The sequence below is a fragment of the Melopsittacus undulatus genome (genome assembly GCF_012275295.1).
Source record: "Melopsittacus undulatus isolate bMelUnd1 chromosome 20 unlocalized genomic scaffold, bMelUnd1.mat.Z SUPER_20_unloc_1, whole genome shotgun sequence".
NCBI lineage: Eukaryota > Metazoa > Chordata > Aves > Psittaciformes > Psittaculidae > Melopsittacus > Melopsittacus undulatus.
The window spans coordinates 7,477-131,917 of record NW_022993934.1 but is presented as its reverse complement, the minus strand read 5'-3'; the positions used below and the strand labels follow the sequence as shown (position 1 = coordinate 131,917).

General features: G+C 52.3%; 9 protein-coding genes and 4 long non-coding RNA genes across 24 annotated transcripts in view; 6 read left to right on the top strand and 7 right to left on the bottom strand.

The window, feature by feature from the left end:
* LOC117438061 (uncharacterized) overlaps nucleotides 1-1,268 on the bottom strand; it is a 2,118-nt gene extending 850 nt beyond the window's left edge. Inside the window, exons 1-2 of the long non-coding RNA XR_004550630.1 lie at nucleotides 1,117-1,268; nucleotides 1-174 (exon numbers count right to left, since the gene is read on the bottom strand). The exon at nucleotides 1-174 is cut by the window's left edge and continues 850 nt beyond it. This is a non-coding gene — a long non-coding RNA (uncharacterized lncRNA). The remainder of the gene's footprint in view (nucleotides 175-1,116) is intronic.
* A 2,227-nt stretch (nucleotides 1,269-3,495) lies between these two features.
* LOC115947551 (uncharacterized) lies at nucleotides 3,496-5,608 on the bottom strand. Its single transcript, XR_004081460.2, has 2 exons — nucleotides 5,457-5,608; nucleotides 3,496-4,520 (listed from the first exon to the last, which is right to left on the bottom strand). It is a non-coding gene; the product is annotated as an uncharacterized lncRNA (long non-coding RNA).
* A 2,877-nt stretch (nucleotides 5,609-8,485) lies between these two features.
* Nucleotides 8,486-11,245, bottom strand: LOC115947550 (uncharacterized). Of its 2 annotated transcripts, XM_034073449.1 has the most exons (3): nucleotides 11,159-11,245; nucleotides 9,031-10,214; nucleotides 8,486-8,943 (listed from the first exon to the last, which is right to left on the bottom strand). In XM_034073449.1, the coding sequence occupies exons 2-3, from the start codon at nucleotides 10,192-10,194 to the stop codon at nucleotides 8,932-8,934; spliced, it is 1,176 nt and encodes a 391-aa protein (XP_033929340.1). In that variant the 5' UTR covers nucleotides 10,195-10,214; nucleotides 11,159-11,245; the 3' UTR covers nucleotides 8,486-8,931. The 2 variants fall into 2 exon arrangements, with proteins under 2 accessions (XP_033929340.1, XP_033929339.1); XM_034073448.1 differs by having other exon boundaries at nucleotides 8,486-10,214.
* Nucleotides 11,246-16,008: 4,763 nt separating this feature from the next.
* LOC101871255 (cornulin-like) lies at nucleotides 16,009-28,471 on the top strand. 2 transcript variants are annotated; one of them, XM_005141055.3, is made up of 6 exons: nucleotides 16,009-16,256; nucleotides 16,781-17,913; nucleotides 19,086-22,372; nucleotides 23,995-24,146; nucleotides 26,816-26,975; nucleotides 27,313-28,471. In XM_005141055.3, exons 5-6 carry the CDS (start codon nucleotides 26,838-26,840, stop codon nucleotides 28,234-28,236), a joined length of 1,062 nt encoding a protein of 353 aa, XP_005141112.2. In that variant the 5' UTR covers nucleotides 16,009-16,256; nucleotides 16,781-17,913; nucleotides 19,086-22,372; nucleotides 23,995-24,146; nucleotides 26,816-26,837; the 3' UTR covers nucleotides 28,237-28,471. The 2 variants fall into 2 exon arrangements, with proteins under 2 accessions (XP_005141112.2, XP_030910702.2); XM_031054842.2 differs by lacking the exons at nucleotides 16,009-16,256; nucleotides 16,781-17,913; nucleotides 19,086-22,372; nucleotides 23,995-24,146 and adding an exon at nucleotides 26,229-26,303.
* A 2,052-nt stretch (nucleotides 28,472-30,523) lies between these two features.
* LOC115947549 (uncharacterized) lies at nucleotides 30,524-32,740 on the bottom strand. The gene is made up of 3 exons (XR_004081459.2): nucleotides 32,653-32,740; nucleotides 31,183-31,285; nucleotides 30,524-30,676 (listed from the first exon to the last, which is right to left on the bottom strand). It is a non-coding gene; the product is annotated as an uncharacterized lncRNA (long non-coding RNA).
* TCHH (trichohyalin) lies at nucleotides 31,808-41,289 on the top strand. 8 transcript variants are annotated; one of them, XM_034073479.1, is made up of 6 exons: nucleotides 31,808-31,862; nucleotides 33,010-33,169; nucleotides 33,654-34,681; nucleotides 35,402-35,848; nucleotides 36,200-36,301; nucleotides 36,671-41,289. In XM_034073479.1, exons 2-6 carry the CDS (start codon nucleotides 33,032-33,034, stop codon nucleotides 40,809-40,811), a joined length of 5,856 nt encoding a protein of 1,951 aa, XP_033929370.1. In that variant the 5' UTR covers nucleotides 31,808-31,862; nucleotides 33,010-33,031; the 3' UTR covers nucleotides 40,812-41,289. The 8 variants fall into 8 exon arrangements, with proteins under 8 accessions (XP_033929370.1, XP_033929371.1, XP_033929368.1 ...); XM_034073480.1 differs by having other exon boundaries at nucleotides 36,200-36,698; nucleotides 37,410-41,289; XM_034073477.1 differs by having other exon boundaries at nucleotides 36,200-36,899; nucleotides 37,260-41,289.
* A 2,202-nt stretch (nucleotides 41,290-43,491) lies between these two features.
* LOC101871089 (protein S100-A11) lies at nucleotides 43,492-45,221 on the top strand. Its single transcript, XM_031054834.2, has 3 exons — nucleotides 43,492-43,634; nucleotides 44,608-44,745; nucleotides 44,942-45,221. The coding sequence occupies exons 1-3, from the start codon at nucleotides 43,632-43,634 to the stop codon at nucleotides 45,092-45,094; spliced, it is 294 nt and encodes a 97-aa protein (XP_030910694.2). The 5' UTR covers nucleotides 43,492-43,631; the 3' UTR covers nucleotides 45,095-45,221.
* A 477-nt stretch (nucleotides 45,222-45,698) lies between these two features.
* COPA (COPI coat complex subunit alpha) lies at nucleotides 45,699-64,969 on the bottom strand. Its single transcript, XM_005141045.4, has 33 exons — nucleotides 64,864-64,969; nucleotides 64,617-64,730; nucleotides 64,211-64,284; nucleotides 63,837-63,917; nucleotides 63,175-63,251; nucleotides 62,616-62,725; nucleotides 60,481-60,590; nucleotides 59,794-59,893; nucleotides 59,325-59,460; nucleotides 58,764-58,846; nucleotides 58,031-58,181; nucleotides 57,559-57,625; nucleotides 57,377-57,452; nucleotides 55,292-55,374; nucleotides 54,224-54,363; nucleotides 52,913-52,998; nucleotides 52,390-52,528; nucleotides 51,884-52,046; nucleotides 51,662-51,808; nucleotides 51,052-51,241; nucleotides 50,509-50,604; nucleotides 50,074-50,162; nucleotides 49,709-49,832; nucleotides 49,337-49,426; nucleotides 49,141-49,250; nucleotides 48,877-48,954; nucleotides 48,605-48,673; nucleotides 48,262-48,398; nucleotides 47,401-47,587; nucleotides 47,206-47,316; nucleotides 46,845-47,006; nucleotides 46,553-46,747; nucleotides 45,699-46,283 (listed from the first exon to the last, which is right to left on the bottom strand). Exons 1-33 carry the CDS (start codon nucleotides 64,901-64,903, stop codon nucleotides 46,224-46,226), a joined length of 3,675 nt encoding a protein of 1,224 aa, XP_005141102.1. The 5' UTR covers nucleotides 64,904-64,969; the 3' UTR covers nucleotides 45,699-46,223.
* A 43-nt stretch (nucleotides 64,970-65,012) lies between these two features.
* On the top strand, nucleotides 65,013-78,138 carry NCSTN (nicastrin). Its single transcript, XM_005141053.4, has 17 exons — nucleotides 65,013-65,152; nucleotides 65,356-65,460; nucleotides 66,716-66,839; nucleotides 67,228-67,346; nucleotides 68,382-68,527; nucleotides 68,713-68,863; nucleotides 69,124-69,233; nucleotides 69,992-70,144; nucleotides 71,483-71,587; nucleotides 71,759-71,836; nucleotides 72,345-72,514; nucleotides 73,676-73,778; nucleotides 74,056-74,151; nucleotides 74,666-74,753; nucleotides 74,884-75,035; nucleotides 75,332-75,544; nucleotides 77,149-78,138. Exons 1-17 carry the CDS (start codon nucleotides 65,032-65,034, stop codon nucleotides 77,269-77,271), a joined length of 2,157 nt encoding a protein of 718 aa, XP_005141110.2. The 5' UTR covers nucleotides 65,013-65,031; the 3' UTR covers nucleotides 77,272-78,138.
* A 13,053-nt stretch (nucleotides 78,139-91,191) lies between these two features.
* NHLH1 (nescient helix-loop-helix 1) lies at nucleotides 91,192-91,593 on the top strand. The gene has a single exon (XM_005141044.1). The coding sequence runs from the start codon at nucleotides 91,192-91,194 to the stop codon at nucleotides 91,591-91,593; it is 402 nt and encodes a 133-aa protein (XP_005141101.1).
* Nucleotides 91,594-98,055: 6,462 nt separating this feature from the next.
* VANGL2 (VANGL planar cell polarity protein 2) lies at nucleotides 98,056-111,023 on the top strand. Of its 2 annotated transcripts, XM_034073447.1 has the most exons (9): nucleotides 98,056-98,144; nucleotides 102,958-103,107; nucleotides 105,218-105,485; nucleotides 105,569-105,689; nucleotides 106,879-107,486; nucleotides 107,636-107,772; nucleotides 108,078-108,213; nucleotides 108,499-108,730; nucleotides 109,082-111,023. In XM_034073447.1, the coding sequence occupies exons 3-9, from the start codon at nucleotides 105,415-105,417 to the stop codon at nucleotides 109,340-109,342; spliced, it is 1,566 nt and encodes a 521-aa protein (XP_033929338.1). In that variant the 5' UTR covers nucleotides 98,056-98,144; nucleotides 102,958-103,107; nucleotides 105,218-105,414; the 3' UTR covers nucleotides 109,343-111,023. The 2 variants fall into 2 exon arrangements, with proteins under 2 accessions (XP_033929338.1, XP_005141099.1); XM_005141042.3 differs by lacking the exon at nucleotides 98,056-98,144 and having other exon boundaries at nucleotides 102,842-103,107.
* A 409-nt stretch (nucleotides 111,024-111,432) lies between these two features.
* Nucleotides 111,433-114,928, bottom strand: LOC115947557 (vegetative cell wall protein gp1-like). Its single transcript, XM_034073454.1, has 6 exons — nucleotides 112,769-114,928; nucleotides 112,567-112,668; nucleotides 112,119-112,157; nucleotides 111,985-112,034; nucleotides 111,786-111,854; nucleotides 111,433-111,692 (listed from the first exon to the last, which is right to left on the bottom strand). The coding sequence occupies exons 1-6, from the start codon at nucleotides 112,787-112,789 to the stop codon at nucleotides 111,512-111,514; spliced, it is 462 nt and encodes a 153-aa protein (XP_033929345.1). The 5' UTR covers nucleotides 112,790-114,928; the 3' UTR covers nucleotides 111,433-111,511.
* Nucleotides 114,929-118,072: 3,144 nt separating this feature from the next.
* On the bottom strand, nucleotides 118,073-122,563 carry LOC117438070 (uncharacterized). 2 transcript variants are annotated; one of them, XR_004550635.1, is made up of 4 exons: nucleotides 122,480-122,563; nucleotides 122,162-122,323; nucleotides 119,785-122,065; nucleotides 118,073-118,327 (listed from the first exon to the last, which is right to left on the bottom strand). It is a non-coding gene; the product is annotated as an uncharacterized lncRNA (long non-coding RNA). The 2 variants fall into 2 exon arrangements; XR_004550634.1 differs by having other exon boundaries at nucleotides 122,162-122,557.
* Between the last annotated feature and the right edge of the window lie 1,878 nt (nucleotides 122,564-124,441).

Below are 124,441 nucleotides of genomic sequence, written 5' to 3'. Positions count from 1 at the left end.
ACCATTTCTAAGTGAATACAGATATGGAGCCACTAGAGGGGTGTTAGCCAGATTTCTTATGCCATCTTCAAATCTTCGTAAGGAAGTATTCCCCAGCTGGATGTTGGGAGACAGAAAGAAGGGCTGTCTGTGCTCACAACAATCTTGGAAACTCATCTTTGGGATGCGTATTATCTGAAATCAGGAAAGGAATATACTTTGAGGAAAACAAAGACATTCAGCTTTCACAAGGTCTTTTATACCCCTAGATTAACTAGGCTTTTTCCACAAGAATCCTAAATTAAATCCGCGAAAAACAGCCTGAAATCCATAGCAAAGCACTAAGCCTACAAAAATGCACTTAGTCATTTAGCTACTGGCTGCATGTACAGTTCAAACAACTTCTTTTCCTAAGAAGAAAGAAAGGTGATGCTGTCTGGACTCAGGTAGATTGTATGGCAGGGTCTGAAATCACGGCAGTACTCACATATTCACAGCGTCCCTGGGTTTGGGATTAGCTCTATGACATGACTTCCCAAATTCCACCCACACAGGAGACTACTGGGTTTGTGACAGCGCCTTGTCTACACACAGGTCCCCAGCTAGACGACATGAAGGATGGCATCGTGCCGCAAAACCGCCACAAGGAAAGAAGCTGACGCGTACAGTGCAGCAGCTTTCCCACCTCTCCCACAGATGTCCTTCGAGCTCTCCTCATGCAGATTTCCTTCCATGCATTGCTTACCCTTGCAGCCTGCAAGATCCACTTTTTCTCCTCCCTCCCACTTTTCCCTTTTACAGTCCAAAGCCTTGATTTTTCATCTTTCTCAAACCCATTAATTTCAGGGCTGAAGTAGATTGTCCTTGGGGAAAGAGAGAGTTAAGTCTCCTTCTAGCTACCCTGAGGCACATCTTGATGGAGAAAGCACAGCAAAGGCAAAGCACACAGCAAATAAAGACTGGTAGAACATGGAAGGAATATCCATCTGCCTTAGCCTCAGCTGCTTGGTAAGTAACATACACAAATCTTGACGAGCAGAACCCACCCGTCTTCTAAGCTTGATTCTGCAGGTAGCATTTAAGAATTAGAGGACACTAAGCAATACATGACTTCCCAGCAAGCCAAGACAGACTTACCCAACGCAGCACCAGCAGGTAGCAAAGGAAAGTCAAATGCTGTGCGGAACACTACGGATTCGATCCTTTTATACGATTTCAGTGTCCGTGTTTCCGGAAGTGAGACACCTCAGAGGTATGGAAACGCATTTTTAATAATCCAGACCTGCTCAACCTCCAACTCTGAAATTACTGGCTTACATTATAATTCTTTATGGAATGCGGCCACCGAGGTGTTAAACGCCACACTATGACTTCTGCCTGCAAGCTTGTATTCCTGATGCACGTATTTCTGCTGGTGCAAGGAGAACAAAGAACTGATGATACAGCCTGGAAACAATCCCCCTCGGGATTAAACTTGATTTGGATAAAGGGTAATTTGACGCATTCCAGTTTAAGGTCAAGGGACCTGCACAGCAGATCCAGTTTGGGGGAATTAAAAATGGCAAGATGAATGTTGCCAGACCCACACAGGTGTCAGGAACGAGATCTTCACCAACATCTTCTATGTCTTCCCCAACCGAGAAGAAAGAAATGTAAGCTTTGTCAGGTGCTGTGTGGTTTGGGAGAACGCACATCCCAAATTACAGTCTGGTTGAAGCCCTCTCTATCACAGGACCCGGGAAGAGGACAACTTCAAATGGGGCCCTGATCAACAACAAGGCTTTGAGCAAATTAAACGAGACTTAGTTCATGTAGTAGCCCTTGGGCCAGCCAACAACGGCCAAGACATGACAAACGTGCCCTGAACCACGGAAAGTAAAGAATGGTCCTGCCTGGATCTTGCCTGAGTCTTCTGTTAAAAACCACCAGGAAAGACTGAAGGTCAACCCATTTATTTTTAGAGTAAGAGACACAAAATATCTGAAACCCGCTCTGCTTCAAGTGGCAAAGTAATCCTGGCTGCCTACAAAGAGCTTCCAGCTACTTTGGGAATGATTGACACTGAAGCACAGCACCTCCTGGCACACAGGCTGCCCATGCTAGACCGGATGTTCAGAGAGAACGTCTCCTCTTCACATCATGCAACCAGTACTAGCTGGAGTAAGTGCGACTCAGTGGTTATGCAATGAGGCTGAAGAGGAAATCCCAGTCATCCAGAAATCCTGGAAGTTATCAGGGACTGGCCAGAGGGAAAAAATTTTGGAATGTCACCAGAGGAGGAAGTGACACGTGCTGAAGAAGACCCTGTCTACAGTGAACTGTCAGAATTTGAGAAGCAATATAGCTTGTTTACTGATGGATCCTGTTGTGTTGTGGGAAAGCTTTGGAGATGGAAGTCAACACTATGGAGTCCCTCTGACAAGGCGCAGAAACTGCTGGCCACGCAGATGTGATTGTTAGAGTAAATACAAGTTTTCACAATGTGCATATGTCATGATTTTTTATGGAAACATCTCAAACTGACATGCATCCCTGTGAAATTCTCAAGACACGTACTCCTTTTGGCTGTTCATTTTTATTTCTGCAAGGAAAAATCCCACTATTCTCCAACCACAGGAAACTTTTATTTGAAAGAATCATACATCCTGATTTCTTTCCTCTACCTAAGAGTCCCCGAAATGAGCTGTTGTTTTTCCTAAGTGAAGTGGCACCAAGCACCAGTGGGAAGCAGGGAGTTCTTTCTGCTTATGTGTAGCATCCCAGAGAGTCCACTAACCACATTTTGGTGAGAAAGTATTTTCACAGAAATGAAGGATTCTTCGTAGATGCTCAGCACGCTGAGACCTTCCCACCCCACTCTCTTGCATGTTGGCGCATTTCAGTCTTAATGCCTGCATCCCCGATAGACTCGACTTCTTGCCCATCAGTACCTTCCAGAACGCCTCGAGGAAGATGTGAGGGTTTGATCCATCTCTATAGGCAGGCTCCAGGTGGGGCAGGTCTCCAGACTGACAATCCATCCCTCCCCTTTGGAAACCTTTGCATAGCTGAGATGCCAGGAGGCTGAATGGAGAAGCCTGTGAGGCTCCCATGAAAACAAGGAGCTTGGCTACTCCATGCCCCAGGGACTAGTTGATCGAGTTATGACATCATACTTTTGGGGATGGAAGGAGCCAAAATATGGCACTAGCCACCTCTTTATTCCTGAACGTGAGTTCTTCATGAAGAATGAAGCTTCTAGGAAGCACTTTGGGAAATGCTTTTCGCATTCCAAATCCTTTCAACAGCATGACAGAGCAGAGCTTCCTCGTGCCATAGAGCACCCGCTCTCCCAGCAGTCAACTGGAATATCCCACATGAGTCCCGGGTCTCTCCCAAGGCTATTGCCCTACACCTTCCCCGGAGTTTGATCAGAAGCTACCACCTCACAGACAGCAGGGATTCAGGAACATATTCAAAGAGAAAGGGTGAGTCTGCGGGAACGCTACAGTGAAGGAAACACTTGCAGACAGCTGATGCTGTGCTCACTTTTTTATTATTGCTTGTCACAAGAAGAGGAACAAGATGGTAAAGAAGAACAGATGGGCAAATTCCTCCAGCCACATCAGTACAAAGAGGAATTACAGAATACATCTCCCAGGCTACACCCTGGGGGCACAAAGTCACTTAGGTACAAGTTACAAGGAAAGGCATTGTTCTTCGATTAAATACAGTAGAAATTATGCCAAGCATGAGAAGAAACCATTGGAGCATTTACTCTTCTAGGGGCAGGAAGTGCACTGGGAAAGTGAAGCTTGAAGAAAGATGTTGGTAAGCATAGGGATCAGCAAACCATTTTCATTCCTTAGGCTTCGGAGACTCCACCAGACAATGGCACTGCAGAGTAGGGTCACCTTGAGGCTGTCACCATGGGAGCCCCCACATGCAGGCCCTCATGGAGCAGCACAGTTCCTTCATCAGACATCAATGAGACCCAGGTTCAAGAAAATGGTGTTGCCATCGCTCTCAGCTCCACTGCATGGATTCATACACCTCCTGGCATTCTGAGACACATCAATAGTGCCCAGGTTCAAGAAATTGGTGTTGCCATTGCTCCCAGCTCCACTGCAGGCATTCACGCCCCTCCCGGCATTCTGGGACACATCAATAGTGCCCAGGTTCAAGTAAATGGTGTTGCCTTTGCTCCCAGCTCCACTGCATTGATTCACGCCCCTCCCAGTACACTGGGACACATCTATAGTGCCCAGGTTCAAGTAAATGGTGTTGCCCCTGGTCACATCGTTGCTGCAGGGATCCACACACCTGCGATTCTGGGACATAGCAAGATTGCCCTGGTTGAAGTTAATGGGGTTGCCCTGAGGATTCCCACCATTTCTAAGTGAATACAGATATGGAGCCACTAGAGGGGTGTTAGCCAGATTTCTTAAGCCATCTTCAAGTCTTCGTAAGGAAGAATTCCCCAGCTGGGTGTTGGGAGACAGAAAGAAGGGCTGTCTGTGCTCACAACAATCTTGGAAACTCATCTTTGGGATGCGTATTATCTGAAATCAGGAAAGGAATATACTTTGAGGAAAACAAAGACATTCAGCTTTCACAAGGTCTTTTATACCCCTAGAGTAACTAGGCTTTTTCCACAAGAATCCTAAACTAAATCTGCAAAAAACAGCTTGAAATCCATAGCAAAGCACTAAGCCTACAAAAATGCACTCAGTCATTTAGCTACTGGCTGCATGTACAGTTCAAACAACTTCTTTTCCAAAGAAGAAAGAAAGGTGATGCTGTCTGGACTCAGGTAGATTGTATGGCAGGGTCTGAAATCACGGCAGTACTCACATATTCACAGTGTCCCTGGGTTTGGGATTAGCTCTATGACATGACTTCCCAAATTCCACCCACACAGGAGACTTCTAGGTTTGTGACAGCGCCTTGTCTACACACATGTCCTCAGCTAGACGACATGAAGGATGGCATCGTGCCGCAAAACCGCCACAAGGAAAGCAGCTGACGTGTACTGTGCAGCAGCTTTCCCACCTCTCCCACAGATGTCCTTCGAGCTCTCCTCATGCAGATTTCCTTCCATGCATTGCTTTCCCTTGCAGCCTGCAAGATCCACTTTTTCTCCTCCCTCCCACTTTTCCCTTTTACAGTCCAAAGCCTTGATTTTTCATCTTTCTCAAACCCATTAATTTCAGGGCTGAAGTAGATTGTCCTTGGGGAAAGAGAGAGTTAAGTCTCCTTCTAGCTACCCTGAGGCACATCTTGATGGAGAAAGCACAGCAAAGGCAAAGCACACAGCAAATAAAGACTGGTAGAACATGGAAGGAATATCCATCTGCCTTAGCCTCAGCTGCTTGGTAAGTAACATACACAAATCTTGACGAGCAGAACCCACCCGTCTTCTAAGCTTGATTCTGCAGGTAGCATTTAAGAGAACACTAAGCAATACATGACTTCCCAGCAAGCCAAGACAGACTTACCCAACGCAGCACCAGCAGGTAGCAAAGGAAAGTCAAATGCTGTGCGGAACACTACGGATTCGATCCTTTTATACGATTTCAGTGTCCGTGTTTCCGGAAGTGAGACACCTCAGAGGTATGGAAACGCATTTTTAATAATCCAGACCTGCTCAACCTCCAACTCTGAAATTACTGGCTTACATTATAATTCTTTATGGAATGCGGCCACCGAGGTGTTAAACGCCACACTATGACTTCTGCCTGCAAGCTTGTATTCCTGATGCACGTATTTCTGCTGGTGCAAGGAGAACAAAGAACTGATGATACAGCCTGGAAACAATCCCCCTCGGGATTAAACTTGATTTGGATAAAGGGTAATTTGACGCATTCCAGTTTAAGGTCAAGGGACCTGCACAGCAGATCCAGTTTGGGGGAATTAAAAATGGCAAGATGAATGTTGCCAGACCCACACAGGTGTCACGAACGAGATCTTCACCAACATCTTCTATGTCTTCCCCAACCGAGAAGAAAGAAATGCAGCTTTGTCAGGTGCTGTGTGGTTTGGGAGAACGCACATCCCAAATTACAGTCTGGTTAAAAGCCCTCTCTATCACAGGACCCGGGAAGAGGACAACTTCAAATGGGGCCCTGATCAACAACAAGGCTTTGAGCAAATTAAACGAGACTTAGTTCATGTAGTTGCCCTTGGGCCAGCCAACAACGGCCAAGATGTGACAAACGTGCCCTGAACCACAGAAAGTAAAGAATGGTCCTGCCTGGATCTTGCCTGAGTCTTCTGGCAAAAAAAAAAAAGAAATAGGAGAGACTGAAGGTCAACCCATTTATTTTTAGAGTCAGAGTACCCGAATATCTGAAATCTGCTCTGCTTCAAATGGCAAAGAAATCCTGGCTGCCTACAAAGAGCTTCCAGCTACTTTGGGAATGATTGGCACTGAAGCACAGCACCTCCTGGCACACAGGCTGCCCATGCTAGACCGGATGTTCAGAGAGAACGTCTCCTCTTCACATCATGCAACCAGTACTAGCCGGAGTAAGTGCAACTCAGTGGTTATGCAATGAGGCTGAAGAGGAAATCCCAGTCATCCAGAAATCCTGGAAGTTATCAGGGACTGGCCAGAGGGCTAAAATTTTGGAATGCCACCAGAGGAGGAAGTGACACGTGCTGAAGAAGACCCTGTCTACAGTGAACTGTCAGAATTTGAGAAGCAATATAGCTTGTTTACTGATGGATCCTGTTGTGTTGTGGGAAAGCTTTGGAAACTCAGTGGTTATGCAATGAGGCTGAAGAGGAAATCCCAGTCATCCAGAAATGCTGGAAGGTATCAGGGACTGGCCAGAGGGCTAAAATTTTGGAATGCCACCAGAGGAGGAAGTGACACGTGCAGAAGAAGACCCTGTCTATAATGATTTTTCAGAAAGAAAGAAGTAACACGTCTTTTTACTGATGCATTGACCTTTAGACGCCATTCCATAGCTGAGAAGAATGCAGAATGGAATGATCCTCCAATGAAAACAAGTGGCTTGGCTAATCTATGCCTTAGGGTCTCTTTGATGGATTAATGATATCACTACTTCTCTGTTCGAGGGGAACCAAATACAGCACTATCTGTCTTTTCCTGTTTACTCTGGAAGGTTAGTGCTCCATGAGGAATGACAAGTGAGCATCTGAATCCAATTAACCTTGAAAAGAAGAGCTAGCTATGAAAATACTCTATCTCTTTTCTGGTTTTCCTTCTAAGTATTGGAGATATTTCTTAGGATTTCCCAATAATTTACAATAGCAATATTATTGTTTCTTACTGTTTTTTAGACGACTGAATAAAACTGTGTCCTGATCTCTGAGGAATACCTTTTAGAGCTCAGAGCACATTGTCTGGCAGAACGAGGAGTGTAGATCTATGACATTTGCTTATGCTGGACAGCTGTTTTCTGGCTCTCTATTATAACACTCATATGTCCAGGGAGGAAGGCTCTCTCTTTTTCTTCCTATGGCAGAAGCTCATGAGTTGTGTGAGGCTGAATCTCCCCAAGCAATGTACAATGTCATGGCCATTGGGTATGATTTATCATGGCCCACTACTGTTCAGATTCCTCTATGAGAAGAAGTGAGATGTGATAACTGCAGATTAGCCACCAGAAACGTGCCCTGGGACATCTTGAAAGAACAAGCCATTGGGTGCTCCAGTACAGAGTTGTGCCCACATCTGCTGCATTGCAGCTGAGCTGGCTTCCCCCACAATCTGCCTCCCCACCTCTCTTGCCTTCAGCAGCTGCTGCTCAATCTAATTCTACTCTGCACCACCTCTGCTCTGAACCTGCAGAGCACTGCCCTTGGCAGGTGTGACAGGGTGACTTTGAGTCCCTGAGGACTTTACTTAATTCCAGCGAGCGATCTGCAAACAAATGGGATTCTAAGGTAGCACTGCTACCCTGTTAGCAGATGTTCATGGAGATTTACCATGATTCTTCAAGACACCTTGCTAATACTACTGACACTACGGCAGAATCCAGTGGTGAGTGAATCTGTGTCCAACTCCTTATTTGATGTGGCTTGCCCAGTTGCCACCGAAGACAAGGAAATAAAGTTGATTGCAGAAGGCTGAGATAAGACTTGTAGGACACACACGGGTGACCATGTCACACAGCACAGTGTCCTAGACCTGCTCACCTTCCCCTTTATAGTGGCTTATTTACCCATCTCTCATAATGGACCATTTCATGTCAACCTATGTGATGCAGACATTGCTGGCCCTAAGTGCCTTCAGCTTCTGAGGAGCACTTTGGGAAACGATGGAGCTTTCCCAGCCTTTTCAAAAGTACTTTTCAAAAGTTTCTTTTCATTCCCTCTCCCAGCAGTCATCTGGGATATCCCAGACGAGTTCAGGTCTCTCCCAAGGATTTTGCCTTAGACTATCTCATCATTCTACCAGAAGCTGCCACTGTACAAACACCAGGGTTTTAGGAAGAAATTCAAAGAGCAAGGGTGAGTCTGCAGGAATACCACAGTGAAGGAAACACTTGCAGACAGCTGATGCCAAAAGTAGGGGTTTTATTATTGTTTCTAACAAGAAAAAAGAACAAGATGTCAGGAAAGAACAAAGGGGGAAATTCCCCCAGCCACATCAGTACAAAGAGGAATTACAGAATATCTCTCCCAGATAATATTCAAGGGGTCATAAAATCACTTAGTTATGTATTACAAGGAAAGGCATTGTTCTTTGATTAAATACAGCAGAAATTCAGCAGAGCACGATAAGAAACCACCGGAGGATTTACTCTTCCGAGGGCAGGAAGGGCACTAGGAAAGCGAAGATGGAAGGCACTGACAAGTACAGGGTTCAGTAAACCATTTTCATTCCTTAGGCTTCGGAGACTCCACCCCCAAGGCAATGGCGCTGCAGAGTAGGGTCACCTTGAGGCTGTCATCATGGGAGCCTCCAAATGCAGACCCTCACAGAGACATGCAGTTACTTCATCAAATATCAATGTTACCCAGGTTCACAAAGATGGTGTTGCCATTGGTCACGCCTCCACAGCACTGATCAGTCCTCCCGGCATTCTGGGACACATCAATGTTACCCAGGTTCACAAAGATGGTGTTGCCATTGGTCACGCCTCCACAGCACTGATCAGTCCTCCCGGCATTCTGGGATACATCAATGTTACCCAGGTTCACAAAGATGGTGTTGCCATTGGTCACGCCTCCACAGCACTGATCAGTCCTCCCGGCATTCTGGGACACATCAATATTGCCCAGGTTCAAGAAAATGGTGTTGCCCTTGGTCACTTCTTCACAGCATTGGTCCGTGCACTGGGAAGTTGGTGTCAAACAAATATTACCCAAGTTCAAGAAAATGGTGTGGCACTTAGTCCCTTCCTTGTGGCATGGATCAGCACACTGGGGAGTCTGGGACCCATCAATATTGCCCAGGTTCAAGTAAATGGTATTGCCCTTGGTCACATCTTCACAGGACAAATCTTCACTTCTGCTGGTGCCCTCGGTCACTTTCCAGCAGCATTGGTCCCCAGATGCATTGGTGTACCTGGTCACTTCCAGACAGTACGGAAATGCGCACGGTGTTAGATCAATATTACCCAAGTTCAAGTAAATTGTAGTGCACTTGGCAACTTGTTCAGAGCACGGATCCTCACACCCAGGATTCTGCATCAAATCAAGATCACCCGGGTTCAAATAAATGGTGGTGCCCTTGGTCACTCCTTCACAGCAGGAATCTTTGCATGTAGTGATGCCCTTGATCCCTTCGCAACAGCTTGGGTCCGCACATGAGGTGGTGCACTTGGTCGCTTCCTCATTGCAGTGATCCGTATTCCTGGGAGTCTGTGATACATCAATATTGCCCAGATTCAAGTAAATGGTGCTGTCCTTTGACAGTTCTTCTGAGCATGAGTCCTTGCATTTAGTGATGCCCTTGATCCCTTCGCAGCAGCTTGGGTCCGCACATGAGGTCATGCACTTGGTCACTTCCCCACAGCACGGACCCTTGTGCCTGGGATTCTGTGCCACATCAATGTTGTCCCGGTTGAAACAGGTGGGGTTTCCCTGAGGATTCCCTTCATTTGCATATGAATACAGATATGGAGCCACAAGAGGGGCATTAGCAAAATTGCTAATGCCATTCACCAACCTTCTTACTGCTTTGAAGGGAATACCCTTCACCACAGTGGCAGGAGTTGAAAGGTAGATCTTTGTCAGGTGGCAACCCTTTTGGCAGCTCATCTTTGAAGGAAGGGTGATGTCTGAAAGCAGCAAAGGAACATAGAAAAAAAAAGAGACATTCAGCTTTCACACACTATTTTCTGTTCCTAGTAACTATGCCTTTTCCAGGCAAATACTGAACAATATACTGGGAAAACAGTCTGAAATCCATAGCAAAACAATAACACCACAAAAAAAACCCTTAGACATTTAGCTACTGGCTGCATGTACATTCCAAAACACTTGTTTCCTAAGAAAGAAAAGTGGTGTCATCTGAACTCAAGTACATTATATGGCAAGTTCTGAAATCAGGGAAGCATTAACATGCAAACAAACATCTCCTGGGCTTGGGATTACCTGCTTGACATTACATCCCAAATTCAACCCAAACAGGAGAATACTAGGTTTCTGATAGCTCCTTGTCCACACACAGGTCTTCAGCTAGAGGACACGAAGGGAGTCATTGTGATACAAAACTTCCACAATGAAAGGAGCTGACACTGACAGTGCAACAGCTTTCCCACCTCTCCCACAGAAATCCTTTGAGCTCTCATTCAGACTTCCTTCCAGGCATTGCTTACCCTTGCAGCCTGCAAGATCCACTTCTTTTCATTGCTCCCCACCCACTTTTTCCCTTTGAAGTCCCAGCTTTGCCTTTCCATCTTTCTCAAACCCACTAATTTCATGGCTGAAACAGAGTAGCATTGCCACTGGGGAAAGAGAGAGTTTAGTCCGCTCTCAGCTACCCTGAGACGCATCTTAATGGACGAAGCACAGCAATGGCAAAACACACAGCAAATAAAGACTGGTAGAACATGGAATGTATATCGATCTACCCTACCCTCAGCTGCTTGGTAAGAACCAAACACGAATCTTGCTAAGCAGAAGCACTCATCAGTCTTTTAACTTGCTTCTGCAGATAGCATTTAACAATTAAAGAACACTAGCCACTTCATTTCTTCCCAACAAGCCAAGATAGACTTACCCAATGCAGCACCAACAAGTAGCAAAGGAAAGCCAAATGGCTTGCGGAACACTACTAAATCAATCCTTTTATATGATTTCTATATCCGTGTTTCCGGAAGTGAGACACCTCAAGGGTATGGAAATGGATTTTTTTAGTAATCCAGACCTGCTCAACCTCCAATTCTGAAATTACTGGCTTACATTCCATTAAGAATTACATTAGAATTCTTAATGGAATGTGGCCAGTGAGGTGTTGAATGCAACAATATCAGCGCTGCTTGCAAGTTTTTATTCCTGATCCATGTACACTGAGGGATCAGGAACAAAGAACTGATAATACAGCCTGGAAACAATCCCCCTCAGGATTAAACTTGATTTGGATAAAAGGTAATTTGGCACATTCCAAAGGAAGATCAAGAGACTTGCACAGGAAATCCAGTTTGGGGGAATTAAAATTGGCAAGATGAATGTTGTCAGACCCACACAGGTGTCAGAAACAAAATAACAATGCCTTTACCAATCCAGAAGAAAGGAACACAAGGTTTCTCAGGTGTTTTGTGTTTTCCAGCTATGTACACCCCAAACTACAGTCTGGTTGAAAGCCCTCTCTATCACAGGACCCAGGAGAAAAACGATTTCCAATGGGGTTCTGATCAACAACAAGGCTTTGGGCATATTAAACAGGACTTAGCTCATGCAGTAGCCCTTGTGCCAGCCAACAATGGCCAAGATGTGACAAATGTTCACTGCACCGCAGAAGTACAGAATGGTCCTATCTGGAGCCTCTGGCAGAAAGCACCAGGAGAGACTGGAGATCAACCCTTCAGCTTTTTTAGATGATGATATTGAGGATCCAAGAGCTGATATGCTCCAACTGGAAAAGAGGCAGTGGCAGCCTATGAAGGGCTTCCAGCTGCTTCAGAACTGATCTTGGATGCCAGATTGGAACTCTTCTTCAAGGACTGTAGTAGGAGAAAGGGTAATGGGCTTAAAGTCAAACTGGGAAAGTCCAGGTTAGATATAAGAAAGAAGTTCTTTATTGAGAGGGTGATGAGGCACTGGAACTTGTTTCACAAACTGGTAAATGCTCCATCTGTGACAGTGAGCAATGCCAGGTTGGACAGAGTCTTGTGCAACATGGTCTAGAGTGAAGTGTCCCTGTGCACGGCAGGGGGTTGTAACTAGATGATCTTAAGGTACTTTGCAACCTTAAACATTCTGTGATTGTATGGATCTATGACTGACACTGAAGCACAGCTGCTCCAGGCACATGGGCTACCCGTGTTGGCCTGGATTTTCAAAGGGAGGGTCTCCTCTACACACCATGCAATTGATGCATGGAGTAAGTGGGTTGCACTAATCGCACAATGAGCTCAAATATGAAATCCCAGTTATCCAGAAATGCTAGAAGTCATCATGACCTCACCATGTCCTGTGCTCTGCCATTGAGGAGAGGCATGGGAAGCTTGGAGGAAGCAGAGACAGGAAACCTGACCCAAACCAGCCGAAGGGGTATTCCATACCACCACACATCATGCCCAGTATAGAAACTGAGTGGAATTACCCTGAAGACCCAGATCACTGCTTGGGTCAGGTTGGGTATCATTCAGCAGGTAGTGAGAAATTGTATTGTACATCACTTGTGTATATTGGGGGTTTTTTCCTCCTCCCTGTTAGTTTTGTAGCCTCTCCACTTGTTATTTCCCTTATCATTATTCTTATTGCTGGTAGCAGTAATGGTTTTGTGTTATACCTTAGTTACTGAACTGCTCATATCTCAACCCATGGGACTCACATGCTTTCAATTTTCCACTCCCTACCTCCGGTGTGGAGGGGAAAGGGGAGATGGAAGAAGAGGGGAAGTGAGCAAGCGGCTGCCTTGTTCTGAGTTGCCAGCTGGGCTTAAACCACGATGGTGGCAAATGTCCCTTGGGTATGGTTGATGTAATGGAAGCAAAGTAACTGTCAACATAGAGGTAAACACTTCTGTGCTGCTGCACAGTGGCAACATACCACTGCTGGCTGGAGATCGTGGAGCTGAATGGGGGAATAAAGTTCCTGTATTGTACATAAAGAATCTGCTGGGGAAAACAGTCTGGGTTATTCCTGCCTCAGTTAAAGGGAAACCCATTCATGGGATTACTTTTTCTCAAAGACCTGGGTGTACTTGGTGAGTAATGTGGGAAGATGGGAAAGTCCAGTGTGTGCCTCAAGGAGATTTAATTGAGGACAATACAGCCAAGGGCATCAATTATATGCTTGATATCAATAATATAAATTATATTGATTGGTATATAACAATTCAGTGGCATTAAGCTTTATTTAACAATAAAGAACACCAGCCATTGCTTCCCAGCAAGCCAAGACAGACTTACCCAACTCAGCACCAGCAAGTAGCAAATGAAACCCAAATGGTTTGAGGAACACTGCAGAATCAATCCTTTTATGTAGTTTCATTGTCCGTGTCTCCGGAAGTGAGACACCTCAGAGGTATGGAATTACATTTTTAATAATCCAGACCTGCTCAACCTCCAGTTCTTAAATTACTTGCTAATGTTGACAGAGCCTTGGGAGATACAGCCTATGGTGATGTGTCTTTCCCATGGCAGGGAGCATGGAACTTTATGATCTTTTGTACCTTTCCAATCCAAACCATTCTATCATTCTATGTGAAAATCTTTTATCAAATGTGGCCACCAAGGTGGTACATGCGACACTATGACTGCTGCCTGCAAGCTTGTATTCCTGATCCATGTATTTCCTATTTTGAACAAAGAACTGATGATACAGCCTGGAAACAATCTGCCTCAGGATTAAACTTTTTGCATGACCATGAATTTGATACATCCTTGCCCCCTGCCCTAAGACAGCCCTAGAGACCAGGGTTACACATGGGATTGAACTCTGCAGGCAGCTTTGTTCTGCTCAGCTGTGCAAGTTTGCTTCCTCTCACTAATGCGCAATATCCCCCTTACTGAGAATTTTGTTTCCAATAATCTGAGCAGAATTTTCCTTGTTGCAACCTGCAGTCATTGCCTCTCACCCTGTCCCTGGGATCCTCTGAGAAAAGCCTCCCCATTAATACTTGTTAGATAGGTGAAAGTGGCCCCAGCCTCTCCCCATGAATCATCTCCTCAATGCCCCTGAAACATCTTGGTGATCTCTACCAGGCTCATCTCAGTTTGTTAGAGGCTGCCTTCCCTGTGGGCCCCCAATTGGACACAACCTCCAGATACTGTCTGACATGTTCCAGATGGAAGGAGTAGTTACGTGCCCGTTAACTGTATGCTGGAGAGTGCAGCACAGTACATGGGAACATCTAAGTTTTCTGGGCAGCTTCCTAACACTTCTGCTCCTCAGTCAAGTACAGTAAGCTAGCAAAACCTAAATTTGTCGTTATTTTGTTAGTTAGGCATGCAGGGAAGTCTTTGCACTGTGTTAAGTTCTTCAATGTCACTCAAGCTCTTTCCAGGGCATCTACTGCAGCAACCCCTCTCTATGCAGAGATGTTCCAGGGTGAACTATCTGTGTTTGGTTCTCTGACCATGTCAGTGGTAGTAGCCCTTTCTGGTTTGCTATGCACATCTCTATCATATAGCTGGCTAAACTGATACTCCGTACACAGAAGATAGAGAACTGTGCACAATTCAACAGCATGGTGTCACTGTTTTCTGCCTGCCACAGTTGCAGTCAAGTGAAGACGTTCTTGTGTGAAAACCTCTCATTATAAGAGAGAAGGGAGAGCCAACAAGTGAATTGCCTGTGAGAGATCAAAGGCTCAGAAACTTCCTTCTCTGCTCGCCCTAAACTAGCCTTTAGTCACTTGGTAACACAAGCATCAAACCAGTATTACTTGCATGGAGAGATGAGGGTGTTTATTATCTGGAGACTAAGGTATATTTTTGCGTCTGCATGCCATTCTCCCTTTAAATTTGTGTGCCCCTGCTACTGAGCATGATAGTGCCAATGGAGTGGCTTTTGCCTATTTAATTTGAAATAAATCAATCTGGGAAGCTTGATCACCTGCGTTGCCAGTTCACTGCTGACCACAGTATTTTGAATTAACCCTCAATATAATTCAGCTGACTTGGGTGAACCAGTGGGCTGATGGGACAAGGGTGGTGTCACTTCTCCTATCACCCATCTATTCCTTAGGGGTGTACCTGCATGAGGATAAAGACAACATCATGGCAACTGAGTAGTGCTATGTTGTTTGAGTCAGAGCTTCTGGAGAAAATGCAAAGATGCAATCATGACACTAGTGATGATACAGTCTCCAGGAGCCCCTCAGGACACTGCCACCAGCAGCACCACATCTGAACATGACAGTGACAGAAAGAGGTCAAATGTGGCTAAAAATAAAAGATCCTCCAAACTTCACCTCCCATCCTGTCTCTAATGGCATGCAGGATGTGTTGGGTTGAAAGATGCTTTGCAAAAAACACTACTGACTATTAGAGAGCAAGCGAGTTCACTTCTCTGGCATCAACCCTGCTGTAAGGACATATGAATTTGCAAGCCATCTTTGCCCACCTGCGGTTACACTATAGGCATGGAAATAGCCAGTTTCCATTAAAAATCATTAGTTGAGTAATTCAGCACAGGGCAGAGGCAGAGCAGGTCTGCTTTAACAAAGGGTAGCCTGTGTGTGTGCCTGGGGCACCTCATCTCAAAGACTAGGCTCTTGAATATACAAGACAGATCCCACGTTAAAGTTGCTCTGCTTGCTTACCGTCTTTATTTGCCAGTCCTGAGCTGGGTAACTATCTTTGAGATTGTATAAATCTAAGCCTATTGCTGGTGTTAATTTTCTGCTGTGTTGAAACAGATTATTGCTAAAAGGTGTGTAAGGGAAATAGTTTGCTGGCTCTCACACCTTCTTGATGACAAGGATTTTAAGAGATGTGATCTTCCTTCACACTTACTTTGCCCTAATTCCCATGGACGCTCTGCAAACTGCTTCCTGTTGTCTCAGCACTGGATTTAGAGGGATAAATTACTGTCTTGCTCACTGAGCACGTAGACAGCAGGCAGAAGTCAAAACTGCTGTGCATGTAGTCATTGTCTCAGTGGTGAAGTGTCTGCAACATCACATACAGCAGTGACAGAGGTCCCAGGTAAGAGCAACCAGCCTCATAGCAATCCTAAACAACCACATCTTTATTTTACCTGTTTAGCCTATTGCTGCTTTTAGCCATGGTAAAGGTAGGACAGTGAGAACTGCACCTCTTGCAGCTGCTGCAAGATGGGCACTGACCTGCAAGAGAGCTTCAGGACAAGCAGAAAATACCTGGAAAGGGATTAACTTGAAGTTTATAAACTTGCTGAAAATGATAATGAGATCTACTCCTATCTATGCAGGAAAAAGCTTGGGTTTTGTTGTTTTTTTTGGTGAAAATAGATTTGAATAAGATAAGCCAAGCTTGGAAGTTTATACAGAAAAACAGAACGACCAAACTTCTTTCCATAAGAAGTGGTTGCAGAATTTAAGGAAACAGATTTTCTCTCTATTTCTTATTTCATGACCAAAATGCGGCACAAACAGCAACAAACAGTAACCATTCTGCTGAGGGGCTCACCAGCCAAGAAAATGCCTGATTCTTTGGGCTGGGAAGATAATAAATTGTCTTTTTTCTTTCAGGTTTGTCTGCAGTGCAGAAAGATGACTTCCCAGTGCAAGCAGCCCTGCCTGTCCCCCTCCACCTGCATGGGGGAGGTTGCGCACACAGAGACATGCACATCACATCGTGCCGTGGTGGACCTGGATGCTTGCCCTGTGCAGGACATGCCCCCCTGTCCTGAGCAGACTTTCCAAGTGGATCCCTGCCCATGTCAGGATACTGCCGCCTGTATGATTGCCTGTCCTGAGGTTGGGCTCACCCACCCTCCTCCTGCTGTCTCCGTGCCTGAGGATATCTGCTGCCCTGAGCACACTGCTGCCTGCGACCCCAGTTCTCCTCCCTGTGTGAGTGCCTGTGTGTGCCCAGCAGTGGCCCCCTGTGAACCTGCTCAAAGCAAGGGAGGGACCAACTTCCCATTCCAGCCCACAGCCTTGCCAGTGGAGTTCTGCACCCCTGAGACAGCTGGGATGGGTGTGAAAACCTTCCCCGAGCAGTACTCAACCTCATCAACGGATCCCTGCACGGAGACAGTTGGCACTGGTGCCAAAGCTTTCCCCCTCCAGCACCGAATCCTCACAGTGGAGCTCTGTCCCACTGACACAGGCGGGGCAGGCATGGAGACCTTCCCCCTCCATCAAGCAATCTCACCGGTGGAGCCTTGCACCCCTGAGATGGCTGGGACCTGTGTGGAAAACATCTCCTTGCAGCACCCAATCTCAGCTGTGGAGCCCTGCACCCTTGAGGTGATTGAGACCAATATGGAAGAACCTTGCTGTGGGCAGGGTGTGATCATTGGTGATCCCTGCCCCGATCAGTGCTCAGTTACATGTGTGGATCCCTGTTCATCCCAAAGTCCAGTTTGTATGGAGCCATGCATGTCCCAGAGCACTGCAGAACCCACGGGGACGTTCGCATCCCAGAGCCCAGTGGAGCTGTGCACTCATGCAGACACCAGCTCTGCCAAGGGCATGGTCAAGGGTAGTGGAGCCTGCCCGGCCCCTCAAACACCTTTCCGCTTGAACACCCGCACCACCGCCGTTGTGGAGCGCTGCCTTTCCAGGTGTCAAAACTGGCTGCGAGGCAAGAGATAAGAGTGGCATCAGTGGGCGTGCAGCAAAGGAGAGGTTTTCCTGCATCACTGAGACCTCCTGTGGTGAGTCGTTTGGTCTCTTGTGTGTAACAAGGGAGAAAATGGCTTCATGTTAAATAAAAAAAAAGAAAAGAAATACTTTTCAATCATCTGTTAATTATGACTCTTATTTTTATTGCCTAATGTTAACTGCGGAAATAATAGCAAAAGTGCAATGCAAGTATTAATTGCATTCAGAGACTCATTTCATCATCTTCAATGTTCTTTTACTTCCCACCTACAGACGACATTTCTTAGTCTGTCCTAACTTCAGCTGTGACTTTGCCTTTGCATTTTCTAGCCTTTTTTCTCTTTAATGGTCTTCTAAATTAAAATTATCATAAGAATAATCAGAAAAGTATCTCAAAGGCATCTTTTAAAATAGCTAGAGAAAGGTGTTTTATAGAGATATAAACTAACAGAGAACATTCAGGGTGAAGAGAAAGAAATGCTGAATAGAAAGAGATTGCAGAAAACACCAGAAGAGTAATGCTGAGAAATGGAAGTTTTGTTGCACAGTGCCCAGTTGAAGACTGGGTAAATCTCTGTATAATTAAGAGCTTTCATCATGTAACAGCTTTTCCCAGAGCTGAGTTATATCTCTAAATATTAGCAGCAACCTGCTGCAGTAGATGAATAACCATTCCTAAAAGTTATAGAAAGACCAGGGGGAGAAGGTTATGCCAGTTATTCCTGCAGCTGCCTGCTGTGTAATTGATATATCATCTAACATTTCTTGCCCATCAGCCCCATCAAAGTCAGTGGTAAAATCCAAGGCTTTCTGTACTCCCAGTGGCACTTGGTCATGGACTGCTGTTTGCTGATAGAGCAGTTTGCTGTCGCTGCAAGAAGAGCCCAGTTCAGCTCAGGGCAGCCTAGAAAGAAAGATGAGAACCCTCCTAGGCATCCATAAACAGCTGTTCAATTAAAGCCATTTTTAATGGATTATGGCACTTTGTTTGCTGTGTCTTTAATATCCCTTGTTAGAAAGGATTTTTCTGTCTCCAAACACACATCAAATACAATATATTTAGCACAAATATATCAAGGACAATATCCCTGTTAGTACTCTCTGTCTATTTGCAAAGAGATGAAAGAAGTCCTTAGAGTGTAGCTATAATAGCAGTATATTGTATTGAGGGAATAAATCTCGATGGATCTGAAAAGTTTGACAGCTATTTCTCTTTTTTTTCTAGTAAATAAATCAACAGATGTCGTTCTCAAGACACTGTGCCAGATCATCATGCCTGAAACTACATATATCACCCATGACATTGTAATAAGGCTCTTCTGTGAGTTAGATTTGATCTGTCATGTTAGATATGATCTGTCATATTAGATTTTGGAAACACCTATAAATCAAACATTAGTGAAGATAGCTTATAGTAACATAAATATGACAACTAAAGATGAACCAACAAGGATGATAAGCAGAAGAATACTGTTTACTGTAGCACCAAATATACTTGCAAAGTCAGATAAGCTCAGATCATTGTTACAAGAAGCTCTTTTGACACTTTATTACTAGGCTGCCCTTTACAAATCGTTGGGCTCTCCCACATAATCTAAGTTACAAATAGAACCGCTCATTACACACTTGCATTATGCTGGCTGGCACTTCCCCTCGCAACCCCAACATTTATGGTAATGCCTCTATGATGTCCTCCATCCCAACACATCTGACATGCAAGCACTCATCTTCTGATGCTCAGAGTTTGCTGGCATCATCCTGGGTGCTTCCAAGTGCATACCAACAACAGTAAGACAAAACCTGGAGAGTGAGCCATTTCCTCCCGCACAGGAACCACGGAAGCAAGCTTCCTTTCCTCAAGTGTCATTAAGCTGGAAGTGTTCATTAAGACCAAGGTAAAGATTACATTAGCTCTTTAAAGGACTCCACAGTCCATCCAGGGCCATAAACGTGTCATGTTTTGTATGAAAACTAAACCTAGAGAGACTTGTCCTTTTTGTTGGGTGCACTGATGGTACTTTCTGCAAATGCTTCTTTGTTCAATCAATCTGGGAGAGACAGATGGTCTTTGTGGCTAGACATCAGTGCCTCAATCACAGTCCCAGGCCTGCAGTGCTGGTGGTTAGGAAGCAAAGCAGGAAGAGGACCAGATCCAGCTAGATCCTTTCACTGGTCCATGTTACCTGGGGATGTACTGTGTTTGCACCCTGAAATTCAGGAGCAGCCTGTTCATTGCCTTCTCCCATCTCTTCATTCCTGCTGTTCTCATGTTCCCCATTGCCATGATCTCCTCCCCTCACTCATCTGTCATCTGCCTTGTGACACCTCATCATCATCAGGGTGGAGTGTAATTGGTACAGCTGGAGAAGAGGCATCAGGTGTAATTGTGGCATTTCTAACATACCATCAAGTAATTTACACCTTTCCTATAGAGGGAAAGGACAAGATGCCATCCAACCTGGCTTCCACCAAACTTTGCAAACAGAAGCCAAGGACTTCATTTCTCAGGCATGACCAACAAGGCTGACAGCTTTCAGATGAACATCTCAGCTGGTACCAAGATGTAGGGCCACATGCAGTACCCCAGGGCCAGTACTGCTTATTTCATGGAGCCAGGTGAGTCATTCTAGGAAGCCAGCCTTTCAGAGCAGGTTAACTGCTCCATGTCTGCACTAGAGAGCAGAGCCATCTAGAGTCCATATTCTCCTGGCCATAGTCACCAGCTCCAGAGGGTCTCCCAGGCATGTAAGGAGGCTGAGAAGTCCAGTTAAAACAAGTATGCTTGCACATGCAAGCAACTCTTCAAAACACACACGAGCTGCACTAAGTGAAGCATTTATCAGAAATAATAGGTTCAGCCATTGCCACATCGACTCTGAATTCCCGATTTCTTCCTTCATCCCATCTTTTCCTCTCTGGTTTTCAGGCTCCCATCCAGCCTCTTGCTGGGTTCAGGACCAAGTGATTTCTGCTCAGGGGCTGTGATTGGCTTTGTTTCAAGCAGGGCAAAGCTCTAAACCTCACCACAAACCTGCACCTAGGCAAGAAGAGAATGGCTGGGAGACTGCAAGAGCCCAGCACACAATCCTCTGCTCTCACCTTTGCCCTATAAACAAACAGAAATGCTGCTCTTAAACAAAGCAGGGCAAAGGCACAACTGATAGAGCCTGGTTTCCATTGATTGCCCTGTGTCCAACAGCTCAATGAAGGGAGAACTGATTAATCCTTTCTACTACAGCATCATGAATTGAGCCTCTTCATTAAACTAGTCGAAATTCAGCAGTTGTTTGAACCACACCACTGTGCAAATTAGCTTGCAAATAACAGGTTAGGATATTAAAATTGGAGAATAGAAGCTTTATTTCTTGGGAAAGACTAAAGAAAGAGGAACCCCTATGAAAAAAATAAAGAACAATGTGACTGTGACTTCCCTGTCTGTACATCTCTCTGGAAATAAAAAGGAGAAGAGCAGGCAGGGCAGGCAGGAGCTGCACTCATGCAGGCAGCACAAGTAGCACAGTACAGGACAAGGTGATCTCCCCCCTGCTGCCATCCCACAAGCCTTGTGCAAGCAGCTCCCAGACCTGCATTGTTCACCTCATTGGGCGCTTCCATAACACAGCCAGACACACATCACTGCCCAGCAAGTTCTGTCTTGCCCCAGAGCACCTGCTCTAGCCCTTGGCTTCCAGCCCAACACAGCACCTTGCCCAGCCAGATACACCACACTGCCAGCCTGGCTTTGGTGGGGTTTCCATCAGGTTATGTTTCCTAACATGACCTCTCTGCCCTTTTCCACCCTCTGCTCTAGAAATCGCTCCCATTGTTGGAGCACAACCACCACGGAGCACTTCTTGGTTGCTTCCTCTCCTCATGGCCTCAATGCTCCTGCAGTCATCCTTGTGGCCAGAGCTGCTTTTCAGGACAGCAGACAGCAGCTTTCCACCCCAACCAGAGAAGAGACTAAACCTGGGACTACTTGAAGTTGCACAAAATGGCAGCTTTCTCAAAAAAGCCCCAAAACCACAACAAAACAACCAAAAAAAACCCAAAAAAACCCCAAAACCTGGCAATTCTAGAAAACCAGAAATTCTCCTGGTGATGTGCTGGGCAGTGAGGAAACTAACGGGCAAAGGCACCAAAATTGTCCCCACCACCAAGGAGAGCAGCCAAAATGAGTGCAGCTTGTGAATCACTTCCACCACAGCCACAAGAAGTGACTCAGGTCTCCACCAAACCCTCAGCTTTCAAGTGGAGCAAGCTGGCAGAGACCAACACTGAGCCAGCTGCCCCAGCCTGTCCCATCCCATCCCATCTCCTCCACTGTCAGCCCCAGGAGAAGGCAGCAAGCTCCACAGGTGGCAGAAGCAAACTGCTGCTGCCTCCATCCCCAGCCAGACTCCCTGCACATGGCTCCAACCTAAGAATGAGACAACAGGGGAAGAAAATCAAAGAGGAGCATCACCAGCATTCCTCCTCCTTACAGTGAAAAGCAGGTGCCTTGGGAAGGAGGTGAGATTGTTCTCCAGAGCAATAAATGTGGATAATGTCATCTCGTCTTCCTTCCTGCCCTATTTCCATGTTAGGCTTATTCTTAGTCTCCAATTGCTAAAGACTTGCTTAAAATGAGACCCAGAATTTCATACATGCTTTCCATGGGCTGGCTGGCTACATACAGAATCATGGAATAGTTAGGGTTGGAAAGGACATTAAGATCATTTAGGTCCAGCCCCCCTGTCATGGGCAGGGACATCACACAGTAAACTATGTCACCCAAGGCTCTGTCCAGCCTGGCCTTGAACACTGCCAAGGATGGAGCATTCACACCTTCCATTTGCTTTCTTCTTCCAGACCTAAAGCTGTTTATGTAAACCTAGAAGCTCCTTTACACCTTCAAAAGGATAACTTACCCAATGATAGCTTTTATGGTTTGCATTTAAACAGACAGGTAAATAATGAGGTACAGAAAAATCCTGTCTCCATAAGAGGATCATGGGTGAGAGGAACAAGATAATCAGAGATACCAATGCCCCTTCGTGAGTTCTGGGGTACAAATACAAAGGAAGGGTTTGGTTAACTTCTCCAAAAGCATGGTTAACATATAAAAACTGCCTGAAAACAATAAAAATATCCTCAAAAGCCTTGTTTCAGCCTAAAGATTAATTCCTTATTTTAATTGTGGGATTATTCAAATGCAGAAAATCTATTAGCTAGCATTGCTAGCTGGCTTTGAATGCACTACCACAGGAAGATTTAGAAACTAATTATCTCTGAAGAAATATGTTAAGTATGCTCATTAATATGTAAAAAGGTGAAAACATGGATTAAAGAAAAGCTGATGCATTACACTTCTTAATCCTCACAATAGATTAGCAATTACGAAGGCTGCAAGCAAAGTAACTTGGTGAAATGCCTAGGCAGCATAAGAAAATAAAGCATTTATTCCAATTAGCTTAACTCCTGATAATCACATAGATGGGGTGATAAAACTCTCTGTGTAATGGGCTCTAGCCCCTGGAAAGTTTAGGAATTGTGCTTCATGTATAGAACAGAGAAGAAAATGGAGTTAAGCCTGCACCTTAGTGTAAACTGTCCCAGCAGGCAGAATAAAGAAGGAAATAACAGGAGGGAAAGGCAAAGGAGGCACATTAGGAAGGCAACAACCCCAGATAAAACTTCTGGGTCCCATGGCTGCTCAAAGTGCAGGCACTAACCAGGCATTTGCTTTCTCCTCCCAAAGGAAACCCAAAGACTTGAGCCCCAAAGATCTCCAGCTCTCCAAAACCTGTATTTAAATGCTTTCTCACATTAAACCTTCAGTGCAGCACTTTCCTTCCTTCGTCAGCGCTAACCTACACTTCTGCTTTTCCCTGCTGAGCAGGAACAGAGTCATGCAGGAATAAACAGTAATTTCCTGCTTTATTTTTTGTTGAGAAACCTGACCGCTCTGACCCAACTCCTTGAGCCCCAAACCTTAAACACCCCCGAGTCCTAACACCCCATAGCCGCTCAACACCATTCCCTGCCTTTACTGCCTGACACACGTTAATCGCACACCCCAACCACTGGCAACACTCTTTTCGTGCACCCCTCCCTCCTTCATCTGTTTCTTTCTTTCCTCCCCGTTAACACAGGAGCTGAGTGATTTTCCACAAGGCAGAAGAGAGGAAAACAACCTTGGGCTCCACCTGAAGTTTTACACATTACAATACGGCAGGTGAACTTTAAGCCTGACCTAATTTGTGGATCCTCAGCCATCACCATGATTGCTGAATCACCAAATCAGGTACTCAATTATTTTAAAGCTCTTGCATAACCATACACAGATTGCCAGGTGATTTTGTTAGCACAAGACTCACCTGCTTTCCACTCCCTGGATTCAACATAATTCATTGCAAGCTCTGCTAAAAAGCGTTATTTTACTCCCTTCTGTCCTGCAGCACTTCTAACTTCTTCACTTAAACCTTCTAACTTCCCCTGCTTCATAAAGCAGGCATGAAATCCGGTATAAAATAAATCTGTTACTGACTACAGTTGTCTACAAGAGGAAAAACCACCTTGCTCAGGGGCTGGGTGGTTTGACTGCAAATAACTTCAGCAAAAACCTGTTCTTGTCCCAGCAAGAACACCCTTAATGCTTCTGCCTCTCCAAAGCAATTGTCTCCCACCCTCACTGCAACTTAATGAGAAGGTTAGCAGCAATAGGCCACATATTAGAAGAAAATGGTGTGTTCTCATGCAGGTATGGTAGAAAGATGGATAGGAACTAAAGCAAAAGGTACTGCCCAGGAGATCACAGCTCCTCCCTGGGTACTGTCCACTTTGGGTGATGGAAAAGCTGCTTGATGGCTCCTGCGACTGAAACTGTCCTAGATCAGAAGCCTCTCACTTTAAAGAACGTGCATGGCTTGAGCCAGAGAAAAAGTAAGTCCTGAACTCAAGAGGACTCAGTGCAAAGCCCTCCTGATCCTGCAGCCTCACATATTTATCCTCTCCAAGCTCTTCTATGCACACCTCAAGGATTTCACATGAACAAAGTGGGACTCATTAACCTTTTCACTGCCAGGCATGGGGCAAGCCAGGATGTTTTCCAGAAAGTGGGTTGCTTGGGTTTTTTCAGCACAAAACTGGATGTATTTCATTTTCTGTGCCTAAAACTCCTTGTTCTTCAAAAGCTACATGGATTTATGATATAATTTTTTCCCAGCCTTTCTTATTATCCACATATTGGCCAAGAGAAAGACTTCAAAAATAGGGGAAAAATAGGAAAAAGAAAAAAAGAAAGCTAAAGTGAAGATGCCTTAAAGCCTGACCCAAAGAGCTTAGAAAACAGCTTTCAGGTTACACTGCATTTGGAGCACAATAGGAGCACAATAAAATTGACTTCCCTGAGCAAAGAGAAATTACTTTCATTTAGGTCTTTGGGGCTCCCAGGGAACCCATTAGGTCCCAGTAGCCTCAGCCACTGAGTTGCAGGAGGAGCTGATGCTGGACACAGGTTTGCCTCGGTTTCCCCTTCTGGGTAATGGGTGCTTGCTGCTCACCATGCCCACAGTCCCCAGCTGATTGCTGGCTCTGGGACAAGCGATGTCACCCCTTGTCCTACTCCAAGTACCACCTGGTGGCACTGTTGCTCGATGCCTACCTCCTGTCGGGATCCTAGAATGGTTAGGGTTGGAAAGGAGCTTAAGATCATCCAGTTCCAACAATCTAAATTTCCCCTGTTTAAGTTTGAACCCCTCACCCCTTGTCCTATCACTACAGTCCCTAATGAAGAGTCCCTCACCAGCATCCCTATAGGCCCCCTTCAGATACTGGAAGCTGCTCTGAGGTCTCCATGCAGCTTCTCTTCTCCAGGCTGAACAGCCCCAACTTTCTCAGCCTGTCTTTATATGGGAGCTGCTCCAGTCCCCTGAGCATCCTCGCGGATCCAGAAGAGGGAGTTTCTGGAAGGAATCACTTTAATCTTAGCATCACAATATCCTCATGTTCCTTTGTTTTCTCTGTATTCACCATGCAAGCACTCCCAGACCATCTCCTCCCCTGCGTGTCAGTCACTGGAGATCTGCTTTTCACAAAACACCTTTGCAAACACAAGAGGCACGGGCTTTGTTTGGGCATCACCTTAAACTAAATCACCCAGTGCTAAAAATAGGCTTTTCTGTTAAACTCCTCTGAAATATGTCTGCAGGTGGGGCAAGCTTAGGACAGCTCTGACATTAACAACAGAGAACAGCGTCAGAGCCAAAGTTAATAAGAAAGAGACAAATGAAGACATGGGTATGACAATGTAATTGGGTGGAAGACGTTTCAGGTCACCCTGCTGAAAGGGTGTCTCCTCCGGGAGATGTGGGCTGTGATCCTGAACTCTATATAAGATGGCCAAGAGCTGTTCTGCTCCAGATGGTGCTCCTGAAGCTCAGCACTCCTGTTCCTCGTCCAGGTAAGTTTGGACAGGCCTTTTAGTCTGCCTGATTTTTCCACCAGCAGGAAAGCAGAAGCTTCTGGCTGAAAGAATGTCCCTGGAGCTGCCAATGCAGAGATCTCTTAAAGGACAAGAGTAATAATGAGATTTGGAATTACACTATTCCATGGATTGTTAGAGACAACTTCCATTCACAGCTCTGCTCTGCTCCAGAGAAAGATAAATGGGATTTTTTCTTTTCCTTCCTCTCTTACTGTGTGGCTCCAGCCTTTTCAGCCTCACTGTCCTTTACATCTCCAACCATCACTTGCTGGTCCACACCCCCATCTCCGCAGCTGAGCTTCATTTGTCAGATTTGTTTTCCTGTGAGATCCTTCTTGCTCCCTCTTTCCTTTCTCTTACACTGTTCACCTCATCTGTGCCCTTCTCTGTCTCTTTTTCCTCTTTTTAGCTGTTCAGCTGTGTTGGTTAAGAGTAATTTATATGAAAAACAAACAAACAAACCCCTTTTTGTCTGTGTTTTCTTGCAGGTTGCCTCAGTTTCGCAGGGAGATGGCCCAGCTCCAGGAAAACATCAATGGCATCATTGCTACTTTTTACATGTATGCCAGAAGTGATGGCAACTGCAGCCCCTTGAGCAGGGAGGAGCTGAGGCAGCTCTTTGAGCAGGAGTTTGGGGATGCGATAGAGGTGAGGATCCAGCCCTGTAGCTGGCACTGGTGCACCCCTGGGCCGGGATCAGGGGTAGGGTGGCTTTCATGAAGCCATGCACTCCCATGAGGGAGTACAGGACCCCTGGCTTCCTTGCATAGGCACAGATGCCTTCAGTTCCCAGAATCTGCAGGGAAGAGGAGAAGCTGCTCATTCTCCCAGTGCCAGCAGCTCATAGACCTCAGTGCAGGGAGCAACACAAGCCACCAGGATTGGGGGCATAGGGCAGGATTTCTACCTTGACACTGCTTGAGTGCTCCTAGAGGGATGGTGTGAATAGCTCAGAGGTTTTCCAACACCATTTGTGTCTTCACAGAACCCCCAGGACCCCCAAACCATCAAGCAGGTTCTGTGCTTCCTGGATGATGACAGCAACTGCAGGGTTGACTTCAGTGAGTTGCTCGGCCTGGTTTTCTGTGTGGCCAAGGCTTGTTACAAGCCACTCCAGGCACCAGAAGATGGTCAAGAGGTGACATCACAAGAGAAGGCAAGTGGGGAGCAGCCATCGGAGCCATTCACAGCCCGTCACAGCCAGCAGGTCCCTGAGCAGGATGTGGACAATCAGGTTGAGGACACTGAGACACAGGACCCAGACAACTATCAAACCCAGACCACTGAGACATCAAAGCAGGACCAAGATACCCATAAAACCCAGGAGAGTGAGACACCAGAGCAGGATGGTGACACCCACCAAACCCAGGAGGGTGAGACACCAGAGCAGGATGAGGATGCTCATCAGACACAAGAGGCTGAGCCACCAGGGCAGGACTACAACACCTATCAATCCCAGGAAGGTGAGACATTGAAACAGGACCAGGCAACCCATCAAACTGAGGGTGAGACAACAAAGCAGGACAAGGACACGCATCAGGATGATGGGACCGAAGTACCAGAAAGGGATCCAAAGAGAAGTGATAACCTGGACACTGCAACCCCAGTGCAAGACAGAAATACCCATCAGGCTGAAGATACAAACCAGGACCCTAAATTCCACCAGGCTCAAGAAACCGAGGCACCAGAACAGGGTTCAAACCTGCCTCAGAGTCCAAAGACAGAGTCTGCAGAGCAGGACCCAGATTACCATCAGCACCCTGAAGCCAAAGTGCTGGAGGAAGAACACGATGGGCCAGAGTCTCCATCTTGTCCAGCACAACGGCAACACGACACTCATCACCAAAACCAACCTGCTATAGAGCAACGGCTCCTGGAATCTCTGTATCAGTGGCCACCACAGCAGTAAAGGCTGAAACAAGCCTTCTCCTGAGGCTGTTGCTCCCTGCAAGGAGGTAAACTTTGCCCAATCCCACCCTGGTTTTCTCATTTCTGCTTGTCACATCTTGTCCAATTCCATGTTAGTCCTGAGCTTCCCACCCCTGGTTTGTAGTGAGTTATGCATGATTAGAGACCTTCCTTCTTACCCTGTGTTAGGCTACCTCTGCCTGTGTAAGCAAAGCAATAAAACTGAAGGCAAACCAGCACGGTGTCCTGGTGTATCACTGCAAGCATATCCTCAGCCTTGCTCTGAGCAACCATGATGTGGTGCATCCATTCCTCACATGACATACAGCCAGATTGCTCCAGGGTGCAGATGGAGGGATGGCTGCAGAGAGGCAGGTGTGTCCTGGGGATGGATAGCCTCAAGGATCTGCAGCTGAGCTGCCTTTGCAATTTAGCTGAGGTGAATGGATTGCTTCCCGCAGGCAGGGATCTGACATCCCTATGAGAGATGTCTTCAGAGAGGGGAGAAGTTTTGGTTGACACAAGAGCATGGCCGACCTGAACAAAGAACTACAAAGAACAAGAATCCCTAATAGCTATGGAATTCTCCAAAGAAAAGTGTGGATATATATTAAACACAGCAAAAAATGATGATTCAGGTACATCCATCCCCAACAACTGGGAAGCTAGAGATCAAAAGCTGACAAGCAAAACTACGCACAAACGGAGCCAATCTCAAACTCAGTTTCAGCTCAGGGTACCAGATCCTCAGGCACTTGTCCAAACATGCACATCGGAATGTGAATAACTCTGAGGGTATGAGCAGTCTGGTGAAGTCAGTGGGGTTTATTAGGGGGTTCAGACGTGCTGGACCACCAGACAGGCCCAGGACTCGGGATCCCACAGGGAGGGTGATGCTCAGCCTGTTTTTCACCATGTTATCTTTCACTTGTGACCTATCACCAAATCAGCACATGATAAATGCACCCGCACCTCCTGCTCTGTGGCCAGTGACAAGCAGCACGCAGAGACCTCACTGGGAAATAAAACGTCATTCCTCTGGGACACCCCAGAATTTCACAATTTGCTGAGGGCTGAATCAGAAAAACCAGGGTTTCAAAACTACCCCCAGAACAGCCACCCCCAAAATGATTCGGTTTCAAAGTGATAAAGTTAAAATGAAAAGTATTAGGCACAAAGTACATCAGTCTGCTCTCCTACTGAGAAAGCATAGCAGCAATAATAAGTTCTCGTGACAGCTGTGGACATGCAATGGGAGAGTCTTGTAAAATAGGTCTCAGTTCAATAGCTCTTTGCTTCTGTATTTTCTATTAGCTCTGGCATAGGGTCTGAAATCCCCAGACCAAACCATCCCCTGTAGTCAGTCTGTCTCCCGCTGCCACCTTCTGCAGCATCGATATAAAGACTGACCTCCCAGGCAGACACTAAGCCCTGTTAGGTACATGTTAATTATATGCTCTATTCTGAATAACACAATTTTTGCCATCAGGAGTATCAGATTTGAAATTAAGAGGGTTTTTTTTGTTCAATTGGAGGAGAACATTAAAATTATCCCACTGACACAAATACCTGTCTAAGAGTCTTGCAAGCCAGGAAGGATCTGGAAGAAAAAAGGTCATTTCTACATCACATAAGGAGCCTAGCTCCTCTAAGATTAAATGCAATAGAAGATTGGTCACCTATATAAATGGTGATGGGCACAGAACTGGGTGAGAAGCAGGAGGATGGAGCCCACCCTCTTGGGTATCAGCTTTTAAAACCCTACCCCAAGTCCCATCTAATTAAAGCATCATTGGGAAAACCAAGCCCTTGAAACAAAGGGAGTTCCAGCACTGCCAAGAACGTGCTTTGAAACTCGTTCCTTTGTCCTTGGAATGGCAGTAAAACATGGGAAAGCAGGCGAGTATGACGTGTGCATGGATGAAACACAGTGTACCTTTTCCTGCATCGGTACCCAGAATCTTCCACATGGCTAACGTGGCACCTGACCATCCCGCACTGCCCCAGCCCTTGCGGGGGGATTACAGACTGTTACAGGAAACCAAGACACACTGTAATACTCTAATTTTAATAATAACTCCAATCTACCATAAAATTACAGTTTCCCAAGGGTATTATTATCCCACAGGTGGGGTATAATTTGCACAAGTATAATTTAATCTTGAAAAAAAGCTCAAAAATGAAGTATGGTTAGTAACGATCCTTCGTACATACTTGTATGAGTATCCCCAAGGTGTTACCAGCACTAATTAATTAGGCTCCTACACCCAGTATGATCTTACCTTACAGATGAGCCACTTAGCCGAGGTTGCGTGCCAAGTTCATGCTCTAAAGGCTCCCTGCAATGTCTCCGTCATGCTTGTCAAGGCAGCATCCTACCTCCAAAACCAACAGCAGAGGCCCAGGTGGCACGCTGGTATCTTCCTTATTTGCTCAATGTACTGGGAAAGATGGGGTGAATGAAGGAATCAGATTGTCTCTCATTAATTTACTGTTAAAAGATTTCTCTTTTTCATTTTTTCCAAGTAGAGGCAATTACAGCAAAAGCTGCCTAGGGCAACAGATGAAGATTCAATATGAATCAACCTCCCAGCAAAAAGGTTTCTGCTTTTATTTGTAATGGAAGATGAAGTAAAGATGAAATGAAAGTAATTTGTGGAGGACAGCTAATATGAAAAACATTTTCCCATGATTTTTGTTCATGTGAAGTTGCTTCTTATTGAACAGACATCTCCTTGTATGAAAATTCATTTTGCAAACTTTAGCATTTAAAAGTATTCTGTTTGGGTTTGGCTTTTTCCAACAGAAACCTGGATAATACAATGTAATATAAGAATAAGAATATGCAATATAATATAAGAATAATAAGTTACCAAAATAAAAACACCCTACAAGGACCCCACACAAGCCAAGATCTGGAGGACTTAGGAATCTCACTGCTGTTCACCTGCACTTCACCGTTTTTGTAGCACATAGGTCTTCTTCTGTCCTTCTGTGAGCAAAAGCCAGACACAAATCCCATTGACCTCAGGCCAAAGATGCTAAGGGAACTGCACAAAAAGCAAACAAAAATAATCTCTGGTATTGTGGTATCGAGTTCATGAGCCATAGAGATCTCAGTTGTCCCCATTCTGCTCATAGTGAGCTCTGCTACCATCAGCACTTCTGTGCCTTCCTCAGAATTTTATCCTGGTAGTATTTTTGTGTGTGTGTGCATGGTACATATATAAATTCACACCTACACTGATACACATTTACATTAAAATGCACCCTCCCATTCATGCATATATATGCTTCATAGCTACTCTAGATTCTTTAAAATCTGAAATACAATCAGCCTGTAAAATAACTTTACAGCCTGGATGAGGTGGAACCAGCCAGTGCCTGAATTGCCACATGGCAACTGCTATTTCTGGGTTAAAATGATAGGTAAGGGGATGATAGGTTAAATAACCCGTTTGAGGACATGAAGGTGCAGCTGGGCTTGGCCAAAGATGAATCAGGAGAACGTCCACAAAGGGTGTCTCCTTTCCGTAGCTCTGTCAAGGACCCTATAAAAGCACTCAGGTCCTCCGATCACTCCGCACGGCTTCACAGGAATCCCACTTGATCCCATTGGCGATCTGGGTAAGTCACTCCTTCTGAAACGTACCCTTTGCTAGGCAAGGACATATGGTTTCTATGGGATTTGTGTTGGGTGGCAGCATCATTCCTGCCACAGTATTTTCTGAGTCTTTTGCATTTATATTCATTGAAGTGTTGTCTCATGCTATTGGGACATCTGCATGATGTTGTTATGTGGCCATGTCTAGAGGCAGCTTTTCTCAAAGGGAAAATGAAAGAGGGAGCCAAGCTTTGTGCCTTACTTTGGTCTGGGGTCAGCTCCCAGCTGGAATGAGCAGATTGGAGAAATTTTTATGTTCTCTACATTTCATATGCAGACATGTGCGCACGTGTGCATGTGTATGTGCACGTTGGAGAGGTGGCAAGGAAAACAGGTCACAGTTTCCCCAGCTGCAAGCTGAGATCTCAGCACTGATAACAAGCTTGGGGATTCTGCGAGGAGGAAGGAAGAAGGTGGCTTTTGAGGTTTCCAGACACAAAGCTCCAACTGGAGCACTGCTTTCTGCCAAGCAAATCTCAGTAAAATTAAATAAGTAGCTCTGACCTAAGTGATCTGACAAAAATCTATCTGCCAATAACTTCAGTTGTAATGAAAGCTTTATCAATTGGTTTGTATTATTACTGGTCACAGGAGCATCAGCCACAGGGCTTGTTTTAACTCCCTGTAAGCACTCTGTCTCTGACCCAGCTAGATCTTGTCTCAGGCCATGCCAGCCTCTAACCTGCTTCACAGAAGCCACTGTAGCTCAGTGCCAGGCAGAGACAGCAGCATGGGCCATGAAAACACAAGTACCTGGTATAGCCCCATGGGTGCAGACAGGTTCTTGGGGCATCTCTTGAGTCACCATCCCCAGTTTCCTCCCTGCGATCCTTAAATGCGGGTATCCTGCCATCCCCTATCAAACGTCATTCAAACACATTAGTACACACTTGGAAGGCACTCCCCATCCCACTAAAACCCCATAGCATTTGGATTTCTTCCAAGTGCCCTGGTGAAACAGAGCTCACCATGCCATAGGAGCAGACACACGGGTCATGGCACCTAGCATCCCCTTAACGCACACAGCTGGACCACAGCAATTCTCCTTCCTCTTTTCATGCTCAGAGGCAAACAAGTCACAAATCCTTAGGCCTGCTCCTTTTCTTGCAGGCTTGCTTGAATCTGCAGGAAGATGTCTCGCTTCTTAGACGGCATTTCCACCATCATCAGCGTCTTTCACAAATATGCAAAGGAAGATGGAGACTGCTCCAACCTCAGCTACAGGAAGATGCAAGAGTTCATCCAGAGGGAGTTTGCAGATGTCATAGCTGTGAGTGCTGCTGAAAGGGGAGGGCTTGAGGCCCAAACTGGAGTGCAGGGACTACAATAATCTCCTGGAGAGAAGGTTAATCTTATGATGGTGGGATTGGAAGGCTTTCAGCAAAGGGGAGCAGCAGTTACTTTCCTTTGCACTGCCTGCTTGGACAGCTCCTCCAAATCATTTTTTCCATAAGAAAATGGGCAAAAGCTAGAGAATGAGCCATGGGGAGGTACGCTTTTCTTTCAAAGGTAGGAAGGAAATGGATCCAGTAGAGGGATTCAGCATGTGCCCAAAAAGAGCTGGGCAGCTGCAGCCAGGGGACAACCAGGAAAATGGAGAACAAAACCATGGAATTGCTGCTGAGCTGTAAAAGTGAAGCTATGTGAGATGGAAGGAGAAAAGATTGCAGATGTTTCTGTCTTTGCATTTCTCTGACAAAGAGCAGGAAACCTAAATCACCTTTTTTGTTTCCCTGTGTGTGTTTTCCCTGCAGAAGCCACGTGACCCTCAAACAATTGACAAGATTCTGCAGTTTCTGGAGTGGGATGGTGATGGGCATATTGATTTTAATGAATTCCTGCTTTTGGTGTTCAGAGTGGCTAAAGCCTGCTACTGGTTCCAGCCAAAGGGACCATACCTTCTGCAAAGAACAAAGCTGACATCCAGTGGCAAGTTGCACCAAGAGCCTCAAATTAAGAACAGAGGGAGCAGGCGACAACTTCAGGAGGAGGAAGAGCAAATCTATGAGAGTAATCACCATCCCCCCCGTGAACGTGAACTGCAACGAGACACCAGAGTCAATGAGCCTGAAACACTAGAGGAAATAGAGAGTTACCAACAACATAACACACAAAGCATAAATGATGCAAAACGAAGCAGAGAGCGAAGGGAGCCAATCCCTCAGGTGTATGAAGAACGAAGCCAAGAGCCATATGATGAACAGAACAGCCAGAGAAGACGTCAGCCGCCTGAGCTGAGCAGACAAGCTGATGTACAACTCCGCAAGCAAAGAGGCTTGGAAGTACATGAGCCCAGGCTGCGGAGAGATGAGAGGAAATATCAAGAGGGACCACAGCAAGACCAACTGGCAGACATAAGGAGTCGCAGCCAGACCTGTGAAACAAGACCACTGCAAAACCGGTGGAGTAGCCGTCAGCCACATGAGCCAGTAGGACCAGCACATGATGACAGAAACCAGTGGCCACAAGCAGCAGATAGACGAAGTGACAATCAGCCACGTAAACCTGAATTACTCACAGAAGAGAGAAGCCGCTACCATCGAGGTGAGCTGGAACAAAGAGCACTTGAAGAGGGCAGCCACAAGTTACATGAGCCTGAATGCCTAGATTCGAGAGCCCCACATCAATCATACATAAAGGAACCATTAGTAATTGACCTCAGGAACTGTAACACTTGTGAGCTGGAAAGACGTATTGATGCCGACATTGCAGCAGCAGAAGCTGAGGTGAAGATCCAACGCGTGTCCCGGGAACTGGAGCCCCATGAGGAACTGGAAAGAAGGGAGTGTGAGCTTGAGCGTCTTGAAGCAGAGGAAGAGAGGAGGGTTTACCTGGAAAGAGAGAGGGAGGAACCTCTGAGGGAGAGAAGGCTCGAGCGCCAGCGGGACCTGGATCTGGGGGTCATTGAGCGTCGTCGCCACCAGACACGTGAGAGGGAAGAGCGAGATGCCATCATCAACCAAAGAGAGAGACGTGTGAGACGTGACCTGGAAGCACGTGAGGCTGAAATCAATGCAAGGAGGCAACGTGACCTTGTGAGGCTTGAGAGGATTCGAGAGGCCGAAAGAGCAGCAGCAGAAGCTGATGTGAAGATCCAACGCATGTCCCGGGAGCTGGAGCCCCATGAGGAACTGGAAAGGAGGGAGCGTGAGCTTGAACGTCTTGAGGCAGAGGAAGAGAGGAGGGTTTACCTGGAAAGAGAGAGGGAGGAGGCTCTGAGGGAGAGAAGGCTCGAGCGCCAGCGGGACCTGGATCTGGGGGTCATTGAGCGTCGTCGCCGCCAGATACGTGAGAGGGAAGAGCGAGATGCCATCATCAACCAAAGAGAGAGATGCGAGAGACGTGACCTTGAAGTGCATGAAGCTGAAATTGATGCAAGGAGGGAACGTGACCTTGTGAGGCTTGAGAGGATTCGAGAGGCCGAAAGAGCAGCAGCAGAAGCTGATGTGAAGATCCAACGCGTGTCCCGGGAACTGGACCCCTGTAACGAGGCTGCAAGAAGGGAGCGTGAGCTTGAACGTCTTGAAGCAGAGGAAGAGAGGAGGGTTTACCTGGAAAGAGAGAGGGAGGAACCATTGCAGGAGAGAAGGCTCGAGCGCCAGCGGGACCTGGATCTGGAGGCCATTGAGCGTTGTCACCGCCAGGTACGTGAGAGGGAAGAGCGAGGTGCCATCATCAACCAAAGAGAGAGACGTGAGAGACGTGACCTGGAAGCACGTGAGGCTGAAATCAATGCAAGGAGGCAACGTGACCTTGTGAGGCTTGAGAGGATTCGAGAGGCCGAAAGAGCAGCTGCAGAAGCTGATGTGAAGATCCAACGCGTGTCCCGGGAACTGGAGCCTCGTGAGGAGCTGGAAAGAAGGGAGCGTGAGCTTGAGCGTCTTGAAGCAGAGGAAGAGAGGAGGGTTTGCCTGGAAAGAGAGAGGGAGGAGGCTCTGAGGGAGAGAAGGCTCGAGCGCCAGCGGGACCTGGATCTGGGGGTCATTGAGCATCGTCGCCACCAGATACGTGAGAGGGAAGAGCGAGATGCCATCATCAACCAAAGAGAGAGACGTGACCTTGAAGTACGTGCAGCTGAAATTGATGCAAGGAGGGAACGTGACCTTGTGAGGCTTGAGAGGATTCGAGAGGCCGAAAGAGCAGCAGCAGAAGCTGATGTGAAGATCCAACGTGTGTCCCGGGAACTGGAGCCCCGTGAGGAACTGGAAAGAAGGGAGCGTGAACTTGAGCGTCTTGAAGCAGAGGAAGAGAGGAGGGTTTACCTGGAAAGAGAGAGGGAGGAACCATTGCAGGAGAGAAGGCTCGAGCGCCAGCGGGACCTGGATCTGGAAGCCATTGAGCATCGTCGCCGCCAGATACGTGAGAGGGAAGAGCGAGATGCCATCATCAACCAAAGAGAGAGATGCGAGAGACGTGACCTTGAAGTACGTGCAGCTGAAATTGATGCAAGGAGGGAACGTGACCTTGTGAGGCTTGAGAGGATTCGAGAGGCCGAAAGAGCAGCTGCAGAAGCTGATGTGAAGATCCAACGCGTGTCCCGGGAACTGGAGTCCCGTGAGGAGCTGGAAAGAAGGGAGCGTGAGCTTGAACGTCTTGAAGCAGAGGAAGAGAGAAGAATTTACCTGGAAAGAGAGAGGGAGGAGCCACTGCAGGAGACAGGGTTCAAGCACCAGCAGGACATGGATTTGGAGGCGACTGAGCTTTGCCGCCGCCAGACACGTGAGAGGGAAGAGCGAGATGCCATCATCAACCAAAGAGAGCGACGTGAGAGACGTGACCTTGAAGTACGTGAGGCTGAAATCAATGCAAGGAGGCAACGTGACCTTGTGAGGCTTGAGAGGATTCGAGAGGCCAAAAGAGCAGCAGCAGAAGCTGATGTGAAGATCCAACGCGTGTCCCGGGAACTGGAGCCCCGTGAGGAGCTGGAAAGAAGGGAGCGTGAGCTTGAACGTCTTGAAGCAGAGGAAGAGAGGAGGGTTTACCTGGAAAGAGAGAGGGAGGAGCCTCTGAGGGAGAGAAGGCTCGAGCGCCAGCGGGACCTGGATCTGGGGGTCATTGAGCGTCGTCGCCGCCAGACACGTGAGAGGGAAGAGCGAGATGCCATCATCAACCAAAGAGAGAGATGCGAGAGACGTGACCTGGAAGTACGTGCAGCTGAAATGGATGCAAGGAGGCAACGTGACCTTCTGAGGCTTGAGAGGATTCGAGAGGCCGAAAGAGCAGCAGCAGAAGCTGATGTGAAGATCCAACGCGTGTCCCGGGAACTGGAGCCTCATGAGGAGGTCGAAAGAAGGGAGCGTGAGCTTGAGCGTCTTGAAGCAGAGGAAGAGAGAAGAACTTACCTGGAAAGAGAGAGGGAGGAGGCTCTGAGGGAGAGAAGGCTCGAGCGCCAGCGGGACCTGGATCTGGGGGTCATTGAGCGTCGTCGCCACCAGATACGTGAGAGGGAAGAGCGAGATGCCATCATCAACCAAAGAGAGAGACGTGACCTTGAAGTACGTGAGGCTGAAATTGATGCAAGGAGGCAACGTGACCTTGTGAGGCTTGAGAGGATTCGAGAGGCTGAAATAGGAGCAGCAGAAGCTGATGTGAAGATCCAACGTGTGTCCCGGGAACTGGAGTCCCGTGAGGAGCTGGAAAGAAGGGAGCGTGAACTTGAACGTCTTGAGGCAGAGGAAGAGAGAAGAATTTACCTGGAAAGAGAGAGGGAGGAGCCACTGCAGGAGACAGGGTTCAAGCACCAGCAGGACATGGATTTGGAGGCGACTGAGCTTCGCCGCCGCCAGACACGTGAGAGGGAAGAGCGAGATGCCATCATCAACCAAAGAGAGCGACGTGAGAGATGTGACCTTGAAGTACGTGAGGCTGAAATCAATGCAAGGAGGCAACGTGACCTTGTGAGACTTGAGAGGATTCGAGAGGCCGAAAGAGCAGCAGCAGAAGCTGAGGTGAAGATCCAACGCGTGTCCCGGGAACTGGAGCCACGTGAGGAGCTGGAAAGAAGGGAGCGTGAACTTGAGCGTCTTGAAGCAGAGGAAGAGAGGAGGGTTTACCTGGAAAGAGAGAGGGAGGAGGCTCTGAGGGAGAGAAGGCTCGAGCGCCAACGGGACCTGGATCTGGAGGCCATTGAGCATCGTCGCCGCCAGATACGTGAGAGGGAAGAGCGAGATGCCATCATCAACCAAAGAGAGAGACGTGACCTTGAAGTACGTGAGGCTGAAATCAATGCAAGGAGGCAACGTGACCTTGTGAGGCTTGAGAGGATTCGAGAGGCCGAAAGAGCAGCAGCAGAAGCTGATGTGAAGATCCAACGCGTGTCCCGGGAACTGGAGCCACGTGAGGAACTGGAAAGAAGGGAGCGTGAACTTGAGCGTCTTGAAGCAGAGGAAGAGAGAAGAACTTACCTGGAAAGAGAGAGGGAGGAGCCTCTGAGGGAGAGAAGGCTCGAGCGCCAGCGGGACCTGGATCTGGGGGTCATTGAGCGTCGTCGCGGCCAGATACGTGAGAGGGAAGAGCGAGATGCCATCATCAACCAAAGAGAGAGACGTGACCTTGAAGTACGTGCAGCTGAAATTGATGGAAGGAGGGAACGTGACCTTGTGAGGCTTGAGAGGATTCGAGAGGCCGAAAGAGCAGCTGCAGAAGCTGATGTGAAGATCCAACGCGTGTCCCGGGAACTGGAGCCCCATGAGGAACTGGAAAGAAGGGAGCGTGAGCTTCAACGTCTTGAAGCAGAGGAAGAAAGAAGAATTTACCTGGAAAGAGAGAGGGAGGAACCTCTGAGGGAGAGAAGGCTCGAGCGCCAGCGGGACATGGATTTGGAGGCGACTGAGCTTCGCCGCCGCCAGACACGTGAGAGGGAAGAGCGAGATGCCATCATCAACCAAAGAGAGAGACGTGAGAGATGTGACCTTGAAGTACGTGAGGCTGAAATCGATGCAAGGAGGCAACGTGACCTTGTGAGGCTTGAGAGGATTCGAGAGGCCGAAAGAGCAGCTGCAGAAGCTGATGTGAAGATCCAACGCGTGTCCCGGGAACTGGAGCCACGTGAGGAACTGGAAAGAAGGGAGCGTGAGCTTGAACGTCTTGAAGCAGAGGAAGAGAGGAGGGTTTACCTGGAAAGAGAGAGGGAGGAACCATTGCAGGAGAGAAGGCTCGAGCGCCAGCGGGACCTGGATCTGGAAGCCATTGAGCATCGTCGCCGCCAGATACGTGAGAGGGAAGAGCGAGATGCCATCATCAACCAAAGAGAGAGACGTGACCTTGAAGTACGTGAGGCTGAAATCAATGCAAGGAGGCAACGTGACCTTGTGAGGCTTGAGAGGATTCGAGAGGCTGAAAGAGCAGCAGCAGAAGCTGATGTGAAGATCCAACGCGTGTCCCGGGAACTGGAGCCACGTGAGGAGCTAGAAAGAAGGGAGCGTGAGCTTGAGCGTCTTGAAGCAGAGGAAGAGAGGAGGGTTTACCTGGAAAGAGAGAGGGAGGAGGCTCTGAGGGAGAGAAGGCTCGAGCGCCAGCGGGACCTGGATCTGGGGGTCATTGAGCGTCGTCGCCGACAGACACGTGAGAGGGAAGAGCGAGATGCCATCATCAACCAAAGAGAGAGACGTGAGAGATGTGACCTTGAAGTACGTGAGGCTGAAATCAATGCAAGGAGGCAACGTGACCTTGTGAGGCTTGAGAGGATTCGAGAGGCCGACATTGCAGCAGCAGAAGCTGATGTGAAGATCCAACGCGTGTCCTGGGAACTGGAGCCCCATGAGGAACTGGAAAGAAGGGAGCGTGAACTTGAGCGTCTTGAAGCAGAGGAAGAGAGGAGGTTTTACCTGGAAAGAGAGAGGGAGGAGGCTCTGAGGGAGAGAAGGCTCAAGCACCAACGGCACCTGGACCTGGATGCTTATGATCATCGCCACCGCCAGGCACATGAAAGGGGAGGGCGAGGTGCCACGACCTCACTACAAGCACGTGAGAGGAGTCTCTACCAAACCGTTGAGCTTGATAACAGAGACCTCTGCCTCCCAGAAGATCAAGCATCTGTCACTGACATGAGGGTCAGTTATATCCCTGCTGAAAATGATGTACCACCAGAGGTGAAGGTTGCTCCTCAGCCCTGTGATCCTCAGACCATTTCAGATTTGGTCCGTGTGATCCCAAATTTGGATGATTCTGAAGCTACCACCTGTGAGGTCATCTGCCCCCAGCCCCGTGATCTTGGACAGCCCATCTATGTGAAGAAAGGCTATACATCATCCCAGCCACTAGTACCATCAGAAAGGAGCAACAACCAAGAGCCACAACCCCAGAGGGATGAGCAAGAGATAGAGGAACGTGAGCTACTGTCTCGCTCCCAGGAAAACACAGGGGATCTGAATGAGCCCCGGGAGAGGTCTGAAATAGGGGTGAAGGAAGGAGCTTACCAGGCTTCTGCCTCTGAGCTGTCTGGTGTTAAGGGTGAGCCTTGCCAATCAAAGTCCAGTGAGGAGAGGAGGGACAGGCAGTGGCCCAAGAGGCCTAATGCTGAAGGGAAGAAGCATCAGCCCCAGAGAGATGGATCAAAAACTACCAGGGAGCAGGTCCCATTGGAACCTGAATCCAGCTGTCAGGTAAGGGAGCGTGAGGACAGGGAGGCCAAGGGCTGCCCACCCCTGCCCCAGGCTCTGGAGCCACAGGAAGCTTGTGAGCAGGGCAGGCAGGGCACTGAAGGGAGCCGGTCCCATCCACCCCGGCGAGATGAAGCCAGACGCTGTTGTGAGGATGCAAAAGGCCGTCAGCCACGGCAGGAGAACATCAAGAGGAGGCGTCAGGAAGCGATGGATGCCCAGCCTCAATGGGAGGAGGAAGCACGTCAGCAGAGCAAGGGCTCACAGGAGGCTTCGAGCCGTCCTGCTAGGGATGTGGCCAAGGCATCTTAAGGGGAAGTCCAGCCTGGAGCTGGTGGGGCTTCTCCAAGTCTCTTTGAAGGTCACCTCTGCTCTCTGCTTTCAGCTGAACACGTCACATGTGGTGGCACAAAGGTGTTTGACACAGACAGTTTAACAGGGTGCTTGACACTGAGAGGGTGTCAAGTGGTTTTTCCATGTACCATATTCAGCTTGTAGGTAGGCAGGGTTGCCCCAGTACCTGCAGTTTCTGCCTTCCTGCACTATGTCTATCCACCTTATTCCACATTATGTCCAGCTGCCATAATGCAGTATTTACTCATTTTCCTGCTCTAATTAGATTCCTTGGGTCCCTCTCTCCTTTATGTCCCTGTCATCTCTTCTATCCTGTGGCATGACTCTTGTGCAAGGTAAAAACCCTTAAAACTCCCAATATCTCAGTCATATTGGGGCCTGAAAATCCTCAAGGCTGGGGAAAATAAAACCCAAAAACTAACCCCAAAAAAATGTAGACTCAGAGGTTTTGGTTGCACCTTTCTGCTCCCCTAACAGCTGAGCAGAGGCTTGGAAACAGCTGAGCTGAGCTGTGGTTACTGCAGGGTAATGGTGGCGGGTGGGGGGGGTCTCCTTTTCTTCTTCACACTGATGTATTGCATGAAAAATCAGAATAAATAGCTGATGACTGCACTTCCTGCTGCCATCTCTCATCCTTGCATCTCATCTACAAGGGTCTCAGCCTGGTGGGAGGGTGGCTCAGTTCAGCTCACACATTCCTCCCAGTCCCAGGCATTTAATCCAGGCAGGGGCTGCTGAAAATCCCACTGAATCCCCCCTTCTACATGTCCAGGAGCCCACATACCTCTGGCCTTTACCATTGATCTGCATGATCTCAGGGGCTTCCTGCACATGCTGTGCTCCATGATCCACACACGGATGTCTGGATGCACCACCGCTCTCCAGCCCTCGGAGCATCTTTGTGGTCCTCCTCTGGACTCGCTTGAAGAGCTCCACATCCCTCTTGTGCTGGGGCCTTTTTCTTTCTCTTGGGCAACAGAAAACCAATTCCCTTAGCAGATTGGGCTGCAAACCTGGGAGATGACCAAGAAAGAAGCCAGGACAACCCCAGCATCGCTGCATCCTGCTCTTAAAAGCAACCAGGCTGGTGACAGGCTAGGAGGAACCATGGCCTGGCTCACCCCAGCAGGCAGCACCCAGGGCCTCTTGCTCACGCAGCCAAAACCACCACCCGGTGCCCTCAAAGGATCCGTCCCAGCCAGGGGCAGGCAGATGCATGGGGTGATGCTCTCAGCCACGTCCCCTTCGTGCACACAACAGTCACGCGCCTTGGTGACAAGCATATGGCAGCACAGATGGGCTGTCTGCAAACAGGGCCAAAGCCCTGACTGCAAACACACACAGAGCAGCAAGAAAGCAAAACCTCCTGAGGTCCCCCCATGCAGCCAGGACGGGGCTGGGATTTGGGCGTTCAAAGAGGGGAAGGAGCCTCACCTCTCAGAGCAGTTCATGGTTTGTTAAGGGAAGGCAAAGAGGAGTTAGCAAAAGGCAGGTGGAAATGCAAACCCAGGGAGAAAAATGACAGATTTCCTGTTCCCCAGCTCCGGAAAACCCTTTTGATTTACATGGGCTCTGCTGTTTCCAGTTTGGGAGGGGTTGGAAGGAGAGGGGGAGGAAGTACCCTTTACCGCAGTACATAGGGAAAAACAGAGCCTGGGGACAGGAAACTGGGGCAAGAAAGGAAAGTAAACTGGGGAGCCTTGATCCCCGATTTGCTGCTTCCCTTTGTCCTGCCCGATGCTGAGTTAGGGTCTCGGCAGGATCCCCCGAAGAGCCCCATCCCTGGAAGCGGCCGCAGACCCCAGCACCCATCCCTGCATCCCTCTGCATCCCTTCCTCTCCCCCTGCAGCCTTTGGGCACCGGGAAATCCGGCCTCGGGCTGCGGCTGCCGAGGCGTGGAGCCGGGGGTGGTTGTGCAAACACCGCGTATCCCAGCAACGTCCTGGCTCCCGATGGACTGGGAGCGGCTGGGAACCCCAGCTCCATGTGCTGGTGACCGGCAGCCCCCACCCTGGGCTCGTGTTTGCCTCTCTGGGTGCCTTTCAGGTGCTTCCTCTTCCTCCTCTGGCTCCGTTTTCAGCCCTCCAGGGTCTCATTCTGCAGCAGCAGCACAAGGGCAGCCCCAGTGAGGAGCTCAGCCCAGCACCACTGGCGACAGATCCATGCTGCAGTCAGCTCCCAGTGCAGCATCCCAACCCTATGGGGCTGCCATCAAGGTCCACAGGTGGGACCGGTCAAAGCTGAAGGGGACAGGCAGCAGATGACACCCAGGGTGGGCAGGGGATCGCTGCCTGCTCCCCAGTACCCCAACCACCTTGGCCAGGCTCTTTGGAAGAGCTTGGGAAGCTCAAGTCTCACCACAGCAAGAAGAAATAGTGTGGAAGCTCCGGGTAAGAGCGAGGCAGCCCCAGGGGGAGCTTAGCCTTGTGCCTGGGGATGGAATGAAGGAGTTATAAATGAACACAACGCAAAGGATCAAGGGCTGAAAATGGATAAGGAAAAGGTGAGCGTGAATAACTGTAAGGAGTAAAACTCATGAAGCAAAGGGACAGAGTCTGAAGGAGGGGCCCAGCACATTCCTGAGCCTGAGCTGGGGACCGCAGGCACGTCCAGATCTGCCGTTAGGGATGACGCTTGCCCAACGCAGCCCAAGGGGCTGAGTCAGGGCTGGGAAGGGCGGTGGCTGTGGGGTGAAGCTCAAAACCACCCCAGCTCCTGCTCTGCCTCTGTGCACAGCGGCTGCGACAAGAACCGAGCCCCCTCCTCGCACCGCAGCCATGGTGAGCGCACCGGGACCCCGGGATGGGGAGGGAGAGACAGGTCCCTAAGGGCAGGAGGGTGATGGAAAAGGCGTTTTTCCCACAAGTGGCCCCAGAGCTGAAGGCAGGAGGTGGTTTGGCACCGGATAGAGCAGACGGTGCCAAGGACTGAGGCAAACCTTTGCCAGAGAGGGGGCCTGGGCAGGGAAAGAGGGTCAGAGGCTGAGAGGGAGGGCAGAGGGTCCCTGCAGGTGTGGGGCACTATAGGGTGGCCATTTGAATTGTTCTCCCCCATTCCCTTCACTCCTTCTTTCTCCCACTGCTACTTCCGCTGCCCATCACTGGGGCTGCAGCTCCACTGTCCTGCTCACCCCCTCACCCCCCAGCACCTGGGGAGCCAAGAGCTAAGGACTTGAGGCTGAGCAAGCTCAGCCCCTGTCCCATTCACCAAGCTGAGGCTCAGGCTGGGCAGGATGTGGCAGGGAGGCCCCAGGATGCTGAGGTTCGCAGGGAAGAGCAGGCTTCCCCCAGCCCTGTGGCACTGCCCCAGACACTGGAGCCCCACATCCCCCTCACCTCACCCTGTCCAACCCTGCTGGAAAAGGAACCAACTCCACTTGCATTTTTCTCTCATGACTCAGTTTCTCCTCTGTGCAGACAGGGCAGGGGGAGGACAAGGGGGAGGACAGGGTTATCTGTCCAGAAACCCAGCCCCAGCCAAGCTGCAGAGCACGCAACAAAGCCTAGCAGGTCACTGCCATTGTAGCATCAGCTCTTCCCAGTCCAGAACACTCCTCCAATGGGAGCTGCCATGTCCCTAAGGGATTTTCCATGAACCACTCCCCAGTCCTTCCTGCACCACAGCACTGGGCCAAGGCAGAAAGAAATGCAGTTGGACAGGTTGGGCATAGGAGACTCCTCCAGCCCAGCTCCTCCTCTGGGAAGCCCAGAGCTCCCTTGGACACTCCACTGACCTTGCTCCTTGCTCCATCAGCCCACAGAGACCGAGCGCTGCATCGAGTCCCTGCTCGCCGTCTTCCAGCGCTATGCGGGGCGTGAAGGGGACAGCTGCACCCTGTCCAAGAAGGAGTTCCTGGCCTTCATGAACACCGAGCTGGCTGCCTTCACAAAGGTAAGGCCACAAGAGGCTCCTGGGGCCCGTGCTCCAGCGCCCAGGATGGCATTTAAAGCCTCTGAGCACCATGGTGGGCAATGGGATGAGCTGGACTGGCTGGAGTCTGACTCCCTCCACCAATCCCTGTCCTCTGGCACTGAACAGGTTTGGTGAGGGGCAGACATACATTCAAACTCTCTCTGGTCTTCTGCAGAACCAGAAGGACCCGGGTGTTGTGGACAGGATGATGAAGAAACTGGATCTGAACAGTGATGGGCAGCTCGACTTCCCCGAGTTCCTGAACCTCATCGGGGGCATTGCGGTGGCCTGCCACACTTCCCTGCTGGTTAACACCCATCCCCATTAGTCCTGCCTGTTACTGTCTCCCCCCCTGCTGTGAACATTCCTGGAACAAAACCAATGCAAAGCTGGAAGCAGAATGGGATGTACCCAATCTTCATTTTTACATATAAAATAAAAGGTTTCAAATCCTAGGGGAAGGCATGGTTTTATTTCAGCATCATGAGCAAGGAGAAAGCACTAAGAAAGTAAATCCAGGCACAGAGGGAGCTGGATCTCTCAGTCCAACCCTCTGCTGCTCCACTGATGTGAGCAGATACATGTTCTCATCCTCATCACTGCTGGAAACCACAACCTGCCTGGCTCTGGAGCTCCTCCAGCCTGGTAAATGCCACAGGGAAAGGTATAGCAACACAACAGGGTACAACCACACGAGGTAAATGCAAAGGCAGGAGCCTTACCAATCAGGATAATTTGAGCACTGACAACTGCAATTACACACTAATAATTAGCAAAAGCAGCCCCTGCTGGCATGATACATTATTTCAGGCCTACAGCCTCCGTTTGCTGGAGCCTCCAAACCTGGTAATGGACAGGAAAGGGAGATAAAGAGAGAAAATTCGATCTAATCTGTCTTCTCTCTCAGTAAGACCAACTGAGCACCAGAAAGATCAAGGTGGTCAATTCACTTTATTGATGAGGCAAGCTGATTATTTCAGAGAAATGTTGCTAGGACACCGAAACAAGAAGTTAGCACTAGCACTTGAACACTGCTGAGCTGCTCTCCTGCCTCTTCTGAGCTACCCCCAGAGCACTGGCTCTGGGCCTGGTTTCAGACATCCCCATGAGAGCCAGGCTTGGCTCTTCCTGCTGCCCAGCCTGCAGCAGGGCTCTGAGTCTTTCAGGAGCTCAGCACTAAGGATGTAAGAGGCAGCTGCTGGCTTTTCCCTCTGGAAAAGATCTGCCTTAAGAAACTTCGTATCAGCTGGATCTGGAAACAGAAGTGCATTTTGCAACTACCTGGAAGCAGCTCAGAGTCTCACTACAGCATTCCGGGGTGGGGAAGAGCAGGTAACATGCACTCTATGGGGAAGAGATTAGACTAAAAGCTGAAATGGTGGGAGGTGAAGGTTTCCATGCAGTGCTGTGGAATGGGACCGTTTCCCTCTGGTCCAACACCTCCCAGGGATGGGTTCCTAGCGGAACTGGAGCGGGCTGATCCGCAGCCCAATGACATCTTTGCCAATCTCTGTCACCTGAGGAATAAAAAGGAGATGATTAATGCTCCAAAGATGGCTCTCAAAAGCACACACTGACTGTAATGTCAGGCCCTGAAGGTAGCACTTGAGTTACACAGTATTTCACAATTCCCAACCTGTTCCAAGGCCCCTGACATTCAACTCGACCCACAACCCACCCACACCAAGGCAGTTTAGAGGGAGCACAAGGGAGCTGCTGCAGGGGATTCTGAAGGGAAACATCATAGGCTGGAATAAGGTGGTGACAAACATGGAAGCCCCCTTACCGTAGTGACACGGCAGATCTGCCCATGGAACTCAGGGCAGTAGCAGGCCCCGCTGAGAGGACACTTCTCCACAGGTTTGCCACGGTAGATGGGTCGGTAAGAGGCAGCACAGATGTCAAAAGGGTTGTGCATGTCATAGTTGAGCTGGTAGGTGTCAGTGGGATTCTTCTCACACGCCGACAGGATCTTACGAGTCTGCCAAAAGCAACCACATTGAGCAGAGGGGCAGCTCGGAACCAGTCCAAACAGCTGCCACAGCAGATACTCCTGCCCATGCACCTCACAGACATACCTGCTGGGCTACCTCCGGCTTTGGACCCAGCTCCAGCAGCCGACGAGCAAAAGTGGCAGCTGTCTTGAAGTTCTTGAGTTTAAAGAAGAGGTTGAGAGCCGTACGCAGCACCAGGATCATGTGGACAGGCTGCAGGTTGGAGTGGGTGAAGTAGGCTGCCATCTGCATTGGGGTGACAGAAGGAAAACAGGGATACAATCACCACCAACCCTGGCTGCAAGAAACCCCTAGCAGGTAATGCCTGCCACATCTGCTTTAAAGGGGGACACAGCAGAACACAGGATTCTCACTGCCTTTTTAAACCCAAAGGTTACTCCCCACATTATCTGCCTCTGTGAAGGATGTCACCGAGTTTCTGTACCTCACAGATTCGCTTCTGCTGCTCCAGGGTCTCTTTGGGCAGCTTCTTCCGCTCAATCTCCATTGACAGTCCTACAATATACTCCCGGCAAATGGCTATGAGCTGCTGGGCCTGCCAGAGAGGGAAACAGAGTCAGACATCCAGCCTCCTGCCCCAAGGCCATGCAGACACTGCACAGAGGAGTCTGCCCCTCACCTCAGCAATCTCCTGCTTGTTGTCCACCACCAGCAAGGGCACACTGAGCAAGATGGAGCGGAACTTCTCCACGGCCTCCTCGAATTTGCCGGCTGTAGTAAGCTGGTAGCAGAGCTGCAGGCGCTGGATCAGGTCATTGAGTTTCAGTCCAACAGCAGGGAGGGCATTCTTCAAGCCAGCATCTTTCCTGCAGCACCAAAGAGGGGTTGGAGGTACAAATGGGACCACTGCAGAGCAACCACTAAACAGCAATTTGTCAGATATGGTCTGACCTAGGGCCATGCTGCTTTTCTTCACCAGTAGCTTAGCACAAGACACATCTGTGCCTCCATGATTCTGCTGCCCACAATGCCCAGTTCCCTCTGCATTAGTGCAGGCTGGGAAGTCTGGCTCCTTTTTCTACTGTGAAACACACACCTGTGGTTCTCTAGATGCCCCAGAGCAGCTTTGTCAGAGGCAGAGCATTAGTGCTACAAAACTCAGCATTCCAACTGCCTCACCCTGGTTTTAGAATCACAGAAGGGTTTGGTTTGGAGGGGACCTTAAAAAGCTCATTTAGTTCCAACATCCTGCCATGGGCAGGGACACCTTCATGAGCCCAGGTTGCTCCAAGCCCCATCCAACCTGGCTCTGAAAAGCCTTTCAGTCTCTAACCAAAAATGAAAGCACTTCAACATCTTTACATCTAAGAGCAGGCAGCAGAAAAATCCCACTAAAGACAGAATGCTCCCTATTTAAATCCCACAAACAGGAAGGCTCCTCCCTTCACAACAGAGGGGGGAGGTATTTCTGTCTACAACACCAAGGACTCTGAGAGGTCTATGGCACAAGGCACAGCAAAGGAGCTGACCCAATGCTTACCAGTTGCGATGTGGGTACCCATACATGGCAGGGAGACATGGCAGGGCTTGGTAGGTTGTACGGCCACGGGCATAGGTCTGCAGGAACAACTGCTTGTAGGGTCCAAAGTTTGTTACTCCCACCTGGTCATGGAGAAGCTGGAAGAGATACAATGATCTGCTGAGTAAGAGCTGTCCAAAGGACACACAGACATCACTCAGGCTCCCAGCACCTTTTATGTTATACCCAGAGAAACCAATGCACAAAATGATCCACAATAGGGCACAAAATGAAGCTTCAGACTAGATCAGAGACAAAATACATGGGGATAGTCTTTTCTCTACACATTGCAGGGGAAACTTACTCTCATTGCTGTCTCAAAGGAGCCTGCCAGAATGTGGTCAACAGGAAGCTGAGAATTGTTACACCAAACCTACATGAATAGAAGGGAAACATTTACAAGAGGAACTGTCTATGTGCATGCATTTGTCTTACCTACCCTCACTACCCCTAACTCCCCTTAACACAGCTCCTGTGTTGTGCTCACAAGTGAGTGCTAAGAAGGACTGAACCCCAAAAAAGAAGCACCTAAGCATAATGTTCTGGAGCAAGACAATCAAAGACTTGTGCCATTACCTGAGCTGGGCTGGTGCCCTTGGTGGGTGGCACAAAGAATCCATCCTCTGCGGACCCTGCTGGGCCAGCAGGAACATCCTGGGGGAGCACACAAAACAGGGATAAGGGTGGAAGTTTCCAGCACTAAGATGAAATCAGAGCTGGCCATAGCTGTGGTGACCAAGCCTCTGAAGAAGCCCAGAGCACACTCCCCCCATAACACCATTGAAGGCTGTCATTGCCTTCCCAAGTAACTACCACTGGGCTACATTAGAAGCCTCCTACCAGTTCAGGGGGAAGATCCAAATCTTCTTCAACTTCCCATCCACCTCCTTCTTCCTGTCCTTTACCTAGACCTTCCTCTCCAAAGTTCTCTCCAGCATCCACAAAGCCATCTGCATGGAGGGAGCAGGGGAGAAACAGAGCTCCTACACAGGCACAGTCTTACACTTGTGCATGAAGGGCTCTTGGCTTCACCCACCTTCATCCAGCTGCAGCTCTGCATCTTCCCCCCAGCCTTCAGTGCCAACAGTGTCAATATCAATATCAGCAGCCAAGGCACCCCCTTTGCCTACAAAAAGAGCAGGAGGGGCATTTGCTCATCTCTGAGGTGTTAAGCAAAGAATTAGGTTAGGCCAGCAACCTCCCCTCCAGTTGTTAAGTCCCATCTTGTGCTAAAAGGGCAACAACTTGAGAGATTTGCCAAAGATGGTGTAAATGCCATGTGGGATTTCCCACCTCTGCTAGTAGCACACAGCAAATCTGAGGTTAACAGCAACAGCTGAGGAGCCACAGAGACAACTCCACTGTGCATATCCCAGCTTATTACAACTTCCCAAGTCCCAAGCAATACCTTTGCTAGCAATCGTTCCTTCAAAGAACCCCTTGGAGACAGTCAGCAGTGGCCAGTTGGTATCCAGAGGCATGACAGGAGCAGGAGGCTGCAGCAGCTTTGCATTGCGATCAATGTCTGGAATCTGAGCAGAAAGGAACAGAAAACAGTTAAAGGCCACATAAGGGAAATGCCATTCTTTGCCCTGCCCTCCTCCAAGCAGCATAGATGGTCTCAAGCCCAATAAGCAGTGACTGGAATGGAGATGGTTCCTCCCTCCCAGAAAGGAGCTGCCTGGCCATTCGCACTAACACCAGATCGACCGTCACGCTTCCAAGCCCTAGAGCTCTTGGAATGAAGCAGGAAGCATTAGTGGGGTTGCTAACCGTTTCCTTTTCAGGATCAAATGTTTCCTTGAGGCTTTCAGCTTCCTCATCCAGACCATGAGTTGCAGCTGTGAGATAGGCCAAGGACTCTGCAATGAGATACAACATGTTCTTCACTGCCAAAAGGAAACTCCCCACACCATCATGCATGGCCAGACTCTCACAAAGGAAGGATTAGCAGCATACCAAGGTGTAGAATCACACCTTTAGGGTGTCAGACTGGATTCAGGACTGAAATGTGCAGGCAACAACTTATGATCTGAATATGCTCTACAGTTGATTCAGGTCTCCTTGAGCTCTTGGGTTACTTTCTGCTCACCTGATTTAATTTCTCAGGTACAGGATTATCTGCCCCCCAGAATGACTTCATCCCAGCAACCTTGCCACAGCTTCTCCCCAGGCAACAGGGGCATATGTTAGTCTGATATTACTCACTCTGGCCACAGTTCTTGAGGATCCTCACTCTCTCTGCCACGTCTCCCAGATACAGGGCATTCTGATAGTGGCCACTCATATCTTTACGGATCTCAGCTGAACCAAAAGGAAAAGAAGTCATGATAGCTTTGCTGTTCTTGGCTTCCACTGTGATGGGGCCTATAGGGATGCTGGGGAGGGACTATTCATTAGGGACTGTAGTGACAGGACAAGGGGTAACAGGTTCAGACTGAAACAGGGGAGGTTTAGATTGGATATAAGGAAGAAATTCTTTACTGTTAGGGTGCTGAGGCACTGAAATGGGTTGCCCAGGGAGGTAGTGAATGCTCCATCCCTGGCAGTGATCAAGGCCAGGATGGACGAAGCCTTGGGTGATATGGGTTAGTGTGAGGTGTACCTGCCCATGGAAGGGGGGTTGGAACTGGATCTTAAGGTCCTTTTCCAACCCTAACTATTCTATGATTCTATGCTGCTCATTCCCTCTGGGAATGACACTTGGATCCTCTTCATTTCATTCTTCTTTGCCACCACCCTGCCACTCACCTATCTTCATCATCTTGCGAAGCTTCTCCAGATTGCCAGTGATGAGATAGAGGAAGGAGAGCCTGTCAAAGTTCTTGGTGCGCTGGTAGCACATCTCCACAATCTGGTGGTTTCCCTGCAGCAACGCCACTTCTCCCAGTTTCTCCCAGCAATTCTTGTCATCCAGAGCTTTGGCTGCTTCCAGAGCAATCTGGATATGATATAATATCATACATGATATAATGAGAGAACTTACAGGGTTAAAAAGGCTTGGCAGAAAGCAGTTTTCTTTGCAGGCTTCTGTTAATAATGCCCAAGATGGAAAGCATGGGATTACAAGGTTCACTGCACTAAATCATGCCCCCAGCTGGAGCATGTTAGTAAGGCTGCTACCATCCTCAGCAATATCACTCTCAACTAAGATTTCTTCCTCCCAATACTCTTCCTCCTTGCAGCAAAAAGTAAGGTTTGCAAGAGATGCCTTAAAGGACAACCTGGTGGAAGGTGTCCCTGCCCATGGCAGAGGGTTTGGAGCTTGATGATCTTTAAGGTCCCTTCCAACCCAAACCATCCTACGATTCTATGATGACTCTATGACATGCCTTTCCCACAGCACCACCTGCCAGCTCACCTCAATATTACCACACTCCAGTGCCAGGCTGAAACGGGTCTTCTCATCCTTGACAAAGTGCAGGGCCACCTCTGGGTAACCCTTTTTCTGCAGGTAGGCAATGATGGACTGGCCCACGAGCTTAGCATTCCTCACCATGTGCAGCACCTGCAGAGATTGAAGCTGTCAACAACTCCTCTCTACCCTCAGGTATAGGTCACAGTGCTCCTCGTGTCTCCTCACCTCATCATACTTTCTGTTGATCAAAGCCAGCTTGAATTTGAATTCTGTGGGGTCAATGGTGAGCACCCTGGGGCGACACTCTCTGTCCAGGCAGTAGACATTGTTCCCCTTCACTCGGGTAACGTAAATTGGCAGGTCCAGGGTGCGGATAATTCCATGATCCCTATTGCCAACACACAGGACACATGTGACATGCACACCAGCACAGCCCAGCTGCACAACTACATTCTCTATCCCCCAAAGGAGGCTCAACACTCTGCCTGTTATTTTAGCCTGTGTTACAAAAGCAAACCCCACTCAGATGAACAGTGCAGCCATCCAGCCCAGCAATAAAAACCAGGGCACAGGGTAAGCAACCAAACACAAGTACTTGGCTCTATTATCTGCCTTGGTGGACATCCATGCTGTAGTAAAGTGCCTTTCACAAGCTTCAGCTTTCATGTTGGCCAAAAAACTCCCTTGATAGTCTGCACAAGTCCTGTCAGCCCAAGGACTCCCAGACTCACCCTGTGGTGACAGCATATTTGATGTGATTGCTGGTGGTGTAGATGAAAACACCACTTTCATCCCAGGCACCACTCTTGACACGGATGTTTTCATGGATGTTACACAGTGACTCCAGCTTTCTGTTGCAGATCATGATGGCTGGAGAGGAAAAACAAAGGAAGACAAGCTAGGGACCCCTCTGCTGTAACACAGCTGCCTCTGAATTACGACTTCTCTCTTCCATAATCCCAGCAACAGAACTGCATTCATTGTCAGACACCAAGGAGGTGATGGCAACCAAAAATAAACTGTCACCATCTCTGTTTCATAGAAGAGATTAGCTGGATCACTTTGAGGAGTACAAGAAGTCCTCTGCTTTACAAGCTTACAGAAGACAAGGCGGCAGAGCCCATGCTGTGAACATCTTCAGCAGCATCTTCACTGCACTGAATGGTTCCTTTTGCAGGGACTCTGCTCCCAGCCAAGGAAGGATGTAGCGTGCACCAGGGTCCACATGAAACACTGCACGCCCCTGCCACTTACCATGCTTAGCCAGCAGAGCCACGTGGGACATGTCAGCCGACCAAATGACGTACTTCACCTTGGAGATCTTCACAGAGGCCAAAGTTCTGGGAAAGGATAGCACTGACATCAGAGAGCTGGACACCCTCCACAGCCCTGTTCTTCTATTAGAACTACCAGTGCCCAACAGCCTGAACCCAATTAGCAGATGCTCTGAAGCCCCTTTGTGCCATTCTAGTGCCATAAAATCATAAGGCAGGACTGAGTGTCTCTGCAGTCCAGTCCAGCAAAACCAACCTGTGCAATAACAAATATGTTTCAGTGACAACTGACTTCAAAACCTGGATTTCAAATAAGGTTTTAGGGATGGATTTACAGAATGAAGGAAATGAGCTATTTCTAAGCAGCATTTACAGTGTTTTATTTATTTGCAACTTTCCCAACAATCCTAGAAAAAACAAAGGCATACAAATAAGGGAATGAGGGTTAGGGTTAGGAAGACCTTAGAGAAGCTTCCAGTGCCTAAAGGGGCTACAAGAAACCTGGAGAGGCGCTTTGGACAAGGGCCTGTAGGGACAGGCCAAGGGGAATGGCTTTAACCTGCCCGAGGGGAGCTCTTAGGCAGAAGCTCTTTCCTCTGAGGGTGTTGAGGCACTGGCACAGGGTGCCCAGAGAAGCTGTGGCTGCCCCATCACTGGCAGTGTCCAAAGAAAGGTTGAAGCAACCTGCTCTAGTGGAAGGTGTCCCTGCCTGTGGAAGGGCATTGGAACTGGATGAGCTTTAAGGTCTCTTCCAACCCAAACCAGTCTGCGAGTCTATGATGATTCTGGACATAATCAACATACACTGTATCTATCTGCAGATAATCCAGAACCTTCTCAAGCCTACAAGGTGGCCAAAAGCACCAACTCCTTGCCTGTTTCTTTGCAGCTAGCAACACATACACCAGCACAAAACGTGCTGCCAAAAGAGCATTATGAGTAGATATAAAACCTAGGGGACAAGACATCAGGCAGGCTTAGCTTGATTGAGTTTGGGCTTTTTGATTTCTCTCCTCTTTTATAGCACCCCACTCTGCAGTCACAGGCTTTACAAGGGTATGGCACACATCTCTCTGTGATCAATGGCACGATGCCTGCAGCATAAATTGCACCTTGGCTGTGTTTACACTCTGCTCTTTGTAACAGTTGTTAGCCGTGGTTTGGATCAGTCTGACAGAGCCTGCAGCTGATGCTAAGTTCTGGAGTGCATTAATAGCTATTACTTGTCCCTAGAGGGCACACGCCAGCAGGATGACAATATTAAACCTTCTCCCAGCAGACCAGAGCTCACCGCTTCTGCTGCACGTCAAAGAGGGTGATGGAGTCTGCATCTCTTAGTAACAGGTTCCCTGTGCCAGCATAGAAAATCTCATCACAGTTCGGCACCTGCACCTTCTTCGTGATCTCATTCTTCAGGTTTTTGATGAGGATCTGCCAGTTGAGGAGAGGAAATGCAACAGCACAGGACAGTTAGGTTGATTCTACCAAGATATTTAGGATTTTTAGGTAGATTCTACCAAGATATTTAGGATTATTTGGGGACAAGAGGCCAAAATAAGCCTTTCTCAAAGCAGGATCAAACTTTATCCTGTTACAAAACCCAACTCAGGGTGCAGACACAGTGTATCCTTCCTTTCCAGCCCCACCACTATCACCACTAACTGGCTGATACAGCTTGCAAACCCTCTCTACAACAGGAACAAAGTAAATAGTAGGGAAAAGTGAGAGAAACAATGTAGATAATAAAAGGAAAGGAGCTGAAAGGAGAAAATGGTAATTGGAGGTGCGGAAGGTAGAGAGGAGTAACACAACTGGCATGAAATAAGCCTGAGTTTACTAAACTAAAAGCACTATTAAGAAAAGAATGCAATATCCTGCTTGGGGCAAAGAGCAAGACTTTTCTTCCCCTTCACATCAAGTGAATCCAAGCAGGGAAAACTGTCCATGACTGTCTTTCCCCCTTCTTTCTCCTATAGCACTCCGCAAGTGAGAACAAAGAGCTCTACTAAAATCTAACCTGTTTTCACTATTTCCCATTACTTTCATGCAATGGAAGTGACTTGGGTGGCTTCACAGTCCTGATGTGATCAGCTTTCCCTCCTTGAGCCTTGCTGTACCAGGCTTCCAGCAACTGAGCTATAATTTACTACCAAAGAACTTAAATCCTATTTCAACCCATTCCATTTCCACTGTGCAATATTTCTTTGTGTATGGCTGCAGCCCACACTCTGCTGACAATGTTCTGCCAGTCTACTTGGATCTCCAATAATTCCATGAACCCAACCTCCCTCCTTTCCATCTGCAAGCTTCCAAATGACACCCTGTTAAAGAAATGACCCTATTAAGCGTGTCCCCTTACCGAGTGCATGCGATCCAAGACTGCAAAGCGGTTCCGAGCTACCCACACAGCTGTTAGCCCAGAGGAACGCTTCCCTTCAGGGGCTGGGAAAGAGCAAAACACAGGCAGTGAATAAAACCTCTGGCAGGCTCTTACAGCAACACATTAGTCAGTCTTGTTTGAGCCCATCTTGGCTGTTGTAGCTGCTTCCTACTAATTCCTGTTTAACCTGAGGCTATTCACAAGACTCATTTCCCCCCTCCCTTTCCCCATGTCCTTTCGGATCTCCACGTGGCCAGTGCCAGTCCTTCACTCCAGCCAAGGCACAAGGAGCTGCTTGGCGCTGCACTGGGTGACAGCACCGTCTGTCACACTAACGAGCAGAGCCTTCATGGCCAAACGAAGCGAGCAGTGAGGGTCCCAGCTTCAGTGGAAGCCTATCCCCCCCCCACTGCAAACTGATCTATAACAAGCTGGAGGAGAAAGGCTGAGCTCTCCCCAGCAAGCAGCTGTGCTCCCTGCTTTTAAATGCTAATACAAACACAGCTCTCTGCATGTCAGACAGCCCCAATGAGCAGCGCTGAGGGATGTGCTTCAGATGGGGAAAAGGCTTTCTGCAGCAAGAGGGAAGAGAGAATTGAAGTGAAAAAGCTGCTGTTTTGGTAAAAAAAATATCTTGAATTCTCAGCCCCTTTTCTCTCTGCTCCCCACAAGTGTTTTTGGAGACACACGCACTAGACTAAGTGCTGTTTCATCAAGATAGTGCCATTTGTGGCCAATCTACATCCTAACAAAAGGTGGCTTAACCCTGACTTCTTCACCCTTGAGCCCTCATTTATGACCCAACCGAAGAAAGACCTCCGAATTCAATTCCCAGCTCCACTTGGGGCTTTCTGATGGCAACTTCATCTGGTTTTCTGAATCCCCACAACTCAACATTTTTGCTGGCTTTAAATCCTTAACACAGACCATAGATCAGGAAGAAAATGATTGGATTATATTACCCAAAAGACTATTAGAGTGTGGTAACAAAGCTTAGCCTACCAGTCTGGTAAAGAAGCTGAAGGACATGAGGATGATAGGTCCAAGCACGTTATATACCTGCATCATCATCCCAGGAGACCATCAGAAGGTTGCATAATAGCAGCTTGTTGGGAAAAATACTTATCAACCAGTACAATTTTATGCTACTCTTGAAAATGTCCTAAAACTAGATGGTTTTCATGAGGCCTTCCTCTGGAAGGAGAATATCCCCTTCTTTTCATTTAGAGGGTCACAAGCTGATTGTCCCCAGACAAGTCTCAATCAAATTAAGTATTTGAAACCTATTCGGTAACACTTAATCTATAGTAAGTCACTAAAAAGCTCACTAATTCTCTCTTTTAAATACAGCTCCTGACTGTGCCCAGCAAAGAAATCCTCCCTTCATCAGACCTGCAGAAATCCATAAATCCATGCAGAAGAGAGCTGGATTCCCATCTAACTCATTCATCACTCCCCCTCATCTCAAAATCTTTACTGCCATGACGACAGAGGCAGCAGAAACCAGCTGGAGTTTCAGATCCCAAATGGAATTCATAGTTAGGAGAAAGAATTACTTGGTTTTTCCCCCTCTAAATCATGTTTTGACTTGTGAATTGCATAAAACTAATGTGGAATTTGCCGAGAGGAAGAACTGACTACTGGCAGCCTGGCACTGTCACTTTTACAGCCACTTTTCAGAGAATAAAACCTCTTAGAACAGACCATATCTGGTTAAAATCCATCTCTGTTGACAAGCCAGGAAGGCTGCCTGCTGCGTGGAAAGGGGGAATGCAAAGTTCCTAATAACCAAATTATAAAATATATATTTGGAGCAGTAAAAGTTTGGGATGAACATGAATTTTTCAAGTCAGTGTGGTGTGATATAGTGAGCAGGAAGCCTGCCAAATGACGAGTGCTGCAGGGGCATTAGGAAACAGAGAGGAAGAGTCCAACAAGAGAGGCTTAGAGAAACAAAGCTGGTTTTGTATATAACACATATACACACAGTTGGAAAGCAGAGGAGGGGACAGCTACACAATAATAAACCCACACAAGGATTAATGGGAAAGAAGAAATGCCTACCATCAGGATTCTGGGAGTCAGCATCCTTGGGAATGGTGTAGAGGTCATATGTACTGTTCTCCAAGTTGCTGGCTCTCTGCAGAGAGAGGGGGAAAAGCCATTTGGAGACAGGATTTCACAGAGCCAACACTCAGAGCATCATGGCAAGTTCTCCAGCACACCATGCAGCAGAACTGACTTACTGTGCAGAGGAGGACAGCGTTCTCAGCAGGGTTGTAGGACATGTTGAACACAGGGAACTTGGAACCACTGAAGGAGAGTCATGAAGAAAAGAGAAGGTTAAAATGGACCAAGGTTATTTCACAGCCACTTTCTGATAAACATTCTTTATCTCTTAAATTATACTGAGTACCAGCAAAGCTCAGTTTTGACTGAGTCAAAACCACTTGGAAATACTGTAAGAACATCAGAGTTTCACAAATGAAAGAGTTGGCATTTCAGTTTGATACTTAAAATTGATTAGAAATATATATCTATGGACACATAAAAAACTGACTTAAAAAACTTCTTGTAGGCTTGGTAAGTTCATCTGACAGAAAAGTCGGCTGAAACAGAGATATGTGAATAGAACTGTACCACCTATGTGTAAGCAAGGAAGTAATCAGGGATTCAAGATAGTGGTAACACCTCTTGGAATATGTCCTCATCTCCTACCTTCTCAGCTGCATGACAGCAACGTCTTTTGAGCTGTTGAAATCAAGCTGGCGGAGAAAACGGTCCTTCACATAATACAGCATGTTCCCATGCACAGCATAAGCAGGTCTCTCACGCTCCAGTTTGAACACAATCATGCCACCATCATGGCCTGGAAAAGGCATGTGAGGATTCAAACATGTGAACTGTACCCTGTGGATTTTCTCATGGTGAAGATGACACCACCAAGCCCTTCAAACCCCGAAAGAGCCAATCAATATCATAACCACTGACCACCAGCCACCTCTGCCACTCTTCAGCCTGACCAAATTAAGCGATTCCACTTCTTTCCTAATGGCCCACCCACTACCCATAGGTTTCCTATAGGCTTCCTGATAAATCTAAGAGCTGACACTCTTCTAGAAATACTTTGCCTCACTGCCACATATTTCTTTAAGTGTTAGTAGTCCAGTGTGGGTTCCCCTAGGACCTGTTCCATCCCTTCTTGGCCTTAGAACATACAGCTAAGTGATGCAGAGGCAACCTTGCTCCAGCTTTGATCTACAGCTGATACAAGAATTGTGTTTGACTAAATAAGGGTCTTTTCCCTAAGATACATTTAATAAAAGCATCCACAAGTCAGCATGTTATGCAAAATGTGCTAAAGGAAAGCAAATCCTGTATGGATTTCCTATATGCAATACATTTTGTCTTCACAGCAACCCATCACACACAGAGTAGGAGCTTTTTTTACCTGCAGCAAAGAGGTTGAGGTTGGGATGAGCAGCCAGCACCCAAAACCGATCGTGATCACGCCGGAAGGTCTGGACACCCGTGCTAAATGTGCAACAGAAGGGATAAGGAATAGAAACAAAATGGGAATCTTTGTGTAGACTTCAGTTCCCAAAATGAAGATCCTAAACTGTGCCATAGTGAGAAACTAATCAGGGATTCATGATACTGGCAACACCCCTTGCCATGGAGACCCACCTCGAGCATTCAGCACAAGGAGACCACTGAGAGCTCAAAACACTCTTACCCAAAGCCTTTTCTCAAGTAAGATGTTCTCATTTACTGTGTTTTAGAAGCAGTAGCAATGGACAGTCAAACTTCCCTTCTTTCAGACAACTACAAGCCTAGCTCATAAGACCGGTCTCAAAGGGACAAAAGATGTGCAAAACATGACTTGTCACTCATGAATTATCAAACACTGGCACTGATGCTTAAAGAACTGCTGGTGTTCAGCTTCTCCAAGAGTAACAGTAGCTCTTTCACACATGTATAAGCTTCCATATGGAGAGTGACAAACACAAACCGTTTAGACATATCCCAGACACGGATGCTCTTGTCTTCGGAATTGCTGAGGATTAGCTCCTGCCGCGGGTGAAAGACAGCGCACGAGACGTTGTTGTAATGGCCCCGGCAAGTGTCAACCTCCCAGGCCTTCGATTCTACCCAGAAGTGGGAAAAAAGTGAGGAAACCAACACTTCAACAGGTAAAGTTCTGCTGAAGCACAGAAACTTTATTATAGAGTGAACTGCATGGCCCACAGGCCACTATTCCATTCTCTGCAATTCACATCTAAGATCTCTCTGTAACCACTAGCACAGCTCACCTAAGAGAAACTATAGGCCCTTGTCCCTATAGGCCCTTGTCCAAAGCCCCTCTCCAGCTTTCTTGTAGCCCCTTTAGGCACTGGAAGCTGCTCTAAGGTCTCCCCGGAGCCTTGTCTTCTCCAGGCTGAACAACCCCAACTCTCTCTGTCTTCATAGCATCCTCTTACCATTCATCCGCCAGATCTTCACTTGCCGATCATCAGCTCCTGACACAATGAGTGGCATTGTAGGGTGGAAGGCAGCCCAGTTCACCCCACGGTCATGGCCCTACATGCAAAAACACTCACTTGTAGCAATTTGGTGATTGAGCAGAATGTGTAAAGGAAAGACAAAGCAGCAAAGACTGCAGACAGGCTTGCCAAGACACAGCTTTCACTGGTTTTATACACCATGCTGCTCACAGTGAGTGCTTACAGACAGAAACATTATAGATGCCCGCAGTAATAAGCTTTGCAGATACCATTCTTCACCAGTAGAGCAAAGCTGCAGTTCAGCAGAGAGCAGCATCACTTCCCAGCTTAAACAAGCCACACAGAAGGCTGACTTTACTATCATCTCCTCTGTTGCTTCCAATAACACAAGGTAATAACAGCTGCTATTGAACTGAGCTTTTGGCTGTACAGGGAGTATTGGATCTGTCTGGTTACAGTGCAAACATCCAGATTCAGCTTTGAAACTAAGAGAAAGTAACACCATAATCTACAAGACTGTGTAACTCCAGAGCTGAGTCAGTCTTCTCAACCTTTTCCTCTCCTGTTGTTTTTCTGGGCTTTTAGAGGACTATTTGTATCACAGAGATTTCATTAAATGAATCTGAAGGGGCTGTACCGCACACACACACATTGACACTGTACCTCAAGAACATGCTTCACAACTGCATCTGTTGTCCCAAACAAGTCCACTCCTGTTATTCCCCTGACGTCTGATTCCACAGCTCCAGGGGACAGGTTCTTCTTCCTTAGGCCTTGTGGAACAAAGAGGAAGCAGAGGTGAAGGAAGCAAAACTTGCATTATCAAGATAATGTTTCTAATTTAACAACAAGGTGAGCACACTCCTGTGCTGTTCACACACAGCTTGGGGTGGAAACATGGAACTTGAAAGAAGGTGAGAAACATCCAGAAGTTGTGGCTGCCTCATCCCTGGCAGTGTTCAGGGCCAGGTTGTACATGGCTTGGAGTAACCTGGTCTAGCAGAAGGTGCCCCTGTCTGTAGTAGGGGGCTGGAACTGGATGACCTTTAAGGTCCCTTCCAACCCACTCTGGTATTCTATGATACAAGATATTTTCAGGAGCTGAAAGTACATGAAACGAAGCCTGTTTCTGATTCTGAAGAAAACAAAGTCATACAGGTTAAAACAGACCTGTAGCTGCTACCCTGCACCAAAACCCAGCAGAACACAGGAGGGAAATGAAGAGTCAAAAGATGCTTCTCCAGTAGTGCACAGGGAAAAGGCTGAACATGCAACAGTCAAACCCAAACCCCTAACCCAAATCTGCTCCAGAAAGTTCCCACTGATGTTAGCAGAAGCTGCAAGTGAACAGCAACACTCTGAAATTGAGTTAAAGCTAAAGCTCAATACCAAATGATGGAGTTAACACCAAATGCTCTCTCTGACTGGGATCATGTGCACAACAGACAGCAGACAAAATGGGGATATAACCCTTCCCAGGAGACTGCCAGAGCCAGAACAGAACCCTGCAAAGGACATAAGTCATTTGGGGGAAAAACTGGGCAGTGGAATTGTCTCTTGAATCCATTTCTCATCTCTCTGTAGGCTTTTTCATCCACTGGTATTCTCAGTGTTGTGTCTGACTGGAGCCACAGCTGAGTCAATAACTCAGAATGTCTCTAAAACCCCTCATCACATATCAGCTGAGGGGAAAAAAAAAGGTCTGTACTAACTCCAAACCAATTTGGCAGCTGGAACTCTGCTGAGAGAGAGGGTTTGTGGGAGAATGCAGCAGCAATGCTTGCTGCTGGAATAGCTGTTAAGCTCCCCATGCTGGCAGTACAGAGAGGGGGACAGGTTTTAAATAACCAGGATATCCTGTCCCCAGCCTCTGCTGTTGACACAGCTGCCCACGGCTGAGCCTGTCCCACCAATCCCACAGGGTGTCCAACCAAAACTGCAATGGAAAGAGATGGAGAAAGGTCTGTCTCTGGAATGGCTTATGTCATGGCCAGACTGGGGACTTGGAGCAACCTGCTCTAGCGGAAGGTGTCTCTGCCCATGGCAGGGGGTTGGGGCCTCAAAGGTCCTTTCCAACCCAAACAAGTCTGTGATTTTATGATTCTATATCACCACTAGCCCCTTATCTCCATCTAGTATTTTATTCATTTCCACCTTTTCATGTAGGGATCATACTTAATTCCTAATAATACTATCTTCCTATTACCATCCACAGCTAAGCTACTAAAAAAATGCAACACCCTTTGTAATCCAGAAGCCATTTTATCTTTCTGAGTTATTGCTGCCTCCAAGATTTTCACAAGGGGATAAAAGCAATCCAGACATGTCTAAAATCATCTTAAGTCTGGCAGATCTGCAAAGCTGACCAGTTGACAATTAGAATAGTTAGGGCTGGAAAAGACCGTAAGACCATCTAGTTCCAACCTCCCTGCCATGGGCAGGGACTCTATTCCTCCTGACAGCACTATCTGTTGGCTATAAAATCAGACTGGGCGACCAGGCTGTAGAATCTCCACCTTTAGAGGGTTTCTTGGCTGCACAAAACTGCAGCTCACCTCATCTATGCCAGCAGAAGACTCACTTCAAGCTAAAGGGTGGACTAGACATCACCCAGAGGTCCCTTCCAGCCAACATCCTACAGCTTCATGGAAGCAGAGGGGAATAGGTTCCTGCCAGAGATAATTTGTGTTGCTCTGCCTCAGATTCCTGCAGTGAAAGGGACCCTCTTCCTGCTCCCAGATCTGAACCACTCCACCCTGGCTGTGTCACTGGATAACCCCTCTGCCTGAGCAGCTCACCAGAAATATCCCATACACGCACGGTCTGGTCCAAGCTGGCCGACACCACCAGGTCCTCAGAGGGGTGAAACTGGGCACACATCACATAGTGGTTGTGTCCTGTCAGCACACTACAACAAAGAGGAGAGAAAATACCACTTAGAACATCTTAATACGCATTCCAGCTTGCACCAACAGCAATAAGCTCAGACTCGGGAAGGATAATGAGGAATATCGGATTGCTATATGCTGCTCTTCAAGACTAAGCATGACAGAACATTGAGTGTGTCTGTTCTTACATAAAGCATTCAAGTTTTGACTTTCTGGTACCAATAACTTCACAGGCTTCAGCACTGACACATTATTCTAACCTCAAAAATGTTTTCAACCAAATAACATGAATTTGTGAATAAAATTCTACTGGTATCAGAATAAAAGAGCAAAAGGCTAAAATAAATATTCACAACTGCTCAGTTCTCATTGTCAGTTCTATTCCTTCAACTAAGCCTAGAAAAAACAGGTGAAGACAACTTATTCCCCAACCCATGCAGTTATCTTCTAAAGCAACCATTCATTTTACCAAACACAAGTTCTGGACTGCCAGTTCCAAACCCGAATGGTCTGGTCATCAGAAGCACTCAAGATCCAGGGATATTCCTATAAAGACAAAGCATTCTATCTATGAAGTAGTTCACATCCCAGATATCCCCTCCCCACATGGCATTTTCCAACTGTCCCCAGGAATCAGCCTCTCTAAATCTTACTGAAGATTTTGGAAGCCGCATTTTGCCTCCAATGCCCCTATGGAAGGCCACCACATCTGGAGCACCTCACACCAGCAAGTCCAGCATGATTTACAAAGGACACAGAGACAGGCCAAGGGGAATGGCTTTAACCTGCCCGAGGGGAGACTGAAATGAGCTCTTAGGCAGAAGCTCTTCCCTGGGAGGGTGCTGAGGCGCTGGCACAGGGTGCCCAGAGCAGCTGTAGCTGCCCCATCCCTGGCAGTGCTCAAGGCCAGGTTGGACACAGGGATTGGAGCAGCTGCTCCAGTGGAAGGGGTCCCTGCCTATGGGCAGGGATTTGGAACTGGATGAGTTTTAAGGTCCCTTCACACCCAAACCAGGCTGGGATTCTATGATTCTAAAGCAAAGATTGCCACCTCAGGAAGCAAAAACAGATTCCCTTTGCCCACAGAGGGAGCAGGCACCCACTGCTGGAGCAGGCATGAGCAGAGCTTACGTGGTGGAAGAAGGTCGTGCGAATATAATCCAAGTGGCCCAGCAGAGTGAAGAGACAGCGGCGCAGTTTGTAGTTCCAGACCTGCACAACACAGAAGCAGAACAATGATGATACGTGCCACTGTCTGCTACATTTTAGGTGTAGTCTCATGTTTCAGTTCACTACAAACCTGTCTCTGCATTAGAGACCCATTTTAATATGGAAAACTACAGCCCTGCAGCTAACATATGTCCTTGCAACAGAAAAATCCCAATCCCCAAAGACTCCTTCCCTCCCACAAATGCTCCTTCTCCTCTTTTAAGCTGTTTCTTTGCACATTCCCTTCCCTGGATGATGCTTTTTAGAGAACAAGAGCCACAAGGGTAAAGTTTTACCTTTATTTTGTAATCATCACCTCCAGAAACAAAGAGAGGCTGCTGCTTGTGGAAATCAATACCTCGAACAGGGCCTGTAATGAGGAAGGGCAGGTTGGACACAGCAAGAGGACTGACAAAAACCTGAGGTCCCATTCCCAAGCCTGTTCCTTTCCACCTCTGCCTAAATCCAGTTTCCTTCCACCTTTGGTCCTTCAGAGCTACATCTACAAGTTCATTTTCACATCGGAAACAAAGGTATGACCCCAATTCACACGTGCACCTGTAACATTCAGCACCAGCAAACTGGCCACAAAGCAGCACAGGCTAAAACCGAGAGGTTCTGAAGCCGAACAAGCAGAGGCCCCCCTCCCACCCCACTTCTCCCCCACACGCAGGTCCCAGCCCTTGCCCGCTGCCCACTGACCATCGTGCTCGTCGAACTTGTCGATGAGGGTGCACATCCGATAGTCCCACAGCTGGATAACGCCATTGTGCAGGCTGGTGAGGATCCAGGGCCGCTTGGGGTGGAAGCTGAGCCCTGCCGAGGCACATACACAGGCGTGAAGGGAGCCCGGAGCCCCGGACCCCCACCGCCCCGGAGCCCCCGGCACACCCCTTCCCTCACTCCCCATGGCCCACGGAGCCCGGTCCGGCTCCGCCATTGCCGTTACCCTTCACTCGGGCCGACTTCGTCTCGAACTTGGTCAGCATCACCGCCGCCACCACAGCCCCTCCACGTCGGCGTCCCGGAAGTGCCCCTGCCAACTTCCGCTTCCGCCACCGAGTCGGTACAGAGCGGCTTCCGGTAGTGGCGGTGGAGGAAGCGGAAGGGCCGCGATATGGCGGCGAGGAGAGCGTGGGGGGGACCGGCGATGGCGGCCGCTGCTGGGGGCTGCTGGGCTCCGCTCCCGGCCTGCCTGAGGCTGCTCCGGGGGCTGCTCCTGGCCGCGCTGGCAGCGGGTGAGGCTGGATGCGAGCGGGGCTGCCCCCGGTTGCGGCCGGTGAGGGCCCGGCCTGGCCCCTGTGAGGCGGCGGCAGCCTCGGCTGTGCCCCTCCGAGCTGGACAGGGGCTCGCGTTCCCCGTTCCGAGGCCGGGACAGCGCTCGGAGGTGCGGGAGCCCCTGGTTTGTGTCCCTCTGAGCGGGGCTGTGTCTTCTCCGCAGGGTCCTGCCAGGGGAACTCGGTGGAGAGGAAGATCTACATCCCCCTGAACAAAACGGCCCCGTGCGTCCGGCTCCTGAATGCCACCCACCAGATCGGCTGCCAGTGTGAGTACTGCAGCGGGGGGCAGCTCTTGGGCTTGCCTGGGTCAGTGGTGCCCTTGTTCTCTTCACTGGTTGCCCTCTTTTCCAATCCTGCTCGTGTTGTTGGCCACAGACCTGTTTCTGCTAAGCTGGGGGGTGAAGACCTTAGAGAGGCCTCCAAAATACCTGCTGAGAGCAGAGTTTTGAGCCAAATCAATGCTTGCAGGGGTACAAGGCAAAACTGTGAGCACTGCAGAGTGCATGAGAGGGTTAGCAGGGGACGAGAGTGAAGAAGTAGCAAAGTAGCATCTGAAGGGGGTTTGGCTGAGCTGCTTGTGCAGTGCTGTTAACATTGTAAGGGAGGGTTTGCCATACTGGAATGGGAAAAGCAGGAGTGCATGACTTACAATGGAAAGATCGATAAGGGAACTCCATTCAAGCAGTATTCTTGGCTGATTTTACTGTGAGTCCCTGTTTTGCTCATTCTCCATTCAGTTTTGCTTCCACAGCGAGCTGCTTCCTGCAGCAGAGGTTCTCAGCTGCCACTGAAGGGCAGCACTTGGTCGGTAGATGACTGGGGGTACAAGGTTCTTTGTGTTCTCTTCCACCCTGTGTGTGAGCTCAGTGTTTGGGCAGACAGCCATACACAGCCCTGCCTTCCTGCTTCCTGTGTTGGGGAGCAAAATGCTTGGTTTTATCCATAGCTTCTTATAAAGCACTTTGTCAGTCATCCAGTTTCTTTAGCACAAGGTGGAATCACAAGTAGTGAACCTGCTTTGTTGCTAATCCCCTTTGCTGTCCCAGTCTTATTTCATGCTGAGCTATGATTTACAGTCTTTACTCTTTGCTGAGAGCAGTACTAAACTGTATCTATGCCTGTGGTCATTGAGGCAGGTGTCTTTCTGTCTCAGGGCCTCAGTTTCCTCCTCTCCTTCCTTATTCTCTTCAATCACAAGAGACTTCTAGTTGCTTATTTAGCAACTAAATAGAGGTCCTTGAACGTGCTTAACCAAAAGCTGCTTCCACCACAGGAGTGTTTATTTCTTAACCTATGTGTTCAGCTATTTTGAGTTCCCTGCTAAAAGCCACTATTCCTTTTTCTGTCCTGCTCTAGCCAAACAGTGCCTCTTCACCAAACTGCTTCCTTCAGCCCTGTAACTCCATGAGCTGTCCTTCCCTAAAGTCCTTACCAGCACACTGCCCTGCTGTTCCATTGTGCCTTGGGGTGGGAATGAAGCAGATCACTGCGAAACATAAAGGGCACACTCTCTTCCTACAGCCTCCATCAGTGGAGACACAGGGGTGATCCATGTGGTGGAGAAGGAGGAGGACCTGAGCTGGGTGCTGGCTGATGGCCCACACCCACCCTACATGGTCCTGCTGGATGGGAGCCTCTTCAACAGGTTGGTCATTGTCAGTTTTTATCCTCCCAGGGTGATGGGAGCCCACAAGAGCAACATGGGTCCATGTTGTGCTGATGGAAACATCATTTTTCAAGTGATAGATGGCAGAATCAGCCCTCATGGATTGAAGTGTAGTGACATTGAAACATTTGTGGGTTTAATGGGGTTTAGTGCCTGAATTGGTTTCTTCTTAAGCAGCCTGCTTTGCTGTTAGAGCTCTGATCTCTGTCAATTCTTATGCCACATTCATCACTGTAGCAGTTACAAAAGTGTGATTAAGATTGGTCACGTCTCTTCTGGACAGAACAGGAAAGAAGGGGGTGAACTTCTCTGCTTGTTGTAGAATTCATTACTGAATTCATCATTTCAGTTGTATCTTCTCTTTCAGGAGGGTAATGCAGCAGCTGAAGGGAACCTCACGAGTGTCTGGCCTTGCTGTGGCCATTGCCAAGCCAAGCCCTCCCCAGGGATTCTCTCCTGGTTTGAAGTGCCCCAATGATGGGTTTGGTAAGGAGATGTTAAGTCTTTATTCTTGCTGGGAGGAAGAGAACTGATGCTTTTACATTGTATGGGGCAAGAGGTGCAAATGATAGCTGAAAATGCAGTTGTATGTCAATGTCAAAATGGTGTTTAAGAGAACAGGCTCAGTATGTTCTTTCAAAGCAGCTGGTGTGGGCTAGAATCTAATCATTTCCCAACAAGGGCTGGGACAGGAATTTAAGAGAAGACAGACAAATGTTAAACCTGACCAAGTGTTGTGGTAACTTTGTCTTTAACACATGAAACTTGTCCTTTGTCCGCATGTGATCATTAAAGCATCTTGTGTTGGCATAGAATGTGTGGAGTGTGCATGAACCTCTCCGTCCCAGCCAGTTCCTGCTTTTCAACATGACATTGTGCTCCTCTGAATTCCCCCTGTGCTCTCACTTAGGTTTTCATTTCACTATTTCTTTATGCAGTAAATTTGCTCTGTTATATTTTGCACTTTGAAGGGAGGAATTGCTCCACCTTCTGTAGTTTGCACACAGCTTTCTGCTGCACAGGATGCCCTGTCCCCTCCTGAGACAAGTTTGGTGTGCTGGCGTTTGTCCTGTCTCTGCCTCCACGCTGTTTGTACCATATCTAGCTGCTAATGTGATAGGCACATTTACAGCTGCCTCAGGGTTTCTTCCAGCACACGATGAGCCCAGAAACTGTGGGTTTGTATGTTCCTCCTTTTGAAGTAGAATGTTTCTCTGTGTGCTTCCTCCACTCTCTCAGCAGGTGATAAATGCTCTCTGAGTTCTCCTGCCAGCCTCCTGGCATGGGATGGCTCTGAGCATGCACGTTCCTCATGCTCTCGGCGTGGCATAACACTCTGTCTCTGCCACTTGGCCACATGCAGTGACCAACTCCATCTCTCCAAGCTTTTATCAGCTGGTTCCTCAGCCCATAATGCTGCTCATTCTGGGTTTGCTGCTATTTTCTCAGCAGGCCCTACCTCTCCTGCAGTCTGTTATTCTCTTGCACCCTCAGGTTTGCCCATTTCTTTTCTGTTTCCAGGTGTCTATTCCAAAGATTATGGCCCTCAGTTTGCACACTGCAATAAGACCGTGTGGAATCCTGTGGGGAGTGGGCTTTCATATGAGGATTTTCACTTCCCTATTTTTCTCCTCGAAGATGCCAATGAGACACAAGTCATTAAGCAGGTACTGCACTTCCTCAGCAAGCAGGAGGGGGGGAACTGCTGCACAGTTAGGAAAGGGGGCACAGAGTTTTGTTTTCTCTGAGCTTAGACGTTGAAATGTAGAGTAAAAAGACATCTGATTTTATATGCAGGAGACAGTGCTATTACAGAAAGGTTAATTTTGGAATGATTTTTGTTTCCATCCAGTGTTATCAAGACCATAACGTCCCTCGTGATGGATCTGGCCCCGAGTACCCTCTCTGTGCCATGCAGCTTTTCTCCCACATGCATGCTGTCACCAGCACTGTCACCTGCATGAGACGCAGCTCCCTCCAAAGCACCTTCAGCATTAATCCAGGTGAGCAGATTCCTTTTCCCTTGTCAGCCCCATAAGGCTGGTGGTAAGAATCCCAGAGGAATACAGTTGTGTAAAAGAGAGGAAATTTGGGAGTGTGTACATGCACTGAAATCCTGTCCCCTGGCAGTGACTTTCCTGGGGTCAGGACTTCACCCCTGTGGAGCAGAAGCTCATAGATCCACTGAGGTGATCAGAAAGCTCATTTCCCACTTGTCACTGCTGTAATCTCAACTCAGACAATGATTTTTCCTGTTTCCTAGAGGTTGTCTGTGATCCTCTTCTTGATTACAACGTGTGGAGCACTTTGCACCCTATAAATTCCTCTGGGAAAGTCGATCCTGAGAAGGAAGTTATTATTGTCGCCACACGAGTAGGTACCTCCTGATCCTGCTTTGTAGATCATGGAATAGGACTTGGGCTTCGAGTCTCATGGGAATATACTTTTCTGACAGTTTCATTTCTTCCCATGTTCCAAACATTTTAGACCTCACTAGCTATTGGGGTTCTACAAGTCCAAGTCTTTTAGTTGATAGGTTTACCTAACTTTGTTTCAACAGAAGGGCATTGCATTTTGCTTCTGTTTTATATAAGGCTTTTCTCAGCATTTCTTTCGCTGATGGAACAAGACAAGTAGAAATAACGTCTGTTGGGCTTTCCTAAAATATTTCACACCCTTATAAAGTGTCACAGAGAGCATAGTTGGCTCATCTGTATTTTTTTGGGGGGAGAGACAGAATCACATGGAGACTTTTTTGAGTATGAGGCAGTGAGTCAGTGTCAGAGCTGAGAACGAAGTTCACTTCCCCATCTAGCAGTTGGTTTGCACTCACTTTCCAAGCTCCATTTCCAGGCTCCCTTTTGTCACTGTCTCAGAGCCTCATGCTAAAGAGGGATTTTGGCATTAAAATTACACCACACTCCCTAATGTCTCCTTTCTGGAGAGGGCTCTGAGACCTCAGACTGCCACAGCAATGCTGTTGGTATTTTAAGTTTCGTGAAGCAGGGTGCTTTGGTTCTTCCCTTATCAGTAGGATGAGGGGGATAGGAGTGAGGTGATAGATTCACTCTCCAATGCTCTATTCCTCTCTCTGTGTGCACATTTCTTACACCTCCTGTTTGTGCTTCCAGATTGACAGCCATTCCTTCTTCTGGAACATTGCACCCGGGGCAGAGAGTGCTGTCTCTTCTTTTGTGACCCACTTGGCTGCTGCTGAAGCCCTTCACAAAGCATCAGATGTTCATTTGCTGCAAAGGAATATAATGTTCACCTTCTTCCAAGGGGTAAGAGCTGTGGCATCGCTCCACCATTTGGCTTGTTCCAAGAGATCAAATCAGCCCTTGGCTGCCTGCAAATGAACTTTTTCCCTACTCTTTGTACAGAGTCATTTGTCTGCATCCCCACATCGTGCTTCTCTCTGCTCCCCCAGTGAGAACAGGATCTTAATTGCACTGGGATAACAGCAGCAGATGGAGCTTCCACTGGGGGCAACCCATATTCTGCCCCACAGTTCATGTTGGATGAATGACTCAAACTTTGCTTTCCTCATGTTTCCTCCCAGTGTGCCTGCTCTTTGCCTCACCCCCATTAGGGATGAACTGCAGTGGCCAGGCTTTAAATTCTGAAATGAAGCCCAGAAAAGGGCTAGATTAAAAATATATGTGTTGACAACAGCAAAATAGAGCTCATTTCTGAGAGCCCAGTGCTGGAGTTGGCAGCTGTGGCAAAACAGAACAAGCATGTGGAGGAGGGACTCATGGCCAACAGCTGATGTTCCCCTCAAGGCATCTGCACACTGATGGCTTCTTTTGTGCAGCTTTGTGAAACTGGCTCCCACAGCCCCATGCTGTGGCCATGTGATTGCCTTCATTCACCCTCCTCAGCACATACACGGTCAGAATTGCTCTGGGGAAGACCCAGCAGACAGAAGGAATGGACATTCTCTGTCATGTTACCAGAAAGGAGGAGGGATGAGAAGACTTTATATGAGTCAAGAGGAAAGTCTCGTGGCTGCCTCTGACTTCATTGCCTGCTTTTATCATGGGGATTCTCTTCTTAAGGGCACCTATTCTTCCCCAGATCCTTTTAGATCCCTTGATAAGCTCATCCAGTCTTTACTTCCTAATTCTTTTAGGGGAAACAGACACCCCCTTTCAGGAAAATGTGTAGTTCCTGGAACAGAGAATTCCCTTTCTCCCTGGCTTGCTGTATTCCTTACTTAAAAACAAAGAGGATGGCTTATGCCAGAGTAAAGGCTATGTTAATGCCTCTCTGCTGTTCCTCACAGTAACAGTATCTCTCTAGATACCAGTGCTCACTCTAACCAACTTTGTGGAATTCAATAGCTGTCCCCTGGGGTTTTTTTGCTCAATGCCTTCCTTTTAGTCCTTTGCTCCATCCCTTCCTACACCACCTTCGTCTTTGGAGCCAGGCACAATGGCATATTACTTTGGTTTTCCAGTGTGTGGCAGGCTATGTGAACCTTCAGAAACACTTGGGGCAGTAGTTGCCCCTCCAACTCTTGGGTTTGGCCCACCTCAGTCTCTCAGATATTGCTGGTACTTGCCGCAGGCACATACCCAGGTGATTCCTGTGTGACTGGATTTTCTTTTCTGTTGCAGGAGACCTTTGATTACATTGGCAGCTCACGAATGGTGTATGATATGGAAAAAGACAAGTTTCCTCTCCGCTTGGACAACATTCATTCATTTGTGGAGTTGAATCAGGTGTGGGTTAACTCGGGGGACTGTTTTATTCCCTGTTTCTCTGTGATAATTGAGCTGGGCTTTTCCCAGCCAGCTTTTTACTGGGTTTGATTTTTCCCTGGACTGACCTTGCCTCCTCTCCTCAGTGATGTTCAGCCATATACTTACGGTGGTTTCATTCTCTTCTTGAAGGTGGCTCTGAGGAATGACTCTGTTCTATGGATGCATACGGACCCGGTCTCTCGGATGAATGAATCTGTAGATGTACAGGTAAGAGAAAGCAATCTGTGTGGTTGATCTTTAGCACACTGCAGATAATCAGGATGTGGATCTTTGTGGACCTGCTGGATTGAGGCCATGGAGGTGCTGCAGGGGCTGGAGCAGCTCTGCTTTGGAACCAGGCTGAGAGAGCTGGGCTGGTTCAGCCTGGAGGAGAGAAGGCTCCTTAAGGGCACACTTTAGAGCAGCTCCAGTGCCTAAAGGGGCTACAGGAAACCTGGAGAGGGGCTTTGGATAAGGAGTTGTAGGGACAGAACAAGGGGGAATGGCTTGAACCTGCCCGAGGGGGGACTGAGGTGAGCTCTTAGGCAGAAGCTCTTCCCTGTGAGGGTGCTGAGGTGCTGACACAGGGTGCCCAGAGAAGCTGTGGCTGCCCCATCCCTGGCAGTGTTCAAGGCCAGGTTGGACAGGGCTTGGAGCAACCCAAACTATTCCATAATTCTGTGATATTAACACATCCAAAAGGGCAGCAGAACAGCGCTGGTTTCTCCTCTTTAAGGTTAGAAACTTGCTGGATATCCTGGGGAGCAGCAGCCTGGGAGCAAACGTGACTTTGCAGGAAGCTGGATTCTCGCAGCCTCTTCCCCCATCCTCCTTCCAGCGCTTCCTTCGGGCTCGGCACATCCCTGGAGTAGTCCTGACTGACCACAGAACTGCCTTCCAGAACAGGTACTTGCTTCTCCAGGTTGGCCCCTGGCCAAAGGCAGTGGTGCCAGCAGAGGGCACCTGAGCTCATGCAACATACATGTGTGCTCCCCAACATACATGTGGAGCAGCGCAGGGGGAGCAGAGGAGCAGACATGTGCCATGTCATTGAACAAGCACGACATAATTGTTCTGACAAGCGAAAGAAATCCAGTTTTGTACAGAAAATGTTCCCCACAGCTGGCTGGAAGCCAAAGGTGAGCAAATGGCAACTGAGCGTGCCTAAGCCTCATCTGTTCTTCCAGCAGCTAGCTGCCTTTTTTTTGTTGTTTTTAATACAGCTTTCTATTTGCAATGGCAAAAAGCCCCAGGCATTGGAAAGAGCACTTGCATTCACCCCACATGACCTTACTATGGTGTGCTGCTTGGAGACCCCCTGCTCCACTTTGACTTTGGAGTGGAAATGTGGGGTAGAAAACAGGAATATTCCTCATTCCTCTTCCATAAAGTCTCCAAATTGTCCCTTTCCCTTCATTTTCTCTCCTTCCCTGCTGTTTCTGAGGCTCTCTGTAGCAATCAAGGGGGAAATAGCTTCCCTTTCACCTCCAAATCTGCACTGCTTTAAAGGGATAAGATGACCTAAGCTGGAGGAAAGCACAGCTTGCTGCTGTGGGACCCATGTGTAGACTGGGGATGTGGGGTGCATAGACCATGTGCTGGGTTTTTTAGCCCAGTTCCCCGTTCATTTGTGTGTGCCTTGGTGGAAATCTCTCTTGGAGCTCACTTGGAATTCCTCCCTGCCTTCAAGACAGGGTATTAATAAAATCCACTGGCACAACTTGCAGCAAAAGCCCTTTTCCCAGGAGCCCTTGTGTACGGGCTGTCCTTGCCTCAGTTTCTCTACCCATTTAATAGCTTGGGCTGTCGCCCACCTGAAAGCTAATCACAGCCTGTAAATTGCTTGGAGATCCTCAGATGGGAGAAGCTGTGGAAGGGCCAAGTTCATTATAAAGCCTCATTAAATGCTTTAAGGAGCGTGTGGCAGGGCAGTGCTTTGGCAGGGCTGTCTCTCTGCTCCCAGGAGACTGCTCCCACTGTTTGGTTTAGGCACACTCTGAATTGAATTCCATGCCCTGTGGTTTCTTTCTGCCCCTCCCCAGCCTCTGTTTGCCTTCTTCTTTGCAGATACTACCAGAGCATGTACGACACTCCAGAGAACATCCGGATGCAATACCCTGAGGGGCTTAGCCCTGAGGAGACCTTGGAGTATGTCACGGATACAGCCAAGGTTCCTGCTTCCCATTTTCTTTAGCTGCTGTACCTGGGGCAGATGGGGCTTTGGGTAGGGGTGGATAGAAGCAAGTCCATGAGGAGAGGGGGGGAAAGCTGTTTCCAGAAAGGGCAGAAAGAAGGTGGGTGTGCTTTGTACGGTGACAAAGGCAATAGCTACTCAAATGCTAGCACCATGTGAGGGTTTTGATGGATGTGTAGATCTTGGCTTGCTCTCCTGCTTGTTTTGCTGGATCTGCCTGTCTTGATTAACACAGAGCACTCTTCCTTTGCAGTCCCTGGCAGAAGTTGCCACAGTGGTCGCCCGTGCTCTCTACCGCCTTGCAGGGGGAGCCAACAGCACCTCTGCTATTCAGGCAGATCCAAGAACGGTACGAGCAGATGGGATTGAGTCCTTGGCATCTCTGATGAGCCCTCACGTACTTCCCTTCTGTCTCTGTTTAGATGTGTTTACACAGCACGCTGTCCTGTCTGCCTCAGTGAGGGCTTTGCCTCCCCCCTTTGCTCTTTCCTCACCACAGCTGAGTGAAAACCCTTTCAACCTTCTCTACTTCCTCACCTGATCTCAGGCCAGGCATTAAGCTTCAGGAGCCCTCTCCAAAACAGAGCTCTTTTATCCTTGTCCCAAAGAGCAGAAGAATAAGCTGAGGTGAAATGGCAGCATGTGCCACAGGGGTCAACCAGGAGCTGGTGGAGCTGGAATCAAACCCAATTTTCATAGCTTATATGAAATTATATACAGTTGTGACTTACAGCTTCTCCTTTGCTGTGCTCTTGGCCCCTGTAGTGGGAAACATCCGTGAACCAAATAATCTTGAGAGATATAGCTGTTGGGGATGATATTTTCTTTCCTCTTTGTATAAAGCAATTTCCATCTCTTCCCAGGTCTCTCGAATGCTGTATGGCTTTCTGATTAAAATGAATAATTCCTGGTTTCAGTCCATCATTAAACCAGACTTAAAAGGAATTCTGGGTAAGAGCAACACAGGACAGAAGACCAGGGGCTGGGTTTGACCCCATATATTACCTGGCAGCTTTCTAAAGTGCCACATTATCTGCTCCTGGCCTTCTCCCTGCCATTCCCTCTTCTCTGACTGCTCCAGGTGATGTTCCCCAGCACTATGTGGCTGTTTCCAGCCCTGTGAACACTACCTACCTTGTGCAGTATGTCCTGGCCAACCTCACGGGCACTGTCGTTAACTTCACCAAGGAGGAGTGCTTGAACCCTGAAAAATCACCCAACAGTGAGACAGAAGTAAGTAGCCATTAGAGTGCCATTGGTGACAGCCAGGCTTTGGTGGTTTCTGCTTTTGAGGAAGGCTGCTTAGGAATGCCTTCATAATAACGTGGGAGAAGTGGGAAACTCCCAACAGGGAGGCACCTTAATGCCATGGGGCAGAGGAAGAGGAGGCCAGAGGATCCCCTTAGAGTGAGAATAGGCAGTAAAGTCTCTTTGTCTCTCCCCAGAGACACAGGTAAGGTCCCAGGACGAGGGAACAGGGCTTATTTGGTGGCTCTTTCCTGTCTCTTACTCTCCTGTTTTTATTGCAGATGTATGACTATGCCTGGGTGCAGGGTTCCCTGGATCCCAACTCCACATCCCGAGTCCCCTACTGTGTTCGGTCAACTGTTCACCTAAGCAAAGCCCTCTCTCCTGCCTTTGAGCTGAGGCAGTGGGGATCTACAGAGTATTCCACATGGACAGAGAGTCGGTGGAAAGAGATCCGGGCCCGAATATTTCTGGTTGCCAGCAGGGAGCTAGAGGTGAGTTTGTACATGTCTGAAAAAGAAAGCAGAGGAAAAGATCTGACTGGCTTTGAATAGCACCTCTTGACCACTGGAGAAACAGCTTGGAGTTTGTTCCAAGGTCTTGTGGCAGCTTCTCTGTTAAGAACAGGCTTTGATCCTGGAAAAGGAGGTGACCAAGAGCATCACTGGTGATCATCCTTCCACCTCTGGCTGTTTGTGGGTTAATAACAGAGTCACTGGGACTGAGACTGTGCAGAATAATCAAGAGTCCCATGAGCAGACTGAGCTCTGTGAATAGAAGATAGAGGCACAGGAGTCTTAACCCCTTTTTCAGGCACAGGGAGTCAAGCCAGTGAACCTGGCTGTTGTTTTGCCTGATCCATGACCCAGATTTTCCTTCCTGCCCTTTGAATCCCCTCTTAACAGCAGAGAAATAAGTCTTTAATAACCTTCCCAAACAAAAGCTGACGGTGGTTCAGTGTCTCAGGTTCTGAGCAGTCCTTAGCTGGGTGTGATGTGGCTTAAGTGCCAGCAGAATAAGGGTTAAGCATACAGTCACACTGGGACACTGCCTGTTTGGATGCCCTCTGGTTGGCTGTTAATGATGTCAGGTTGTCAGGACAGCCTTAGGAGTGCACAGGATGGCATCATCGTGGCATCATAGCAGTAAGCCACCCAAAGGCCATGCAAGCCCAGGCAGTTGTTGCACCTCTCAGGTGATTCTTTGAAATCTGAGCAATTTAGTTCTGTGGTACTGGGCCTTTTGAATGCTACCAGGCAAGCCTGAAGCCCTGCCTGTGTCTTGGCGTGTTACAGCCCAGCAGACACTGGTGCCCTGGAGATGCAGTTGGAGCCTAACCATTCACAAAGTGTTGACCTGATGGAAAACATACAGAGTCCTAGTGACTGCTCTGTGGGGTCTTTTCTGAGCTATCCCCATTCCTGGCAGTGTTCAAAGCCAGGCTGGACAGAGCTTGAAGCAACTTGGTCTAGTGGAAGGTGTTCCTTCCTGTGGGAGGGGGTGGGAACTGGATGAGCTTTAAGGTCCCTTCCAACCCAAGCCATTCCATGATTCTATAATCTATGATAGAACTTTCTAACCTTTTCTCTTAAACATCAGTTTCTGTGCACTGGTGGCATCCACAGCAAAAGGTGACCTGATCCTGCCTGGCAGTTGCTTTCATCTGAGGCTGTAAGGTCCTGGAGTATCTTCACACCTCCATGGAGTAGCGCCTCAGTAGTGAGCTGGTGTCTGCAGCTTTCTCTAGAGCCCCTCATTCATCAGGGACTGTGGCAGTAGGACAAGGGGTGATGGATTTAAACTGAAACAGGGGGAGTTCAGGTTTGATATCAGGAAGAAGTTCTTTACTGTGACGGTGATAAGGCACTGGAAGAGGTAGCCTGAAGAAGCAGTAAATGCTCCTTCCCTGGCAATGTGCAAGGCCAGGCTGAGCAGAGCCTTGGGTGACGTGGTCTGGTGTGAGGTGTCCCTTCCCATGGCAGGGGGTTGGAACTGGATTATTTTAACCTAAGCATTCTATGATTGAAGGCAAATTCTGGGAGGTGCTGCAGGGCTGTGTTTGTAACAACAATGCTGAGTGCTTTTCCTCCCTTCCTAGATAATCACTTTGCTTGTGGGCATTGCCATTCTGGTCTTCTCTCTCCTGGCCACCTATTTCATCAACGCCAAAGCGGATGTACTGTTTAGCATCCCCCAAGACCCTGGGGCTGTGGCTTACTGAAGATGCTCTTCAGCGCTTGAGAAGTCTTGGCCCTTGGTTTACAGTTGGCAAAGATAAAACTACACTGGAATGCTCCTGTCTCTGGATAGGGATGCAAATGGTTCTCTCCAGAGCTTCCATGCTCAGGTTCTGGGGGCTGAGCCCTGAAAACAGAAGAGACTTTCCCAGAAAACTGTGCCGACCGAGCCCTAAAGAAACTGTGACTGAGGAGTTCCCAAAGCCTTTCTTTTTAATTCGTCTTTACTTCTGAGCAAGGTGAGAGGATTGGTCCTGTGCCAGTGCGACGACAAAGTGATGGAGGTGGTCCCTAAATGAAGGCAAGGTGGAAAGGGAGAAGATGTTTGGGATGTATGTGGACCAGTGGATTTCCGTGGTGGCACGTGTTGCCTGTTCATGTCCCAGCCGTTGCTATGAACCCATGTATGTTCCAGTGCAGGGAGGGCAAGGTGTGTTAAACAGATGATTAGATGTAAAATGTCCTTTTATTTAAATGGTGCAATATTTTCTGGGCTTTGTATATATATAAATAGTTCCATTTAATTAAAAAAGTCTCCACTTACAAAGTTAACCCATTGCCTGGTTTGTCTTGGTTGCTGCCAAAGGACCAGAACCACTGGGTGTTGCAATATGGTCTCAAGAGTTTTGTCTCATTTGGTTTGGGAATTATGGTGACACTTGGAACTCTTTAGCTGGACAAAAGAAAGACATTGTGCCCTCAGACATGATAGGTGGTAAGTCACTGTTGGTTAGGCTGTAAGAAGTCCAAGGCAGGGATTGCTGGTCATTCCAAGCAGCACTTTGTACCACGGTACCTTGATCATGGTCAGGCCCTTGCTGCTGGTATAATAAACATGGTTTTTAATGATGCTCACACACTTTGTTTCCTTTGATGCCAGGGCTTAGTGCCCAGCAAGAGCGAGCTCTGGGGGCTGGTGGTTGTGACTGACGAGGCACTTGGATGTTCCTGGTTGTTTAAATGCACTTGTTCTTCAGCAGGTTTCAAGGTTTGATGGTGCTGCTGCCCAAAGCCAGGAGGGAGAACACAGGGAGAGGGGATTCATACCAGAAATGAGAGCCTGCTAGAGCTGAAGCTGACCTCGCTTTCCCTTCCCTAGAGGATAGGGAGGGTTTATTGTGTTCAAGTCTTTTCCCAGCTAGGCTTGCACTCTGGAGTTTTAAAGTCACTCAGACCCTCTACTTTCAGTGCTCCCCTGAGGGAGAACAAAACCCCTTCCCTAAAATTACCCAAGGAGGCTCTTTCTGTGTGTGGAATGACATGGGGTGAGACAAGGACCTCCCAAGTGTGTGAGCTGGCAGAGGATTGGGTAGAGTATGTTTTGCCTTCCCTAAGGTAAGTTCGTGTTGGGCTTTTTATATATGAAACTGCAAATGCTTCATTCATGGAGCAGTGTTGTGGGGAGAGATGTTGGGATTGGTGATGGGTGACCAGCACATTGGGTTGATATTGGGTTGAACTTAAACAGGGGAAGTTCAGATTGGATATAAGGAAGAAGTTCTTTACTGTGAGGGTGGTGAGGCACTGGCACAGGGTGCCCAGAGAAGATGCTCCATCCCTGGCAGTGTGCAAGGCCAGGTTGGACAGAGCCTTGGGTGGCATGGTCTAGTGTGAGATGTCCCTGCCCATGGGGTTGGAACTGGATGATCTTAAGGTCCTTTCCAACCCGAACTGTTCTATGATTCTATATATTCAGTGTTCTTGATATAACTTTCATATTAAACTGAATCTTTCCCATACTGCTGCCTCTCCCATCTCTCAAATCCAGGTTCTGTCCTCAGTTTTTTCTTTCCCCTGGAGGCTTCTGCATCTTTTTTCCCCTCCATACAACCAGAAATCAACCCTTTTACCACTCTCAGCCCCATTTTCCACCTCCAGCTTTTTGCTCGCTCTCTGGCGAGGAGAACAAACAGCTGCCTCCGTTGTCTGGGCCTTGGATGGCCAACAGGTCTCCCCTGTGGACAGCACGATGAGCAACGCTCCTATCAGTGGCTGACGAGGGGAGAAGCAAAGGGGGCTGCCTGGCAGGCACTGCAGCAGAGACACATTTCCCCTCCTGCTGCCAACACTGAGAACACTGTGAGGCTTTGATTGGCAGCCCAAAACCTACCCTGAGCTGGAGATTTGTGTGTCCCTCAAACTCCTGGTGCCAGCAGTGTTGCTGTGCAGAGGGGTGGAAGGAGAGGCAGGAGCCAGAGGTGTTTCCAGCCCTCCTGGCTGCATTTTGCCATGGTCAGTGGATTCGTTTTGCTCAGCTGGCTTTTGATGATGAGGTTTGTGAGATCGGAGCCTTCCTCCCCTGGGGAACTGGGCCTGAGGGCTGGAGGGAAGGGGGTGGGGAAGAAGCAGGACTGTGGGATTCATCTGGGAAGTAAATGAGCTACGAGAGTGAGTCCCAGCCCCTGGTTTCTCTTCCCTGTCCTCCCCAGGGCTGCAGCTCCCTCCCCTTGCAGTGCCCTTGTACCAGTGACAGGGACCCTGCTACTGCCCTTTGTCATAGGGGTGAGGGGATGCTCTTGAGACCTTGAGGTGAGCAGTGCTTGAAATACAAAGGTGTTTTGTTACAGGAAAGCTAACGTTGGGGAAAGGAGCTGCTTTTCACGTCATGGAGAATGAAATCCCATTTTTATATGGAAACAAGACGGTGCAAAAAGGCCTTTCATTCACCTGCATCCCACTCCCCATCCTAAACAGGGCAGGGTGGGAGGAACTGGGATCTCTGTGACCTATTCAGTTGTGCAGTCTCACTCCCGATCTCCAGACAAAGAGCTGACAGTGGATTTGGGCGTGCTCCTTCCCCTCCGCTGGGACCAGCAAAGCCTTTGCTGCTTTTGTGTATGGCTGCTAAATCACTGCCCCGCAGGGAGCTGCTGTCTGCTGCCTTAAGCCCGGAGTTGGTGTCTTAGCCCGGAAAAGCTCCCTCTTAAGCCATCCCTTCCATGCCTTCAGTCTGAGCACAGTTATCTGCACAAGATACATGTTCCCAGTTTAAAATGAAACCGGTTTGATGCCTTGTGTATCTTCCTTTGTAACGCAGAGCCTTTGGTTTGGGGCCGAGTGGAGTCTAGTTGGTCCTGCCCCTGCAGTATAACAGCAGCTGTCCTCAGCTGTGCAAACCTTAAACTTGATAACTCCCCTGATGCACTCTTCCCCATCACTCCTGAGATTCTATGCATTAATTAGAGCATCCCTAATGCTAATAAGCCACAGGGAATAAATGCCTTCTCAGTACATTAATCATAAAATCATAGAAGAGTTAGGCTTGGAAAGGACCTTAAGATCATCCAGTTCCACCCTTGCAGCCCAGAAAGCCAACCATATCCTGGGCTTCATCAAAAGGAGCGTGACCAGCAGGGTGAAGGAGGTGATCCTGCCCCTCTACTGTGCTCTGATGGGACCCTTCATTAGGGACTGCAGTGACAGGACAAGGGGTGATGGGTTCAAACTGAAAGGGGGATTTAGGTATAAGGAAGTTCTTTACTGTGAGGGTGGTGAGGCAATATGGAAAGTAGTGTGAGTATTGCTCAGATGTAGCTCTGCTTTTATCTTCGATAGGAACGGAATTACCGAGTTCTGAGAAGCAGCCGTGGGTAGTTTGATGTGTGCTGGCTCAGTAAGGCAGAGTCTAAGTCACACTGGGTGACAGCGCAGAGCTGGTGGTGCCTGATGTGACCAAGAGGATTTCCCCTCATTCAAAGCCCATTTGCTTTGATAATTAGGAAAGTTTGCATGGGAAATTATGCAAACCATATGGAAAGGAAAGAACTTTCCTGCTTTGTGCCTGCTTGTCTCCGAAGCAGAAGCTTGGAGCCTGGCTGCACCTTAGTCTAGAGAAGGGATGCAGTGAGCATCACTTGGTGTGTCATGGCTGGTCCAAGAGGACATAGTCCAGTTGGGAAACAATACATGGGAGGTACTTGTCTGGCTTCAGCAGGTTTCTCCTAGCAAACCTTGCTGCAGTCATTGAAGATACTCTCCCAGCTGGCAGAGGTCACCATCTCTCTAGCACAGGCAGCAGAGGAGACAAAAAAGCTCACTCCAGTTCATCCCAATCAGGTTCAGGCACTGGGAAATGCTCTCTTCTGACTCTTAAAAGACTTTGGCTTCCTGCTCCAAAGCACAGCTACTTGAATTTCTTCCAAAACAGCTACATTTTGAAGCTGGTTTACATCATTCCTGGTCTAACCAGTTCTTCCTGATGCTTATGGATGCTGGACAGCTTTGAGCTCTGTCCAAGCGCTTGGCATCTTTTAGGCACCGAGTTCAGCGGGTCAGTTATTCTGCTGCTTTAGTGGGATGGGGGCTCTGCAAAGTCTCTCCCCTGCTCCACACTTTACCAAAGAACCAAAGGCGAAAGCAGAATTCACCACCCAGAGATGGAGCCTGGAAGAAGCAAGTCCTGCAGCCCTCTGCCAGGGGAGAAAGAAATGATGCAACTTCCAGCAGGTCTTGCTGAGCTGCTCCTAAACCCAAGCAGGCCCTTGAGGCCAGCGAGGCTGGGGCAGCTGCTCCAGGGGCTTTGCCTGCCTGCACCCTGGGCTGGTTTGCTCTGGAAGGGAAAGGCTGCAGCTCTGAGCCTGTTCCCGTCCCCCCTGCCCAGCTCCAGTGGGTCTGGTGCTGGAGGCAGCCCTGGGAGCACTGGGACACTGGAACCACCTTTCCTGTTGTGCTTGAAGGGGAGTCATTCCCTACCTGCTGCTGGCTCCTTCGGCTGCAGTGTGCCGAGGCAGGGATGCTGCCTCCCTTTCCTTCACAACTGGCTTCCAAAAGCATCCTTTGCCCCCTGAGGAGTCCTCTCCTTACCAGTAACCCCACGGAGCTCCCACCCATGCCTCCAGCACCGGGATAACACTCGGAATACCCCAACCTCCATCTCCATCAAAGCACAGACAAGGGGTTTTGGGCTGAGGAGGGCAGCTGGCACAGGCTGGCTCTGCCATAGAGCCTGCAGGCATTCCCCCCTCTCCATGCACACACAATAACCCGCAGGCATCAATTTCCTCCCATCTCCCCACACGACCCAAGCAGGGATTGCTGCACAAAAGGAAGATGCCACCGACTCTCTTGACCTCTGAACTGAGCTGCCTCTGGGGAGGCAGAGGGCTGGGGCTGAGCCCGGAGAGGAGGGCTTGCAGCTGCCCTTGTGCCCTAAGGGGGGAGACATATGGGGGTGCCAGTCAATGAGAGGAAATGGGGGGGTTTGCTCAGCGCCCAGCCCCCCAGCTCCTGGGAACTTTATGGGGTTGGAATATTAAGAGGCAGGGAAGTTAATTAATACCCAGCACAAAGCCAGGGCTCTTTGGCTGCTGGGAGAAGGAAGCAGTGGAGACCCTAACCCTAACCCTAATGGTGGTGTCTGAAATGCTTGGTTCTCTATGTTTTATCATAGGGGGGAAGGGCTTGGTTTTTGGAGGTTAAGGAAGACCAAGGGACAGGAGGGTTTGTCGGCTGAGCTATAGGAACAGCTCCAATTGCCTTGTTCAACCTGAGGCCTGAGCTCGGGTTGCTGCAGGGCAGTATTTGTAGCACTGTGCTTCTCAGAGTCACTATTTCCCTTCCTCGAGGTGATGCTTTCGTTACCCACGTAGCATCCTTCCTCCCCAGCATCTTCTGCTGCCTCTCCTGTTCCCAGCACTGGAGCTCTGCTGTGGGCACTGGTGCTGCAGCTGACTGGAGTCCCGTTGTCCCGCATGGAGCATCCTTCATCCCTTGGCTTCTCCCTGAGGGTCAGTATTGCAGGGTGGCTGTTGCCTGCCTGGTACCTAGCTCAGGCTTTAGAGAGACCGAGGTGTTGCTCCACACTCTGCTCTAAGGCATATACAGGCAACCAGACTCTGTTCTCACAAGTGACAATTGCTTAGGCATGAATTATTTAGCTTAAACACCCAAATAAATACATAGAGAAAACCTGTTATCTGCCACAAGAGCTTCTCCTCTGCATGCCTTGAAATGGCTCTGAGCTCATTGTGCTGAATACTTTAAAGACTTTTGTCTTTAAAGACCTCAAGTCCCTGGGCCTGAACCCCTTCTTTGCCTTATGTAGACTGGCAGGTCTTTGGTCTGTGGACCAGTAAACTGGATACAGACCTAATGGAGCCTTTGTGTGATGCTGGTGTCTAAAGGATGCATCGAGTCCTGTATCCTAGTGCAGTGCTCTGTCCAATAGCCCACTCCCCAGTTATCCTGCTGCCATGATGGTTGACAACTGCTTTTCTGCATCCTACCCATGAGCAACAGTGAGGTCCAGCTTAAGGAACAAGGCAGCTTAGCTGAGGACAGCAAGCAAGGGCTGTTGGCTGGTGCCCAGCAGGCATCTGAGTCCAACACGTGTTTAAAATCAGGGGCTGACTGCTACAAATAGGGAGTGTAGGAATTGCCAGGCTTGGTCATGCCCAGGGTCCATCTCTGCTGCCTCTCACAGGGACCAGCACTGGGGAAGACACAGACCCCGTGTCCCTGATCCCATGCTGGGTACCACTGAGCTACCTGGAGTGGCTGTGTTTTACCTTGCCCTCTGTCCATATGCACTGAGAACATCAGGCAGATCTCACCCCCACCATGTCCGTCCGTCTGTCCATCATCCAGACAGCTGCATTCCTGGAGGAAACACCCCAGCTAGAGAAGGAGGAAGGTGGTTTGGGGAGATACTGATCCAAGCTTGTTCTTCCCCACCCAGCCTTGTGCAGCCCTGGGCTCCTGGGGCTCCATCCTTTCATGTCCAGCCTGAGTGCTTGTGTGCCATGCAATGGCTCTGAGGAGGCAGAGGGTGATGCAGGGATGGAGGATGCTGCTTAGGACCTACAGCGCTCTGCTACCCAGGTGATCTTTCCCTAGTGCCAGCACAGCTTTAACAGTGAGGTTTCTGGGGCTAATCAAGATCGACAGACAAACAAAACAGCATCTCTGCATCTCGCAGCCAGCAGCAAGAGAGAAGCAGATGGGCTAGAGGAGGCAGGGAGCTGCTGCTAAATGGATTGATGGAGAGGCCTTTAAGAGAGATGGATTGGAGAGGGAGCCGCTGGAGGAAAGGGCCGGGGCGGCCACGCTGTGAATGGGGCAGGGGCCCAGGGAGATGATGGGAAGGGAGAAAGGCCTGCAGATAACAGATGGATGGACACAAAGACTGGAAGGGAAGAGAGGGACAGATGGACAGGCAATAGAGAGAGTCAGGAGAAGAGAGGGATCTGGACATAATTAGATTGGATCCGATTATGACAGACTCGATTAGAGCAATATTATGATCAGGAGCTTCTGTCGCTATTTGGCTTTTAGGGGGGAACAAAGCCAGAGAGCACGTGTGGAAGGGGGACAAGCAAAGGCAAAGGGAACTGGGAAGGATGAAAGGAAGGGGGCTCCTTGTGAAAGCTGTCGGTGGTGGTGGTGACAGATTGTCTGGTTATCGAGCACCAGGGCCGTCTGTCACCGGCCGCTCACAAAACCTGCACTCAATAAGAGTCAGGGAGACAAAGGCAAGGAGAGGAGAGCGGTGTCAGAGCCAGGAGCTGCTGTCACAGCCAGAACCTGCCCAGGGCATGGGGACAGCCACGAAGGTGAGGGCCCTCCTGCTGTGCATTAGGGACAGGCAGCAGCATGGGTGCACTGAGGGGTGCTGGACCCACACGTGTCCACAGACCACCTATGGGCATGGCTGGAGCAGGTGTAGAGGCACCAGCAGTGAGAGCTCTGTTGGCTTGGCTGTGGGGAGAGGTCCAGAGCAGGTCTGCTGGAGAAGACCTTGCCATGGTGAGGAGCTGGTGGCCACAGGAGCACAGGGGGCTCAGCAGAGGGGCCTTGCTGAAGGGGTAGGATGCAGTCCCACCATGGATGAAGGTACCTGCTGATGGGCAGGAGCAGGAATGCTCCTCAGGGACTGCATCTTTCCAGTGTTTGGGAGCTGGGGCAGGGATCTCCTTCCAGGTCTCCCGTTTCTTGTTCGGACACACAGCTCCTCACTGTAGAGAAGTCACTGAACTGTGTGGGCTGCAGCAGCACAAGGGTTAAAGCTGCCTCTCTCCTGACAAGCCCAGGCCAGTGTGGTCCCCAGTGGCTGTGTACAATATGTCACCTCATCTCCTGCCAAACACAGCCTCTTCTCATCTCTTTTCCTATCTCCTTGCACCACTCGGGAGCCCTGGGGCAGCAAACTCAGCTCGAGTCCCCCCAGCCCCACATCACAGCTCCTGATCCCTGAACCTTGTGGGTCGAGATGGGCAGGACCTGGAGGGCTTCATCTCCCTTGGATGGAAAAGCCACAATGGCCCCACCTGGGTGCACCAAGCTCACAGGTACCAAGAGGTTTTAACAAGCTGGATGGGTTCCCACTGGGGTTCAGGAGCCTCTTTCTTCTTGAGCACGGTGTTGAAAGGCAGGCCCAAGGGCTCAGATGGGATGAGGGGTTCTGCAGGCTCCAGCCTGGGGGCTCCTGGTTGGTTTTGATGCCAGTTCCTGCCAGCCAGGAATTTGGGAAGCTCAGAACAAAGCCAGAGGATTCCTTGTTCCCTCTCCCCCAAATTTCATGGGTTTCACCAGCCTCAGGGTATTTGAAGCTCAGGATTCCTTGCTGAGGAAGTGGAGAATGAGGCAGCAGCCAAAACTCCTAGGGACTGTGGCAGGTCCTGTGGGATGCAGGGACCAGGGGGGATTGCAGCCATAGGATGGGGAGGAGAATATTGGCTTGGATTGCAGGAGAAGGATCTTGAGTTTCTTGCTTTGCCATCACCTTCCCACAAGACCCGTGGCTGTGGCTTCATCTTCTTCCATCTCTGGTCAGCTCTGCAAGGCTCCGTGAGCTGTGTGTGCACAGGGCCTGGCACTGGGGCTGGGTCCTGCCTGGGACACATCCCGGGGACAAAGAGAAACCATTTTCCAAGCTGAGGGCTGTTCCCAGATGGAATTCTCCCTCCTGGCAGGGCGAGATCGGGATGCTGGCAGATTGAAGGGGCCTTTGCAGTAACCTGCGGGAGGAGGAAGGCTGCGAGTCTGCCTCATGCCAGGGCAGAGTTAAGGTGTCTGCCTTATGGGAACTGTCCCGTTAGGTGCTTGTGTCACTGCAGCCAGGCAGGGCTGGCACCAGGCTGTGTCCTTCAGCTCCGAGAGGATCCAGGCTGGGATCTGCCCTGGAGGCATCGAGAAGGACCCGAGTGGGAGCCGGAACCCGGGCGCAGCACACACCGGCCCCGGTGCCCCCCGGAGCCGGCTCAGCCCCGCTCCATCCCTCCCCGAGCTGCCCCCGCAGGATGCCCGCAGGATGCCCGCAGCATCCCGGCCCCAGCTGCGGATCGAGGCGGGGCCCGGCTGCGGTCCTGGCACCGGGAGCGGAGCTGCCCTGGGGCACAGGCGAGATCCAGACGGGAAGAGAGGAGCGCGGAGGGAGGGATAACGGCGAGCATCGGGATCCAGGCGGAGCGCAGGGGAGGAGGGGATGCGGGCAGGGGGATGCGGGGGGTGCGATGGGGCTGTGCGGACCCGTGCGGCCCTGCGTGTGCTGCTCGTGTGCCCGCACGTGTGTGTGTGATGGATGCTGGGGCTCGGGGCGGATGTGGCCATGGCCATGAGCTCATTAGGCGGATATTGGTTTCTAATCGGTGCCATAGCAATGGCGAGGAAGGCTCCTCAGCACCACCTGAGCCCGCTGCCGCGTCCTGCACACTCTGAGCCCATCTGCTGCTCCCTGCCATGGGCTGGAGATCACCCCGGTGCCAATGCTCAGCCCCTAAGGCTTAGGAGGGAGGCAAAGGGAGGACCAAACCTCCAGCTCTCAGTGGAAGAAGATGGGAGCAGGAGGCTCCAGGAAGTGAACTGCAGGGAGGTCTGGAAGGGATGTGTCCATGTGGGATGGGGATGCAGGGAGTTCAGTGAGGACAAACCAGAGCAGATTGCCTTGAGACAGAGGTTAAGAGGAGGATTCAGAATCATAGAAGAGTGTGAGGAGGAGACCAGTTCTAACCCACCAAAGAGATCCCTGTTTCGCCGTTCAATAGGGAATTGGTGTTTCAGAGCAATGCCTGTGTTCTCTGGGTACCACTTTCCTCCTCTTTCCTCCCCAAACTTTACTATAGGTGAGTTCTACAGCAGCTCCCAAGCAGGACCTATGGGGTAGTTGTTGCTGCTGGTAGAGCCTGTCTGGAAGCATCCACCAGTGCCCGCCCACCCCACACATGAGCCCAGGGATGCCTGCATCACACAAACTGCTTGCCCAGGGACACGTGCACCCACACCACGGTTGTGGGGCTGCTCATCACTGGGAGCACCAGGAAAGCTCAGTCCCATCCTGCTCCTCCTGCCTTGGCTGCTCCTCATCCGGCCCCAGCGCAGGGACTTGCCTCTCTCCCCCTCTCCCCTTCCCACATCCACTCCCATCTCTATTCCTCCTTATGAAATATGCACAGGGAACAGATGTCGCCTTCTCCCCCAGCACCCCCACCCTCCATCCCTCCCTCCCTCCCAGCCCACCACCTCCATCCACCCTCCAGGACCACATCCAACCTCCACCTCCCTCCTCTCCCGGGGGCTCCAACCTCCTGCACAGCCAATGGCATCCCCTCTCTTGACTTTAATATTTATGAGGGGGGGAGCACCGGAGCGGCCAATGAGGCAGCCGGGGTCGGACCCGGCGTGCGAGGCTGGGGTGTATAAATAGCGATGGGGCACATGCCTCCTTGGGGTGCCCATCTCCATGCACCGCGGCCCTCTCCTGCTCCTGCCCAAGGAGTAGCATGCCTGGGGCCCAAGGCTTCTTGGGGGGCTCTCCCTGACCCCCCAAGTCCATCCCAGGGAGCAGGACCCATTCCCAGCGCACGCAGGGAAACTTTCTGCCTCCTCAATGGACGGATGAGCCAAGTGGTTCCTCCCTCCCTGGATTACCTGGAGCTTCATCCCACAAGAGGAAAGCTGGAGCCTGGGAATGGTCATCGGCTTGGGGGTAAGGCGGCTGTCCTGGAATGGGTTTGTAGTGCTCGGGATGTTGCTGCGAGGTTTGGTGCTGCTGGAATGAGAATGTGGTAGGTGGAGAGGATGGTGAGAGGAGCAGCGTGGTCCACGCGGGAAGATCCATAGGGAAAGGAGCTCAACTTTGGGGTGAGGTTTAATGCACAAACCTGTGGGTGCATCCTTTGCTCTGGGCTTGGTGATGGGATGGGGGATTTCTGACAAGGAGAAAGAGAAGGAAGCTCCATTCTGGTGGCCTGAAAGTGGGTCCCAGACAGACTTTGCATGGCCAGGGATGCTTCAGACGTCGTTACTGGGGTTTTGCTGGAGGCAGGGCTGCTCAGTGCAGGTTTAAAAGAGCTCCTTGTGATAGATGCAGGCAGGAAGGTGGCACTTCACAGGTCCTCTGCAGGAAAGTGATGAAGAGCCGCTCAGAGCACAAGTCACCCATGCAAAGGAAAAGCACTTTGAGGACTGGCCCAAGCCAGTGAAGGAGCAGTGGGATAAGGAGTTTATATGGGGCCGGTACTGAAACTTGTCTCCATGCAAACGCTCTGGTGTCTGCTGCCAACATCCATCAGCAGCCGAGACCCCCGTGCAAGGCTCCTGCCCTCTGTGTTTGCTGCACCCCAAGTTCACTCCCAAGGATCCCAAGACAACGTTGCTGTCCCACAGCCTCTGCCCTCCGCAGACCATGGCAGAGCAGTCCCCATCCCTCTCTGCCCGAGGAAGAGGAGGGTGAAGTGACCCACATGTGCCTGGGTGCTGGTGCCCTAGGAGGGGATGGGCAGTGGGTGTTTGTCTCCTTCCTGCCCTGGGCTGAAGGTTGAGTTTGCAGAGCCAGAGCAGAATGGGCCTCTTGGTTTCCGAGCAGCAGCAATGGGGTAGGAGGGAGGTAGGAGATGAGTGAAGCTGGTGCAAGGGATCTGATGCATCCCATGAGCAGTGGGGGGAGAGTGTTCCCAGAAGCTGCACATGCAAGTGTGATCCTGGATCCCACACACTGACTTCACCAGGCCCAGGAGCTGGAAGTGCAGACCCAGCACGTGTCAACCCGGAGCCAACTTCACACTGCTTGTGCTGGAGCAGCATCCCTGCCCTGCTGGGGTCCCCATCCATGGGCACACTGCTCCTGAGGGCAGAGCGGCTGCAGGATGGGGCTGTGTCAAAGCAGGTCCTGGGTCTGTGGGAAGGGGACTGGAACAGAAGGGAAAAGCCGTGAAAGCCGAAGGGGGATGGAGGAGGTTAAACAAGGTGCAGGAGTCACGGATGCAGTGATGGCTGCAGCAGATGGGGCTGAGTCAGGGACCTGAGACCCATGCTCCCACCTGGGTTTTGGTGCTCAGGTCCTGCTTTGTCATCCCCCGATGGCAGGGGCAGAAGCTGAGCACAGATCTCAGCTGTGCTCTGAGGACAGTGCAGTTTATGGTGAGCCCAAAGCCTCGTGGATCCCGAGCGCAGCGTTTCCATTCAGCTCTGGGCTAAGGGCTTCCTAAACTTCTTGTTTAGGATTTGGGCCTTTTCCTTTAATACTGGAAGTGGTTTGTGTTACAGAAAACCAGTTTCTTTGGTGCAAACTGGATACCACAGTGCAGGGTGAGCTTGTGTGTGTGTGCACACAGAGATGCGCAACGTGGGGCAGATTTACAGGTGAGGGTAAATTCTTGCTCCTAAATGGATGTGGGATTCTCCTGATGGAGTTTCTGACTGGGAACATTTGCATGTATGTGCTGGGGAACGTACGTGTGTATGTGTGGATGTGTACACGTGTGTTGGTTGAAGCGTGCAAAGAAGCAGCCCCGTATGTTTAGGGGTGCTCAGGGGGATGCGCAGTTGTTTCCATGCAGGTTTATGGGGTTCCTCTCTGCAAACACTCTTTTAAAGCGGGATAAGGACCATTTCTCCCCAGTCATCACCTGTCCCTGTCCCTTTAGCTCCCATTCCTCACTCCTATGGCTCATTACAAGCCTGTCAGGCCCAAGAGAGGGAAGGTGTTGTACATCTCTGCCTGGCTGCCTTCCCAGCCACACTGCCAGCGCTTCCCCATAGGAAGTTGGTTCCCCTTCCCCTGCCCATGGACACGATGCGCCTGCAGCAGGACCTGCTTGTCCCAGAGCTGCTCCCAAAGGCATCCGGGGCCCCAGTGCTGGAGCCACGAGGGGGAGGAGAAGGGAGAGGAGAGGCAGCTTTCCCAGCCAGCAGCAGAGCATCCCGGAGGGAGCCGGGAGCCAGCGTCTGTTTGGACACATCAAGCAAAGCAGCTGTGTTGGGTTCCATATGTCGGGGGTGCCAGGCTCCATGACATACGGGCTCATTTAGTATACAATGAGCCCCCCCTTCCTCTCACCCCTGCAGTCTGGTTTTCCCCTTTGCTCATCCACCACCTGGCACCTCTCCGGAGAGGCAGGAGAAGCAGCTCCCACCTTGTCCCAGAGCTGCTCCACCGGCTCCTTTCCACCTTCCATGATCGGGATCCCGGAGCCAGTCCCAGGATGGGGTCCTGCTCCATCTGGGACTGATGCGGAGCAAAGAGCCGGGTTCTCTCCCTGCCTCCCTTGTACTGAGAGCCCTTGTGCTTCTGTTTCCTAGAGCGCGCAGGAGTCCGGCTCTGACACCGACAGCTCCAAAACTGGGTCCTGCCACTGCTGCAAGGGAAGAGCCCGTGATCTCTGAGCATATACAGGGGATATTTCCTTATCTATCTATTTATTGTATATGCCTCCTGCAATCTTTCACCCATTATTTATAGCGGACATTGTCACCCATCCCTTGAGTTTTCCAGGAAAAAGGGAAAAACTCAAAATTCCCTTGTGGAGACTGTGATGAGGATGAAGAGGAGGAGAACAACCAGGAGCTTGCTGTGAGCCAGAGACCTTCTCATTACAGCAGCGCAGCTCTGCTCCAGCATCGTGCTTGGGCCAGCCTGTGCTGCCGCATCCCCAAGCATCCATCCATCCGTCCACCCTTCCTCCACAAAGATGATGCTCAACTCGGACCAGACAGAGCTCGACCTGGCCCCAACACACTCCGAGTCCGAGTCCGTCTTCAGTGACTGCAGTACTGTCCACACAGGCAGCATTGAGGCCGCCGGTGCCGTCGGTCTGTGCGCTCCAGCCCGGATGGAGCCGGGAGACGCAGGGAAGAAGGATCTGCAGCACCTGAGCCGGGAGGAGCGCCGGCGCCGGCGCCGTGCCACAGCCAAGTACCGCACAGCCCATGCCACGCGGGAGCGCATCCGTGTCGAAGCCTTCAACATGGCCTTTGCGGAGCTGCGGAAGCTGCTGCCAACCCTCCCACCGGACAAGAAGCTCTCCAAGATCGAGATCCTGCGCTTGGCCATCTGCTACATCTCCTACCTGAACCATGTGCTGGACGTCTGAGCCGCCCAGCCCGTGTCTGTCCGTCCGTCCACATCTCCTACCTGAACATGTGCTGGGCATCGGAGCCAAGGGCTCAAGTCCGTCTGTCCATCCACGACCTGAACCACACGTCAGGCATCCCCAACGCTGTGCCTGTGTTCATCCATCTGTTCAAATGGACCACATCCCCAGCTGTCTGCTCTACCCCCTCTCTGAACTATGTCCTGTATTTCCTCACCACCAAGCCCAAGTCCGTCTGTCTTTCCATCCTGCTTGAGTCAGGCTGGATGTTTGGTCCATCACCATCTGTCTGGCCTGCTGGATCTGCTGCCTGAAGCCTGGGCTGGCTGTGTCTGCTTCCAACTTCTGTCCGTCCTTCTGCTGCGCATCCCACCCGCACTGCCTACTGGATCCTGAGTCCGTCCGTCTGTCCGCCCCATCTGTTCCCTGACCCACACACACAGGAACCACTGAGCCCGAGCCTGTTTCTGTGGCACCTCCTTAATACAAGCCACCAAGAAAAGGACCTGTGAAACACTGCAGCACCATTAGCCCGGGGGGCTTGTCCGTCTGTCTGTCTGCGCCTTCTGCCACCAACCACCCCACCAGCACAGCCAGTGTGGGCACTTTGCTGCTGTTCTGCCCCTGGGCATCGTGCTGGGCACATGAAGGACCACATCAGGATGATCCGGGACCATCAGACAGCCCCAGGAGCAGAGCAGCTCCCTGGCTTTCCACATCCCTAAAGGATGCACCAAGTGCGGTGCAACCCTGGCAGGACCCGGATGCCGGTGGTGGGTTCCCCTTGGGATGGAGCACAGAGGGATGCTCCGAGGTGCCGGAGCCATTCCAGGCTGGAGCAGCACCTGGGGCTCCCCAAGCCCCTCTGTTGCACATGGGGTCTCCCCAGAGCTCAGCCCTCTGCTCCCCACATCCATGCATCCCAAGCTTTGCTGCCCAGCCCCGTTTTTGCACTAGTGCACAGTGAGTGTGAAGCCCCCATAGTCTGACCCATGGCACCTATAGGCACAACCGCCCCAGGGCACCAGCACTTCATCCCCCCACACTCTTCCTCTGTTTCCCATTCAGTGCTCCTGTGAAAAAGGCCTTGGGGGGGGGGGTCACAAGCATAGGGGACACCAGCACCCACAGGCAAAGAGGCTTCACCCCTGGGTGCCACAGCCCCCCCATTACCACCAGGATGGCCCCGGTGCAGGCTGGGGTAAACTGCACTTTACCTGCGGCTGGCAGGGCCGTGGGGTTGGAGCAGGGAGGAAGCCGCACAGCTCCATCCCCAGCTTCCAGCAGCCGGGATTCATCCCGGTGCCTCCCAGACATGGACCAGCACTTTGGGAACGGGAAGGGAAAACGGAGCCTTTCCTCCAGCAAGGGCAGGCTGGGGCTGGGGAAAGCTCATTGCAGAAGTGAATGCTTTGCCTTGCTTTGATGGGGGCTTGGCTGGTTGAAGAGCTCAGTTTGCCCTGGTAAGATCTGGTGGCTCCATCCCACCGGGTCTCTGCTGCCAGACCCAGCGCCACACCTCATTCCCCCCTCCCCATGCAAGCAGGGAATACTCACTACCTCTGTCTCACAAGGACTCAGCAGTGAATGGGAGATCCCAGAGGGATCAAGCAGCACATCCCAGAGCCGGCTCCCCCATCCCTGCATCGCAAGGCAGCGGCCGAGCAAAGCCAGAGCAGGGCAGCCCCCCCTTCCCCCCCCGCTCCCCAGCCCCGTCTCTGTGCCACGAGGATATTTATTGAATTAATTTATTGATAAATGTTATTATTATTTATTTGCTGCTTCCTGCACTTTGGGAAAGGGAAGTCAGGAAACGGAGCAAGAAAACACAACCGGAATGACGGGGGTGGAAAACCCTCCTCTGTGCTGCTCCCCAGCGCCTGTTGGTCCTGGCTGCTCAGCCTGGGCAAGGGTTTAGTATTTAGGAGCTCACAAGGAAGCTGGGGAGGGGGAAATGAATTAAACTGCAGCAAAAGAGGGATCTTGAACCTGGAGATCGCGGCTTCCCCATTGCTTTCTCTTTAATGCTGGTTTTACCCATCCCTTGCGCTGCTCGGCTCCGGAGGTGATGGATTCCCCATGCAGGAGTCGATGGCTGTGGAAGGAGGTGGTGGGAGGGAGGGCATCACCCAGGGACCAGAATGGATCCTCTTGGTGCTCCAAGACACCCACCAGCAGCAGATCCGGGTTCACTCCACATCTTTGGCTCTCCCTCACTCTGCAGCCACTGCTTGAGCCCAGCTTGGATTCGCTGGGATAAAGGGACCCGGAGCTGCCCAGTCCCTCTGGTGACAGCAGCAGGATGAGGACATCTGCTCCAGCCATCAGCACCCCCAACCCCACCCAATAAATCACCTTCTCCCTTCCGTGTCCCCCTGGGAAATCAGCACCAACGTCACCCATCACTTCCCAGTGTCCCCCAGCCCTCTCCCTGTCCCTCAGCCCATCCCGAGCTGTGCTGGGAAGCAAGTTTGTGGCTCATGTCCTTTGTCTGCATGGATACGGAGCATCCCCAGGGGCAGACTGCAGCTGCTCCACCACTTGCTCCAAATTTCTGCCTCTAATCAATTGGCCTCGGCTCAGCAGAGCTGCCTCAAGGGGAAATAACAAACGGGGAGGGAGAAGGGAAGGATGAAGGGGACTTTGCACCGGGCAATAGCTCCTATGGGGCACAGAAAGGGACCTCAGTGCTCCCAGGTTCCCTTTATGTCCCAGCACAGGGATTTCTCCCCAGTGATCACCCCTTGGGATGCCCCATGTCCCCCCTGCCTGCATCCAGACCCAGCCTCCGCACAGGGATGCTCATGCGGGGCAGCCATCTCCATCCCATCTCCATCCCATCTCCGACCCGTCTCCATCCTCTCTCTGGGAGGTGGGAATGGGATAGGGCAGTGCAAGCTCCACACAGCAGCTCCCAAACGTCCTCAGGGCCCGTTGTTCCCGGCTGCCAGCCCTGGCCTTGACATATGGTCCTCATTGTGCCTCGCACAATGGAAACTCTTCATGCTAATTCAGATGCTGGTTCTGGCCTTGCTGTCATCTCCGACAGATTGGGTCCCTCGCCTGCTCTTTGTGCTTGCGGGCAGGCAGGGAACAGGCAGCTCAGCTTCTCCTCTACCTCCCAGCTCCCACTTCCCAACTCCTTTCCTATTCCCACAGCTATTTCCTTCTCTCTCTCCTTCCCCATACACATCTCCATCTTTCCATCCTCCTCAAGGCCTGTGGAGGACACCAGTCCCGGTGCACAGGTAGGTGGGTGCACAAGGAGCAGTTCACAATGGAAAAACAGAACACATGGAAAACAGAACCATGGAATCCCAGCAAGGTTTGGGTTGGGAGGGACCTTAAAGCTCATCCAGGTCCACGGGCAGGGACCCCTTCCACTAGAGCAGGATGCTCCAACCTGGCCTTGAGCACTGCCAGGGATGGGGCAGCCACAGCTCCTCTGGGCACCCTCTTCCCTGTGCTGGCAGACACATGGGGAGCAGAACAGCTCCACTGTTCCTGCCCTGGGAGCAATGGGATGGGGATGGCCCCTGGCCCTGTCCCACCTCCCTTCCTCCCCCACGTTGGGAAGGGTGAATCCCTTGTTCCTGCTGCCCCAGACTGCCTGTGCCCTGGTCCCGGGGGTGGCAGCAGCAGTGTCCCCAGCCCCTCTGTGAGGCACCAGTGCCATCTGCTGGGTCCCTGTGATCAGAGCTCCCCTTTCCCCCCAGGGCTGGGTACCCCCATCCCCTGCCAGCCAGGCCATGGAGCATCCCTGTGCCCTGCCGTGGGACCCACCCCAAACCCGCTGCGGTTCTCAGACAGGGCTGGGAATGGGACAAGGGATAGAGGCAAACGGCCCCTGTGTGACCTACCCAAAAGCATCCCGTTTCCTGCTCGTTTCATGCTTGACTTAGAGCACAGGAGTCCCGTCCCCCCCCATGCCATGATGCTAATGAGATGCGGGCATCTAGGAGAGAAAGGCAATGTTCCAAAAGGAACAAGGGTCTCAGTTGATAATATCTGATCCCATGCTTCCAGTTGTGGTTGGATGCTGCTGATCCCTCCCAGGGAGGGCAGCCACCCTGATCTCTTCTTTTAGACTCCCAATCCCTGGCATTATCCATCCGGAGCCTCTGCCCTGCTCCTTATGGAGCAGGAAGCCCAGCTCTGCTGCCTCGGGACTGACAAGTGTTGGACCTGTCACTGTTGGTGTGTGGGGTGGTGGAGCAGCTCTGGGCCTTACACAGGGATGTGTATGGTGATGTATGACATGAGGTGTACAAGGGCTCTGGGAGGTCTCCCCTGCTCTGCAGGTCACTGCCAAGCACAAAGCAAGGCAGAGCTGGTCCTGGGGAGTCCTGCACCCCCAGGTGATGGATGGGAAGTGCCCAGCACCCTGTATGCTGCTGATCCCGGGTGCTCCATTGGCTGAGCACCTTAGGGTCTCAGGAGCAGGGTGTGGAGGGAGGCGATGTCACTGTAAATCAAAAGGTGGAACAATGCAGCTCTTCCCAGCTGGCAGGAGGCTCCAGCAACCCCAGCTGGCCAGGAACCAGCTCCCAGGGCCCATTAATCACTCCCGGAGCCTACACAGGAGCGAGGGGACAGCCCAGGGCAGCTGCAGAGGGAAGGGGGAGCAGAGGAACCCAAACTGAGCCACAGCTCCTGCACCCTTAAGGTTACACCTCAGGGCCACTCTGGTGACTTGGCCCATTGAGCCAAGTGGGAAAACAGCGGGATAAGTATCCCAGGGTGAGCTGCGTGAGGCACCACAGAGCAGGGATCACAGCGATGGCTCCTGCACAGGCTCCTCAGGGATAACCAAGACCCTCAGCTAAAACCAGAGGGACCAGCTGGCCAAATCAGGGGTCCCTCTCAAAGTGCCCCAAGCTCTGTCCTGCAGCTTCCAGCTCCAGTCACCCCTTTCCCTCTGACCCCAAACCCAGCCTTGACCACACATTCCTGGCTGCTCCATGGATGATGCTGGGCACCACCTGCCTGGTGCCTTGCTTCCTGTGGCACACATGGGCAGGAAGGTGACCCCGAGGGACCCAAAACACATGGGCTGAGCTGGGTCAGAGCTCAGACAGCACTGGGATGGGATGGGATGGGATGGGATGGGATGGGATGGGATGGGATGGGATGGGATGGGATGGGATGGGATGGGATGGGATGGGATGGGATGGGATGGGATGGGATGGGATGGATCAGCCCCACCGCTCCCTTCCTCCCTCCCCAAACCTCCCTCTCCATTAAGGCAAAACAAGCCATTTAAATCCAGCCAATGGCGAGCCGCGCTCCCCTCCTGGCGCACGCCATTGGCCAGCTCAGGGAGGCGGGCCCGCTCCCTTCCCAGCCTCTCTCATTGATATAAAGCGCCCGGCGCGGCTGTTCCGGGCAGGTGACATGTCCCCGCCGCGGCTCTTGTTCCCCAGTTCCCACGGCCCCATTGAGGGGGGGATGGCTTTGCAGAGCGCTCTTGGGGGAGGGGCTGTGACCCCTGGGGGGTCAGATGTCATTGGGGGTCCCCCCCTCATCAGTAGCTGCTCCAAAGACCTCAGAGCCCCCACTTCTTTCTTCCCCCCCAGTAAAGGACCCCCATTTGTGGGGGAGGCACGGCTCTGTCCCGCCCCCCCCCCGGCTGCTCTCCGCCCTGGGGGGGGGGGGGGGGGGTCTGCAGTGGGTGCTGTCCCCTGTCCCCCCTCCAGCGTGTCCCGTGTCCCTGAGGGGGAGGTAAGACCGGGATGTACCGGATGCTCCCACCCAGCCCGGTGCGGTTGGGGGGGGGTCAGGGCTGGATCCCGGCGCCGGGAAAATCCCACGTGCCGGGACCTAATCCCGGACCGGACTCGTGGGGACGGAGCCAGAGCCGGGTCATGGAGGGGGGGGACGGACACCCGAGGCCACGGGCTTGTCCTGCCCTCCCCCCCCCCCCCCCCCCCAAAGCTCGGCCTGGTACGGCCCCAGGGGCTCTCACCCCTCGGGGGCACCTTTCCCAGGGTGAAGGCTCCTCCTTCCTGGCCTGGCCCCACCCGTGCTCAGGGGGGGTCATTTGGGGGGGGGAACCCCGGACACGAGTGGGGGGACCCGAATCTCGTGGGGCTTCACTCTTAGCCCCCCCCCCCCTCACCCCACAACCAACGGGGACCCCCGAGGCACCCCCGTCTGCACCATCCCCACCCGCGGGTGCGGGTCCGGGGGGGGCACATCCCCATGAGCAGGTACTGAGGGTGGGGCAAGGCGGGGTTGGGGGGGGGGGGTGGATGTGTGTGTGTGCCCCCCCCCCCCGCAGACAATGGCCCTGGAGCGCGGAGCGGAGACAATGGGCGGGCGCGGGGGGAGCGGCCGGGAACAGCGGCGCGGGCGGGGGCTGCGGGGAGCGGCGGAGCGGGGCTGGGGGGGGCGCTCCGATGGGAGTCGGGGTTTCCTCCTCCTCTTCCTCCTCCTCCTCCTCCTCCTCCTCCTCCTCCTCCTCCTCCTCCTCCATCGCCGCAGCAGCAGCAGCAGCCCCGGGATTTCGGTGCCGGGGGGGGCGGGACGCGCACAAAGGTGCGGCGGAGATGGTGAGTGCGGGGGGGAACCGTGGGGATGGGGGGGGGGAGAGGAACCGGGGAGCGGAGCGAGCCCCGTGGGGAGCAGGACCGGGCTGGGCTGGGCGAGCCCCGCAGGATGGGCCTGGGAAGCCGGGGACTTTCCTGGGCCGGCGGCCAGAGGGGAGCGGCTGCGTGGTGCGGAGGATGGGGGGCTCCCCATAACCCCCCCGTTCCCAGCCGGGGGTGGGGGGCGCTGGGGGGGTCGGCCCCGCTCCCAGGGTGCCGCTCGCTGCCTCTTCCCAGCGCTCCGCTGGGCTCTGGGAGCCTCCCGGTGGATGCCGCAGCGAGGCCGGGTTCTCCCGGCTGGATGCAGCCTGGCACCGGTGGCGATCCCGTTCTGCCATTGGAATGCTTACATTGGAGTCCACCGGCCTCGGCTGCGGGCGAGCACCCAGCGGCCTCCAAGCCCTTTGTGCCCGGCATGGGTGTAAGCGCTGGGCTTCCTCCCTGCCAGCAATGAGGAGGATGGAGGTGGGCATCTATAGGGCACCCACCCACCACCTACCCTGCACCGGGGCTGGGTGGCTGCTCGGAGGGAGGGGAAAGCACGAAAGCCGGCGATGCTCCTGCCAGATCCATGGCATCCATAACAGGGTCTGTCCCTGCCGGAATGCTCACCTGCAAGAGACCCGGCCGGATCCTGATCCGGTTTATCTTGGTCCCATCCTGGCACCTTGCCCTGAGCCAACAGGGAGTTCCCTCCCCTCCATACTGGGCGCAGACATCGGCCCTGCTGCTCTGTCTGGGGTGAGAGGCTTTATTTCCTTAGGAGAGGGCGGAGAGGCTGTTTTCCCCCTCCAGGCCTTGGTATAATAATAACCAAGGCAGAGGTTAAAAAGAAAAGAGAAGAATTAAATATTATCTCCATGGAGCCTCTGGGAACGGCTGTTGCTTAATCACAGCAATTCGGGATTGTGCTGGGACCAAGCTGGGCTCCGAGGCAGCCTGAGTCAGATGTGATCTCTGCACAGGGCTTCTCCTCTGTATTTACACTCTCTTTGTGCTTAGGGGGGAGCTCAGGATGAGACCTGATTTAATTAGCAGCCGATTTCATTGGAGCCGGTGATGGCTCCTCATTGGGTGCTGGGTCCCTTTGGGCAGCCCCATCCTGGGGGCACAGCCCAGTGGATGGGCACAGGGCTGGGATCATCGCTTGCCGACCCCCTGCTCCTTCAGCTCCCTTCACCAGCTCACAGACAATGGGGCTGGAGGGAGCTGGGGGGAAGCAAGGAGCCCATCTCCCTGGTGTCAGGCCGGGTTTGAGTCAGCCCCAGGTCTTTGGTCCGACTTTGGTTCTGTTGTCTGAGGCCTGGCAGATGCTTTATGGCTTTATTGTCCAGGTGGGATGCTTGGGAAGGGGCCTTGGGGAACAGCACCGGTCTTGGCTGCCCTTCCCTGGCTGCTCCAGGGCTCAGATCCATGGGCATCACCAAAGCTGGACCCCACGCCAGGGGTTCTTGACTTCCAAAGGTGTTTCCCACCTTGGCCTTAGCCTGGCCCAGCCTCGAGCCCCACGGTCAGTGGGTGAATGTGGTCGCCTCACTCCTTGCCTGGACCCAGATGGATCCTGTCTCCACGCTGCTTTTCCAGGCCCCGAGAGGCAGATGATACTGTCAGCCCAGAGCAGCCCCACAGGATTTAGTAGGGTTAAGGATTAGGCACCCGGAGCTGATGGAGCAGATCCAGAACTGACCTAAAAGCACTCTGCAAGTGTCCCTTTGAGGGAGGAACTGACCTTTTAGGGTGTCACTGGGGACAGAGCTTCCAACGATGCTCTTGGAGAACACGCTGAAACCAAAGCAACAGCCTGGACCACGAGGATGGATCCCTGCCCCTCCTGGGCCTGCCCCATCCAAGCATCCTGCAGCACCACTTGGATGCTCGTGAGCAGCAGAGAAGCAGCCTGGGAGCCTGGGCTTTGCATTCTCCAGTGCTCCATGGTGACCATAGGTTTGTGCCAGCATCCAGCATCCCAGAGGTGCCACCGGAGTGGCTGGGGCAAAGGAGGACAGGGAGATGTCATTTTGGGTGACCTGGCAGCTCCAGCATCTCACCATGGGACTCACCATCACGGAGCCATACCACCGCCTTTCCCAGCACCAGGATGCATGAGGGCAAAGCTGCTGCTCATCCCAGGGAGCCCTGAGTGCTCCCAGTGAGCCTGGGATGAGGCAGATGGAGGATGTGGATGTGGGCTGGGAACCAAGCCCTGGGATGGGAGAGATGGAGCAGGGAGTGATGGAGCAGGTAATGGGGAGCTCAGCTGCCTGCAGGACCCCCGTTAGCATCCCATGTTTTGCAATGCAAATTCCGTTTTCTCTTTGCACCAAGCCCTGTTCTCATGCAAATCCCATGGTTTTGTCCATGGTTTTCCTCCCTCTGGTTCTAGATCTCGGTGCAATCATTTTTACCTGTGTGGAAGCATCTAATGCATCCCCACTCCAACCTCTATCCCTTCCGGACATGCAGTGGGATTGAAATGCTGGGCTTTGTCCTGCAGTGGGAATTCCCTGCTGGAGGAACTAGGCGTTCCTGTGGATATTGTAACAATCCCGAGTGATCCTAATGAAAGCTGACAGTTTGGAAGGGATATTAAACCTTCTGCATCCAAGCTGACCCTGAGCAATTGGAGAGCAGAATGAGACCCCATGGGGGAGCTGCATTAAAGCCACTTGGGCTTCCCACAGGCCTTTCCTGCATCCCTCCCATGCTCCCGGTTGTGTCAACGGACCAAAGAGCTGGAAGTTTGTGGATTCCTTACAGTGGTGGCATCTGCAGGGCTGGGGTTGAACTGGGGCAGCTGCTTTTCCAGCCCTGGGAAGGAACGGAGCAGCCTCTGGATTGAGGGATGTGCTGTGAGCTCCCTGGGAAGGCTCCTATTGTGTGGAGGCAGCAAGGCGTGCGTGTGTAGCCAAGCAAGCAAATGTGGCACTCGGCAGAGCCCTGTGCTGGGGCTGGGAGCTGCTTCCCATTCCCAGGCTGCTTTTGGTGGTATTCCCACCATGGGCATCGCTGCTGAGGGGTCCCCAGGCCGTGGTGTCCATGGGGTGGGACAGGAGAGGCCAGGCAGGGCTAGGGCTCCTATTGGGTTTCCTGCCTGTGCATCTGCTGCTTGTGGCTTGCCTCAGTGTCTGCAGCCCTGTCATGGGCAGAGCCCTCCTGGGCTTACTGGGAGGAGAAACAGGGCTGGAATCCAGGACCCCAGGCTCCTCCTGGCTCGCTCCGTGACTCAGTTTCCCCATCGCCGTGATGCTCATTGGGTTTAGCAGGCAAATGCCCGTTCCAATGATTCCCGGTAGTGGGAAGCTGTAGATGGATGGAATAACGAAGCTTTCCCATCTCGAACCACTTGGATCTGGTTTCCTTGGAGCATTTGAATGCCAAAGCATTTGAGGTTCACAGACTCAAAGGCAGGAGGGACGGTGGCAGCAGCCTTTCGGACCGCCCTGAAGCCCCAGCTCTGCTTTGAACCCTGTGATGTGCTCCAGCATCATCCCAAGAAGCCATCCAGTCTGGACTTGAAGGTGTCAGGAGATGGCAAATCCCCTCCTCCCCCAGGCTTTGCTGGGCTGGTTCATCACCTCCCTGGTAGAAAGGTGAGGTTTCCTCCTCCTTTGCATGTGTCTGGCTCTGGCTCCCAGCCCTCGGCGCTCGCTAAGGCAAAGCTGCTGCTCCTCCTGGAGACAAGGATCCATTCCCAGCCTCTCCACCTCCACCCGGTGCTGCTCAACCGGCTCTTCCCTGCTCTGCTGGGCAGAGCATCAACAACCAAATCCCTTTCTTCTCCATCGGAGCAACTGAGTTGGTCCAGAGGCCATGGGAGCAGAGGCCAAGGAGCTCCCGGCTCCAGAGACCTGTGGAATGGGTGCTGGATTCACAGATTAACCCTGCAGATCTCCTGGCTTGGAGGTTATTCCCTCTGCCGGCCTTTGCTGGTTTGGTCCCAGTCCTCACCAGTTGGATCCCGGGTGAGATGTGGAGATACCCCTTGGTTCATCCATGGATCGTGCTGGAGCCACTGCTCTGCCTTGGGAAAGGGCCCCAGAGCCTCTGCTCATGACCTGTGCTGTCACCAGCTTGGGACCCAGGGCCTGGGCTCACTGCAGCCCTCCCATGGCTCATTGCTTGCTCCCCACAGAGCAATGGCCATTGGGACATGGCTTGCTCCAGTCTGGATGGATTAACCCCAGTCTGGCTTTGCCTTTGTGAGCTGGACCGCCCCAGGGTCCCCACGCCACCAGTGCAGCCATGGGGACCCCTGACTTGGGGGTGGACCTGAAGTGTGGCCACAGCATTGTGGTGCCTGAGGAGCATGAAATCCATGGGGTTTTGCCTTGAATGATGGAGATGAGTTGGAAAACCCCATCCTGGTTTTGGCTGATGCATCAGCTGCACCTCTTTGTGGTGCCCAGCTCTGGCTGGAGGTGCCAGAGCAGTGCTTGGGCTGGCTCCGGACACCTCGTATCGCATGGCAGGAGGGTGCTGGTGGTGCCATGCACCGCAGAGGTGATGCCAGGGCAGGGTTTGGGTTTGTGGTGGTGTCTGGGGGGTGGGTTTCAAACCCACCCTCATTTTCTTCCCCTTCCCAAGTGCTCATGGGGGGTTAGGATGAATGTGCCACTGGAAATGGGGGGGGTGACCTGCAGGACAAGGACCTTGGCTCGTGCTGTGCCTCTCCCCTAAACACGCTCCGTGGTCCGGATCCCTGAGGATGCGATATCAGCAGCATCCGTGCGCCGCAGGGACACCAGGATCCTCATTTCCTCCTCTCTTCCTTCCCCAGCTCCACTGCAGACCCCCAGCACGAGCCCCCATCCCGTGACCCCCCCTCCATGCGCAGCCCCCATCCCGCTGGATGCCGGCCCCAGCGGAGGCTCAGGATGCTCCAAGTGCCTCGGTGACCGCGGGGACAGCACCTGCAGCCGCAGCGCCGGTGAGTGCCAGCGCCAGCCCCATCCTGGTGCCTGAGCCCCATCCTGATCCCTCATGGGCCAGGCTGGGATGAGCCTGCCCCAGCCCCCAGTGCTGATGAGGCCCCGGCATTGTTCCCAGCAGAAACTCAATCCCTGCCTGAAAACAAAGGCCAGAAGGGGGGGGGGGGGGGGGGGCTGGCAGGACATTGGGGGGGTCCTTTCTCTCCCAGCCCCATCCCCCATGGAAGCTGGGAATGCCGGGACAAGCTCCAGACCCTGTTGCCATCTCCTAGACAACCAGTGTGTGGGGGGGGTGGGTTGTTGCCATAGTGATGAACGTGTGAGCATCCAGTATCTGGGACAAAAGGACCCCCCCACACTTTTTTGCCTCCCTGACCCCATCTCCCCCCTCCTTGAGACTTTGGAAAAGAGGCCAAAAGACGTTTGGCTTTTATTTGGTCAAAATGGCATTGCCGTGGTTACCCGGCACGGGTCCACCCCCAAGCACAGCACAACGAGCCTGGGGCTTGGGCAATGCCCAATGCCTGCATCACCCTTAGGGGGGATCAGGCAGGACCCCTCTGATAGGGTCCAGCAACCCCCAGCATGAGTCAGGCAGCACCATGATCCCGGTGGCTCCCATCAGTGTCCAGGTCCCTTTCCCAGTGGGATCACAGCCCCAGCTCCAAACCCAAGGCAGGGCTGTGAGCAGCACCCAAACCCAGTGGTGGAGCTGGGCTGGGACCCCAGGAGAGCACTAAGGCAGATCCTGCATTTGCCAAGCCCAGCAGAGGATGGCACAGGTGGGTATTGGAGACCTTATTGCAGCCTTTCCATACCTAAAGGGGCTGCAGGAAACCTGGAGATGGGCTTTGGGCAAGGGATGGAGGGACAGGACAAGGGGAATGGCTTTAACCTGCCCGAGGGGAGATGGAGGTGGGATCTTAGGGAGAAGCTCTTCCCTGTGAGGGTGCTGAGGAACTGGAATGAGTTGAAGGGAGAAGGTTTGGATGCCCCATCCCTGGCAGTGTTCAAGGCCAGGCTGGAGCACCCTGCTCTAGTGGAAGGGGTCCCTTTAGATGAGCTTTAAGGTCCCTTCCAACCCAAACCAGCCTGGAAGTCTAGGATCATGTGTGTATGTGTTTATATACTTGTGTGTCTACAAAAGGCTGCAGTGGGAGTTTGGGGCTGGCTCACAACCATGTGGTAGCCATGAGTAAGTGCTCAGGGTGATGCTATCAGCCCCGAGACAGCCTTGTGATGCTGAACCAGCCTCTGGATGCAGCTGGGCTGGTCCAGGCCAGCGCTGCCATCCCCAGATCCCCCCCCCAGTGTCTCCCAGAGCGATCCCATAGCCGGAGCTGGTGGGGAGTGATGCTCAGCACACACCAGGGCTCCCAAGCTGATCTCCTGGGTGTGAGATCCCAGCTCCACACTGGGAAACATGTCCAGGCAGAGCCCTGCACTGCGAGATGGGCCTGAAACGTTGCCTGCACCCAATTATTCATTCCTGTTTCTGTTTCTTCTTGGGCCCCCACCCTCAGCACCCTTTTGGCAGTTAAATCCTGGTTGTGGTAGTAATGGAAGTGTAAATCACCCAAAGCAGAAGCTCATGGGCGCTGTGGTTATGAAAGGGGAAGGAGCTGCCCCAAACTCAGCTTGGGTAGGGGAGAAAACAGAAAGGGCCCCAAAAGGCCCCAGATTCCTTTTCCCTGCTCATGTCCCATCCGTGTTTGCCACCAGGGCTGGAGCTGCGGTGGTGCAGGGATAATGGTGGTGGTGGTGTAGGTATAACTCAGGTGGTGGTGCAGGGATAACGGTGGTGGTGGTACAGGGATAATACTGGTGGTGGTGCAGGGATAACTCAGGTGGTGCAGGGATAACTCAGGTGGTGCAGGGATAACGGTCATGGTGGTGCAGGGATAACACAGGTGGTGGTGCAGGGATAACAGTGGTGGTGGTGCAGGGATAACAGTGGTGGTGGTGCAGGGGTAACTCAGGTGGTGGTGCAGGGATAACACTGGTGCTGGTTCAGAGATAACGCTGTGGTGGTGAGGGGATGCTCACCAGCATCCAGAGGGATTGCTGGATGCTTCCCTGCCGCTGCTGAGCCTTCCCACCCCTCTGCAGGCGGACGAGCTGTTTTCTCCTGAGACGAGCCCACCCCACTGATCAAAATAGAGTCCTTCAAGGTGACGGTCGACTTCTTGAAGGTGCCCCTGGGCCTGAAGAAGCCCCCTCTGAAGGAGGCCCTGGCCGCTGTGCCGAGGCCGGGCAGACCCAAGCCCCTCAGCGTGGAGCGGCACAAGCCCCGGCGCTCCGACACCATGGACAATGAGTCGCAATACTCGGGGTATTCCTACAAGTCCGGGCATTCCCGCAGCTCCCGCAAGCACAGGTGAGGGGTTGCTGTGTGCCCATGGCCTCAGTGGGAGCTCTCACCCCAGTGCACCCAATGCATTCCTCTCTTTCCCCTTGCAGGGACCGGCGGGACCGGCATCGCTCCAAAAGCCGGGATGGGAGCCGGGGGGACAAGTCGGTGACCATCCAAGCACCAGGAGAGCCCCTGCTGGACAATGAGTCCACACGGGGGGATGAGAGGGTGAGATGGGTACGGGGAGCAGCAGGGTTGGCATCGGGCTCTGCCATGGGGATGCTGCCGCGATCCCGGTGCTCCGGTCGAGCCGGTTGGGCTGGCCCTGCGCCGGCGGCGAGGGCGGGTGGGCAGCACTGGTGCAGATGAAAGGGGACCGGCTCTCGCGGCACCCTGGGGTGGGCATGGGGTGCCCAGGGTGGAAAAACACCCTCGGGACCCAATCCCTAGGGATCCACTCCCTAGGGATTAACTGAATCCTCACTCGGCACCTGCAGGTGATGCCGGCTAAGGTGGCAGCAGGATCCCACCAGGGAGCAGGTTGATGCTGAGGAGGCTCCGTGCTGCATCCCTCCAGCCCAGCCCCGTGATCCTATGGGGGTCCCTTGTTCCCCTGCTCTGGGTACCGGGATCCTCCGGCCAGTCCTTGCCTTTAATCCTCTCCCAGCCACCTACACAGGCGGCTCCAGCTCTTTTCATCTTCCCCCACCAAGGAGCCGGTGCTGGCAGAGGCCGGGATGCCAGTGGCTGAGCATGAGGATGGGCTGGGCTTTGGACTGGGCTTTGGACTGGTCCTCCCAGGCCTCCCACTGTTCCCATGGCTCCAGAAAGCCCCAGGCTGTGCCTTTAGTTTGCTCTTTGGCATGGAATTGCCGTCTTTCCCACGGAAATCCAGAGGGGGGACATAGGATGCGAGAAACCCCCAAGTTTCAGGGATGCCAAAGAGCTGTAAGGCAAACATGGAAGTGAACGGGTCATTTCTGCACCCTCTGGCTGCAGGAGGGAAGGGGATTTTGGGAGCAGGGATGATCCCTCTGTGCTCTGCTGCTGGATCACCATTGCCTGTGTCCTGCCCTGTGCAGGAGGAGGAGCAGCGGTGAGGGTGTGTTGGGACAGCAGCCGGGCATGTTCCTTCTGGCCCTGCTAATGAGGGGGTTTGCCTGGAACCGGGATGCTTCCTACTCCCAAAGCTGCCGGAGAGGTGCAGAGCGGCACGGAGCTGCCGACGGGGCTTTCCCAAAGCCCTGCATCCCCCTGACTCCAGGCTGAGCTTTCCACCTCAATGGGGGTGATGGCACCAGGCAGTGCACCGGGCTTGGAGGTTTGGTGGATGGGGGGGGTTCGGCATCGCCGGCAGCCTCCCTGGTGATGGGGAGGCACAAATCCATCCCCATTGTAACCCGTGCCCCCTCCTTAGGATGACAACTGGGGCGAGACCACCACCGTGGTGACGGGGACGTCGGAGCACAGCATCTCGCACGACGACATCACCCGCATCACCAAGGACATGGAGGACAGTGCCCATCTGGACTGCTCCCGGCACTTGGGTGTCTCGCTGGCTGGGGCGCTGGCCCTCCTCGCCTTCCTCACCCCCCTTGCCTTCATGCTCCTGCCTCAGCTGCTGTGGCGAGAGGAGCTGGAGCCCTGCGGCACCCCCTGCGAGGGGCTCTTCATCTCCGTGGCCTTCAAACTCCTCATCCTCCTGCTGGGCAGCTGGGCCCTGTTCTTCCGCCGCCCCAAAGCCTTCTTCCCCCGCGTCTTCGTCTTCCGAGCGCTGCTCATGGTGCTCGTCTTCCTCCTCGTCGTCTCCTACTGGCTCTTCTATGGTGTGCGCATCCTGGACTCGCGGGACCGCAACTACCAGGGGGTGGTTCAGTTTGCGGTCTCGCTGGTGGATGCTCTGCTCTTCGTGCACTACTTGGCTGTGGTGCTGCTGGAGCTGCGGCAGCTCCAGCCCCAGTTCACCCTCAAGGCCGTGCGCTCTGCCGACGGCGCCAGCCGCTTCTACAACGTTGGGCACCTCAGGTATGGGGTCCCCTGTCTGTGGGTGCATCACTGCCTGTGCCTTACTGGGGTGTGCGTCTGCATGGGGCTGTGTCCATGCAGTGGCTGTGCCGACCCCATCCTCATCCTGCCCCTGGCACGGTGCTCACCAGCTCTCTGTGTCCCTGCAGCATCCAGCGAGCGGCCGTGTGGATCCTGGAGAACTATTACCATGACTTCCCAGTGTACAACCCTGCCCTGCTCAACCTGCCGAAGTCCGTCCTGTCCAAGAAGATGTCCGGGTTTAAGGTCTATTCCCTCGGCGAGGGTGAGCTCCCCTTCCCTGGGCTTCTCCTCTTGTTTCCTCCCCTCATTCCCTTCCCCATCCCTGTGTTTTCCTCTCCTCTTGGCTCTGGGGAGTTCCCATAGCACAGCCGCTCTCCAACCTCCTCCCCATCACGGAATGGTTTGGGTTGGATGGGACCTTAAAGCTCATCCAGCTCCATGGGCACCTTCCCCTAGAGCAGGATGCTCTGAGCCCCATTGAGCACCACCAGCGATGGGGCAGCCACAGTTCCCTGTGCCAGCATCTCGGCACCCTCACCAGGGGAAACCTCATCCTTTTCCCTGCAGAAAACAGCACCAACAACTCCACGGGGCAGTCTCGTGCCGTCATCGCGGCAGCCGCTCGGCGCCGGGACAACAGCCACAACGAGTACTACTATGAGGAGGCAGAGCACGAGCGCAGGGTGCGCAAGCGCCGAGCCAGGTACACCCCATCACTGCGAGTCCTGTGGGGCACCCGTGCCAGGACCCCCATGAGGACCTGGGCTGTGCTGGCAAGTGGGAGGAAGGGGTCACCCCCGAGGTGAAGCATCCCTGCTCTTTGGGGAAGAGCATCCCAATGTGTTGTGTGGCACAACCAGGTCATCCCCAAAGCAGTTTTGGGGTGGAAAGTGGCTTCTTGCCCTGCATAGGTGGGCAAATGGCTCCGGTTCCCCAGCCCCAATGGTCTCTGTATCCAAACCAAACCCTAATGGCTTCCTCCCCACAGGCTGGTGGTGGCAGTGGAAGAAGCCTTCACCCACATCAAGAGGCTGCAGGAGGAGGACCAGAAGAACCCCCGGGAGATCATGGACCCGCGGGAGGCAGCTCAGGCCATCTTCGCCTCCATGGCCCGGGCCATGCAGAAGTACCTGCGTACCACCAAGCAGCAGCCCTACCACACCATGGAGAGCATCCTGCAGCACCTCGAGTTCTGCATCACCCATGACATGACGCCCAAGGTGTGTGGGATCATGGGGTCATAAACCAGGTTGGGAAAGACCTTAAAGATCAAGTCCAACTGTTAGAACATGAGTTTGGAGGTGAGGTGGGATGGGCCCATGGGTTTTCCAAAGGGATTGGTCCAGAGAGTGAGCACTTGGGTGCGGGTTTGTTCCCCACTACAAGGAGGGAGGACAAGGAGCTGGGGGACAGAGCCAGCAAAGCAGGTGCAATCCCAAGGAGCAGGGTGCACTAATGGGAACCAGTCGCACAGGGATGTGTTTCCTGCAGGACCTGCTGGGCAGCTTGGGCCCTGCTGAGCAGAACCCAAACAGGAGGGTGATGCTCACGTGTCCTTTCCCTCCTCCAAGGCATTCCTGGAGCGGTACCTGACGGCTGGGCCCACCATTCAGTACCACAAGGACCGCTGGTTGGCCAAGCAGTGGACGCTGGTCAGCGAGGAGCCGGTGACCAACGGCCTGAAGGATGGGGTGGTCTTTGTGCTGAAGCGCCAGGACTTCAGCCTCGTGGTGAGCACCAAGAAGATCCCTTTCTTCAAGCTCTCCGAGGAGTTCGTGGACCCCAAGTCACACAAGTTCGTCATGAGGCTGCAGTCAGAGACCTCGGTGTGAGCTGGAGAGGGATGGAGAGGGGCCGGGGGGAGAGCATCTCCCTCCCCATCCATCTCATCCTCACCATCCCCACTGCGGCTCAGGGAGGCCACGGCTCAAGGGCAGAACTACAGGAAGCAGCACCCATTGCCTGGCTCCATCACCTGTGAGCGCTCGCCCTCGGCTTGGCCATTGGGGTGGGCTGAGCCCCTTCCTCCTCCTCCTCCTCACTGAAACCCAGGTCCTTGTAGCATCCCCCCCCTAAAGGTGCAACAGGCACAGCCAGGTTGGAGCCGGTGTTGCGGTGCCGTAACCCAAGGGCTAACTCTGTTCATCACCAGCGTCTTCAAGCACATCAGGTCCCAAGGACCTTCGGCTCTGGCCTGTTTTCTACCTGGCTTTGGCCTTAAACCATTGCCCAGCATCTGGGGCTGGTTTTTAATCCTAGAGGTTATTCTGGGCACTGTTTTGTGGACACCTCCGTGATCCATGGCTGCTGTGGAAGCCCCTGGCATCCAGGACACCATTCCCTGCCTCTGGCAACGTCCTCTCTGCTGATGGTTTCCACACTCAACAAAAGCAAGTGCAAAGCTGGTTTATAGGAGAAGCAGAAGAGGGTTTCCAAGTGGTTTCCCTGCTTCCGAGGTGATCCATGGCCCTGGTCCCAGCAGCATCTCCATGGGGCTTCCTCGTGCTGGATGTGGGTTGCAAGCAGAGCAGCTGAGAACGTGTCTTGGGGTCCAATCCTGGAGCTGGAGCCAGCGGTGGGAATGAAACACACGGTTCCTGGTGGGAATGATGAGTGTCTGTGGCTCAATGAGGTCCTTAGCATCCCATGGTGAGGGGTGGCCCATGGTGGTCCCACAAGCAGCCTCGCCATGGGGACGCACAAGCTTTTGCCTTCCCTCGGTTGTGTTAAGGTCACAAATACCTCATGGGTTTAGGTTCATTTTGGTTTCATTTCTCTTTTTCCCTATGGATCCCAGAGCCTCAGGAAGGAGGGCCCAGGGGGGAGGTTGTGGCTGGGCAGGAGGGGGTTGGTTTGGTCACGGTTGGATTCGGTTTGGGGTTAGTTTGTCCTAAAGCACTCAGAAGGTGTGAAGCCAGGGGAGGGCAGTGATGGGTCATGGTCCCGATGCCACCTTGGATGGGCTGGGGCTTTCCCAGCGGGTACCAGGAGCAGAGTGAAGATGCTGGAGGGCTCCAAACACATCCGCGGCTTGGGACCAGCTCCTGCTGCCAGGAAATCCCCATTGTTCAGGTGTTTCCAACCCCCTTCATGCTCCAGCCTCTTGAGGCCGAAGGTTTGAGCCCCCGGCAGGGAGCCCGTTTTGGGGTGTTTCAGTGCAAAGAGATGACTTTGGTGAGCGCGGGTGGGTCGGCCGGGGGAGAGGGGGGGGTTTCACTTGGGATTTTCCGCAGAAACCCTTGATTTTGGTTCATTTTGGGTTTTGTTCCGGGGGGTTTTGTTGCGTTTGGCCGCGCCGAGCCCTTGTGCATGCGTGTAGAAAGTTGTAAAGTGTAAAATTGGGGGGGTTTGTTAATATATAAAGAGCTTGGTTTTGCAGTTTGCGGTGGCTCGAAGCCGCGCGGCCGGAGTAGGAGGTTCGGTTGGTTTCTGGTTTTCATAGAACTAAAATTGTACAAATTTTTTTATATATATATAAAAAATAAACCTTTTTGGACTTTTTTTTATGACGATGATGATGGTGCTGGTGATTTTCTCCTCCACACCAATGCTTTGGGGGGAAGAAGCAGGTTTAGGTCCCTGCTCAAGAGATGCTCTGAGAGAGAACCTCATCCTGCCCTCGGTGCAGGACAAGGGTTGGGGGGGGCATGGATTTCAGGTCTATGGGGCCAGGGTTTAGGGGGTTGAGGGATGAAGGATTTGGAGCTTAAGGAGGGCAAGGATTTGGGGCCCCTGCAGCACTGATTCACCCGGCCCCAGTGTTGGTGTTTCCTTTGCCTTTTGCACCTTTGGGTGTCACCACCACCTGTGCTCTGCTCCAAGCCATGGGGAAAAGGTGCCAATGGGGCTGGATGGGGGGTGGCTTCCTCCCCAGCAGGGAAAACCATGGGGTTCTGGGGTGAAATCTGTCTTTATTGGCTCATCTGTGCCAGGCTCAGGCACCCCAAGCCCCACATCCCACACAGGTCCCCATTCCCACCAGGATTTGGGCATCCCTCAGGTTAGGGCCATGGGGGCACATGATGCTTGGAGCATCTTCCCATCTCAGCCCCCACACTGCTCCTCTGGGTGGCCTCGGGCTCCCTGGGAATGTCTGGAAGCCACTGGGAACACTCAATCAGCCCTGGGCTCCGAGCAATGGGGACCACTGGTAGGTATGGGGTCCGACCATGGGGTATCGGGCTGGAGAGAAGCAAAATGAGATGCTGGGGGGGGGGGGGGGGGGGGCAGTGTTCCCCCACCCCAGCACTGGGCTCGGTGCATTGGGTGCAGTACCTGGGGGTCCTGCTCGCTGAAGGTGGTTTCAGTGCACTCCAGGGCTCGGGGTTCCTCTGGCTCAGGGTCCTGCAAGAGGCTCTGTTTGAGGAGCTGAGCATCCTCATCCCTGGGTGCTGGGTGCTCCTCCTGTGTGCTGGGTGGGGAACCCAAGGCCCAGGCTGGGGTTTAACTGAGCCCTGCAGGGCTCCCGGCTCACCTGGGCAGCAGCGGCTCTGGGGGTGCTGGTGGCATCCAGGGCTCCCAGGTCTGCAAGGCAAGGAGCTGGGATGCGGCTCACGGTGCTGAGCCCACACCAAGGAGGGAGGAAGGCTCAGGGTGAGCACATCTCACCTGAGGAGTCGTTGATGGAGGTGGCTCTGTCCCGGGTCCCTGCAGCCAGGGCAGACGTAGGGGTTACAAGGGCTTTACAAAGGCTTTACAAGGGCTTTACAAGGGCTTTACAAGGGCATCGCAAACCCCTCCTGAGATGGGAGCTTTGGGGTTTGCAGGAGGACTGAACTTTGTGTTAGAGCAAAGGGCAGAGCTGGCCCCACAGGTGCAAAACGGGGCAGGAAAGGGTTAAAACCTGGGCTTTTAAAGCCAAACTGAGCAAGGTAAGCCCCACCGTGGGGCTGAGGGGTGTCCCCCCTGCTCCAGCACCCAGAGCACACCCTGCACCAGGACCTGGGACTCTCACTGCTCTGAGGATGTGGGTTGGGAGGTGGCTGTTACCTCTTCCTGCCAACCCAATGTGCTGCTGAGCAAAAGGGGGGCAGCTGCGACCCGATGGGGCCCTCACCTTCCCCCTTGGTCCATCGGTAGGTGAAGAAGAGCACGAGCAGAGCAACCACCACAAAGATGGCAGGGGACCAGTACTTGATGGGGAGAGCTGGTGCTTTTCCTATGGGAAGAGATAGGGGATGTGGCCAGGCCAGAGGGATACGACCAAAGCTCTCTGGGGGATGCAGGACATTCCCTTTGCCTTCCTCCATGGGACTCACGTGTTTTGTTGCCTGCAGCATCTCTCTGTGGCAGCAGGGTGGTGGTGATGGGCTCCAGGCTCCAAGGAGGGCTTGGGGAGGCTGTTGGCCACGTTGTCAGCTCACCCGTATCCCCAGTGGTTGTGTTGGGGTCTGTGAGCAGCTCCAGGCCATCCTCACCGTGGTCTGCGTCCTTTTTGAGGGTGAGAGCTGGGAATGAGGGGCATCAATTGATGTCAATGCCTCCCCACACCAAACCTGCCCCTATGGAGTGGGAATGGGGCTGCAGAGCTGCTGGTTGCATCACCATGGTCCCACAGCAGGAGCTCAGCCTGCACTACAGCACCACGGCTTAGGGACAAAGGGATGCCAATAGATCCATGGTGAGATGTGGACAAGCAAGGGGCCGGGTGGTCAAGGAGCATCCCTGCCCCTTGGCCAGCAAAGAGCTGGGCAGAGGGAGCCCAGGGTGGGGATTTGGGGCCCAAATCAACGCTGGGAGAGCCCAGAAAACCCCAGTTCAACCCCTGCACATGAGCCAGACCCAGCCAAGCCATAAAGTCACAGCCTGAGCCTTTCCCCCCCATTCAATGTCCAGGGCAGCATCCAGCCCTGCTGCAAAGGGTCTCCTGAGCAGGCCCTGTGGTATCACACTCACTGCCTTCATATCGCCCCTTCCTCCTCCTCTTCCTCCTCTCACAGCCCCCCAGAACCCCACTCACCAGCTCCGGAGCAGAGCACTGCCAGACAGAGCCAGCCCATCCCCACGCCTCTGGGCTCCATCCTGCCCTTCCACTGCTCCCTCTTGCAATGCCTTCCTTCCCCTTTCTGCCCCACCAACGGTTTCCTGTGAGCTCAAAGGTGCTGGCACTGAAATAGGGTGATTAATGGCCAGAAACCATCCCAGGGAGGGGGAGGTATTTTTGGGCTATGACCAGCACAAGGGATAGATCCTATGATACAGGCAAAGCAGGAGGTGATGCTCCGGTGATGCTCCATCACTGCCCCGGCTCCCTTTGGAGCGGTCCACGGTGCCATCACCGCTGGTTTGAGCCTTGTCCAAGGCCAATGCACGGGTCCAATGCATGATCCATGGGGTGTGTTTGAACCCATCAGCATGGATGGGAGAAACTCAAACACCTATTGTGAAAACATAGAGAGCAAAGAAATCACAGCCAAAAATGGCCAGTTTCACCCCAAATCGCACACAGACAGAAAGTGAGCTCGGATGTGTCTGGTATTTGTATTCCTGGAGCTCCCCTGAGCCAGGCACTTCCAAGACATCTCCAGTTCCATCCTTGAATAATTTACTATCCACACAGACAAGACAAAGAGCAGAGGGAAGCGGCACAGGAAGAGGCTTCCCATTGTCTGGCAGCACCGGGAAATTGGTGCCAATGGGGGAGCGTGGCTCCATTGCTGGCTCTGGGGGGGGATTTGGGGAGCAGGGATGTGGGATGCCCCATGCCCTGCTCACTGAGCATCCCCTGCTTTGGTGAATCCCAGCTCTGGGTGATGCCTGCAGACGCTGCTGCAGGACATGCATCCCAGTGGGATGCAGCCGGTATTGCATCCCTGCATCTCTTGGGAAGCTGCTCTCGTCCTAAAGCTTCCATACAAATACTTCACCCGAGAATTAAACCTCATCTTCAAGCACATCAAAGGAGTGGATTGGAACAGCATCAGCCACGTTCCTTGTCCTGTTTGTCCCCAGGCTGCATCATCTCCTGCCTATGGACCATGACAGCATCTCAGGGACCACGAACCGCTTGCTGCTGGCATAAAGTGATGCTGAGCACGGTGCTGGGGGCTGTGAGGTCTGCAAGGTCCCAGCAGGAGCAGGAGCACTGCAGAAGCAGCCAGAACTGGAAAGGCAGCTCCTGGATGTACTGGGTGAATGTAGGCGAGTTCCCATCTGCAGCTTCCACCACCAAGTGTTATCCTTGCTTCCTCTCTGGTCAGCAATGAAGTGAAGCAGCCAAAGTATTTGCCATGATAAGAAGTACAGGGCAAAGAAACAGGAAGAAAAGGATGCTGAGAGGCTCCTCGGCTCTTCCCAGCCTCCATCGGAAGGCTCCAAACTGCGAGGTGCTGAGGGCGAACCCCAGGAATCATAGAATCACACAACCTTGGAATGGTTTGGGTTGGAAGGGACCTTAAAGCTCATCTAAAGCCATGGGCAGGGACCCCTTCCACTGGAGCAGGATGCTCCAAGCCCCTGTGTCCAACCTGGCCTTCAACACTGCAGCCACAGCATCTCCCTCCAACCCATCCCAGTGTCCCATCACCCTCACAGGGAAGAGCTTCTGCTAAGAGCTCATCTCCATCTCCCCTCGGGCAGGTTAAAGCCATTCCCTTTGGGAGCATCTTTGTGGCCCATCAGGAGCATCAGCTCATGTCCTGCACTGGGAGCACTGGACTTGCAGCCACAGCTCTGGATCATGGGGGGACCCTCTTGCTCCCTGCAAGTGCCTGACAGGAGGATGGAGCCAGGAGGGGCTGGGCTCTGCTCCCAAGGAACAAGGGATGGGACAAGAGGAACCAGCCTCGAGCTGCACCAGGGCAGGTTTAGATGAAGCTGAGGACCAATTCCTGCCCCACAGGATGCTCAGGCATTGGAACAGGCTGCCCAGGGCAGGGATGCAGGCACTGGCCCTGCAAGTGCTCACACCCCCTCAGTGCCATGGGGCAGTGATGGCCTCAGCAGTGCTGGGAATGGTTTGGTTTAATGGTCTTAAAGGTCTCTTCCAACCCAGTTGATTCCATGATTCCATGATTCCATGATCCTTCTCTGCTCCAGGGAGGGTAGCAATGGGAGGAGCACCACACTCAGAGCAAACTGGATTGTTGCTCCCACCGGTTGATCAATGTGTAGAGGGTTTCTCCTGCTCCCAGCAGCCTGGCTGGCCCTGACCCATCTTCTCATCATCCGTCTGCAATCACAAAGGGACAAAAGCTTTGCTTGGGCTCACAGAACCCAATCCCTCCATTGACAAGAGAGAGGGGACCCATGGGCTTGGTTTGATGCTCTGGAGCCCAGGAAAGTGCAGTGAGGACCCATCTGCTCCTGCCTGTGGGTCCAGGGGCTACGTCTCTCTTCCTGGGGTCTTGCCCATCTCCTTGCTTGGTGCTGGAACCCCCTTAGGGGCTATGGCCAAGAGCCACAACTCACCTGGGCTGTACCCGGCATCACAGAACGGGTGGGTTTGGAGGTCTCAGCCCCAGGGGTCGGTGTTGTCTTGGAGCCATCTTGCAGGCAGACCTGGGGAAAAGGCTTTAAAAGGAGATTCCAGAGGTTGGGGGCATTCCAGAGCCTGGGTGAGCCCAAGAAACCGGTTCAATGGGGCTGGGGACACAGACCCCAGTGATGCACCGGGAAGTGCAGGCGGCTGTGGCCACACTGGCTGCTCCTGGGGCAGCCCCAGCACCAGGTCCCCATGAGGAAGCCATAGGCTGAGGTTGCCCAGCTGCTGTCCTTCCTCCCCAGGTCATCCCCATGCCATGCAGGGACCCCCCCATCCGCATCCTGGTCCAGCCATGTACCCAGAGGATGAACCTGCCCAGACTCACCTGCTGGAAGGGGCCAACCTGGGCATACACTGTGGTGTACTCTGCTCTGGCCTCTGCAGGAGGAAAGAGGGGAAGGTCAGTGAGGGAACAGGCTGTGGTGGATGGGGAGGGTGGGAATCCCGGCTTAAAGCAGGCTGAGAGGTGCTGGAGGGGTTTGATGGGGGTCTGGGTGGAGGTAAAGCATCGCTTTGCATCCCTGGTTCTGCCCCATAGGAGGTGGGAGCAGGGCGCTTGCTTCCAAAGGATGGCAATGGAAGTGTGTGCCTTGCAAACCGGCTCTTCCCTTTCCAATACAAGATCCCCAGCTGCTTTCAGAGGGTGAGATGCCTTTGTCTCTCCTTCAGACACTGCCACCATGACAGCATCAGCTCGTTCTTTGGCCCATCAGAGGAGGGGAGAGGATTGAAATCCTTCAGAATCCCATATAGGAGGCAAATGGAAGGAGGGAAGTGCCTGGGGCAGCCCCATGCCCTACCTGAGCTCACAGCCTCATCTGCAGGCAGATGGAGGATCCTCCAGCCTGGGGGAGAGCAACACAGGGGCTCCTGTCAGCAGCAGCATCCTCAGCTCCGGGCTCTGCAGCCCATGAGGTCCATGATGGACTCCCACATGGGACTGTCAGGGCCATAGGGTTTGCTCACCTTTGGGTTTACAGCAGACGATGAGGATAACTGATGCCAACAGCACTGCAGATCCGGCCACCGCTGCGGCCACAATCACAGCCCTCCTGCTGAAGGGGGAGCCTGCAAAGAGAACAAGGTCCAGCAGCAGCATCCCAGCGTGGATCTGGCTCTTCCCAGCATCAGAGTGGGGGGAAACAGGCACGGATGTGCTTCAGTGCCCTGCTGAGCCCTTCCTGCTTCACTGGGACCCTTACTCCGTGGTCCAACATGGAAAAGAGGTGATGCGCTGAGTGATGCTGCAGACAGAGCAGTGTCAGCGAGAGTCCGACCCCAGCCCCTCCATGGCCACAGCTCTCCCCACTGATGTCCCTTTGCCTTCTGGGGTCCCCATGGGTGGGGAAAACCCCACTGGGACCTCCCCAGGCTCCCCCCTGCAGCCCATCCTTGCCTCTGCCTCTGCAGTGCAGGAATGGCTTTGTTGCTGCCATCCCAAAGCAGGGGTTTGAGGGGTCACCCCCTCTCTCCAAGCCCCCCCGTTGACAAGCACAGGCTCTGGCACACTCAGACAGGGAAGAGCAAGGCTGGACCCGGACAGTTTGTGATCTCACCATCGGTGGGAGGCTGGGCTGTGATTCCTGCAGCATGGGAAGGGAACAGCAGAGATCTCAGCCCTGGGCTGCCTGCTCCTCTCATTGCCCCCCCAGCCACAGGGCACAGGATCGGGCCCTTCCCCAGCACGTCCCATGGCTCTCACCTGCGCAGAGGGCAGCGGCTGAGCTGATGCTGACATTGCGGCTGCTGACTGGGTTCTGGGCTGTGCATGTGAGGAGCAGCTCCTCCAGTGCTGCCTCCTCCACCAGCACCGTGGGTCCGGCTCTCCGCAGGCTCCCCATGCTCCAGGTGTAGGACACGTTGCCGGTGCCGGCACCGGACGCGGTGCAGTGCAGGGCATAGAGGCAGATGCCAGCAGAGCAGTTGTGAGCAGCACAGGTCACTGTGGGTGCTTCCAGCTCCCCTGCGGGATGCAGGGAGATGTCAGAGCCCCCCTTTAACACAGAGCACAGAGCAAGCCCAATGGTGAAATGCTCTCACCATAGACGTGCAGGGTGAAGGTGGTTTTCCCCCCCGGCGCTCTTGGCCGTGTAGGTACCAGCATCCTCCAGTGTCAGCTGGGAGATGCTGAGCGCGCTGCCGTTGCTGGGGAAGGCCAAGCGGGGCCTGAAGCTGTCATCAAAGAAGGTGGGCTCTGGAGGGTCACCGAACCTCACGGTCACCACCACATCGTTGTGGAAGCTCCAGGCTGCAGCTGCTCCCTCCAGGCTCTGCAGCTGGAAGGTGATGGAGCTGCCCACGGTGCCGATCATCTCCACCTCACTGGTGCTGTGCACTGGGGAGAGGAGCGGGGATGAGCCCGGGGACAGGGGCCTTAGCGGGAAAGAACCCCCCTGCTGTGACACCATGGGCAGGCTGAGCCCCAAGGGCTGCAGTGCACAGCAGCTCTGCTACACTGTGGGTAATGTCAAAGGATCGCACTGGTTTGGTTTGAAGGGAGCTTAAAGCTCATCCATATCCAACCCCTGCCACAGGCAGGGACCCCTTCCACTGGAGCAGCTGCTCCAGTCCCTGTGTCCAACCTGGCCTTGAGCACTGCCAGGGATGGGGCAGCCACAGCTTCTCTGGGCACCCTGTGCCAGCGCCTCAGCACCCTCACAGGGAACAGCTTCTGCCTCAGAGCTCAGCTCAGTCTCCCCTCGGGCAGGTTCAAGCCATTCCCCTTGGCCTGTCCCTGCATCCCTTGTCCCAAGCCCCTCTCCAGGTTTCCTGCAGCCCCTTTAGGCACTGGAGCTGCTCCGAGGTTTCCCCTGAGCACAGCAGAGGGGCAGGATCCCCTCCATGACCAATACCCCTCCATGTATTATAACTGATCCATTTGACTCTGTGGTCCCACACTGGGACTTGAGCTTTCACATCCCCCCAAGTGCTCATGAAGCAGCTTCCTGTGCACGAAGGGGTTGGAGGGGCAGAGCCCTGAGGTGCAAACTGAAAGTGCAAGAAGAAGCTTACAACAGCTCACAAGGTTCCTCTCAGCACCAGCCTGCAAGGGCCAAGTTAGGCTCTAAGCAGGCGAAAGCTCCTCCACCAAACGTGGAGCTGGCTCCTCTTTCCCATCAGTTCCATGCCCCGTTTAAAGTCACTGCTCCCCAGTGTGGGCTGGGGATGGAGGCTGCGCTCCCAGTGCTTGCAATGGGAACTGATCCCGGCCCAGGCAGGCGGTTGGAGGCCAGTGCTCCCACCTCACCCCAGGGTTCTGCATTTCTGGTTCCCAGAACAGGGAACCGCATGGAAGGAAAAGCTGCTCAGGCAGATAGAGCTGAAGGAAGCTCTGCTGAAGGAGTAGATAAGGACATTGCAGGGCTCACCCAGGGGCAAAACCCTCCCCAGGCCAATGTCTCTGCCCATTTCCCATTGCCTGGAAGGAGCCAGAACATGTCCCTTCTTCCAAACAGCCCCGAATTCCCCACCACAAACCCACGGGAGCTGGGAAAACTCAGGGACAACACAAAGGGAACAGCCCCTGTGCACAGCGCATTGAACCCAGCACCCGGTGCACATCCTGCAGCACCTGGATGGAGATAGACGGGAGCCGAGAGCTGATGCAGTCACTCATTTGCACAGGGGGACAACAGGAGAGTGAGGGGCAGCACTGGGCTGTGCTGGGACATCCCTGCATGGATGCTGCACCACTGGTCCCATCCATCCCTGCTCTCCCAGGAACCCTTAAACCAGCCTAAACCTCCCCATGGACCTTCCATTGCTGAGGGGAAAGGAGCATCTGGCACTTACCCTCTTGCTGAAGGATGAAGGCAAGCATCAGGCACCAAAAGCCATCCATCAACCCACGGTGCGTGGACGGGAGCTCTCTGCACCCAGCATGTACCACAGCTGGTGGCTGCAGGAAGATGTGACGGGTGGAAATAACCACGCTTCACCCAGCGACTGGGACCACGAGTGACGTCAGATGGAGACGTGAGGCCAATGGGTATGAACGTAGAATAGGCAGGGGGTAAACAGAGAACCCAAACTGGTTTGGGTTGGAAGGGAGCTTAAAGCTCATCCAGCTCCACGGGCAGGGACCCCTTCCACTGGAGCAGCTGCTCCAAGCCCCTGTGTCCAACCTGGCCTTGAGCACTGCAGCCACAGCATCTCCCTCCAACCTATCCCAGTGTCCCATCACCCTCCCAGGGAAGAGCTTCTGCTAAGAGCTCATCTCCATCTCCCCTCGGGCAGGTTCAAGCCATTCCCCTTGTCCTGTCCCTCCACCCTTTGTCCAAAGCCCCTCTCCAGGTTTCTTGTAACCCCTTTAGGCCCTGGAAGGAATCGCAATGGACGAGTGTCACCAGGGATGCTCCATAAGGGATGCTGTGACACTGGGGATGGGCTCCTCTTGTGGGCTAAGGCACAAAGAGACACTGAGGGGATGGACCACCCTGGAACCCCCTTTGTCTCCTCCAGCCATCCCCCTCTCATCAACACCATCACCATTGGCACTGAAACCCTTCCCCATCCCGAGCATCCGATGCCCGCGTGAAGCCATGGTTGGGTGCCCCATCACAGGGTGCTCCATCACCCTGCAAGGAGCAGCACCAGGCTAAACCCTGCACCAAGCACCAGGCACAGAATGAGCCTTTTACCCCCTTTTAGAGCCACAATCCTTGTCCCTCTGTGGTCCTGCCCATGATCCTGATGAAGCTGCTGCTTTGGAGACTTTTCCAAGGAAGCAGCTCAGCTGATGTGCTGGAGCAGCCTATGACACACTCATCCAGCAACCCTTTCCAATAGGCTTTACCACGCATTTATTTCCCTTTCCCTTCGTCAGCCCTGCTGGGTGAGCTGTGTTCCATTGGGATTATAAACCAGCTTGGACTTGGAACGGTTTGACAGGCGCTGTCCTTCATCCAGGCCCCTCCAGCATCCCTGGGGCATTCCTGCAGGGAATGTGGGATCTGCTGTGGGCAGGGGGTGGCCAGGCCATGGGCAGGAGCTGCTTCAGATTCAGCTCTCAGCAGTCTTTAAAAGAGTCCAAGGAAAACCCTTGCCTGTTCCTACAGTCAGCATTGGGAAAGGATGGGGATGGAGAAGTGGGGAGAGGCATTGCCCAAGCAGGGCCACGAGTGCTCCCAGTGCAGGGTCAGGCTCAGGCTCCAGGCATTGCAAAACCTTGTGCAGCAGGAAGGCAGCAGTTTCAGAACTGCTGCTGGAAGAGAAGTTGAACAAGAAAACACTTCTGGTCATAGGAAAATCATTTCTGGTCATAGAAAAAATCATTTCTGGTCATAGAAAAATCATTTCTGGTCATAGGAAAATCATTTCTGGTCATAGAAAAAATAATTTCTGGTCATAGAAAAAATCATTTCTGGTCATAGAAAAATCATTTCTGATCATGGGAAAATCATTTCTGGTCATAGAAAAATCATTTCTGATCATGGGAAAATCACTTTGGTTATAGAAAAAATACTTTTGGTTATAGAAAAATCACTTCTGGTCATAGAAAAAATCATTTCTGGCTATAGAAAAATCACTTTGGCTACAGAAAAATCGCTTCTGATCATAGCAGAATCGCTTCGGTCGTCGCAATCTCCCTCCGGTTCCAGCCGGTGCTGCTGAGCGCTCAGCACCGGTCCCACGGCTCCCTCTAGTGAAGCCTCACGGAGGCCGAGTGGAGGCCCACGGGGCAGAGGGATGAGGCCGGGATCCCAAGCGGCTCCAGCCGCACTTCCCGATGGTGCTGTGCGGAGCTGAAGGGTCCCTAACCCTAACCCTCCCCTCCGAGGAGCCGCTTCTCCCTGTGTCACTCGTGTCCACTGCATCCAGACTCCTTCCACCCTCTCCCAGTGCTTCAGCATCCTCCCTTAACTGGAACCCAAGGGGATCTGTGGCCTTGCTTCCCTCAGCCCTGCTCTTTGCCATCCCTTCCGCTCCGCATGCCAGGGGTTTGCCCCAGTCCCACAGGGATGAGGAGGGCTTCATCCGGCCGGGAAGGTGCTGTCGGTGTCCATGGGGCAGAGGCTCAGGCCGTGGGCATCATCACCCTGGCATAAACCGTCGTGGGCTCCTTGCTGGGGCTCTGCGGCAAGAAGCAGGGGAGCAAAAGAGGGGCCTGAGCTGGGGGGAGATGTGGGGCACCCCATGGTGATGCCCACGGGGGCAGAGCCACCCTTACCTCTATGCGGCGGCCCTGCGAGGTGTGGGGCTGTGCCGGGGGGTCCCGTGAGGCACAGGGGGCTGCACTGGGGGCCAGGGCTGTGTCCAAGGGCTGGCTGGTGGCTGTGGTGTAGATGGTGATGCAGGAGGGATGCTTGGTGATGGAGGCTCCTTTCTGCTTCTGACAGAGAGCAAAGGATGAGCAGCAGCACAGAGCTCCCCATAAGGTCCCTTTGGGTGCTGCTGCCCCTATGGGAGACCCCCACGCAAGGAATCCCATCAGGGTCATGTCCGTGCTCCAGCGCCGGGATCCCATCCCTAAGGGATCATGGCTCACCTGCCTCCGCAGCACTTGGGAGTAGATGGTGCCGGAGGGCCAGGAGGGGGTAATGGTGCTGCGCCTGTTCAGCGCACGCCTGGCTTCGCAACGCTGCCCCCCGCCCGCCCCTCACTCTCTGCCCCCGGCCCCCAGGGCCGTTGCCGTGGGCAACAAGGCCCCCCCCGGCCCCGGCCGCCCGGGCCCGGGCGCCCTGCCAACCCGCCCGAACGCCGGGCCCCCGCGCCCGGGGCCGGAGGGCCAGGAGGGGGTACTGGTGCTGCGCCTGTTCAGCGCACGCCTGGCTTCGCAACGCTGCCCCCCGCCCGCCCCTCACTCTCTGCCCCCGGCCCCCAGGGCCGTTGCCGTGGGCAACAAGGCCCCCCCCGGCCCCGGCCGCCCGGGCCCGGGCGCCCTGCCAACCCGCCCGAACGCCGGGCCCCCGCGCCTGGGGCCGGAGGGCCAGGAGGGGGTACTGGTGCTGCGCCTGTTCAGCGCACGCCTGGCTTTCGCAACGCTGCCCCCCGCCCGCCCCTCACTCTCTGCCCCCGGCCCCCAGGGCCGTTGCCGTGGGCAACAAGGCCCCCCCCGGCCCCGGCCGCCCGGGCCCGGGCGCCCTGACAACCCGCCCGAACGCCGGGCCCCCGCGCCCGGGGCCGGAGGGCCAGGAGGGGGTACTGGTGCTGCGCCTGTTCAGCGCACGCCTGGCTTCGCAACGCTGGCCCCGCCCGCCCCTCACTCTCTGTTCCCGGCCCCCAGGGCCGTTGCCGTGGGCAACAAGGCCCCCCCCGGCCCCGGCCGCCCGGGCCCGGGCGCCCTGCCAACCCGCCCGAACGCCGGGCCCCCGCGCCCGGGGCCGGAGGGCCAGGAGGGGGTACTGGTGCTGCGCCTGTTCAGCGCACGCCTGGCTTCGCAACGCTGCCCCCCGCCCGCCCCTCACTCTCTGCCCCCGGCCCCCAGGGCCGTTGCCGTGGGCAACAAGGCCCCCCCCGGCCCCCGGCCGCCCGGGCCCGGGTGCCCTGCCAACCCGCGCGAACGCCGGGCCCCCGCGCCCGGGGCCGGAGGGCCAGGAGGGGGGTACTGGTGCTGCGCCTGTTCAGCGCACGCCTGGCTTCGCAACGCTGCCCCCCGCCCGCCCCTCACTCTCTGCCCCCGGCCCCCAGGGCCGTTGCCGTGGGCAACAAGGCCCCCCCCGGCCCCGGCCGCCCGGGCCCGGGCGCCCTGCCAACCCGCCCGAACGCCGGGCCCCCGCGCCCGGGGCCGGAGGGCCAGGAGGGGGTACTGGTGCTGCGCCTGTTCAAGCGCACGCCTGGCTTCGCAACGCTGCCCCCCGCCCTCCCCTCACTCTCTGCCCCCGCCCCCCAGGGCCGTTGCCGTGGGCAACAAGGCCCCCCCCGGCCCCGGCCGCCCGGGCCCGGGCGCCCTGCCAACCCGCCCAAACGCCGGGCCCCCGCGCCCGGGGCCGGAGGGCCAGGAGGGGGTACTGGTGCTGCGCCTGTTCAGCGCACGCCTGGCTTCGCAACGCTGCCCCCCGCCCGCCCCTCACTCTCTGCCCCCGGCCCCAGGGCCGTTGCCGTGGGCAACAAGGCCCCCCCCCGGCCCCGGCCGCCCGGGCCCGGGCGCCCTGGCCAACCCGCCCGAACGCCGGGCCCCCGCGCCCGGGGCCGGAGGGCCAGGAGGGGGTACTGGTGCTGCGCCTGTTCAGCGCACGCCTGGCTTCGCAACGCTGCCCCCCGCCCGCCCCTCACTCTCTGCCCCCGGCCCCCAGGGCCGTTGCCGTGGGCAACAAGGCCCCCCCCGGCCCCGGCCGCCCGGGCCCGGGCGCCCTGCCAACCCGCCCGAACGCCGGGCCCCCGTGCCCGGGGCCGGAGGGCCAGGAGGGGGTACTGGTGCTGCGCCTGTTCAGCGCACGCCTGGCTTCGCAACGCTGCCCCCCGCCCGCCCCTCACTCTCTGCCCCCGGCCCCCAGGGCCGTTGCCGTGG

Bases quoted from the DNA above. Each gene is read 5' to 3' on its own strand.
- LOC115947550 (XM_034073448.1), bottom strand. From the start codon at position 10,194: ATGAGCTGCCAAAAGGGTTGCCACCTGACAAAGATCTACCTTTCAACT.
- LOC101871255 (XM_031054842.2), top strand. From the start codon at position 26,239: ATGGCCAAGAGCTGTTCTGCTCCAGATGGTGCTCCTGAAGCTCAGCAC. The intron at 26,304-26,815 runs GTAAGTTTGGAC...GTTTTCTTGCAG, and splicing joins CACTCCTGTTCCTCGTCCAG to GTTGCCTCAGTTTCGCAGGG. The intron at 26,976-27,312 runs GTGAGGATCCAG...GTGTCTTCACAG, and splicing joins AGTTTGGGGATGCGATAGAG to AACCCCCAGGACCCCCAAAC.
- TCHH (XM_034073473.1), top strand. From the start codon at position 33,032: ATGTCTCGCTTCTTAGACGGCATTTCCACCATCATCAGCGTCTTTCAC. The intron at 33,170-33,653 runs GTGAGTGCTGCT...TTTTCCCTGCAG, and splicing joins AGTTTGCAGATGTCATAGCT to AAGCCACGTGACCCTCAAAC. The intron at 35,849-36,199 runs GCTCGAGCGCCA...GCAGGAGAGAAG, and splicing joins GAGGCTCTGAGGGAGAGAAG to GCTCGAGCGCCAGCGGGACC.
- LOC101871089 (XM_031054834.2), top strand. The intron at 44,746-44,941 runs GTAAGGCCACAA...GGTCTTCTGCAG, and splicing joins AGCTGGCTGCCTTCACAAAG to AACCAGAAGGACCCGGGTGT.
- COPA (XM_005141045.4), bottom strand. From the start codon at position 64,903: ATGCTGACCAAGTTCGAGACGAAGTCGGCCCGAGTGAAGG. The intron at 63,918-64,210 runs GTAAAACTTTAC...TGTGTTGTGCAG, and splicing joins GTGATGATTACAAAATAAAG to GTCTGGAACTACAAACTGCG. The intron at 59,894-60,480 runs GTACAGTGTCAA...TTTTGCATGTAG, and splicing joins TTGTGAAGCATGTTCTTGAG to GGCCATGACCGTGGGGTGAA.
- NCSTN (XM_005141053.4), top strand. From the start codon at position 65,032: ATGGCGGCGAGGAGAGCGTGGGGGGGACCGGCGATGGCGGCCGCTGCT. The intron at 67,347-68,381 runs GTAAGGAGATGT...TTCTGTTTCCAG, and splicing joins GTGCCCCAATGATGGGTTTG to GTGTCTATTCCAAAGATTAT. The intron at 71,837-72,344 runs GTAAGAGAAAGC...CTCCTCTTTAAG, and splicing joins ATGAATCTGTAGATGTACAG to GTTAGAAACTTGCTGGATAT.
- NHLH1 (XM_005141044.1), top strand. From the start codon at position 91,192: ATGATGCTCAACTCGGACCAGACAGAGCTCGACCTGGCCCCAACACAC.
- VANGL2 (XM_034073447.1), top strand. From the start codon at position 105,415: ATGGACAATGAGTCGCAATACTCGGGGTATTCCTACAAGTCCGGGCAT. The intron at 105,690-106,878 runs GTGAGATGGGTA...CCCCCTCCTTAG, and splicing joins CCACACGGGGGGATGAGAGG to GATGACAACTGGGGCGAGAC. The intron at 107,487-107,635 runs GTATGGGGTCCC...GTGTCCCTGCAG, and splicing joins TACAACGTTGGGCACCTCAG to CATCCAGCGAGCGGCCGTGT.
- LOC115947557 (XM_034073454.1), bottom strand. From the start codon at position 112,789: ATGCTGCAGGCAACAAAACAC. The intron at 111,855-111,984 runs GTGAGCCGGGAG...AGCCTCTTGCAG, and splicing joins CCAGAGCCGCTGCTGCCCAG to GACCCTGAGCCAGAGGAACC. The intron at 111,693-111,785 runs GTACTGCACCCA...GCTTCTCTCCAG, and splicing joins TCAGCGAGCAGGACCCCCAG to CCCGATACCCCATGGTCGGA.